We start from the raw sequence: 127,968 nt of genomic DNA, 5'->3' as shown, positions 1-127,968 counted from the left end.
TGATGAGATTAGAAGGTAGATTTCAAAGGCTTGAGAAGTGGATGAAGAGAGGAAGTTGAAAACTAAGAATAGATAGGGTTTGTTTTCTAGGAGTTTGGCTATGAATTGGGAGAAAGGACATAGGATGTTAGCATGACAAGTAAGGACCTTTCAAGGATGAGGGATACTTGGCAGCAGGGAAAGTTGTAATAGATGAGAAGAGTCTAAAAATGAAAGCAATTATTGTAGGAGCAATATTCTACAGAAGACAGGAGGGAATAACATCAAGAATTCGAGTAGAAGGATTCATGGCAAGGAACAAAAGATTGACAATGTCAGATCTTTGGAAGATTTTTTAGAAGCTAAGAAAAAAGGCTATACCTGAGAGGGGAGTGAATAATGAGAAACAGGGTGGTACATTCCATTTCTTTAGTCCAGATGAGAAGGATGGGAGCCTGAATTAGGGTAGTGATTGCATGAGTGGAGTGATGGGGACAAACATAAGAAATGTTGTGGCAAAGGCCCTGACAAGTCAGGCAGCTGATTTAATGAAAGACCCTCAGATGGAAGATCAGAAGAAAGCCAAAGGATACAGTATCCAGAAAAGGGGGTGTGGTCATCAATGATACAAACTATAGAGAGATGTCCTTTTGATCCCAAACTCACTTTCATTCATTCCAAAATGGAGGATACAAGATAACAGATCACTAAACATTCTGAATTTTGTTTCTTAACATTGATATTATTACTTATATAATCAAGTGTAGCAAAGATTATCCTAGTCCAAACCACCTGCACGTGAGTTTGGTTACCTTTAATTCATCCTCCAAGTTTCTTCAACATTTCTAAGAGGTCTTCCTCTCAAAGATTGTTTCTTCTCACAGATTTGTCATCTTTTGTCTCAATCTCTGCCGTTGGCTTGGGTCACTACAAATAATATTTACCCAATTTTAGTGGTTCCCCACCCACTACAGGTCCATTTAACCATTTATCAGTCAGATCAGCTTTTGCAAGAAAAACCAAACATTCCAACCCCCGAATTTGGGAGGCATAACTCTCCCTGCCCCCACTCTCTATCCTTATAGCACCTCAGTTTCTGAGGAAGTGAGGGGATCACAGTTTCATTCAATTTCTATATAGTAAAATTTCTTGAACTATGGATCATGACCCTATATGGGATCACGTAATTGAACGTGGGTGTCCTGAAAAATTTGGCAACAGTAAAAAGTGTCAAATACTGTACCAAGATTTAATTCTTTATGTTAAAATAAATAAGCATATCCATCTCATTAGTATGCAAATTTGCTTTTGTCTTTAATAAGTGGTAAAATTATATGTATACCAAATAATTGTTTTAAAATAAATTTCTTTATGATTTATTATGAGAAAATGTTTGATCTCTCCCTCCCTCCCTTCTACTATGTTAAGGAAATGCTTGTTTTATTTTAGGGGTATGGGAAGGATAAAGGGAAAACTAGTTTTAGTTCATGGAGACCAGGCTTCAGGTGAATAAGACTTTTACCATACCCCAACCTTCTTCCTTCCCTCTCCCCACCCCCAATGCTGCCTTCTAGCAGAGAAAAAAACTGTATCAGGCTGATAGTTTTAAAGACAAACCCTATTCTAGGGTAATAGGCCATAACATAGCCAATGGGAAAGGCTGCTTCCACCCTCGTGTAGGGGAACAGCAGGAAGATTTCTCCCAGAAATTCTTAAAAAGGGGACCTCCATCCTAGGTACCAAAATCTGGTCACACAAGAAAAAATTCAATGAATCTTATTGCAATGAGACAATTATACAGGTCATAGCCCATCCATTTCTAGTTTTCCATCCTTTGTGATTCATCCATTCGTATTCTCCAGGTCTGATGGCTAAAAGCACAAATAGCAGTTGTTTCTGAGGTTCTTCCTTTCGCAGATTGTTTCCTCTCACAAATTTGTCATCTTTTGCCTCAGTTCTTACCTAGCCTTTAACCACTGGATGGGCACTGCCTCAGGCAAACCTAGACCTAGAAGAAATCTTCACTTCAAAAGGCCAAGGTCTTCCAGTACATCCCTAGCTATTGACATTGCTCCTGGCCTATGTCTTATCACTGGATTCAGATTACTCTGGAGATTGAGTGAGGGTGACAACTTTGCATAGCCCTTCCTCGCTTATATCCAATTCACTTGCAAGTTAAGATATTACTTTCAAGATGTCACTGGTCCTCTTTGAGGAACGATGCCCAAAACAACAACAACAATCCATATTCTCCAATAGTCTGCCCAGGACACCTATTCTATGTGTTACAGGTCTTTCTCTGGATCTCCTGAGCTCTTAAGTACAGCAAATATGCTCTCCATCTACTATCCTGCATTTCTCCCAAGCCCAAACAAGCCTTTATTTTGTGATATCCTCAGTATCCCTTTTTTGTCTGCAGTTATTTACTAGCAATATGTAATACCTACCACATGGCCCTTCAGGAGAACTAGAATGACTGTAATGATGATGATGATAAACATGCTCATAGCAATTTATGGTTTTCTAACATTTGCCACATCCATTTATTTATTTATTTTTGGAAGCAATCAGGTCAAGTGACTTGCTCAGGAATACCCCGCTAATAAGTCTTTTTTTTTTTTTTTTTTTTTTTTTTGGCTGAAGCAATTGGGGTTAAGTGACTTGCCCAGGATCACAGCTAGGAAGTGTTAAGTATCTGAGGTCAAATTTGAACTCAAGGTCCTCCTGACTTCAAGGCTAGTGCTCTATCTACCGCACCACTTACCTGCCCCCTAGTAAGTGTCTTGAGGCCAAATTTGAATCAGGTCCTCTGACTGCAGGGCCAGTGCTATATCCACTATACTACTAGCCAACCCTGCCACATCTATTTTAAAATTCAAATTTGAAAACATTCCTAGTATGCAGACAATCCAGAAACCACTGGCTTTCACAAAGGATATAGCTGAGTAAATTGACCAATTACAAATTATTCAAAGAACATTCTGAACTTACTAGCTCAGGGCATGGGTGTATCAGCAGGCTTATTTATGCTGGCATTTCCTAACATTGCTGCTAAGGAGAAAGAACTTACATGACATCAGTGCATTTTCCCCCCAGCTAGCACAGTCTTTCATCTGGAATTCCTTTCAATCTTGCTTTTCTTCTGTAGAAGACCCTTCTACCTCCACTGACTTTGTTCTGGGGGAACATTGGCCACTCTCTTTGTCCTGAGAGAAGAGGGATGCCAGTCCTCTGCCAAAAGCAAGAGAGGGCATACATGTCATAGCCAATTAAGGATGGCTAACTGTTCAGTCTCTTTTGTATCAAATGACAAAAGAAAATAATACAGAGAATGTTGTTTCAGTAAAATTAAAATTCATGAAAAATTTGAACATTCCCAAAACCAATTTAATAATAAAGTCCAATTAGGCAAGTACACCAAAAAAATGAGAGCTGTGATTAGATAAAAGAAACTGTCTGTCCCTTTCTACCTTCCTTAAACACAGGAATTCAATTTCAGCACAGGATATAAACTTTGGCTTGTCTATATGAACTATTATAATGTCAGTTGGAACATTCAGTACATATGGGCAAGTGGGAAGAAAGCTGAGCATTTCCAGCAGGGTTTATTTCAGATTCATAAAGGAATGTGGTTAGTATTGTGTGTTGGGCAATGTTTTGAAATATATTTCAATGTTAGGGACTGCTGGAAGTTAGAGAATGGAGAGAAGGCAGGAAATAAAACTGAATAAAGAGATAAGGAGAGAAAAAGTTTAATTTCACACTTTATTTTAATACAAAACTACTGTTCCTGAATGGAATTACTTCTAACAATAATTTTAAAAATTAATAAATCAACATGTATTTATTAAGTATTTTGTTTCAGGCACTGCTAAACACTGTACATTAAAAGATCATAAATGAGACAATCACTGAATTCAATAAGTTTATAGTCTACGAAAGAAAGAAAGAAAAAGGAAGGAAGGAAGGAAGAGAGGAAGGAAAGAAGGAAGGAAGGAAGGAAGGAAGGAAGGAAGGAAGGAAGGAAGGAAGGAAGGAAGGAAGGAAGGGAGGAAGGAAGGAAACACAAAGGAGGGAGGGGTGAAGTGCTAGCAACTAGGAAAAGTAGGATAGGTTTCTTGTAGAAAATGACCCCTTTGCCTGAATTTTCAATTAACAATCCATCAATCTGCAGCTGAGGAGCTAAACAGAACATGCACAAAGATGTCCTCCCTGATGTCAGTCAATCAGATGTCCTGAGCAGCCAGGGAACAAGCATTTGTGAAATGATTTCTGTGTACAAGATGCTGTGCCAAGTGCATAAGAAAGGCAAAAACAGTCCCTGTCTTTAAAGGGTTTATATTCTAATGAATCAGCTCAGCGTTTTAAGTATAGTTAAATAGAATACTGTATGTATCTGCCTGTTTATCATTTCTTATAGTGCAGTAGTATTCTAGAAGACACCTACCCTAAGGGGGAAGAATGCAGAGCAGGTCAAGATGTAGTGTCCATTCAGCAATATCATAAAATGCCTTAAGTTTAAATGAGGATTAAGAATTAATATTTCCACTTAAGTTTGTTTCTGTAAAATGAGCATTTGTGTGACTGTTCTGTGGTTAATATTTCTTTTGTGTGTAGTGGGGAAAACATTTAACTGTCCTGTCTATGTTTCATATGGTATAGTGGGTACCTTTCTACTGCCTTCTTTTGGGAGACCCTAGATATAAGCCAAAATCTGAGATCTCTTGCTCTTTCCTTTCATCATTTTCCATCTTGCCAGTCTTCATCAATCTGTCTTCATTGATTTTATGCATCCTAGTACTTTGGATATTTCTTGAGGAAGCCATGTGACAATGTATTGGTCTTGATCTACTACTACTTGATAAGTAATTTCAACTGATCATTTAATGGTGCACAGTAATATTTTTATTTTGTTTTTCACAGTAGCTGTTCCAAACCTTTTCAAGACCCCACCAGAACCATACATCCCATCTTTGAGCAGATGACCTCAACTATTTTACAAGAAAAAACTCTTGATTCTGAGCTTATTGTATCTCCTCTTGAAATCCCCTCTATACTATTACTCCTCCTCCCATTCTTTGCTCTCATCATTGATGAAGAAGTAGCTCTTTTCTTGTGTTTATTATCTTATTCCTTTCCATAACATCTGGAACCTGTCACCTCTAATTATCCCCTCTCATCACTCAACTTCAAGATATCTTTTGGCTTCTTCCTTGTTGGATACCAATACAATCAATTCTCCCTCATCTTTAAAACAAAACAAAGTAAAAATCATTATTTTTTTCCTGTCAGTTCTTCAGGCTAGTGTACTCCATCTGTATCTCTCTTTCCTTTTATTTTCTAATTATTAGAATAGCTATGCATTCTTCACTTCCTCACCACTCATTCACCATCAGTCCCCTGTAATTTAGGTCACAGCACCCAACACCATTACTGAAAATCCAAAACAATGACAATTATTTACATTAACATCTTTGTTGTTGCAGTGTTATGACAAAGTTCCCCTTTAATGGGGTGACCAGTTTCTCCAATTGTCCTATTTCCTAATTCTGCCTTAGGTTATAACCATCTCCTGGTAATGGTTGAGATAAAGGTTTTATAGACATTCCTTAATGACATTAGAATCTCAGTCACCTCCCTCTATCAGGTTATCCCCACCTAGGTCCCTCCATTCTCTCATTGTGCTTGTTATTCCATAAAAGGCTCCCTGCCCTGAGACTCGGGGGTAGCCTCTTTGAGATGATGGTCTCCTCTAGCCCTGGCATCAACTGGTCCCAGTATTTCTCTCCATTTCATAAACTATTGAATTGGTCTCTAATCTCTGTCCTGCTCAGTTTCTTTGGCATTACAGCAGCATCTTCATTTTTGAATATAATGCTTTTTCTCCCCTTGTAAAAAGAAAGAAATATTAAAGGAAAAAAAAATCAATTCAATAAAATCAACACATCAACCTTGTCTGAGAGCATATACCATATTCCATACTTATAATTCTTCACCTCTGCAAAGAAAGAAGACATATGAAGCTTCTCCAACTTTCTGTGGGTTGAAGCTTTGCCATTTTAATTATTCCTAACTTCCCTCTTCCCCATTTATATTGTAGTCATTTTACTCTTTCTGATTCTACTTCATTCTGCATCAGTTTTCCTCATCCTACTTATTTTATTCTGTATCAATTTGTATAAGTTTTCTCATGTTTTTCTGAATTCTTTACATCTATTATTTCTTAGACTACAGTAAAATCCTATTACATTCATGAATTATACTTTATTGCCCAACTAAAAGTCATTTATAGTTTCTACAATGCTGCAAAAAAAATACTATTATAAATATTACTCTCTATATAGGCCTTCCCTCCCCCCCATTTTGACCTTTTTAGGTTATATAACTTGAAGTGGGATCTCTGAGTCAGTGAATATGAACACATTAAATCACTTTGTTTTTAAGAATAATTCCAAATTGCTTTTCAGATTAACTGGTTAAATTCGCAGCTCCATCAGATAGTGTGTTAGCATTCCTATCTGTCTTCTCCAACATTGGCTTTTTCTATTTTTGTCATCTTTGTCTATTTCCTGGATATAAGAGGAAACTGTAGAGCTATTGTGATTTGCATTTCATTTACTTTAAGAATTCACAGAAATTTTTCAATGATCATTAATATTCTTCATGATTCATGAACTATTTATTCATTTCCTTTGGTAATTTACATATCGGCAAATGAATCTTGATCATTTACACAGTTTAATCTACAAATATTCTAGATATCAGAATCCACGATAGCTATTTGATTCAAAGATTTATTCTTCCCTTCTTATTCTAGTTGCATTCATTTTGTAGTGTAAAAGCTTTTAAGTTTCACTAAATCCAAATAATTTGTTTTATCTTTTGTCATCATTTCTATCCCCTTGCTAATTTCTAAAGGTACTTGACTCAATTTCCTTCCATTCCTTTCCTTCTTTTCTGTTCCCTTCCTTTCTCTTTCCTTCTTCCTCCCTCCCTCCCTTTCTCTCTCTCTTTCTCTCTCAGTTCATATATCCATTTTGAACTTACTGTGTTGTATGATGTCAAACAATGGTTGAAAGTAGTCTTTGCCAAGCTAGCTTTTATTTTTCCCAAAAATTCAAGTCAAATAGGGAATTCTCCAAGTAATATGTTCTCAGGTTTATCAGACATTTTATTTACTTCTCATTCTTCCTTAATCTGTCCCATTGATTTACCCTTCTATTTTGTTTAATTGATATGATAGCTGTATTGTAACATAATCTGAAGTCTGTGTTAGTCCCATTCCCTTCCTTCATTCCTAATTTTCATTATTTCTCTTGGGATTCTGGATCATTGTTTTCCTCCAAATGAAAATACACTTGCTCATTTAATTGGCATGCCATCACATCTTTAAGCTGATTTAAGTGATGTCATTTTTATGATAGTGGTAAAGCCCAACCACAAGCAATAGTGACTATTTCTGTCTTCTGCCATTCTATAGTTCTTTAAAGAATGTTCTGCAATAGGATTAGTCTTCAATATGTCTTGGCAGATTGTTTCCATATACTTTATGCTTCTGTAGTTATTTTGAATGGAATTTTCATTTCTATTATTCCCTCTGGATTTTTTGTTATTACTATATAGAAATGATGATGATTTTTTTGATTTTGTATCATGTTCTTTGCAGATGTTATTCTTTGTCTTTTCTAATTCCTTGGAGGTACTATAAATGGTCATAGCCTGAGAAAATAGACATTTTTTTCTTTTCTGTCATTTCATAATGTTATTGTTCTTTTCATGTCTTTTTGACATTGCTAGTATTTCCATAAATATGCTAAGTAGCAGAAGAAAAAAAGGAAGCAACCTTGCTTTGGTTGTAGATACTTTGAAAAGTGTCTATCATCAACCTGTTGCAAATAATACTAGCTTTTATTTTTAGATGTATATTTTTATCATATTAAAAATGTCCCTTCTACACTTATGTTTTCTTGTTTTTCTCTCTGTGTTCACAATGGTACACAATTTTTATTTCTGATTTATCTGATAGTAATTATAACTCAACTCATGTTGTTGTTGTTGTTGTTTTCTTGCAACTTTCTTTCATTTTGTAAAAGCCGGGAGTAAAGTAGGGAAAATATTTCTAGTATATAACAGATTATTAGGGATTTTTCTTCCCTATTTTGAAGACTTCTTTTATTTTATTGGGTAATCTAATCCATTTAAGTTAAAGTCATTATTGTTAGGCTTGTGTGTGTGTGTGTGTGTGTTTTTTTCCATTTGCCATTTTGCTTTTTTAATCCCTTTGCTCTTTTAAATCAGATGTCCCTGCAATTAGTTGGGCTTACACTTGGATGCCAGACTATTTTCATAGCTTTCTCCTCCTACTCCCACCCTTCATTCATATTTGCTTACCCATCCTGAGCTTTCTGAATTTACTTTAATTTCTTTTTATTCACTATTTCCTCATTTCCTTTACCCTTCTTTCCTTCCACTAAGCCAAGTAAATAGCTTAAAATCTTCTCTTTCCACAAGCCTCTTATTTTAAGTAACCATTTTTTTGCCACACCCTTTTCAGTTTTTTTTTTTGCTCTGACCTAATTTTTTTTCCCTTCCAGTTTATTCTGAATTTTATTTTCTGATGCATGTGCTATATCCTTTCTGATTTATGTATTTATTCTTTTCTTCTTTAATCTTTGTGTTGCTCATGAGGGTTAAGAATCTGAAGTAGCAAATTTAAACTTCCTTGTATGCCATTTCAGTGTTATGCTTTGATAGGTCTTACTCCATCTTCACTACTTTCTGCTGTATCTCAGGCTTAGAAATAAAAATTCATTATTAAAACAATGTCAGGGGGAAGCAGTATAAGATAGGGATCCCCTGTGTCCCAATTTATGAGTTAAGCCTGACAATGATCAGTCTCTGTTCTCAAGATTGTGCTATCTTAACTCTGGGATTATGTCTCCCTTCATGTAGCATTACTAACCCAAGTTTTTATTTATCTCTTGCCTCCCTATTTGTGTGATTTTCTCTTCTGTTATTTCTTAAGGGATTTAATCCATGGATTATTAATTCAATCTTTCCTTCTTCCTTTGTCTTGATTTGTTTTCCTTAATTATTTTGCTCTTTAAGGTTTTGGTGTTTTTTAAGACCCTTGATGAGCCATCTTTATACTTTATTTTACCCCATAGATTCATTTTTTAAAATGTTTTTAAGCAATAGCTTATAAATATGAGTTAATTGATTTGTTTACTTAATTTTCAATTTAAAAAAGTGAACTAGTTTACCTGTATATATATTTGAAGTATTTTAAATAATCTGATCATCTCTATTTTTTGATAAGAGCCCCTCAAATACCTTTCTTTGATTGGAGGTCTATCATTTGGGGGAGAGGAGAGATAACTAGTCTTAGATTTGTAAGATATGTTATATTGAATTATAGTTTGGGTGTCTTTGCTTTTTGTAATATACTATCTCTTTCTTGTCTCTATCTTTGGCTATGGAATATTCTGGGCTATTTGATGAGCATTTCATTCATATGTGAATGTCATATTTGAAAGTTATATTACTTTCATAATTATTTGCATATCAAAACTGAGAAATTTAATGGCCTAGAGTTTGAATTATTCTATTTTATTTTCCTGTGATGATCTGCAGATTCAAGTAATTAATCAGCAGATTTGATTAATAATTATTTTTTGTCTAAATTCAAAAATTAAAGTAAGTTTCCTTATCTTACTTCTTTCAATAGAGTATTTGGGTGTTTTATTTTTCATTTTCTTCTGGGAGATTTATGATCATTAAGTTATCGCTGCATTATCTGTGTTCAAGATCAGTTGCTTTGGCTAGCTTTTTTCAGATTGTTGTCTTTTGCTAAACTTTTAGCAAATTATCTTCTACTTCAGGATTTTAAAATTCCAAGTTCTTATTTAAGATCTCTATTTCTTTGAAGAGATCAGTCATTGTGTGTTCATTTTTTTCTCTGTTGTGTTGTTTTTTAAGAGTCTATATGAGCACTTGTTTTCCTACCACCAATCCTTTTCTATTTTTTCCTTTAAGACTTTTAATTCTCTTTTGAACTATTGTGGGGTTGTTTTTTGTTTTGTTTTATTTTGTTTTGGCCTTGTGTTGGAATACATGGGAGCCACCTGACAGTGGCTGCTGGAGATCCAACCCAGACCTGCAGAATGGATCTCCTCATGTGAGAGGATGCTATAAGGAGACTGAGAGGCACTTGCTGTTCTCTGACCTCTCTGACTGAGAGACCATTGTTTGTCTGATCTCTCTCCTTTTCCCTCTCCAATTTATTTCATTCCCAGTCCACAATATCTGTGTCAGCAAAGGCTACCCTGAAACCCCTTCCATAGCTGTGGAGGCTCTCAGAGAATTGAACTGCTCCTTTACAGCCTTGTACCAGCTTCACTAAGTTCAAAGGATTTTTTTAAGCAGATTTTTTGGATTCATTTTTCTTAACATACAAATATCATATTTATTGATAGTGTTTGGACACAAATTCTTCCTTTCTTTCTGGCACACTATCTGATTGTAAGCTATAGTTTTATTCAGTTTCTCTCTTAAATATTGGTTAATTGTCTCAAATTTCTCTTCCCAGGCTTTGGTAACTTTGAGTAAAGGACTTGTATCATTTGGGTTTTGTATCCTATCCATTAGGCCACAATACTTGTTTACCTTCTAGGTAGTTCTATGTTGTAGGATGGAATGGGGGTAGTGATGGAAGGGCAGGAATTAAGACTGAATCACTGCAATAGGATGAATGGAAATGAATCTCTATGGCCAGATTCTGAATTATAAGTCTTTGAATTTATACCATTCTGATGAGGTCAAGGTAGCAATACTTAGTTTGAAGTAGACATACAACAAATTCATAGTAGCCATTCCCTTTGCCAGGTTTATTTAGGAAAAGAGTTTACAGACAAAATAAGAGATAAAATAGGCACCAGGAGTGGCAAATATGCAATAGAGTTGGAAAGTATAGTTAGAAAGCATATTCTTGGAAAGCATATAGTTAGAAAGGAAAGGAATTTGGAAGAATTCATTAAAGGAATATTCCATGTCATTGGCATTCTGATTAGACTGGCAGGTTAGATCAATAGAAGAATTTAGCAGACTAACCAGACTTAGCCAGAGAAAGAAGAAAGCTATCAGTAAAGGGAAATCACCATGAGGGAGAGCTAGTACCTCATATTGGGCTTAGTTCTGAAAGGAACTTGGAAAAGATCATCATAAGCAGATCTTTTATAAAGGAAATACAGCCCTGGGGTTTCCCAGGTGCAAAGGTACAGAACTTAAGAGGGATGGTCAAGGAGCTAGATGGAATACACTTGGCAGACCAGGTCCTGAATCAGTGTAAAAAATGCTAATAAATGTCTCAAAGATTGTTGTGAATGTCTTTAATGATACTAACTAGATTGGAAATAGGATAGATGAATTAAGACTCTGATTTTACATTATTCTATAGGATTTGGACTTTTTTCCTGATAGGGGAAGGCAATCAGTTCACATCAATTCTACCTAGTAGAAAAAGAAGGGGGAATGAGGTAAGGACACTAAGTGAGGGGAATTCAAGTATTTTTTTTTTTAATATTTGACTTTATCTTGTATAGTGTTTCTACCTTTTCCTGCAGAATCAGCTTTAATTTTCCTATGAATGATGCCCCATCCCTTTTATTAAAGGAGTTGGTTGTTTTTTTTTTGAGGTTGAAAACTTCAAAGAGGGAGCTGGATGTATAGAAATAGAAGTAACACAGAGATGATAATTCAACTGACAGGAGCTGATATAATTCAGAACAAAAAGAAACGTGTTCAGGGAAGAGCTTCAGAATTCACTGGAAGTTAGGGGCATAACTTGGAGGAATAACAGCAAAGGAAACTGAGGGACATTTTATGATAGGTAGGAAAACGATCAAGCAAAAGAATAATAATGTGAAATAGCTAAGAGAAGACAATATCCAAAAGGAGGTGGTCAATAGTGTCAAATGCTATACAAAGATCAAGAATTAAAAGAATTGAAGATTAAAAATTGAGAAAAGACCATTAGACTAAGTAATTACAAAATCATTAGTAGCTTTGGAAAAAGCAGTTTCAGTTGAGTAATAAGATCAGAAATTAAATTTCAGGAGGCTTAGATGAGAGTGAAAAGAGATAAAATGGATGAGATTAATATATAGTACATAGGTTTTTATAGCAATTAGTATTTATCTTTTTAAGGTGATTAGTTTATTGTATATTTGATGTGTTTAAAGTATAGCACCAAATGATGAAATTGATGTTTGAGCACCAAATGTTAAGGTTCAGTCATATTATGAATTTACAACAGCCATTCTGTTTGTCAAAGGGGACACCTATTTAAGAAAACAGTTTACAGACAAAATAAAAGATAAAATAGGCATCAGGAATGGTAAGTATGAAATAGGCTTGGGAGAGCATATAGACAGGAAAGTGGTTTTAACAATTAACAATGGAAAAGACAAGCTCCCTATGATGTGGTTTAGATACCAAATGATGTGGTTTAAGAACCAAAATGATGTGGGTGGTGTAGATACCAGATGATGGTCAGCACCAAAATTTGGGGTTCAGTCATATGAAGAATGCACAGTGGCCATTCTTTGTAGCAAAAGAGATTTATTTAGGAAAGAGGTTACAGACAAAATGAAGGGATACAATAAACACCAGAAATAGTAAATATAAAATAGAGTGAAGAGCATATGAAAGACAAGTTCCTCAGTGGAACTTATAATTACCCAGTAGAAAGGGAGTACCCCCATGAGGTTGGGGCATGCCCTTAGCTGGCAGGCTAAATCCTAGAAAGGGATTTAGCACCCTAAAAGAATTAGTTAGCTATAAAGAGGAGAAATGTGGTTGGGAAACATGGTGGAATTAGGGGAGATACCACATGGAATTGGGAAAGGGATAAGGAGAAAGACACCATGAAGCAGAATGTCATGGCAGACTGACCCAAAGAAAGACAACAGCCATGGGATGGCTCATAAATAGATTTTATAGAAAAATTTAACCTCAGGGACATGACTGGAATTTCTGACAGAGCATGGCAAGGTAAGACTGCTGGAGACCTCTACAGAGGGTGGGTCTCAGGGTTTGACATAACTTGGATTTAAGACTGGACAATCTCCCCAAAGGGTGGAACCATGAATCTAAACTGATCTCTATCAGTGCCTTCTCTCTGCCTGCCTCAGGGATCAATTCTTCTGCTAATCACACCTAACACTGAAGACCTCATCATCTAGTGAAACTCACAATTAACCAGGAGAAAGGGAATATACCATGAGTAGAAGTACTCCATTGACTGGCAAGCTAAATCTGTAGAACAATTTAGTATCCTAAAAAGAGTTAGCTATAAGGAGAAATATAGCATGCAGAATGGTGGGAGAATGAGAATAATACAACATGAGGCATGGGAGAGGAGGTGAGGAGAAAGACATCATGAGGCAAAAGGCTATGTCAAACTAACTCAAAAGGGAATCAGCAAAGATGGCATGGGCCATAAGCAGATTTATAAGGGAAATTTAGGAGTTTGACATCACTTGGATTTCTGACTGGACACAGCAAAGTGGGACTACCACTACCTTCCAAGAGGATGGGATTATAATGTTGAATTGATTCCCATCAATGCCTTCCCTGCTTGCCTCAGGGAGTAATCATAGCAGTGCTTCAGGCTTTCCCTGCCAACCCTACCCAGTTACCTAGGACCTCATCACATAGTTGTTTTTTTTTTTTTGTTTTTTTTTTTTTTTTTTTTTTTTTTTTTTTAAGGAATTTGGCTAAAAAAAGGGGTAGAGAAAATTAGAACAATAGTTGGAAGGGCATGGTAACATCTAGGGAGGGTGATTTTTAAATTGCTAAATCCATTGGCTTTTTCTCAGGTCTTACATTCTTTGATCTCTCTTCAGCCTTCAACATTGTTGGTCATCACCTTTTCCTGGAAACTTGCCTCCCTAGGCTTTTGGAATGTTTCTCACTCCTGATGTGTTTCCAATTTATTTACTTGCTCCTTTATTTCCCACTCTCTGAATATGTATATATGTGAACCAAAGCTATTTGCCCTCGTTTGATCTATATATTAAGGAGTCATCTGTATAGAAATGAACTGTGTGAAAGAAGGAAGAACAGCTGGGGAAGTAAAGGAGGAACAGAGGGGTAGGAAACAGTAACAATAACATCAAGAGTTTTGCTGCAATCAGCCATTATCTCCTATGTTTATTTTAAATACATATTATTGAGGTCAATGGACATTTTCCAATCAGTTTATTATTTACTAACTTGATTTATTCTTCTCTTTTGTTCATGTAGTGAATTTCAACAAGGAAGTTAAACTTGAAAGCAAGGCTGGCCTGAATATTTTTGTCCTTTCTACAAAGAAATGTTCTCTCCAGGGCAACTTCCTTTGGTCTGAGTATTTCAGCTGTTTTGGCCAGTATCCTGAGAGTAAAAAACAAGACCATGTTATTTCACTATTGTATTTCTTAAAGGACTAACTTTAAAAACAAATTAGTCCAAGATGTGAGAGTTCTTTTGAATGTTTTGCAAGATTTGAAGTTCTTTGGGTTTCAAGGAGGTGGAGGAAAATAGGCTTGGTGAATTCCCATAAATAACTATTTGTTTATAATGTCAGGGAACCAGCTTATACTGTACACTGTACAGAAATAAAATAGTTGCTTGTAAGTTCCTCTTAATCACATTCCTTTCCCTTGTTTTTATAGAGTATCAATAGCCAATACACATTCAGATCATATTTCAAATTCATCATTATTACTAATCAGACTGTTGAGTAAACAAAGCCTATAGATTTCTAGTAGGCACAAAAATGTCCATTCTTTACTGAAGCATTTCAGATTGTTTCAGAAAAAAATTGTACAGATATGTAACAAATGAAGGCATTAGACTAGGAGATTTTTTCCTAGGTTTAAAGTTATATTCTCTACTCCATCTAAATGCCAAGTCTTGAATAATGGAATAAACACTGAAGTGAGAAGTACAATATGAGTTCAAGCCCCAGCCCTGCCACAAACTAGTTGAGGATCTTAGGTAACTATACTAACCTCTGTGGCTCACAGCTTTCCCATCTGAAAATAAGAGAGTGGGATTAGATATTTTATTATCCTTTCCAGCTCTAAGATTCTATAATTCTGTGATTTAAGTGGTACAATAAATAGAGAACTAGGTCTGGATCTGACTTTAAATATGGCCTCAGATACTTCCTAGCTATGTTACCCTGAGAAAGTCATTTGAATCTATTTTCCTCAGCTTTCTCATGTGTAAAGTGAGCTGGAGAAGGAAATGGTAGACCACTCCAATATCCTTGTCAAGAAAATTCTGAAGATCCAATTCAGTTCCAATTGATCAATGATAGACAGAATCAGCTATACCCAGAGAAAGAATGCTGGGAATTGAATGTGGACTACTTGCAATTTTATTTTTCTTTCCTGGTTATTTTTACCTTTGGAATCTGATTTTTCTTGTGCAACAAGAGAACTGTATGGATCTGTACACATATATTGTATTTAAGATATACGTTAACATGTTTAACATGTATGAGACTGTCTGCCATCTTGGGGAGGAGATGGAGGGAGGGAAAGGAAAAGTTGGAACAGAAATGAGTGCAAGGGACAATGTTGAAAAATTACCTATGCATATGTTCTGTCAATAAAAAGAAAAGAAAAGAAAACTCTGAAAGGGGTCATGAAGAGTAAAACATGACTGAACAATAACAACAATTCTGCTGCTATCTTATCATTGCTTACAAAGAGCAGGGATGGGGGGGAAGGGAAGAGGATTAGCACTTATGAAGTGCATACTATGTGACTGGCACTAAGTCAAGCACTTTATAAATAGTTATTCATTTGATACTAGATACAGCTAGACCAGGCCACTTACCCTGATTAGTGATTCCTGATATTTGCTCATTTTGAATTGTTCTCTCCTCAGATACTTCCTAGCTATATTAGTCAGAGAACAATTTTACCTTATTTTACATGCTCAACACTTAGAGCTGTGCCTGCTGCTTACTGCACTTCATAAATGTTTATTGACTGACTGACTGACAAGAGCATTAATTCCAATCTGTACTGCCTCATCTCCTAACAAAATATCATGTACCTAAATCTAGACCTTCCATTCCAGATGAATGGAGGTTCATTAATCATTGCCCTCCCTTTGAAAACCTAAAATCACATTTCATTTTATTTTGCATTTACCAATGCCTCTATCCTAGTCTTTGAAAAATGTTTTAAATCAGGGTTACCTAAGAGGTCAGTGAATTTTAAAGCCCTATCTGGCTGATTTTAAGATTAGCAAAACCACCATTCTAACAACTGTCAACCATGTGAACCCTCAAGACCTAGCTTGTTGTTGTTTGTCCTTCATTTTCAAAGAAGACCAATAAGATCACAGGGTAATGTCTTGACATGCATTAATTAGATTAAAGTGATGCAAAGCTATGCAAAGTCATCAGTCTCACTCTTTCTTCCAGAGACATTAAAATCCAATAACAATTCAAAAGTCAAGATGATTGGAGATGACCCAGGATGCAATAGATGGCCTTAGTGTCTTCTATGTCTGACCAGGCTCTTAATGCTCCTCAGAGTCTTCTTCATTCATCTTCATGGCTAATTGTTCTCAACTGCCCAGTTTGCCAGGGGAAATCTTCACATTTTAGGGGTATACATCTTCCTAACTCCTTTGATGAATTTGAGGTCTTTGATTACCCTTAATCTACTGTAGCCCATCTGCTAAAGTTTTATGTGGATATGGCTTCTTGGAGTAACAGGTGAGAACTGAGGGCTAGATGGACACCAAAGGTGGATGAGCAGCTGGCAAATCCTCATACCAGAGATACTAGTACTTCCAAGCACTTCATATATCTCATGAATTGGTTCAAGGCTAGAGATAAATAGCAACTTAAGATGACAGGAAAAAATAATGATGATGGTTGGAGGGGATGCGGGAAAACTGGGACACTGATACATTGTTGGTGGAGCTGTGAACGAATCCAACCATTCTGGAGAGCAATCTGGAATTATGCCCAAAAAGTTATCAAACTGTGCATACCCTTTGATCCAGCAGTGTTTCTACTGGGCTTATACCCCAAGGAGATACTAAAGAAGGGAAAGGGACCAGTATGTGCCAAAATGTTTGTGGCAGCCCTGTTTGTAGTGGCTAGAAGCTGGAAACTGAGTGGATGCTCATCAATTGGAGAATGGTTGGGTAAACTGTGGTATATGAATGTTATGGAATATTATTGTTCTGTAAGAAATGACCAGCAAGATGAATACAGAGAAGCTTGGAGAGAATTACATGAACTGATGCTAAGTGAAATGAGCAGAACCAAGAGATCATTATATACATCAACAACGATACTGTGTGAAGATGTAATCTGATGGAAGTGGATTTCTTTGACAAAGAGACCTAATTCAGTTTCAATTGATCAATGATGGACAGAAGCAGCTACACCCAAAGAAAAAACACTGGGAAATGAATGTAAACTGTTTGCATTTTTGTTTTTCTTCCCGCGTTATTTCTACCTTCTGAATCCAATTCTCCCTGTGCAACAAGAAAACTGTTTGGATCTGCACACATACATTGTATCTAGGATATACTAGGACATATTCAACATATATTGGACTGCTTGCCATCTAGGGGAGGGGGTGGAGGGTGGGAGGGAAAAATCGGAACAGAAGTGAGTGCAAGAGATAATGTAAAAAAATTACCCTGGCATGGATTCTTTCAATAAAAAGTTACTATAATAATAAAAAAAAGAGAGAGATAAATAGCAACTATCTTGTTCAAAATTTTATTAATAACTTGAATCATACATGTATGTCTTTAAATGATACATTTATATAGCCCCTTTAAATACAGAATATTTTCATAGCTGTACATGATGGATTAATATCCCAATTTTATATGTAAGGAAACTAAGGCTAAATAATACCCATCAGCCATGGTAAGTAAGTGGCAATCTTCCTTGTGCCAATGAGGTAGGCTGGATAAAAATATGAAGGCATGCTCTTCTGAATTCCAAATTATTTAAAACTATGAAGGAATAGCTTATGAGATATATGAAAGAATCAGTATTCAAAAAGAGCTTGATGGACCAGAACTAACAAGATCATCCATTATAGATAAACAGTTGTTTAAATACAGGATTGGGGAGGTTTAATTTAAAAGTAATTTGGTGGAGGGGAGGGGGGAAGTGAGAAAGAAACAAGGATTATAGATGACCACAAACTGAATATATGAATTGCTTTCAAAAAAAAAAAAAAAAGCTAAACAGAATTTTGCATTGTTTTAATAATATAGTGACTGCATTAAAAAGAAGCAATATCCCACTGTACTTTTACTTTGTTTTAGTTGGGCCATACCTGATGTAGTATATTTATGGACTAAAAGAGATTCAAAGAAAGTAGAATTAGTCAAAGAAAAGCATCCAAGATGGGGGAAAGATGTAGAAAACTTGAATTAGGAAGGATGAATGAAGAAATTGGGGGTGTTTATCCTGAAGAAGAAAAGAATTATGAAAAATATGGTTATTATCTTCAAACACATGCAGGGCTGTCATGTAAAAAAAAAGGAACTTAAGATTTATTTGGAATTGAAGAATTAGGATCCAATAGATAATGTTACACATAAGGAGACAAATTTTGGTCCAATAAGACAAAGAAGCCAAGGAGACCAGCCCTAAGGAGTATAGGGTAGAATACTCAGCAGATCATATTCTTATATGAACTCTGAATCATGTGTAGACATTTTGTAACTGATTCTAATCTGCTAACTCCATAATGAAGAAGTCTCTTTGATTGGATGTGGAAACAGAGATGGGATGCACTCAAAAGGCACTAATGTAGTGAGGCCTGTTTATTTTGACCTGATTCCTTCCTGTCTGACTTTGCTAGGTGAGAGAGAATGCTGAAGGAGATAGATCTAGGCTCTCCTATGGAGCCCAACCTATGGCACTCTGCTTTTTGCTTGTATGTGAGTGAAACATATTGAAAGTCTCCCAGAGACAATTTATTAAAATAATTAAAGTCTAAGATCTCCAGTTTCCATTTCTCAGAAATAAAATTACTAACCCCTTTACAATAATGCTGTCAGACCTTGCAAAATGCTGTTATGATGACCATACCCTTGTAAAGCCTTTGCAAAAGTACCTTGCAGGAAGGCCACACTCTTCCTTATTCCCTGAATAAGATCTTGCAGGAAGTCCATGAGTCTCCTTATTCCCTGTGGACAAGGACCCAGCCAATGAAATTAGAAGCCAATAGGAATGGGATGGGTTAGGGAAGTACTGTGGTTTTAGTGGTTTTTGATGATAAAGGCTTGCTGACAGCCTCTGTCCACTAGCCTCCAAGCACTAAACTTCCTCTTTAGACTCTGTGCTGGACTGCCCCTTGCCGAGATTCTAAATAAAGAAACTTTCTGTCTATACCTAGAGATGCCTCTGAACAGTCAATTTGAGTGAGGGTCGTGCCACCCAACACATATGTATTTATTGTTCCTGTTGTGGGGTAAAGGATACCAGAGATTGCTTCAAAAAGTCAAGAGAGTGATACATTAGGAAGTTTGACCACAAAGTCTGTTCTGGAGCCAGTAAGTCAAGCATTGAGGCTATGATGTGAGGAGTGATGTTCAGAACCCAACTCATCATTAGCTGAGACATGGACTCATCCAACAGCAATGTGGCCTTAGGATATCAATTTAGTGGGACCAATGCTATGGACAAACTGTGCTAAGAGTAAGTCTTATCCCAGAGACTAAGGTGGTCTAATGAATAGGAATTCTCCAGTATGGATAGAGGGTGGGGAATGTATATACTTTTTTGTTTTGTTTTGTTTTTTCTTTTTGGCTAGATCTAAGCATATTCTCCCCAGAAATCAAGATAATAATGAGGTGAATATGCCTCTCAGGTATGAGGTACATAGATAGTTTTACTTCTTGCTCTATCCTCAAAGTAAATACCCCTTTATAATAGCTAATGGTAATGAATTAGGACAGCTATGTGACATAGTAAACAGAGAGCCTTGGGCCTAAATATAGGAAAATCTGAGTTCAAATTTTAGCTCAGATACTAGCTATGTGACCCAAGTGATGGGAACTCTAAATCAGTTTGTGAACTAAACCAGCTATTCTCAGGAATTGGCAAAAATGAGCCCATCCTGTTCCTATTATTAATCATATAATTAGGTCTGTTCTCCCAGATTGTCCTATTTAAATAGAATGTCTAAATCCATTGTTAATCCATCCATCCAGTTTCCCACCTTTGAGCTGTCTTGATTAGCATATCTTTAGATAACCAATCTCCTTCCTGGTTCCTCCCCTTACCTAGATCCTGCCCCTTTTCCCTCCCCTTCCCCTTCCCCCCCACTTCCCTGTAACTTTCAAAGTTATGTCCTCTAAAAGTAAGTTGCTTAATCACTTGACTCTTCCTTGCTTACTTGTGGTTGATGAAGCTATTTCATTTAATAAATGACAAACCTTCATAACCTGTGATGGATGTCTATATCATGGTTGTTCCATGTGGCTAACTATTATGCTTTCCCAAATCTATTTCATAGTTCTATTTGATATAACAATTTCACATGGTGCCTTTATTTTTATTTCATTAGGCAATTTATTTAATCCTGTTTGTCTCAGTTTTCTCATCTGTTGGGGGAAAAAAAGAGCTGGAGAAGGAAATGGCAAGCCATTTTCGGTTCTTTGCCAAGAAAGCCCCAAATAGGGTCCTGAAGGATCAGACATCACTAAAATGACTGAACAACAATAAAAATGAATCAGTTAAATGAAACTTTGATGATAAAAAGAGAGAGGAGCTTACCAGATTGGAGGCTCAAGTCAATAGCATTAGAGGAGAAACACTCCTACAGGTTAGAGTTAGCCCTAGAATCTTGAGGAAAAGTCATAGTTAGGAAATAGTCATTATTGAGTCCAAATTAACTGCTATATAAGAAAGAATTTTCCAATGACCAAAATTATTTTCTCCCAAGATAGAATGAGGTGCTGGGTAATAAAGTAAATTCCATTTCACTGGTAGTACTCAAGATTAGATTACCATCTATAAGAAAAGTTTCTATAGGGAATTCTTGCACCACTAAGAAAATGGATAATATGACATTTAAGGTTCTATCCAATCCTAAGACTTTATTAAAATAAACATTATAACCAGAGTGCAAGAGGAAGAATCCATAGATGTTTAAAGTATCACATTAATGATAAAACACAAAATTAATAACACATTATAGGACTTTGTGCTACCTTTCATCTGGTGACTTCAAAGGATTTTATAATACAGGTTCTCATTACAATTTTGCAGATAAGTGAGTCTGAACACTATAGAGGAAAAATGGCACACTAGTAAAATGAGATAACTTAAGATCATATAGGTGCCACAATGAATAGAGGCTGGAGTCAGGAAGACTTATCTTTCAAATGGATCTGAATTCAAATCCAACCTCAGATACTTCCTGACAGTGTGACCCTGGGCAAGTCACTTAATCTCTGGCTAACTCAGTTTGTTAGCTGTAAAATGAGTTGGAGAAGTAAATGACAAACAACTAAAGTATTTTTGCCAAGAAAACTCCAATAAAGTTGTTGAGGTCCTGAGTAACTGGGTGCAGTTGGCAAAGAAGGGTTGGGATATTGTTTGAATTGCTCCCTAGGGCAGGCAGGGAAGGGCAATGATAGGGATCACTTCAGTCTCATAGTCCCACCATTTGTGGAGGTTGCAGACAGCCCTGACTTGCTATGACTGGTCAGAAATCTGAGTTCTATCAAGCTCCTGGGGTTAAATTTCTCCCATAAATCTGTCCATGGCTAATACCATCCTTGCTGAATCCTTTTAATCAGTCCACCATTATACTCTGCCTCATAGTGTCTTTTCCTACCCCATTTCCCCATGCCACAATATGTTTCTTCTCTTATCCTCCACCATGCCTCTATTCTTTCTCCCTCTTATAGATAACTCTTTTAGGGTTCTGTTAGAGACTTTCCTTCTGAGAATTGCCATGTATACTATGTCAGATGGTAGGGTGGACCCAGGAGGTAAAAAGGGGCTTAGCCTCTGAGGCAGGAGGTTGTGTCTTAGTGTTAGATCTTTTCTTAGGATGCAGCACTAACTCCAGGCATCTCGCTTCTGCGGATCCACCTACAAAGTGCTGAGTGGGCTAGGCACAGGGTAATCCCAGAGGAGAGTAAATATAAATGGCCAGCTTTACCATAGGCTAAAGGAAGAAAAGGATGTGGAAAAAAGTAGAGAGACAGAGAAGCAAAGAGATTCAAGGATGCAGAGAGAAAGAGAGACAGAGACATACACATACTTTCTCTTGCTTCCTGCTAACCCCTGCTGAGATTATTAATAAAGAAAGACTGTTTGGCACTTTAACATTGGGCACATCTCCATGTCTACCCCGGGGAATATTGGTATGTATGGCCCAGGCAATCAGTAGCCTCAGAGTGGGAGGTTACAGGGTTCTAAACTCCTCTGTAGATTTAGTTTGCCAATTAAAGGCATACTTCAACCTCATGGGTTGCCCTTTGTCATGGTTAATTGAGGATTCCTAAGGACGTTGGATTTTTTTTTTTATCATTAATTGTTAAAACCCCCTTTTTTGTTAATTATAAGCTCTCCAAATTCTATTTCATGCTTACTAATTCTAGTGTCTCCTAAACAAACTTTCCTTTTGCCAAAGAGAATGGCTATGTGAATTCTTCACCTGACTGAACCTCAATATTTGGTTCCTACATCAATCTCATCATCTGGTGCTGAACCCCAAACAGATCATTTGGAACTAGGAGTTGCTCTTCTATATCACATCATTTGACTCCTAAATCACATCAGGGTCATGAAGATTTACACATGACTGAAAAATGACTGAACAAATTAATATAATTAGAGTTAGAAGAAAAAATGAAGGAGTTTTTGGTAAACCAAAAGTTGCAGCTACAAATAGCAAAAATTAATTTGGCAGAAAAGTTTAAGGGATACTAAAGTGAAGGCTTGTACTAAACAAGGAAAGTATTAAATTTTAGTATTCTTTTATGTGTTTAGTAAGTATCTAATTCAATCCAAGTTATTAAGCAGATACTATTGATGTGAATTCTGAAATCAGCTTATTCCCTCCCCAGGCAGGAAATGCTAAAATATCAATGCTGAGAACTTAGTTTTCCTGTCTTATTACCATAATTAAGCCAGCCATAATATGCCCAGATTGCCTTATCAGCATATTTAAACAACCTTGAAGGTCTTGATTAGCATATCTGTTAGACATGTCTGGGACCTGGTCAGCCAGATGGATTCTATCTGGCTCCTTCTTGATCCCTCCCTCTGAGATACCAAATTCCTTCCTAGTTCCTGTGTTTACTTCATAGATCCTAACTCTGCTCCCAAGATTCTAAAAGTCTTATACCTGAGTCAGCTAGGTGGCACAATGAATAGAGCACCAGCCCTAAAGTCAGGAGGACCTAAGTTCAAATCTGGCCTCAGACACATAACACTTTTTAGCTATGTGACTCTGGGCAAGTCACTTAACCCCAACTGCCTTAGGGAAAAAAAAAAAAAAAAAAAAAAGGCTTATACCTGAAATGCAAACTATCCATTCACGTATAACTTTGTGCTGTAATTACTTGAGTCTATGAGACTATTCATGAAAATAAGTAGCTTGCCTTTTCCCCTTTAATGGCTTCTTCCTCCAGGTTAATTGTGAGTTCCTCTAGGGAACTTATATTTCTCCTTGTTAATTCACATAATAAATAGCAAAATTTTGTAATCTGTCATAGATGTCTTGTCGTGGTTACTCCATGTCATGAACTGAATCTCTACTTTACTATTTTTATATAATATTCTTTAAAAATTATATTGTTCTTCCAAATCTATACCTATTTATCACTTCTGGTGCCTATTTTGCCTCATCACTATGGCTTAATTGATGTTACTTGGTTAAATGAAATTGGGACATCAACACCTGGCAGTTAAAAAGGTTGAGAACACACTGGAATATAAAGGAGACATCTTACCCCCTCAAGAGCATACCTAGAACCCGTAGAAGCGAGGCCAGAAAAATTGTGACATGAGAAAGAACATTTCAATAACCAAAATTATCCTCAAATTGAAGAAGATGCTTGGTGAGAGAGAATAGATACAAAGGCAAAAACTAAAACTACTCTTATCTTTAAAGAGATTACATTCTACAATGGAATCCATGATATGGTTGTGTTGAGGTTCAGAAACGACCCCAAAAGGTTGAGGGTCATAGACCAGTGTCACAAGGTGTGTCAAAAGAATTTGCAGGCTTGAACCCATATCCAAGTCAAAGGGCAAAGTTTATTGTAATTGTAATGCCAATTGAAACAGGCCAAGTTCCAAAAGAATTTAGCAAAGGACCAAGAGAAAGGAGACAGACACATTTATGCAGTTTTTCATGTCATTGATGTGCTAATTTTATGACCTAGAGGTAGAACTGAGAAGTGGTCTCAGGAATTTGGTTATCACTGACCAGCATATCTAGGAGTATTCTAAGTATTCAGAAGACTTTAGAATCATTGATAGACAAATTGTCAGAACAATAGCACTCTGGGGTCAGAGAGTCTCAGGATCACTAGTATATCTTCCCTAAAGTCTAAAACCCAGGTAACAATTAAAAAGGGAGAGGGGGTAGATTCTCCAGAGATCTCAGTTTTCAGAGACCTACACCAAAAGTCCTTTTAACAAAAGCATGCTTAAGAACAATAGATCCACTTAAAGTCTGGGATGATATTTAGAAGTGGGCTGCCATAGTTGGGGGGGGGGGTGCTAAGCAAAGAGAGTAGCCAAGATCCCCAAATGGGAGATTGCTTTGGGGAACTAAAATGATTTTTAACCTAAAAGTGATTTTCAGAAAGAAGGATGCCACCAGAGTAACTGAGGCATTCAACCCTTCCCTTAACAGGGATTGTAAGAGCGTCTGCCAACCCCCCACCAGCCTTGGACATTGCACAGGGCATGGCTCAGGTAATCTGAGGGTAGCCTTGTAAGGGTGAACAAGATGGCACTGAGAGGAAGGGGGTCCCACCCTAAGGAGCAACGTGGCAGTTCCCAGGAGAGGTGTGCCAGACATTACAGGGGAGTACCTTGAATATTCTCATTAGGAAAGGAATGCACACAACATATCTGTGTATAGCTTCCTGTAGAGAATCATGTATCTACTATAGGCTAAGATGTGATTACAAATGAAGTAGTAACTAGAAACAATTACCAAGATGATAAAAGGACCTGCAGTCTTTGTATTAAACGGAGTCTCACACCACCCTGGTTCTCGCCCCTCATTGCTCATAGTCTTTGCCTTTTCAGGTAGACATGCAGTGATGGTCACATAAGACCTGTTCCACTCAGGAGTTAGGACCATGACCCCCAATAAGGGATCAGTGAATAATCCCCTATTAAAAAAGCAGGAATTTGAGGTAGAGAGATTAGCCTGAACCCTTACATTAGGCATATGTGTAAAGTCCCTCTGCCAGTCTTTTCCTGGACAAGTAGGCCTCATCTGAAGAGGTTTTAAAAGAGGGGGTTTAATGGCACTTTCAGGAACCATTTGGGCACAAAATATTGGACTTTGGGCATGTCTGATAATTCTGCCTAATAGTTTTTCCTACTTTTCGACCAGTGAAAATAGATTTTACAAATGATTAAAGAACAGTCTTTGTAGCCTGGCATAGTCTTAAGAGAATTTTCTACTGGCTCATTTAAGGAATTAGAAGCTATCCTAAGGATATTTAAAACCATCCAGTTGGAGAAGAATATGTCTCTTCTGTGCCAGGGTCTGCTGTGGGATGCACTGGGAGAAGCCCATATAGATTAGCTTGCAGCTTTTTATGGCTGAATTGGTTTGGTCTGTATATATCAAATAAGTTATTTATAAAAATTTTTTAAAAAATCATTTTTGTGTCATAGGACACACAGGACAAACAGATGTTATTGCCCATTAGCTTAAATAACATTGATTTTTTGCAGAGATGTAATACAAAATACTTACATCTTCTAAGAAGACTATTTGCAGTAACATTGTCTACTCTTAGTCATATTACATGAGAATAGCAGCTGGTCTCATGAACAATTGCATCAGTAGCTCTTATATTTTGAAAGATTTTAAAGATCTTATACAAACATGCTTCTAATCAAATATTTCTCTAGTAACAGGCAGATGACTAGGCCAAATATTCATCTACCCAATGATAGAAAATCATTTACCCAATGACTACATATTCTCAGATAGAAAACAACAAGATCTTACATACTTGCATTTTGCTTATGGCTTTTAAGCTGACCAACTTGCTTTGAAAATAGAAATTTGGTGTAAGAGAGAAAAAGGAGGGACATGATTATAACATGATAAAATATGAAGTTCTGTTTAACTTCAGGTATGAAGACCACAAATAAGGACCACACATGCAGTTGCAATTCTACCCCATAGTAATACTCAGAAATAAGTGGGAAAGGAACACAACTGGGAAATCAAGTTACAAGTATCTAACCTTGAATAGAGCTCAAAATGCCATCCTTTGAGGACGGACAAAGAGCCTTCAACACCAAAGGGATCAATCAGATAAAGAATCCCATGTAGTTACAGGAACTCTGGGAGGAGCCTTACCCTCCACAATATCAGCCTTGCCTCCAGTCTAGTCTCCCAGTGCCTGCAGGCATCATTCTAGAAAGCAGTTCCTGTTGGGGAATGGTGCCTGGCTAGTAATCTGGCAGGTGATAAAATCGTAACAACTGAAGATCCAGAAAGGAAAGCTCTGGCCACAAAACTCTTTGGCCCAAAGTTCCAGTGCTTTATCAGAAACTGATAACATTTTTTCAGTGTAAATGACATTAAAAAAGAACCTAATGGTCTTCATACATTTCCACCTGACTTGAAGGTAAAATCATTCTAATGGCACAGTATGATAGAGCTCTGAGCCTAGAATCAAAAAGACTCATATTCCTAGCTTCAAATCTGATCTCAGATACTTTCTGACTGTGTCACACCAGGCAAGGCACTAAATCTCTGTCTGTCTCCATTTTCTCATTTGTAAACTGATCTGGATACTGGATACTCCAGTATCTTTGTCAAGAAAAGCCCAAATAAAATCATGAAAAATCAGACATGACTGAAAAATGCCTCAACAACAAAAACATTTACATAATACCTACTATTTACTAGGTATTATGCTAAACACTTCACAGATATTATTACAAATATGATTTCATGTGATCCTCAAACAACCATGAGAGATATTCCCATTTTATAGATGAGAAAAGTGAGGCAAACAAAGTTTAAGTGCTTTCCCCAGGTTATATGGCTAGTGAGTATATGAGGTGAAATTTAAACTCAAATATTCCTTTCTCCAGTCCCAACTTGCTATTTGCTACATCCCCTAGCTGCCCACTTGCTGGGTCTCCTATTAGAATATGAGTCCCTGAAAGCAGAGACTCTTTTATTCTTCTATTTGTATTACCAGCACAGTGCTTCACATATTAAGCCCTGAATAAATGCTTCTTTCTTTCCTTCCTTCTTTCATAGAACAGGTATAAAGCACTCTTCCATCTTAAAACCCTTTAAATGCTGTAATTATAATGGATTGTGGAGTGATCTTGAGACAAAAACTTTCCCCATGTATCAATTCAAATCATACTCTGTTTTACAAACCTCCTGAGAGGGCAATATCTGTCCTCCTCCTTCTCTTCTCATTTCCTCACTCCTTACTGCATCATCAGCATTCTCAACACTCCCAGATCCTCAAACTTTATCCTGTTCTACTTGACTACTTGATTTCTGCATCACTGCCACCATCTTTTCCTTTCACTGTGCCATTTGTTTGGCTTGGCAGCCTTGTCCATCACAAGCTAGTGAGACTGGAAATCTGACATTAAAAAGAATGCTTTGTGGTAAAGGGTCTGGCATTTTAGCTTCCCACATCAAGAGACTAGAGCATTATTACATGTCCAAGGTCAGCACTCCCTTAAGAACAACATGAATTATTCTCAATGATTTGAGACAAAGTTTCACATAAACATTAGTGCTAGAGTGGGAGGCCACCTGCAGGTATGAACAAGGCTATGCTGGAGTCAGTTCTAACCAGCTTCCAAGAGTTTGATCATTAAATTTTCAGCTAACATTTATATCTTAAAAATAATATGTGCTACAATTAGAGCTTGACATTTTTTGTTGATTGTTTAGACTTAAGAAAGTGTTAATAAAGCAAATTAAACTTATAGGTGTGTGTATACATTTTTATTTTTCCTTCTGGAGAACCCAGTTGCTAAACATTTACCAGCAAGCCTTTGTATTCCTCTATAAACATTGTTTCAGCTCAGTAGGAGTATAGTAAAAGGCTCAAGGAATGAAGTCATCACCAAAGTGGAGGTCTAGTGCCTGTAGGTTAATGATAATAATAATAATAATACCAAGGCACTTTAAGGTTTGTTAAATGGTTTTACATCCATTATCTTATTCGAAACTCACAACCTGCCTTGGCTAGAAACATTGCTATTCCAAAGGGTCTTGGAGTTCAGGTTTCTGAGGAATTAAAGATAACCCCAAGATTAGTGAAATCACACCGTCAGAGAAAGAAGCAATGAGTCAGGAGTAAGGGGAAAATTATGAGCCTGGTTTTGTTCATGAGGTTCAGTTAGTTATTTCCATGTGATGCCCTGGCTGGATATACAGGTCTGGAATTAGTCAGAGCCTGTAATGCATAGATTCTGGGAACCATCTGCCAAAAAATGATATGGATCTAGCAGATTATGAACCTTTGGGGTAGAACGGATAGGATATAGGTCTTGTATCTGTCCAGTCTAATGCTTCCACAAAGGCCCTTCCTCACTTTACATGAGAAACTTTAGCATGAATGTGTTAGCCATCTACAGACAGGTTACTTGAGCAACTGGTCATATATAGTTCTAACATGGAGTCAGCTATGACAGGCTTTTGAATACTCCTAGTTGCTTATCAAGGAGCCCTGCTGTGTCTTCTACCATATGCATTTTGCATTTTGCTCCTTTTATTGGCTTCTTTAAAAATAGTGAGTCAGAGCCTGTGCCCATGATTCTTTTTAGCTTTGCTTTTTTTCTCTGATTCTTGTCTATTGAACCTAGCATAGATGCCCATCCAGCATGAATGCCCATTCAGCATAGATGCCCACCTGGCACGGATGCCTAGCGTGTGTTTGCTTCTATTCTGGATGATTTTTTTTCTCATTTTCTAGCAATCCATGTTGCTAGAGGTGATCCTCAAGGGATTTAGCAGTCAGAGTTGTGGTGACCTTGGAGCTAGGACTGCAGGCAGGATTACATAGTGAATCACTCTGACATGCTGGCCCTGAGAAGCCAGGATGCCTGGGACTATTTGGATTTAGATCTGGGACTGTGCTCTGTGGAGTTACAGCTAAACTATGAACCTAATCCCTTTCCCCTTTCCAGAGACTGAGGTGGTATAAAGAAGAGGGGTCAACAGCATTGTGTCTCCTATGTACTAGATGGAGTAAGTTTGTATATTTGTGATTATACCATTTGAAATAAACATTGCTTTGTAAAGTATCTGGAGTTTTCCAGACATTATTCAATTAAGGTAGAGATCAAAGGCTTGAAGTGTATGTTCAACTTTGGTTTATACATCTCCCAATGATGAGGAACTTGTTATCTAAAAAAGAAACCCACTCTATCTTTGTACAACCAGCTGCTAAAACTTTCCTCCTTAAATTGAAACATGACTCTTTCCAATAATCATCTTTTGCTTCTAATTCCTTAGGAAAGTTACCAGGCTTGTTCAAGTTCTAGAATAAGGATTCAAAATCAGGACTCAAAATCATGGCTTTTGATTCTAAATCCAATATACTTCCATTTTACTATGCAATCATATTATCCAGACATCAGTCTTCATAATGGTAAAAATTACAGAGAGGCAAACTTTAGGCTTAATATATGGAAAAGCTTGTTAATATCTTGAGTCTTGAAAGAGAAGAATGTACTATGGTACATTGTACATGTACAATGTACATATGGTACTACTTCTGAAGGGAAGCAATGTTCAGATGCAACTCTGGGCAAGTCACCATTACTTCTCTAATCTTCAGTTTCCCCAACTGTAAAGTGGGGATAATCAGATTGGTTAATTTCATAACCATTCAGAGCTTACATATTTAATAATGGTTCTGGGGGGAAAGTTCATATTACATGCTTTTAAGATTAAGTTTCATAATTAATATTTTCTCTGACATTTTCTTAAGTCTAGACAGTTGACAAAATAATAAATCAAAGCCTAATTGGTAATTGAATATTTATCAATTGGCTCTCCTGAATCAAATCTATAATTTTTTCCAGTAGCAATGAATGATTATGATAGCTGAACTATAAAGAAAGCTAAATGCTGCAGAATCAATGCTTTTGAATTATAGTATCAGAGAATGCTTTTGAGAGTCTCCTGAACAGAAAGATGTCAAATCAGTTAATAGTTAAAGAAATTGGTTCAGCCTCTTCATTGGAAGGTCAAATACCGAAGCTGAAGCTGAAATGCTTTGGCCATATAATGAGAAAACTCATTGGAAAAAACCCTATGTTGAGAAAAATTGAAAACAAAATAAAAAGGGGCAGCAGAGGATGAGATGGATAGATAAGATCATGGAAATAATGAATATGAATTCAGATAGACTTGGGGAAATAGTGAGGATAGTGGTGTGCTATGGTCCATGGGCCCATGAAGAATTGAACAACTGAACAAAATTCCTGAACCAGGAGCCAGCTCCAGGCTTTACAGTTGTACTTCTCAGGGTTGTTGCGGGATTCCAATAGATAATATGAATAAGATGCTTGACAAATCTCAAACTGCAATTTCAGTGAAGGCTAGAACTATAAATAGAATGGATATTTTTCCCCAGGTGTGGTTTAGGCTGCAGGACTGCTAAGGTCTGTTTCAAATACAACATTTAGTTTTCTCCACAAGTCTCAGGCTGTAAAACTGCTAGGGCATAAAGCTTCCATTTTAGAGGAAGACACTTCCTTTCACTACTAAAGCATCTCCTTTTTGTATTATATTGTATATGTGTATATATATATATATATATATATATATATATATGTGTGTGTGTGTGTATATATATATATATATACATGTATACACACATTTATGTATATGAACATGCATACAGTATACATGTGATATACTATCTCCCACATTATTATGTAAGCTTTCTGAGGGCAGGAATTTTTTCTTGGCATATCCTGTGTAGAACACTGTCTAGTACATAATAAAAACTTAATATATATTCACTGATTGTTTGATGACTTTGAAAAAGGAGATGACTTGCCCAGGGTTATAAAAACAGATAAGAGTCTGAACTGGAAGTCTAACAAAATCCATTCTAATTTGTAGTTGCAACAAAATAATTCTGTTTATAAATAATTCCAATGAATAAAATGAAAAAAGGCAAAGAGAGGAGCTTGCTCAGAATGGACAATCTTCTACTGGTCATTTATAAGTTTTTCAGTAGCAACATGAAATGGTCAGTTCCATACTAGACTTAGAAACTGGCAGAGCTGAGTTCTAATCAAAGCAGCTAATATGTATGTATGAAAATGCTTTACAAACCTTTAAAAAGTTCTATAAATGCTACATTACCATTATCACTATTATTATTGCTGTTGTTGATGAGGTCTTCAATGTTAAGTATGGTTAGAAGAGGAATTGATAAAGCAAAAAAAAAATTAATTCCTGCTGCAGACAGGGAAAAGGCTCTAAGTTTTTAACAGGGGTCCTCAAACTACAGCCCGCGGGCCAGATGTGGCAGCTGAGGATGATTATCCCCCTCACCCAGGGCTAAGAAGTTTCTTTATTTAAAGGCCCACAAAACAAAGTTTTTGATTTTACTATTGTCCGGTCCTCCAACAGTCTGAGGGACTGTGAACTGGCCCCCTATTTAAAAAGTTTGAGGACCCCTGCGGGGGAAAAAAAAGCGGATCAGTTTAGCTCCATGGTCTTATCCCCTGGGGAGGTCTTCTACTCCTGAGACCCCCTCTGTAGAGGTCTCCAGCAGTCTCACCTTGCTGTGCCCTGTCAGAAATCTCAGTCATATCTCTCAGGTTAATTTTTCCCAATAAAGTCTACTTATTGGCCATTCCATGATCGGTCCCCCAGAGCATTTTACCCCTTGGTGTCTTTCCCCTTTCCCCATGCCATGTGGTATCTCCCCTAAATCCACTATGCTTTCCAACCCCACTTCGTCTTCTTATAGCTAATTAATTCTTAGGGTGCTAATTCTTCCATGGATTTAGCTTGCCAGTTAAGGGAATATCCCAGCCTCAAGGGATGCTGCTTCCTTTCTACTGGATAATTGTGAGTCCCACTGAGGAATTTGTCTTTCATACACTCTCCCACTCTATTTCATATTTACTATCCCTAGTGTCTATTGTATCCCTTCCTTTGTCTGCAACCTCTTCCCTAAATAAATCTACCTATTGCATAGAGAATGGCCATTGTGAAATAAATGGATGCCCATCAATTGGAGAATGGCTGAATAAATAATGGTATATGAATGTTATGGAATATTGTTGTTCTGTAAAAAACGACCAACAGGATGATTTCAGAGAGGACTGGAGAGACTTATATGAACTGATGCTGAGTGAAATGAGGAGAACAGGAGATTATACACAGCAACAACAAGACTATATGATGATCAATTCTGATGGACATGGTTCTCTTCAACAATGAGGTAATTCAAACCATTTCTATACAATTATTCAGTGATGAAGAGAGGCATCTACACCCAGAGAGAAGCCTGTGGGAACTGAGTGTGGACCACAACATAGCATTTTCACACTTTCTGTTGATGTTTGCTTGCATCTTGTTTTCCTTCTCAGGTTTTTTTTCCCCCTAGATCTGATTTTTCTTGTGCAGCAAAATAACTATATAAATATATATATACATATATTGTATTTAACATATATTTAAACATTATATTTAACATAATATTTAATATTAAATATGTTAAATATATTTTAACATATTTAACATTAACATATTTAAGTTCAGTATTGGACTACTTGGCATCTAGGAGAGAGGATGGGAGAAAGGAGGAAAAAATTTGGAACAGAAAGTTTTGCAAAGATCAATGTTGAAAAATTACCCTTGCATATATTTTGTAAATAAAAAAGTTTTAATAAAAAAATAAATAATTTTAAAAAAGAGAATGGCCATTGTGAATTCTTCACATGACTGAAACCCAACTTTGGTGCCTCCCATCATCTGGTGTCTATATCATCCTACATCATTTTGGTGCTCGAATCACATCAATTGTCATGGAAGCAAAGTTTTTGCTTGGGTGATTGCTTGGGCAGCTAATATATGTAAATTACTTTGCAAACCTTAAAGTGAGATAGTTACTGTTATTCTTGCTGTTATTGTTGCCTCGCCTTTGTGTTTCTTCCTCCGGTGAAACCAGTACAATTGTATCTCTTTCTCTAGCGCTTGGTGCCCTCCAGCGCGCCCCTCCCCGTCTCGAGGCAATAAAAAGTACCGAGCTTTCCCCAATAGGGACCACGCGCGCTTCCCCCTTTTCAGGGCCTATGGCTTCAGCACGGGGAGTAGGTTATTCAATTTTTAGCGTGACCATTTGCACCCGAGACACTGCAAATGCGGCAAAGCGAGGCTGGATTTCGTTGTTCGGGGCTAAGGAAGTGATGGAAGAGAAATTGCTAACTCTGCAAAAAAGAGGCTCCGCTGTGCAGGCGATGTTAAAACATTTGCTGAAGCTCCAAGCTGGAGGGACACGAGGGCGGCGTCTCTTGACCGTGCGCGTGCGCGTGCGCGCGCTCCCTCCTTCCTCCAACCCAAGAGCGTGCGGAGTTCAGGCCCCGGCGCTCCCAGAGCCCCAGGGGATGGAGGGAGGTTAATAAGGGGAGGGGCTCGGCCTTTTAGCGCCTGCAAAGACTCCGGGAGGCGCGGCGCGGCAGAGGACACACCCCTACCACACACCCTACAGCTCACACCCCGCCCCCTCCCTTCCTAGACAGGTCCGTTCTAGACTCGCCCGAGAGCGGGCCAAATGAGGCAGTATATCCATAATATCGCGAGATTTCTGTGCAGTCGCGCAGCCGCTGTCGAACGATCGCTAGCTGGGGGCAGGTCTGACGGTGGCGAAGGCGGGGCCTGGATCGGGGGCGGGGTTATGTGGGCTGGGGGCGGGGCCTAGCACGCTGGGTCTTGGCGGCGCAGGTGTCGAGCAGCTAGTCTGCGTTGCTTGAGCTCGGAGCGGTGGTGGTGGCGGACTCTGCGGCGGCGGCGGCGGCGGCCTCGCGCATGGCATGCTCCGGGCGCGGCGGCTGAGGCGGCGGGCAGTGCCCGGGGCGGGGCCCCGGCGGCGGCGAGGTGAGCGACGGCGGAGCGGTCTGGGGGGAGGGGGGGGCTTGGCCCCTACGGTTCGGGGGTGCGAGCTTGGAAAGGGGTGCGAGGCCTGGCGGTCGCGAGCACTGTTCAGGTGCCGCCTGTGTGCCCGGGCGGGGGGTGGCAGCCTCCCCCCCGAGCGGCGAGACCGCCGCCCCTTTGAGCGGGCGGGAGGGCGTCCTGCTCAGGTGGGATGGGATCTGGCGGCCGCGGGGAAGAGGAGGAGGGCAGTCCGGGCGGGGAGACTGCGGGGCAAAGATCCGGAGGCGGGAAATAGGCGGGCCGCGGAGAAAGAGAAATGGGTCCCTCAGAGCGAGCAGGGGTCAAGGGCCGAGCGGGGCTGTCGAGGTCCCGGAGTCTGTTGTATCTGCTGGGAGCGGCTTCTAGAAGCGTTTCGGGCTGGCAAGGGGCTCAAGGCTTTCGAAGAAAATCCAGCCCAGGGCATCGTTCTCCTAGTAGCCGAGGCTCTGCGCCGGCTGGCCGCTCTCTCGGCCCGAGGGGCTGCTTAGCTTCCCTCGTGGGCAGTGAACGGAACCCGGTCCGGGTTCTGCCGCCAGCCTGGATCGGGGTCGGGAACCTGGGGCCGAGGGGCCGGGCACCTGCTTTCTTCCCGTGCATTCGCCCCTCCCCCTCCACGCTCGGAGCTCCTCAGAGAAGGCTCCGACTTGCAGGCGTCCGGGAGCGAGGGAACTCCCGGACCTGCAATGCAAGCACGGATCCAGACGCCTCCAGCTGCAGGGCAGCCCTTTTCGGGGGTCTTAGAGGCGCTGTCCGTGCAATGTCTATCCATCCCTCATAGGATTTAGGAGAGAGCGGAGACGGGATCAAGATCCAGTTACTTAGGGCTGCAGTTAGCACAATGCTTTACCCACATTACCTCAGTTTTGGCAGATGATGAACCCACCTTAAATCTCACAGGGTATTCACAGGACACCGGCTACTGCGGCTCTCTCTAGAAGAAAACTTTGTCATAAAGTTTTTAAAAGGGTGAAGCAGTTCAGCAAAAGCTTCCTAGAGTTTGCCATGCCCTGAAGTTTTGTTCATAGCTGTTTTTCCACACCCCCTGAAGGGAGGGAAGTACATTTTTCTTAGTTCTCCCCCAAGGCTAATCGAAGTACACCGTGTTCTGTTGTGCTTATTGTTTCTTTATTTTAAACACTGTTGTCTTTTAAAAGCACTGAGTGGGATAGTGGATAGAAATCTGGACTTTGGAAATTGGAAAAACTACCTACATTCAAGTCTAATGTGCTGGTAGATAGAGCTCCAAGTTTGGAATCAAGTTATCTGTTGTTGTTCAGTCCTTTATTTCATATTTGACCCTATGTGACTCTATTTGGGGTTTTCTTGGCAAAGATAGGGCAATGGTTTGTCATTTCCTTCTCCAGCTTATTTAACATTTGAGGAAACAGGGTTAAGTGACTTGTCCAGGTCATGCAGGTAGTCAGTATGTAAGGCTAAATTTGGACTCGAGAAAAGGAATCTTAACCCTGAGCTGGGCATTAAATATATTGCTTCCAGATCTGAGACATTAGCTGTGATCTTAGGCAAGTTTTTGCCTCATGTTCCTTCCCTGTAAAATAGTGATAATAACTGACCTCACAGGGTAGTTGTAAGGCTCAAATGATAGGATACCTACTGAGCACCATAGAAATGATTATATTATTATTATGATATACTATTACTACCATTACCCATGATTACCAGACCACCACAACATCTTCTGTTGACCACCACTATATATTACTACTTCCATTACAACACCTTTGAATGTCCCAGGCAGATGCTAATGTACAGACCAACATTGGAAATTCTTTATGCTATAAACTCACAAGTCTGGGTCTCCCTTCTTCAAATGTATAGATTGCTTTACAAATAAATATGCTAGTTCATCTAAATCTTCTCTTGCTTTTGAATAATCAGAGCTAGCATTTATTTAGCTCTTCCACTTTTGCAAGCACTTGATCCTCAGAATAGCCTTGGAAAAAGGATACTCTTATTACGCTCTTTTTTCAAGATTTGGACGCCGGGCCTGAGAGCATTTGCTTTCCAGATTTGTCCTGGAACACAGTTAAGTAAATTTTTGAGGTTGGATTTGAACCCAGTTCTTCCTGACTTAAAGTGAAGTACATATATTTATTTACTCAGCTGCTTCATTTGTGAAATTTTCCTATTCATCTTTTTGTGGAATATTGCTATGCTCTTCTGTTCATGTGCCATTCCCCAGTCTTTGGGCTTTTTTAGTATCTCCACTTCATTGCTGCCACAAAAAGAGTTGTGATGGAGATTTTGGAGTATATGGGACCTTTCTTATTTTATCACTTATGGGCTCAAAACTCAAATGTTTAGCCAAATCTAATAATCTTATTTTCCATCTTTTTCAATTTTTTTTTTTTAGTTGATAGTGCTTAGGCAGATCAGTGTTCATTTTTAAAATAACTTTCTCAGCTAATTAAATGAAAATGATGCACTATTTACCTTCATTTACAAACTTAGACCATTTTACATAGACAAATATTTGTGTAGATAGGGGGAGACACACTTGATTGATTTCTTTCAGTTGTAGATAAAAAAATTTTTTCCACACATTTGATAATAGAATATTGGTTATTCTTGGAATAACTTACCCAGAAACCCTTTTTCTAGTCACCTTATTTATGTTCTAGAGGCTATCATTGTTTCATGACTGGACTATTCTCCTAATTGATTTCCTTTGACTAGCCTCCTTTTAATTCATTTTCCACCTAGTCCTGGGAGCAGTCTTTCTAAAGCCCAGATCTGATCATGTCCCTTCCCTGTTGATGAACTTTTGGCAGCCTCTTTACTTGCCTTTAGAATAAAATAGGCCTTTGCTTGGCATTTGAGGCTCTTCGTCCAGTCTGGCTCCATCAGCCCTTTACAGCTTTTTTGACATTACCCTTCTAGGCATCAATCACACTGACTGCCTTGCTCACCCCCTTTTCTGTCTCCAGTCAGGATCTCCTGAACCTATGCCTGGAAAACATTGTCATCTCACCTGGGCCATTAATGAATCTTATCTGCTGGAAAGGTTTAACTCTGAGTCTGCTCCCTCCTTAGATTATACTGACTCCTCTCAACCCCAACCTCAGCTGTTAGCCATCTCTACCTTCTCATTGTATCCAGTTTCCTTATCTTAATGACATGTTCTCTCTCTACCCAGTTATATTTTATGCTTTTTGAGAACAGGGACTTTTCCCAGTGGTCCTTGTGCCTTACCCAGAATTGGCATGTGCTTGTTGATTTGAATGTACTTACTTTGTTAGTAAATGCTCTTTTGAGTGGATTTTTTTTTCTTTAATAAAAGAATTGCCTTTAGGATTTTTCCTTCTCATCCCCCAAAGTCTTTGTTCTATTGCTTGTCATATAAATCTAATTTAGGAAAGATTATTTTCTAGTGATTAACTCTTCAAAAGCGCTTTCTTCAAATTAACTTATTTCACTGAAAGAAAACTATCTGAGGTATTGTGATTTATAAAGCAAGAGTTGGTGTAATTGATAACCAGATCTTATACAGGTAACTACATGTTTTGGCTTTGAGTAATATCCAGGAATAAAATCCAAAGGACCAGATGGTTACAAAATTTTTATAGCAAAAACTCCCAAAAAGTTGAAAGAAAATTAAAATTTGAGCTGATTTATTTTATGAGGATGCAAACAGTTCATTTGTTGCATATATGGTCTTGTTGAAATAATTTGGGATGTGTTTGGGGCAAGAATTGACTTAACTAAAAGCTTTTCTTCTAAATTAGATATAATATAAAGCAATTTCTTAGTGTCCTCCTTTTAAAGAAATGCAGTTACTGAAATACTGAACTGGTTTCATGCATGAGAGGCACCTGTAAGATGTTTCCATCTCATGGATCTGCCTCAGTGATTATGAAAAATCATTTAGCTTACAGCATTGAGCATCTTGTGGTCTGGTATAAAGACCTGGCATTGTAATATGTGACTCTGGTGCTGGGTCCTATGCCATGCCCATCTGGGTCCCTCCTCCTCTTGGTTGGAGTCTCTGGATTCTTGGAGGTATATATTGTCCTTAACAGGACTTTGAATATCAAACTTGATCTGTTTGTGGTTGGACACAATTTCATAAATCGATCATTATTGACTTATTGGTGCTGATGTGTGTGTATATTTTTGGTCTGGATCTAGCATGTTACTCTTCTAGGAAATAGCATTTTCTTGTGTATATAATTAATAGAAGTATTTTCTGGACTCATTCTGTATAGATTATTTTTAAAAATTCTAAAATAATATGCTTTTAAAAGCAGTCTACTCTATAGCAAATTGTTTATTTTATCATCAGATTTTTTTTAATAAGGCATATCCTCTGTAAATAAGTGTATCCAGTAAAATGCTCAGGAATCATAACCGCCAACTTAATCCTCCGATTCACATTGACTGTGGAAGCCAAGTTTCTGAGCATTCCAGTTCCTAGAACTAGACATAATTTGTGCCTCTATGTGGGAGCTAGACTGGAGTTCTTCTGGAGTACAATATGGAGATTAAATCATGCTAACCCACCATAAACTGAAAGGTCAGATAGGTTTGGGAAGGAGCTGGAAGCAGAGGGTGGAGTAGTAAGGAGCAGCTTTGTGTATGAAGATTCTGAGGGACTGTTAGTTGTTGGCTTGGTAGAGAGCAGTTGGCTAAGGAACTGTGGTCTGAGAAACAGAAACAGGATTGTTGTTATTGAAATAGACTATAGACCACCTAGACAGAGGAGGACAAAACAGGTGTTCTGAGGAAACATGCCATAAAAGGTGGTAAAGAAAAGGGACTTTAGTTAGCTTGGCATCTTTAGGACATTCATTTCCTCTAGTCTCTGTTTTTCCTTCCTCCTTCACCTCAGTTCACCCCCTCCCTTTTCTAATTTCTTAATTTGCCTTTCAAGAAGGGAAGCTCTATTCTGAGTCTTATTAGTGACAGAGCAAAAATTGTTTGTCAGAAGCAAGTTCAGGGAATAGCAAAAGAATAACAAATTTGAGACTAGATTCCTTAAGAATCCTATACTGCCAAATCTCTGACTAACCTGAAGGTGGTAAGGGAAGATGAAGACAACAAAAAAAGCCATACTTTCATTTATTTATTGATTTATTTGTTCATTTATTCATTCATTCATTCATTTATTTTTCTGAGGCAATTGGAGTTAAGTGACTTGCCCAGGGTCATAATTAGTTAGGAAGTGTTAAGTGTCTGAGACTAGATTTGAACTCAGGTCCTCCTGACTCAAGGACTGGTGCTCTATTCACTGTGCCACCTAGCTGCCCCCTGTATTATTTTTTTTTTTTTGGTCATGTGAGCTGACTATAAGTTTGGATAGATTGAAGGTGTTTTCTTCTTTTAGCAATGTTATATACCCCTGTTGCCTTCTTGAGAAAATGTTTTTTGCTAGTTCTGTACTTATACTCTCTCTCTCTCTCTCTCTCTCTCTCTCTCTCTCTTTATGAGTGATCATCCAAATTCATTTTTTGCGGGGGAGGGAGGAACTGCTAGGTTTCTGAGTTGGCATAGAACTTTGTATTTTTTTGAAAATAACTTGTTAAATGGTTTAATTGTTTATTTATTTGCAATATTTATAATTTTCACTCTGGCATGTAAAGAATTAACAAAAAAAAAAAACAAAACAATTCAGCAAAGCCTCTTCTTTGCATATATTAGGGATAAATAAATGAAAATGGTACACAGATGCTTTCCCCGTGGAGTGAGGAAAGCCAAGGGAGAGAATTTGGATTTGGGAAAAAAAGAAAAAAGAAAATTTAATTTAAACTGTCTCTCCATTCCCTGCTTGGGAGTAGAAGATACTTTCACAGATAGAGAAGAAAAGTGGGGCTAGAATGGAATCAATGTGTTCTGGTATTGGTGTTTTTTTAGAAATTGAAGTATGTTATATTTTTTTTTTTTATAAGAACAGTGGTGAATCCTTTGATAAAGTTTCTTTTCCTAAGCTTTCCTTTTCTAAAATTAAGGTTTTTATAAGTAAGCATTTTCTTAAATCAGCCACAGTTGTAGAAGAATGAATCTCAAAAAGGAAATTATTTCCACTGTTGAGAATAGATAATATTTCTTCTTTGTTGTTTCTTTAAAGAGCCAAAGTGTTTTTTCTTGAGTAAATTATTAACAAGATTTTTATTGTTTTACATTGAGGAACTGAAATCCCAGCCAGATTAGGGTTTCTGGTGGAAAGGGAATACATTCCTTTAAGAAGATTTATATGAACATGAATTGATTTAACATAATAAAGGTTTTATTCTAGTGATATCCAGATAATAGGTTTCATGCTGGTGGTGTCAAGGTTTGGAAACTTCCCTACATTCTCCATTCTATGTGAATCTCTGCATTTAGCTTGCACCTAATTTGGGTTTGTCCTGACTCACCTTTAAAAAGGCCTGTGGGATACTGCCCTGTGCTCACTATCTTTGCCCCTGCCACTATTGGGGTAGTATTAAAAGACTCCAGATGGTATGTCAGCCCCAGCGTTCATATCAACTGAGAGGTTCTTGTTAATGGAAGTGTCTAAGCACTGCTTTTACTAAGAACTCCTCCCCTAAACAGACTTATTAACCATTTGTCCCAACTTTGAGAGTTGACACGTTCTTAAAAACTTGTCTAGAAATATATTGTTGCAAGTCAAAGCCTTCATCTGAACAGCCTAGTCCAGCTGCAGCCTTCTTCTGAGGACTGTGGAAGCCTCTGGGAAGTTAGTGAGCAAGGAGGATGGGAGAGAACCTCCAGCTTGGAGAGGGAGGCTGGCTTCGGCAAGGCAGTACATTTCCTTTAAGCTTATTTGTTATCTTTGTTTAGTTGAAACATTTGGGTTTTTTGTTGTCTTGTGTTTCTGTCCGTTGGAGAAATTCAATTCTATGTAATCCTAATTTATTATTTTTTTGTAAAGCTTTTTATTTTCAAAAATGCATGAATAATTTTCAGCATTCACCCTTGTAAAACATTGTATTCCAATTTTTTTCTCCCTCCCTTCCCTCTGCCCTATCCCTAGATGGCAAGTAGTATAGTATATATTAAATATGTGCAATTCTTCTATACATATTTCCACATTTATCGTGCTGCACAAGAAAAATCAGATCAAAAAGGGAAAAAAATAAAGAAAACAAAATGCAAGCAAAGAACAACAACAAAAAAGTGAAAATACTATGTTGTGATCCACACTCAGTCCCCACAGTCCTCTCTCTGGGTGCAGGTGGCTCTATCACAAGACCATTGGAACTGGCCTGCCCTGATTTAATGTTTTTGTTGTTTTTTTTAATTACAGCTTTTTATTTACAAGACATATGCATGAGTAATTTTTCAGCATTGACCCTTGCAAAATCTTCTGTTCCAACTTTTCCCCTCCTTCTCCCACCCCCTCCCTTAGATGGCAGGTTGACCGACCTGTTAAATATATTAAAGTTATGTTAAATACAATATATGTATACATATTTATACAGTTATCTTGCACGAGAAAAATTGTATTTAGAAATAAGGTAAAAATAACCAGAGAAAGAAAACAAAAATGCAAGCAGACAAAAACAAGGAGTGGAAATGCTATGTTGTGGTCCACACTCATTTCCCATAGCTCTTTCGCTGGGTGTATCTGGTTTCCCTTCATTATTGAACAACTGGAACTGATTTGGTTCATCTCATTGTTGAAGAGAGCCACGTCTATCAGAATTGATCATCATATAGTATTGTTTGTTGAGTGTATAATGATTTCCTGGTTCTGCTCATTTCACTCAGCATCAGTTCATGCATTGCATGTATGGGTCCCTTTCCCCTCTTTGATATAAGCCCAGTAGTAACACTGCTGGATCAAAGGGTGTGCACATTTTGATAACTTTTTGAGCATAATTCCAAATTGCTCTCCAGAATAGTTGGATCCATTCACAATTCCTCCAACATTTATTATTATCTTTTCCTGTCATCCTAGCCAATCTGAGAGGTGTGTAGTGGTATCTCAGAGTTGTCTTAATTTGTATTTCTCTGATCAATAATGATTTGGAGCATCTTTTCATATGGCTAGACCAATATCAGGGGAAATTAATGTTAGTTTGAAAAGTATGACTGTTCTGAAATCTCAGATAAAGAAATGACCAAATAGTCAGACTTAGAATAGAATAAATTCAGTTAAGCATGGTGTTTCAATATTATCTTGTTATCTTTTGATTCAGTGCCTCTAACTTTTTCAACAGGAAAGATGATCAAGAATCTGAATGAGGCATAAGCTATATGTTAGGGTAGTACCAGAAAGTATTTTACATTAACCAAAAGAAATTTCTGGGGAATTTAATTTTTTAAATGTCGATGCTTTGTTTTTAGAATGATAAAGGAGAAACGGGGACTCATGGTGGGAAAATGTTGTGAATGGCCCCTATCAACCTCTTTTGTCAGTAGCAGCTCTAACTTGGATGCTGAGATTTGTCATGAAATATCAGATTTGTGACAGATTATTGGTTAAATTGCTCTCGCATTTGGAAGGAGAGGGACAGAAAAGAATTCAGTATCTTATATATTGATAATTCTAAACATGTAACTATTTATGTGCTTTAAAAAAATCTTAGACAAAAATAATCCAAGCCTAGAAAACAGAAGAATAACCAGGTTGATGCTCATATTAGGGGTTTTATAATTTGCAAAGGGACTTCATAATGTTCATTAGGTTTTGTTTAAAAAAAAAATCATAGTGGGTGTAGCTAATAGCACAATGGATAGAGCACAGGCCCTCTAGTCAGAAGGACCCGAGTTCAAAAGTGGCCTCAAATACTTACTAGCTACGTGACTAAACAAGTCACTTAACCCTGATTACTTCCAAAAAAAGTAGTGAACTCATTCAATGCACTTAAAATGTTACTGAATTTAATTAAAATTTGACTTACATAGATCTTTCAGGAGTACATAAGTATGGCCAAATAATAAATACTAAGGCACCTCTGCAATGTTAGATTTTTTTTTTGTTTGTTTTATGTGTAAATATCACATGGTCACATTGCTAGTTTTTATTTTTTTTAAATAGCTTTTTATTTTCAAAATATGTGCAAAGATATTTTTCAACATTCAGCCTTGCAAAACCTTGTGTTCCAAGTTTTACTCCTTCCCCTCTTCTACACAGCAAGCAATCCAATATATATTAAAAATATGTGCAATTCTTCTATGCATATTTCCACAATTATCATGCTGCACAAGAAAAATCAGATCACAAAGAAAAAAAATAAGAAAACAAAAAACAAGCAAACAACAAAAAAGGTGGAAATACTATGTTTACTATGTTGTAATCCATTCAGTCCCCATAGTCCTCTTTCTTGATGCAAATGGCTCTCTCCATCACAAGATTATTAGAATTAGTGTGAATCACCTCATTGTTGAAAAGAGCCAAGTCCATCATGATTAATCATCACATAATCTTATTATTGCTGTATATAATGTTTTCTTGGTTCTGCTTACTTCATTTAGCATCAGTTTATGCAAATCTCTCCAAGCCTTTCTAAAATCATCTTGCTGATCGTTTCTTATAGACATATTCCATGACATTCATATACATAATTTATTCAGCCATTCTCCAACTGATGAGCACCTATTCAGTTTGTAGTTCTTTGCCACTACAAAAAGTGCTGCTTACAAATATTTGCACATGTGGTTCCTTTTTCCTTTTGTGTGATTTCTTTGGGATACAGGCCCAGGAGATACTGTTGCTAGTTGTTTTTAGAAGAAATTTTTAAAATTTGAAATCTGGTCACTGAGAAACTTAAATTAATAATAATAATTAAAAAAAAAACTAGATAAAAGTTTTTTTCCCTGTTTACACAGTTCATCCAGCAGCATTTATTAAATACCTAGTGTATTAGGCATTTAATGGAATGTTAAAGAACTGGAAATAGAACATACCTATAGAAAACTAAATATGAAGTAGATGCAAAGTAGTTCTGCCTTGCAAAACCTTGTGTTCCAAGTTTTACTCCTTCCCCTCTTCTAGACAGCAAGCAATCCAATATATATTAAAAATATGTGCAATTCTTCTATGCATATTTCCACAATTATCATGCTGCACAAGAAAAATCGGATCACAAAGGAAAAAAATAAGAAAACAAAAAGCAAGCAAACAACAAAAAAGGTGGAAATACTATGTTTACTATGTTGTAATCCACATTCAGTCCCCCACATTCAGTAGGGTGGCAGTGGGTTGTGAAGCAGAAGGATTTGCATCTTGAAGAAACTACTAGAATTTTCCCTGAACTGAATTTAAAAAATTATGACTTTAATAAGTATCCATTTAAACTGGGCATTCCCATATACAAAGTAGATAAAATATTGCGTACAAAACCACAAATCTCTGTTATGTAATACCTGTTAAAGTTTTAAGTCTGTAATTCAGCATGCAACTTTCAAAGATGTCTGGCTTGTCTGTGATTCTGGCCTTTCTTCTAATCTCTTTGATGCATTTTTCAAAAGTACTTCAATGACCCATTTTCTTGGGGGAGGAGGGAAAGAGACGCAAGAACTACATAACTATAGTTTTCTTCCCTCATCGGAGAAAAAGAAAACCCTTGTAACAAGTATGCAGATTAAGCAAAACAGTTCTCATATTGACCATATCTGGAAATGTATTTCTTACTCTGCATCTTGAGCCTATCTATATTACCTATCTGTCAAGAGGGAAGTAGCATTCTTCATCAGTAGTCCTCTGGAATCAAGACTAGTCATTGCCTTAATAAGAGTAGTTAAATCTTTCACAGTTGTTCATTTTATAATATAGTGTTATAATATAAATCATTTACCTAGTTCTATTCACTTCACTCTGCATCAGTTCATGCAAGTCTTTTAAGTTTATCTGGAACCATCTCTTTTGTCATTTCTTATGGCACAATAGTATTGTATTACATTGATATATATACACAACCGCAATAAATACATTGAGCACTTAGTCCACTATAAAAAACCCTCCAAAAATCAAAACTACTTTGATTTATTTTTTACATACAGGTCTTTTCCTTCTCTTTTCATCTTTGTGGGAATTGGACCAGTAGAATGGCTGGGTCAGAAATCTGCAGTTTAGTGACTTGGGAAATAGTTCAAATTTCTTTCCAGAATGTTTGGACCAGTTCACAGCTTCCTCAGCATTGTGCTGGTGTGTTTGCCTGGGTTTTTTGTGGCCCCTCCCACAGCTCTCATTTTCCTTTTTATTTTCTTTTTTTTCTTTTTTCTTTTTCTTTTTTTTTTTGGGGGGGGGGGTATTCTCTGCCTATTTGACTGCAGTGAGGTGGAACGACAGAATTGCTTTAATTTGCATTTCTCTAATTGCTTGTGGTTGGATCATTTATCCCAGGTGGTTGCTCATAGCTGTATTTCTTTGAACACTGCATGTTATTTCCATTGACCATTTGTTGAATATGGCTCTTGTTCTTATAAATTTGATCATTTTCTTAAACATCTTGGTGCTAAGGTTTTTTCCCCCCTCCAAATACATGTTTCTCTTGTAATTTTAACTGTTAATTTTCATTGTGCAATAGCTTTTCAGTTTTATGGAACCCAAATTATTCAGTTATGTTCAGCTATGGAACATATATGTTCCATATGGAACAGCTATGGTATCTTTATATACCTTTTTTTTTGAAGGTTATAATTCTTCACCCACAGTTGTGAAAAGTTTTTCTTTTAATTTGTTTATGATTTGACTTTTTGTATCTAAATCATGTTTTCGTTTATTTTTGCTGAAATTTGAAGGAAGTTACAGTTTCTAAAGCTGGAAGGGAGTACATTCCAGATATAGGGAACAGTCAGGTCAGAGGCACACAGAAATGGGAGATAGTGCTGTATATAAAGAACAGGAAGTTGATCAGTTTGGCCTGCCCATAGAGTACATGTTAGATAACAGTGTGCAACAAACCTTGAAAAGTAGGATAAAGTCAGATTGGAAAAGGCTTTGAAACCCAACCTTATCAAGCAAGGATGTGATGTGGTGAGGCTCCAGCTTTAGGAAGAATTCTTCTACAACTGTGGGCAGGATGAATTAGAGATTTGAGGCAAGGAAAGCAATTCTAAAGCTATTGCAGAAGTCCAGGTTAGAGGATATGCGCGCCTGAACTAGGAGGGAGGATGATGGTCATATATGGATAAAGAAGAGAAGGCCAATGACATTGTAGAAATAGAATTAATACCATCCGGAAACTGTCCTTGATCTGTGTGCTTCAGGTGTGGGGGGTAAAGAAGAGGCCAGTGTGATGTTGACATCATGAATCTAGGTGAGTTGAAAGGATTGTCGTATCCAAACTAGAATTGGAGCCAATTGGAAGAGGGAAGGTCTGGGAGAAAACAATGAGTTGTATTTTAGACATGTTGCATTTGAGATACCCAGGGGACATTGAATGGAGACAAGCAGTCACCAAGCATTAATGAAATGCCTTCTATGGCACCAGAAATATGACAGGTACAGAGAATGAAATAATTCCTACTCAGAGCAGTTTGCAGTTTAATGAAGGAGATAAGCTATAGAAATGTATATAAGGCACAAGTTAAAATAGATACATACAAATACAAAGTAGTTGATAATTTGGGGAGGGCAGGGCACTAGTAGCTGAGGAATCAAGAAAGGTTTTATATAAAAGATGGTGCTTGAGTTTCATCTTGAAGGAAGAAAGAGTGATTCTTTTAAGGTAGAAATAAGAAATTTATTTCGGGCATAGGGGGACAGCTAGCTAGTGCAGAGGCACAAATATCAGAGACAGCATGTTGTGTGTGATGAACAGACAAGGCCAGTTTGAAATAGAATTCAAGAATGGGGAAAAATGTACAGTGAGATTGAAAAGATAGGTTGGGTCCATTGTGAAGAGCTTTAAAAGCTAAAAAGATGTTATATTTTATCTTAGAGATAATAGGAAGTCAGTGGAATTTATTGAATAGGGAAGTATGCCATAGTTAGATCTGTGATTAAGGAAGGTCATTTAGACAGAAATGTGGCACTAGAGTGCTTTAGAGACAGCAAGAAGATCAGGTAGGAAGAGGCTCTTGAAATAATTTGGAGAACTGAAAGTCTGAATAAAGAGGATCTACCCAGCTATTTGTGTAGAGAGAAGGGATTGAATTCAAGAGATGTTTATAGAAACATCAGAATTTGGCAATTGATTGGAAATGTGGGGTGAGCAGAAGTCAGGGATAATGCCAAGGGATTTAATCTAGGAGAAAAGAAAGATGATGGTGTCTTCACAAGAAAAAGGGGAGATTTGGAAGAGGAGAGATTTTGAGGGGAAAGCTTATATAATAATGACATCTGTTTTAAGATTGATTTTGACATGTCTTTTGGACATCTAGCATCTTGTTTGAAATGGTAATTTGTCATTTGTGATTTGTGACTGAGTCAGTAGAGTGACTTAAATGTGTGTATAAAAGTATTAGAACTTGATAACTTGGCAAAAGCAGTTCAATGATAAGGCCAAAAAGTAGTATACTTTTGAGGAGAGAGCAAGAAGATAGAAAATAGAAGCAGCAAATGTAGATAACTTTTTCCAAAGAGTTTGACCCACAAAGGAAGGAGAAAGATGAGATTATAGTTTGAGGGGGTGCTAAAATTCAGTGAAGTTGTTGAGGAGAACTTGGGCCTGTTTGAAGGCAGACAAGAAGACATAAGTATATATGGAAATATTGGAGATTCAGTGAGGATGAAGAATGATTAAGGATGCCATCAGATAGAGAAGACAGGACTAAGCATGAAATCAAGGGCCTACATTAGCGGGAGGGTTGACATCAGTAAGGACAAAAGTCTCTTTGTCAGAGTGGTGAAAGGAATATTGAATAAGAGGTGATATAATGAGGTTTTGAGACTCATTGAGAAGTATTGACATGTAACAAGTGAGCTTAAATTGAGGTTGTACAATAGAAATGTATAATAGACTCATATGTTTGTAACCAATGTGCTTGCATGATTTCCTCTTGAAGAATTTAGTAGTATGAAAGATAGGAGGGAAGTAGGAAGATGGTAGGGATTATACAGGGTTGACTTTAGAAAGGAACAAATGGTAACAATACAAGAAGGCAAAGGATTTTGGAATAGAGGACAGTGTGTAAAATTGAACTGGTTAACAGTAGAGGCAAGGTTTTGAAAACAGAAAAGTGAGACCCCCAAGCCAGAATAATACAAACATAGCCTTGGAAAGCAGGGAAGAAGCTGGTGTTAATTTGGGAAGTTATGATTTGAGGGGTTGAGGCTCAAGAGGATATGGAAGGATAGGAGGCTATGGTGAGGCAGAGAAGTTTCAGAGTTGGGTACAAGTAGAATATTAGAATGGAAGGATGAATAAAAAAATATGAACATCCCTCTAAGAGTGGAATAGATCAAGAGATCATGGAAATTGCAGCTGATTCCCATTGGGAAACTCACTTGACAACACTTTTTTTAATGGTCTAGAGTTATTTTATTTTTTAAATGTGCATAGTTTTCAACATTCACCTTTGTAAAACCTTGTATTCCAATTTTTTTTCCTTCTTTCCCCACCCCCTTCTTTAGACAGCAAATAATCCAATATATGTTAAACATGTGCAATTCTTCTATACATATTTCACACTTGTCATGCTGCACAAGAAAAATCAGATCAAAAAGAAAAAAAAAAGAAAAAACAAAAAGCAAGCAAACAACATCAAAAAGTGAAAATATTATGTTGTGATCCACATTTAGTCCTCACAGTTCTCACTCTTGGCTCTCTCCATCACATCACAAGACCATTGGAACTGGCCCAAATCACTTCACTGTTGAAAAGAGCCACGTCCATCAGAATTGATCATCATATAATCTTGTTGTTGCTATGTATGATGTTCTCTTGGTTCCACTCACTTCACTCAGCATCAGTTCATTTAAGTCTCTTCAGGCCTTTCTGAAATCATCCTGCTTATTATTTCTTATAGAACAATAACATTCTATAACATTCATATACGATAACTTATTCAGCCATTTTCCAGCTGATGGGCATCCATTCAGTTTTCAGTTCCTTGCCACTACAAAAAGGGTTGCTACAAACATTTTTGTACATATGGGTTCTTTTCCCTTTTTTATGATCTCTTTGGGATATAGACTTAGTAGAAAACTGCTGGATCAGATATGCACAGTTTGATAGCTTTTTGAGCATAGTGACAACATTATCTGAGCCAGTTTGAACTTGGGTCTTCCAACTTCAGGCCCAGTACCCACTGAGCCATCTGGCTGCCTCATTCTGGTAACTATCTAAGACTAAACTACAGAGAAAATGCCAAGCAGCCTTAGTAAAAGGGTGTTTTTTGTTGTTGTTTTCACCAAACTAGTGAATCATAGGTTCAGTCATGATGCTTATTTTTAATGTCCTTTGATATTATCATAATGACATTTGACTCATTTGACTTCCCAAAAAACTAAATGTTATGCACCAATGTGAAAAACCATAGTAAAATAAATTGTGCAGAATAGGTTTTTTGCATTTTTGCATTTACATGGAATATTGCAATTGACATAGATCCTAGCCCCTGGAATCTTATCAAATTAGCTTCTCACACATTAAACTTTGTTTGAAACTCGAAATCTTGAAGTAGATAGTGAATAAGATTGTCATTAAAATATTTCTATTTAGAATGAAGTATGCTGTCATTTTTACAAAAACATTTAAATACCATTTTTAGCCTCTTTTGGCTCTTTTTTTTCAGTTCTGCATTTAGGTTTTGCTCTGTAAATTAGAATTTTCTAGAGGTTAATATTTACTTGCATGTAAATGCTTTTATTTTTCTCTTTCTTGCAGATTGACCACCAATGATGCAAAACATGGCCTTGTTGAAGACAGTTTCATGTATAAAAGACAGACTCTTCTTTCCCAAAAGAAAAACACAAGTAAAATAGATGACCAAATGAATGATGTTGAACTAGAATTCTAGATATCAAAATGTCCATTTTTTTGAATTTTATAAGTAAGATAAGCACATTGTGTTTTTACAAAGACTTGTTTTGAGATATGCCTTTTAGCAGTTCTTTCCTAAACATTCTCCATTTGGAATCACTTGAATTTTGTAGTGATTTTCTTTTTTTTAAGACATAGTCCTTCGTGAGGCCCTGTCTTCTGATTAAGGGCCTGCTTTTAAATTTTTTAATTTTTTAGAGTCTCAACATTTCATGGGCTTTGTTAGAAGATTGGAAAGGTGCCTTGATGTGAAAGTCACAAAATCAAGAAAGACATTAACTTGGAAGTTCCAGAGGGAAAGGATATTGGTCTAGTCAATCAGACTGTTTTGAATCCAGTTCGACCAGTTAAGACCTTAGCTACTTCAATCTTTGGAGATAGTGTCGAGAAATAGATTGCTCACCTTCTACACATACAATAGTTGAAACATGGCATGGGTGAAGTTCTTACGGAAACCGGGGGGCAACCTGGGAAAAGTTTACCAGCCTGGAAGTATGTTATCACTAGCCCCTACCAAGGGCTTATTAAATGAACCAGGACAAAACAGTTGCTTTCTAAACAGTGCTGTACAGGTAAGTCTTTTTTTTCTTTTTATCAATTCCTTCTGTAGTAGGAGTGTATGTAATTCTTCAAAGTCTTAGTACAATTTTAAGCTTTAATAACTTTTTTTTTTTTTTTTTTGCTGAAGCAGTTGGGGTTAAGTGACTTGCTCAGAGTCCTTGCACAGCTAGGAAGTGTTAAGTGTCTGAGGCTTTTTTTAACCCTTACACTCCTTACTTCAGAGCTGGTGCTCTATCCACTTTTAATAACTTTTAATAATAACACTGTTCCCCTCTAGATAAATTTTTGTTATTAAAATTTTCAAAGTTTTGAAATTCCCAAAGAAATTTTCAAAGCTATTAATAATAATAGTCTTAAATTAATAAAGCTTAAAACTGCCCCAAAACTTTTGGGACACCTTGCATATTTAAATACTTAGCAAGAAAAGCCATGGTCATTGTTTGTTTAAGCATAAATTAAGGATGAAGGTTTTATTGATTGGAATGACCCTTTTCTGTATATTTTCTCTTCGGTGCTTCTGCTATCTCTACTTAGGTTAGTGTCATTACTTCCTCTGCTGATATAGTCTGCAACTCGTCCGTAACTTCGTAAATTTACTTTGAGAATTTCTATAGCCACAAAAAATCAGATTTATTGAAGAGTCTTTGCCAGTTTTGTGCAGTCCACTACAAAGCTTTCCAACCTGAAAGAACCTGAGAGGTTGTATTCCTTGATATGTGGACATTTCAGGGCGACCCTGGTGTCAAGCATCAGAAGAAAGAAGTGGCGAATGTGCATTTATAAACATTTACTAAGGCTTCACTCACTGTGTGATCCTGGATATATCACTTCTTTTGCCTTAATTTCCTTATCTGTCAAATGAGCTGGAGAAGGAAATGACTAATTACTCCATAGTCTTTGCCAAGAAAACTCCAAATAGGGTCCTGAAGAGTCTGTCACTATGATGGGAAAACAAAGCTCTGAGGATGCAAATACAAAAAGCAGACAGTCCTTACCCTCAGGGACTCACATTCTGTGGGATGGACAGTTTCAGCTGCATTTTAGCTAGAAAAGGACACAGGGTCCTTCTGGGATAGTGGCAAAGCTGATGGTGCTTCCTTTTCTTTTATGCAATTTTCACTGAAAATCAAAGCCATTTCTGCTACTGAATCATTGGACAGTGCTATAGTCTGGTGACAAAAACCTTCTTTTCTGGGTCTCCTGGAACTGGTATGGTATCCCATGCAGAAGCAGTAGCCCGGGAGCATACCCCCAGGACCTGCTGCTTCCCAGGGCAATGGCCAAGGACCTGGGCTGGAAGCCTATTTCCCAGGCTCTTGGCCTCAGTTTTTATATGGTTTCCATTAGGATGTGAGGGGAATTTGGATTTAAGTGCTGTTTGCCTATATACTGTTTCCTATCTCTTCTTCTGGGTGCCTGCCCAGTGTGTGGCACTTTGTGTAGACACAAAGTCATGTCTTCAGGAGCCTTCTCCCCAGATGATGATTGTGATAGTTGTGAGGAATGAGCTGGAAGCAGCACCAGAAATCTGTAAGGGCTACCTCTGCTCCCAGGGCTTTTATGCTCAGTTGATCAGCGGTTATGACTGGTTGTGATAAGACAGGTGGCCTTATTCACAGTGGTTTTTCCCCTTGATGATGACAAAGGAACTAGGCTGGAAGCAGATCTGAGGTTTGGGGGATACTTCTATTCCCAAGGTTTATTGGGTTCAGGATCCTGGGCTTTCTCCATCAGGATCTGAAAGGAAATGATGATCAAAGTGGAGGTAGGGTATGTGTGTGTAATTAATTTGCCTGCTTCCTGTCTCTTTGCTTTGGTATGACTGGTTGCTTCAAATTTGATTGAAGGAAGCTAGTGGAAGGTCTTTTTAGAGGAAGAATTAAAAATCTGAAAGCATCACTCAAAATGTTTTATTAATAACTTTTTAAAATATCACGTTTTTTCATTTCTAAATTTATCCATTTTTTCTCCTTAGGGGGGAAAAAAAAAGATTGTAACAAAAGATATTAAAAAAAAAAAAGGGAAAAGGGGAAAAAACCAGCAGTTCAGCTCAACTCACAGAAACTGAGTGGTGTCCAAATCAGGCATTATAGTCACAGATTCTTGGTTCATCTATTCTTTCTTTCTTCTTGCAATGTAGTCATTGTATTTAGTATCTCCTTATTTCATTATCCTTTAGTTCACATAAAATGCACTTCTCCTTTGCTGAATCTTCATATTCATTTTTTCTTGAGGGCACAAAAATGTTCTCCTAATTATAATTTGGTTAGCCATTCCCCAAGAGCATTGATTTTCTTGACTGTCATAGGATGAGTTCTGGATACTAAAATGGGAGCTTTCTGCCCTTTAATCTCTTTGGGGTAATTACCTAAGAATAAATAGCTAGTTTAAAGAGAATGGATAGTCACTATTTTTTAAGCACGATCTAACTTATTTTCTAGAACAACTAGACCAATTAATTCATAGTTCCAGAAGTTTTTGTGTCCTTGTTTTTTCACATCTCTAAAATTGACTATTTCCAATCATTTGTTATCTTTGCCAATTTGCTGGGTAGAAAGTAAAGCGTCAAAATTTTTCTTTTTAAATTTGCATTTCTTTTATTAGTGGGTTGTCATATTCTTTCTTACATTTATTGATTTTTTTAAGGTTTTTTTTTTTTTTAATTTAAACATTTTCTCAAATGTTTAGCACGTTGCCTGGTATAAATGCTTTTTCTCTTGCCTTCCCCTTCCTTTTGCATAATGGCCCTTTTTCTTACATTTAGTGTTATTTCCCCATAACTAGTAGAAACTTATTGGAGATACTTAAGGCAGTGATACTTTTCCTTGTAGTAAATGCAAGCTTTTATTTTGTGATTACCTCTATCTTTGTGGCCCCACTTAATATCCACGTTACAGTTAGACAAAGGCCATTAGACATCTTCAATTTAAATTCTTTTGTTCTCTTCTTGACCTTATTCAGGATTTTCTTGGCTAAGCCATTTCCTTCTTCAGCTCTTGTAACCAATGAGGAAACTGAAGTATGCAGGATTGAGTGACTTAACCAGGATCATAGAGCTTATAAGTGTTTGAAGCCAAATTTGAACTCGGCAAGATGAGCCTTCCTGATTCCAGGCTAGGCACTCATATTTGTTGTGGTGCTACCTAGCTACTTTAAACTATTGTAGTTCTCATTGTCTGGAAACTTTTGTCTTGTGACTCAAATCACAAGGTGGTTTAATGGGATTTCAGAAGGGAAGGTGTAATGATGTAAATCTATAATCTCCATTCTGACTGTATGCCATTGATGACCAACCAGAAGATTTTACCTATGTTGCTGGAGATTTTGCTCCATTATCTTTCTGATTAAGTAAAAACTAGCAGGGTCTTTTAAAACAACTTCTTTCCCATCCAGAGAGGCCATTGACCCAATTAATTACTTACTGAATCTTATCTCAGTTTACTACAATTTTAATTGAGACTGCCCCTCTTTCAAATTATCTTGTATTACATATGTACATGTTTCTCTTTAGTGAAATTGTGCTGGGTGCTCAGGACAGAAATGGAGAGACAGTCTCATCTATTCTCTTGAAAGTCATACCTTGATTAATTCCTTGAGTGCAGGGCTTTTCATTTTTGTTCTTGTATTCCTAATGTGTGGCACACAGTGGGTGCTGCTTTGCTTTGCTTTGCATTTGGTGGCAGGTGTGTGTGTGTGTGTACACGCACACTCTTGTACGACAGTAGAGATCACCCCTTATGTTTCCTACTGCTTCAGCTGCTGTTTCTGTCCTGTTCCCTGTACTTCCCATCATGTGGGATATAAATAAATGAGAAATGGAATGTTTCAGCTGGACCCCAACATATAGTGTTCATTTAGTAATGAATATATTAAGAAACACTTCAGAGGATACCTATTTCTTCCCCCCAATCCCCATTTCCAAATTTAGTTATGGGTAAACTTTGCAGCAGTGATTCATGAATCTGACTACTGAAAAACAACCATTAAATAGGAAGAGCCCCCCCCCCTTTTTTTTGGCAACTTTTGCTTATATCTATGAAAATAGGCTATTCCTGTGCTGTTCCATTGGTAGAATGTGAATGCTGAAGAAGCAAACAAGGAAATATAATGAAGTTGCTAATCTCTTTGAAAAAACAGTGTATGTATTTAACATGTGTTAGTCTACCTGCCATCTGGGTGAGGGGATGGGGGGAAGGAGGGGAAAAATTGGAACAAAAAAAGAAATTGAGGGATTTAATACCTAGTCTTCTGGAAGATTTTTTTTTTTCGTGGTTGGGGGGTGTGTGTTACTTGGGAATCTTCTTACCCTAGAAATACATGTATTCACAGCCTGCTCATAGTAGAATATCCTTCCACTATGCAAACCCCTTCATATTTTTAGTGGGTTTCTCCTCAGGACTCAATTTGGGGAAGGACCCAAGCTAGCCAGCCTCTATTCCCCTCCTGGCTGTACTTTATCACTTTGCAGATTTCAATATCACTTTGTCTCAGTTTCAGTCATGTCTTCAGCCTCCCTCAGTGTCTAGGACCTCTTCACTCTGGAAAATCTACCCACCCCTGCAGGCTTCCCACAGTGGAACACCCCTTTGCCATGTAGTTCCCCTGTCCCATTGGAAACCTCTCTTTTGTGGGGAAAGGCCCAGGCTGATTCATTTTTGTTCTCCTACCCCTGTTCTGAGCATTTCTCCCACTTTACTTTCCCCACTTTCATTTAGATCTTTTTGCCCTTTAGGATTTCCCCTATTAGAGATGGGTCTTTTTATTTGCATTGGTATCTCCAGCACTTCTGGCACATAATAAATATTTAATAAATATTAGTTATTTAATAAATTTAATCAATATTAAATTGCTTGTCTTGATCAGAATCAATTGTCTGGAGATGCTCCATTAGAGCAAAGATCTAAAATAGCATCCAGTTAGAGAAAAAGGACAAAAGATAGCACCTATGATTATTGCAGTTTTCCAGCTTGACCCATCCTGGTCATCAATGCTGAAAGTGGAAAATATAGAAAGACAGAAATATTGGCCTTGATGATCATCATTTACCATAGAAGTGATGAAAAATAGTTGCAACAAGATAACCCAGAAATTGTTTTTGTCATCAAATGTTTATTTTCTTTGTCAAGCAGAGAGCTAGCAGTCAAGGACAACATGATTTGGAAAATAAACACATTTGTAAAATATGACAGAGGAGAATGGCAAAAAGTTACCAGTAGTATCATTTTATAAAAGTAAACAGTAGCCAAAAAAAAAAAAAGTAAACAGTAGCAGTGGGAACCAGTCTCTAGAGAATTTGGTGTGAGAGAAAAGGGAGCTTGATTATCCTTGTTCTTGGACGAAAAAGGGAACAAGAGTTGTTAGCATGTGTGTAATCAGTTTTTACAATCGGTGACTGTGGAACCTTAGCATTTGGTACCCTCTATCTCCTTAGCCTCCAATGAGTGATGATAAAATTTCCATGGGTTAAGAAGAGCAGCTAAACCAGATTAAAGACATGCATGTGAAGGGAATCTGGGCTGTGGGTGGCCCAATAATGAAAGCAGTGAAGGGGAGGAATTGTTTGATTAAACTCTCTGGGAGAGAAAGACCTAGGAAATAGGAAAGATCATGAATCACATTGTTATTGTATATGTATATTTATACATATATATATATATATATATATATATATATATATATATACCCACACATGTAGGCATACACACTTTCCCCAAAGATGGTTTCATGGAGTTTATTTGTGTAGGGTCTAAAAGGGATTCCATAGAGATGGTCAGTCTTCCATATGCATTTATATAAAGTGATACTGTGTTGATAGCAATGGCCCTGAAACATTACAGGATTTCTTCTATGACAACTAAGATTACTTGAAAGATAAACTTAAGCAATCCATGTGTGTGTGTGTGTGTGTGTGTGTATAAAATCCTAATGTATGGAAAATGCCTTTTGTCCAGACTGATATACTATTGAATGCTTAATCCATTAAGATAATATCTTATTATATGTATATGGAACAGATCCTATAGAAAGACCTTGATTTGGTTCAGAATTAATAAAGAAGAAAAGGATAAGTAAGCATGTTTACATTTGGGAAAATGTACTGAGCCCTCACAAGCCAAGCCATATTTAAAAAACAGGTATACTCTAGACAAGGTAAGACCCTGAATCATAGATCAACAGAGCTTTCAAAGAACCAAAGTTTGGGGTGATCCAAAGTACAGTGGAGAGGTGATGAGTAAACACAAATAGGCTGCTACATATTTGCTGTGATCACCCATGCACAATGAAAATTAGTTAGCACAATAGATAGTATTAAATAATGCCTCATACCTCAGTATTACACTAGCCTGTGGCCAGTTGTAGGCGGTAAGCCTCTGACCTGGATCTATTGGGTCTCAGATAAGGCACACTATTGTGGACTCATTCTTGAGTCTTTTGTAGCTTCTTAACTGGCTCTGTCAGAGACAACCTTATTAAGAGAAGATGAGACATCAGGATATACTTGAGGCATGTTGTTTCACTTTTTTGTATTTGGGGCTTGTCTTCCTATCCTGTGTTTCCTGCAGAGACTGCCTGTGCAGATGGTATATCTGTATTGTAGACCCAATATTTATTCACTAGTGAATGAATCTCCTTAAACTGCTCAGTTTTCCTTATTTTTTTAATATTGATTTATTTGCTTTAGTGTTGAATATCTGATATGACTTCATAGGACATTATTAGCATTTAAGGCTGGAGGTAACCTTAACATCATCTAGTCCATCCAGTACTCTCATTTTACAGAGGAAGAAACTGATGATATGAGATCACACAGGTGGCAAGAATTTTAAACACAGATGGCTGGATTTAAATCATCTCTCAGTCACAACTCTATAGAATTTGAAAGCTCTCATTAATCATCTAATAGAAGTCCTATCTAAAGACAACCTGTCTGAAAGCAGAATTCTCTTTGTAACACACGGAAAGCCTGCATAGGGAAAGAAAAAAGGGGTGAGAGTGTGGAGCATCAGTATTAACAAAACATACTTAAGTGAGAAAATATCAGAACTAACATAGTGGAGGATATTTCTGTGGTCATTCATCTTCTACTTTAAAACTTCCAAGGAGGGGCAGCTAGGCAGCACAGTAGATAGAGCACTAACCCTCAAGTCAGGAGGACCCAAGTTCAAATCTAGTCTCAGACACTTAACACTTACTAGCTATGTGACTCTGGGCAAGTCACTTAACCCCAATTGCCAAAGTATTACAGTTAAGTAACACTAACAATATGACAACAACCCCATCTGAAAATATACAAAATTCTACAGTTATTACCACCTATTAGCATCATATTAAAAAAATAAAAAATCTATTTGCTCTCCCTCCCACTTCCCCACTTTCCCCCTATGGGGGGAAAAAGAGGAAAGAAAAACATGACAAGTGTATGCAGTCAAGTAACGGGTGTGTGTATGCGCGTGTATGTCAGTGAGGGAGAGATTCTGAGCCCTAAATGTATCTTGACCTATTGATTTGGAGATGGATAGGTAATACATTTGATCATTCATCCTCTGGCATCAGGCACTTCTTAGGGCTTTCAAAGTTACTTATCTTTATAGTACTCTTAGGGTATTCATTTTTCCCCTGGTTCTGCACATTTCAGTTTATAAAAGTCTTCTAATAATTACTTTTTAAAAAATATTGACATAGCACAAATTTTTCTTTCTTTTCATACAAATCTTATGCCACAGAAATTCTTTATTATATTAATTTACCAAAATTATCAAGCCATTATCAATTGATTGGTTTACCTTTAGTTTCTAGAGTATTTTCTTTATTAGTATTTTTATATGTAAAATACTTTTTCCTGTTTCTTTGATCATTTTAGGGTTTGAGCCCAGCTTTAACAATTTCCAAAATGGTTGAATTCTTTCCTGAGTCCATTGACTGTGCATCATTGTACCCTTATCTTACAGCCTCTCTGATAGTTGTTGTTTTACTTTTTTTGCATCTTTCAGTGTGATTAGTGGGAGGTGGAATTTCAGAATTTCTCTAATTTGCATTTCTCTACTTATTCGTCATTTAGAGCAATGTTTTCTTTTGGCTATGGATAGCTTGGGTTTCTTTCCCTGTGTGCTGTTTCTTTATCCCTTTATCTGTGGGGAACAGCCTTATTTTTAGATATGAATGAGTTCCTTATATAACATGGAAATTAGACCTTTATCAAAGAAACTTAATTGTAGTCACTGAAACCCCCAGACCTTTTTCAAACAATTGTTTAGTGATAGCTCTCCTATCTTACCTGTGAAGTTAATTTTTGGGATCTAAACAGGCAACATTTATTCTTGAATTTACCTCCAGTGCTCTAGCTTTGCTAGATCTTTTTGAAAGGTATCTTAGTGTTAGCTATCCCTCCCTTATGTCTTTTACAGATTTGATGAGCATGCTTTCAAGGCCTTCTTCCAAATCTTTGATAAAATGTTAAACCGCAGAAATCCCTAAAGGTACTTCTGACCTGGGCCTACTCTGTTGACTTTGGAATCTTTAACTCTTTGAGTCTGTTAAACTACCCCTTTTGTCATCTGCAGTTTTGATGAGCATGCCCTCTAGACTTTCTTCCCAGTCTTTGGTGTCACTTCTCATTAATTCTTGAAACTAGTCATTCAAACAGTGGCAAGTCTACTTTACTCTATTTTCACCTACCCTATTCTAAGCCCTAATCTCTCCAGTTTTCCCCCCAAGAAATGATAGGAAAAGCTTTAGTAGATGCTTCCCTAAAAGCTAGGTAAACTATACCTATACCATTTTCTGACTAAATGCCCAAAGTTGAATTTTTGAGGAAGGCAGCTAAATCTTGGGAAAGGTAGAGATCTGTGAGGGGGAGTAGCATACATTCTTGGCATGAAATGTAGGAAGGGCATGGAGATAGGGATGGAATGATGGATTTAGCAAATAGCAAATAGGCCCTTTTGGCTGGAAGGAAATTCATGTAAAGGAAAGTGATCTGGGAGTTGGAGTCTAACTGTGGTGGGGGTAATTAAGTTCCTGACTGAGGACTTTTACATTTTATCTTAGGAGTGACAGATAATCATTGATACATTTTATTTTAGGAGTAATAGTTAACCATTGAAGATTTAGGATTGAGAAGTGTTATGGTTAATTAGACTTTTGCCTTCTGGAATATTCCTTTGGCAACTGTGTGGAGATAAGCCTTAGATTAGGGAGACCAGTTGGTTGGCTGGTTTACAGTATGAGGGTGATGAATGCCGCCCAAACTAGAGTGACCACGTGTGAGTGGAGAAGAGATGATGTGTGGACAGGATAGGAAAGCACGCTCATAAAACTTGGCAATGAATGTGAAAGGTTAATAAGAAAAACTGGACTTAATTTATTTTAAATTTACTTATTATTTTAACTTAAGTAGTATTAATTTATCTGAGAAGTCTTGATATTTGCATGACTATTTTCAAATGTTTTGTGTGCATTCTGCACTATGTAGCAGTAGAATAACATGGGCAATGAGGAGAGGCCACTGACAAAGGAAAGCTTGGGAGGTAGGGGAGCAAGAGAACTGTGCTCTTTGAATGTTGGATAGTAGAATAATTAATTGGCTTCACTAGTCTTTAGGAAATATCTCAAATCCATCACTTCCCTTTACTAATGCTGGGGAAATGATTTCTGAATTTGCTATTCTATATATATTCTGGGACAAAATTCAAAAATGCTTCAGACCCACTGTGGCAGGAAATCTGGTAGAAACACTTACTACAAACCCAAACTCCTTGTCTCCCAGCTGAAAATGCTGGTGACCCTTATGCTACTCAGAAAATTTTTTTGAGCTGTTAACTGGTTAGCTTATTTCATTATCTAAGTTTCATTGTAGTACTAGCTGTGGGATAAATCAATTTACTGTTTTCCTCAGTTTCCTTATCTGTCAAATGAGTTGGAGAAGAATATGGTAAACCACTCCAATATCTCCAGAAAATCTCAGATGGGATTATGAAGAGTCAGAAACAACTGAATATTAACAACTTGTTCATAATGTCAGTTAAAAGTCCACAGAAGTAATAAGGAGAATTTGAGGCTTTAAAAAAAATTACTTTAAAAGCAATATGATACTTATTAAGATGATTGTGCCCAGGTTTTAGAAGGACTTTAGCATGTACACTTAACACTTTTTCTCTCAGCAAAAACCAGAGAGGTACCCAGGATTCCTATTATTTTTTGCCTGCTGCATCTCATCTTCTCCAGCATTCCTCCTGATAGTCTGGCATTTACTGTTTTCTAAGTCAGTACTAGTCAATCTGGGTACTAGTTAGTGTAGAACAGGGGTTCTCAAACTTTTTAAATAGGGGGCCAGTTCACTGTCCCTCAGACTGTTGGAGGGCCGGGCTATAGTAAAAACAAAAACTTTGTGGGCCTTTAAATAAAGAAACTTCATAGCCCTGGGTGAAGGGGGATAATCGTCCTCAGCTGCCAAATCTGGGCCGCGGGTGTAGTTTGAGGACCCCTGGTGTAGAGTTTTGTACTTGAAGGGGACTTTTCCTTTACTTTTAGGCCACAGCACTGCTCCCTTTTTCTTGCAGAATTTGTTTGGTATGGCATTAGTTTAAATTATATTTCCTTCCAAAAATTAAAATAATTTGACCATTTGTAATCTTTTCCCGTATGTCTTTGCTAGGTACCTTTTCTTCATATCAGACACCTTAACTTGAGTAGCCTTCATTTACTTATTTTCTTAGTTTTTAATGACTATAAACATCTTCTAATTTCTACTCATAAGATGTTCCACACAGTCAACAGTTGCATTCTTAATAATGCTTTTCAGTAATCTGTATCTGATTTTATGCTAATCTGGGGAAAAGTAAAAATGATTTCAGTAAACTTAAGCTTCTTGATTCTCCTTATAGGAGTGATCTGTGATTTCAGTTGATAGAGCTGTTAACTCCTTCTATTGATGGAGAATCCCAGCTTATCACAGAGTCCATGATAGAAGAAGAGGGTCTTTTTGAGTTTCTGTGGCCAAAAAATTCATCTAAAAGCACTCTGCTAATGATCCAGAATTGTATTTCCTAGGCAAGCATCTTCTTCCTTGATGCTTTAAATTTAATTTACCCATTTAGACAGATGCAGTGCCTCCCATATAAAAGGCACCACAAAATACTTTTGCCCAGCCACTCATGTGTTCATGAGTTGGTTACTGCCCACCAGAACACAAATCCTACATACTCTAATCTACTCAGTTACAGGTACCTGCAGGTAGGCAGGTCCCAGTGCACAGAACTACCTCCCACCAGGCTATTGCTATGAATTGTCCTATATGTTTTTATTGATGATAAAGATAACAAAGAATAAATGATTTTGTAAAGGATAAAATACTCAAATTCAAGCCAATTCTTTGTCAAAAAGTGCCTTTTAGATTCTTTTTCTTAATATCTGACTTTTTTTTCTTTTAGGTTTTATGGCAATTGGATATATTTCGCCGGAGTTTACGCATTCTGTCTGGACATGTTTGTCAGGGAGATGCCTGCATATTTTGTGCTTTAAAGGTAAATTCAATAATACTTACGAAAGTGGAGCTTAAGTGATCATTATTCAGATTTTGTAGGAAATTACAGGTTTGTATAGAGTTCTTAACATGTCTATTAAGCCATTTTGTCTTTGTTTAAATTTTTAGGAATCTGTGTTTTATTCAGGTTGAATGGACACTCTTAGTTCTTAAATAAAAGTAACTGCAAATGATAAGGTAACAGAAATTGACATATCAGGGGAATTTTAAGGTATTTTAAGTAATTTTGAAGCAAGAAATTATTAATTTTCATTTTAAACTTATGATGATAACAATTCAAGACTAGAATTCTTAGAGGTAGAATTCTATTTTCTTTTGATAAACAGCCAAAAAATGTATGTCCTGTATTATGATTGTTCTTCCTCTTGCCTCCCCCCATCATATACAGTTGAAATTATCAGAGGCATTACTAGCTCGATAATTGATTTTAAACCATTCAAATTCTCTTTACTTTGGCTTCTGACCTCATTATTCTGTTGAAACTAAGTTCCCAGTGATTTCTTAATTGCCATATCTAATGGCCTTTATTCAATTATGATATTTCTTAATCTTGTCAGGCCCTGAGACTGTCCTCTTTAGGTTTTTGGGACACTGATCTCTCCTGTTTCTTTTACTTGTCTCATTGCTCTTCTCATCTCTTTTGCTGCATCTTCAGAGCATGATTACTAATTATGGTTGTCCCCAAGACTTTGTCCTGGGCACTCTCTGGCTCACTATCCCACTAGGTAATCTCATAAATCTCATGAGTTCAGTTTTCATTTCTGTACAAATGATTCCCAGATCTACTTGTTCACCCTCCAAACTCCTGTTCTAGTCAGCAAGCATTTATTAAGCACCTATGTGTTAGGTCCTGTTCTAAGCCATGGGTCTACAAAGAAAGGCAGTAGACAATCCCTGTCCTTAAGGAGGTCACAGAAATAGAGGTAGTAGGTATCCTTACTAATTGGCAAATGGATATTTCAAAGAGTAGGCAAATCAGACTTAGCATTTTCAAAGTCCTCCCCTCTGCCCCCAAACCTTCCCTTCTGAGCTTCTTTATCACTATCAAGGACACTGCCATCTTTTTAGACCCTCAGAATCATATCCTTGGGGTCATCCTTGACTCCTCATTCTCATACCCCACAAATCTAATCTATTGCTAAGTCCTTTCTTTTCTATAGTTTCATGATCCTCTTTCAGAAATATCCCCTTTTCTTTGCTTTCTCACACTGCCCACACTCTGGTATCATCTTATATCTGGACTGTGGCAGTAGCTACTTGGGGTGTTTCTCTGCCTCAAGCCTCTTCTTACTCTAGGCCCTCTTCCACTCAGCTGCCGTAGTGAGCTTCCTGAAGTAAGTCTAACCATGTCATCCCCCTGTTTATACAGTAAATTCCAAAGGGGCCCTCTCACCTTTAGATCAAATCCTCTATTTGGCTCTTAAAGCTTTTTTTGACTTGGCCTATACTACTGACTTTAACCTGACTAAATCAATTGATGGTTGTTAATTTTTAAAAAATAAATAAAATCTAGTTTTATACCCAGTTAATGCTGAATATTGGATATATATTCATTAAATGTTGAATATTTGAGTTACTTGAAATTGTAGAAACTGATTCATCTTTATGTTCTGATGAAAATCTTGAAAGAGATACCATTTTGAAACTGCTTCTGTTTCAAATACTGGATGCTGTTTCTGAAAAGTCAAATACTCAAATAAGTGAGTATGTTTTAAAATAGTTTAATGAATAGTTTAATTAGTCACAAAATTATGTTAGCAACACTCACCACCATTTCAGTCCTTGAAGGCTCTGTGATTTTGCATATTCCCCCTTACCATTGGTGATTCAGGAGCTGGTCTTCTAGAGTGGCTATGACTTCAAAAATCAGACTGGCCTTCAGATAGTAACCATCCATCTGCTCTTCCCTTCCATCACCGGGCCAGGACTCTAGCCTCCCAGCTTGTGAGCACCTGCCAGGGCTGGGGCTTTTTAGCACAGCCTTTGAGAGCCCAGTTAGAGAATTTGGAGAATAGGGTTCACAAAGCTCTCTGTAGCCTTTTGTTAGTTGATAGTACTAGGAGAAGATAATTTCCTAAATAGAATTCTATCCAGTAAAAGTCCCGATCTTTCTTGAAATTCAACTTTCTCAAAGGCCTGTCCTCAGTGCACTTTTATTTCTTAAGAGAAAATAAGTCCTTACTCTCCTTATAGAGTCCTTATCTCCTAATAGAATAAAGTCAAACCACAAATATTTATTAAACATGGACTGTTCATCAGGCATTTATCAGGCATCTGTGAAAATGAATAAGATCACATATATATATGTACCAGTTGTTATAATGATTGTGATAGTGGGAAGGACTAGATGAAACAAAAGACCAGAAGCAATTTTTAAAAGCAGGGGCCTTTCTTGGCTACAAAAAAGATTTTACCAGGGAAAGGAACGTAGTAGCTTGGGCCTTGAAAGCTTTAGCCATCATATTTGATTTTTCTTCTTTATGGGTAACTCCAGGACCTGCATAATATGTTGCAAATAATGATCATTTAACACTGGAATAAATGGGTGAATATAAGCATTCCAACATGCAGGTTTGAAGAAGATCGCTTTTCAGGTATAGATAATGGAATGGAAAAGGATAAGGCAATAGGAATGGGGAAAACAGGAATGGCTGTCAGTCCAGTTGGACTAACTGAATTGGAGAAGTGAGAAATAAAATGGGAGATGTGAGTTGGAGTGAGACTGTAGAGAACCTTTAATTCCAGACCAAGGAGGTCATAGTTAATTTTGGAAGTATTTGGAAGTCTTCATGTTTTTGTACTGGGGAAGGATAGGATTAAAGTAACGGTGGTATATGAAGAATATTAGTCCCCACTCTTGGTGAAAAGAATAATGGTTATAAGGTCACTGCAAGGAGTTCAAGTGCAAGGTGACAGGTGCTTGAATTGGAGAAATATTGTGAAATTGGGAAAGACGAATGGCATCCATGATCTGGCAAAGGTAAGAGTTAATAAGGATTGACCAATTAGTAGAAGGTGAAGGAGAAAAGGGAGGAGGAGAGAGAGAGGCTTCTGAGCTGTCTGTGGGAGGCAATCCTTGAATCCCTGCAAGTGTGGGAAGATAGTAAGTTTGATTTTCAACATGTAGAGTTTGAGATGGTAGTCAAACTAGATCCAGAGAGTCAGCAAGCAGTTGGAAGAAAGCTCTGAAGAAAGGTGACAGTGGAATCATCTCCTTAGAAGTGTTTATTGAAACCTTGAACAAGGGATGGAGTCATAAGGGAGAGACAGAAGAGGACCCAGTACAGAATTTAAGGTGGAAGGAGGAAAAGGAATCAAGAAAAGTCATAAGGAAGAAATCATGAGAGGGGTAGAGGGTATCCATGCAACATTGCAGGAAGGGCAGGGAGGCTAAAGAATGAGAAGAGGCCTTTAGACTTCGTGAAGGATAGAAGAAATATCATTCATGACTTTGGGGAGATCAGTTTTAGGAGAGATCTGAGGATGATGGGCAGCTTGTAAGAATTTGAGGAGTCTAGTAAATATTGACTATTTCTGGGAGTATAGTACTAAAGGGAAAGGGGATCAAAAGCTTAAGCTTTTGGGGTTTTATTTTTTATTTTTTAGGGGAAATCTGACTTCATGATGTGAGCCTCTGCTTCCAGGAGAAGGGAGGGAGAGGGAGAGAGGAAAGTGGCTTAAAGCAGTGGCTAAAATGTTCCTGCTGTCTTACTGTTAACTCATATCATCTATATTTAGGAGGTGTGTATGTGTGCAAAGTCAGCCTTGGAAGCCCAGGTCATTGGGTGTGTTTTTGTTTTTTTTTTTGCTTCAAGAGAAGTTCTTCCATCTTCTCTTCTTAACCTCTGCTCCCCTGTTTTTCCCCACCACTACCCCAGTTGCCTACAATTTCCCATGAACATCTGCTACTTCGGGCCACAATCTGGGAAAACACTTTGTAAACTATTATATGTTATTACCTACTTTGAAAAATATACTTTGAAGTTTCAATTCTTAATGTTATTATGCCAGAAATTTCTATTTTATTATGTTAACATTTTTTCTCCAAAATAAGAATTTTGCAGAAGTTATTATTATTTTTTTTATTAAAGCTTTTTATTTTCAAAATATATACATGGATAATTTTCGTCCAAATTTTTTCCTCTCTTCTCCCCACCTCTCCCCTAGATGTCAGGTAGACCCATACATGTTAAATATGTTAAAGTATATGTTAAATACAATATATGTATTGCTGCACAAGAAAAATCGGACTTGGAAATAAGATTAAAAATAACCTGAGAAGGAAATCAGAAGTGCAAGCAGACAAAACCAGAGGGAGTGGAAATGCTATGTTGTGGTTCATACTCATTTCCCATAGTTCTTTAACTAGATGTGGCTGGTTCTCTTCATTATTGAACAAATGGAACTGATGTGGTTCATCTCATTGTTGAAGAGAGAGCCATGTCCATCAGAATTGATCATCATATAGTATTGTTGTTGAAGTTTATAATTTACAGTTTCTAGTCACTACAAAAAAGGCTGCCACAAACATTTTTGCACGTACAAGTCCCTTTCCCTTCTTTAAGATCTCTTTAGGATATAAGCCCAACGAATGTTTGTGGTAGCCCTCTTTGTAGTGGCCAGAAACTGGAAACTGTGAGTGGATGCCCATCAATTGGAGAATGGCTGAATAAATTGTGGTATATGAATACTATGGACTATTATTGTTCTGTAAGAAATGACCAACAGGATGATTTCAGAAAGGTCTGGAGAGACTTACACGAACTGATGCTGAGTGAAACGAGCAGGGGCAAGAGATCATTATATACTTCAACGACAATACTATATGATGACCAATTCTGATGGACCTGGCCATTCTCAGCAATGAGATGAACCAATTCAGTTCCAATGGAGCAGTAATGAACTGAACCAGCTACGCCCAGTGAAAGAATTCTGGGACGTGACTAAAAACCATTACATTGAATTCCCAATCCCTATATTTTTGCCCGCCTGCATTTTGGATTTCCTTCACAGGCTAATTGTACAATATTTCAGAGTCTGATTCTTTTTGTACAGCAAAATAACGGTTTGGTCATGTATACTTATTGTGTATCTAATTTAAATTTTAATATATTTAACATCTACTAGTCATCCTGCTATCTGGGGGAGGGAATGGGGGGAAGGAGGGGAAAAATTGGAAGAAGAGGTTTGGCAATTGTCAGTGCTGTAAAGTTACCCATACATATAACCTGTAAATAAAAGGCTATTAAAAAAAAAAAAAGGATATAAGCCCAGTAGTAGCACTGCTGGATCGAAGGGTATGCACAGTTTGATAACTTTTTAAGCATAGTTCCAAATTGCTGTCCAGAATGGTTGGATCTGTTCACAGTTCTACCAACAATGCATCAGTATCCCAGCCCACATCCCCTCCAACATTCAGTATTATCTTTTCCTGTCATCCTAGCCAATCTGAGAGGTGTGTAGTGGTATCTCAGAGTTGTCTTAAATTTGCATTTCCCAGATTAATAATGATTTGGAGCATCTTTTCATATGGCTAGAAATAGTTTCAATTTCTTCATCTGAAAATTCTTTGTTCATATCCTTTGACCATTTACCAATTGGAGTATGGTTTGATTTCTTATAAATTAGAGTCAATTCTCTATATATTTTGGAAATGAGGCTTATATCAGAACCTTTGAGAAGTTATTATTCTTAATTTATTCGTGAAGTAATAGATTTTAGAGACTTTTTTTTAAGAGTTAGATATTTCTTGAAGTTTTTTTTTTTAATTTGGTTTTAGCAAATAGACTATATTTATTCTACATTCACTTGTTTGTTTGTGCTGGTTTTATGGTGGTGTTTTTTCGTCTGCTGTGAATTATGTCTTCTTGCCCAGATGGTTATCAGAAAAGCGTCTCTGAACTTTAACAGTTCTAAGTTTTAATATTATATAGTGCTGTTCATAAAGAGTTTAGAATGAGTTTCCACTTTGGGAAGGCTTTCTGAATAAGTTTTAGATTTCACTGGATCCTGGGGGACATATAAAAATGAAAAGTGAGTTATTAAAGTCATCTTTTGTTCTTTTCTTTATTGTCCTGACTGGGGACCAGACAATATTTGCACAGTTTCAGCACAGTCGAGAAAAAGCGCTTCCCTCCGATAATATCAGGCATGCCCTGGCGGAGAGTTTCAGAGATGAACAGCGGTTTCAGCTTGGCTTTATGGATGATGCTGCTGAGTGCTTTGTGAGTATTCTTCAAAGATTCTTGGTGTCGAAGTACATGTATGGGTGTTTGTATATACATGTATGTGTGCTCATCAGCACATTCAAGTACATGTGCCTGCATATGGGATCTGAAGTGGTAGTTTTCCCAGAGTTTTTAAGGCAGCTGCAAAAAAGAGATTTATAACACAGCTGGACTAATGGAAGAGTACCAGACCTGGCTGGCAGTTTTGTGGTGTCCTGGGCTTAGTCAAATGTTTGTTTAGATACACTTAAAAGCTGACAGGTTGGACAAAATAGAAGCTATAAAATCTGGTTGGGGTTTCTGAAGTACCTTGCTGAGCTGCCCTAATAGCAAACAGAGCCAGTAGTGTCTATACTGGAAATGTAACTTTTTTCTTTAACATGGAAAACATATTTAGTAAGATTTTTAAAAGAAAGTCTTTTCAAAAAAAATTTTTAAGTAAGCATTTTAATTTTGTTTGTTAAATATTTCCACAATTTATTAGACATAAGAAATAATGTGTGGATCCAAAGATTTGGATCCTCAGTGAGGGCTAACCAAATTAAAATGTAATTGGTAAATGTTTATTAAAATAAAAATACAACACAGATTATGTTAATTTGAGATTTTCTAAATCAGTATGTGGCCTGCTAGGATCTTTTCAATTTGAGTTTGGTATTACCCTAGATAACTTTCTGTTCTGGTAAAGATTAAAGATTTTTTTTTTTTTTTTAAGCCTCAAAATTTTACTTTCTTTTCATGAAATCTGTTACTACATCTTATTGGTTATTTTTTCTTTTTGTTTCCTTTTTCCATCTTTATTTCTACAGTTGTTATTTTAGGTGAGTTCTCTATTCCTGAGTTATTGCAGTTGTTTAAACTGGTCTTTTTGCCTTCAGTTTATCCTTCCTGTTTTTCATCTTTGAGTACTGATATCAGATTAATTTTCCTAAAATAATACTTTCATTGTTACTTACTAAAAGCAGTATTTCCCCAGAATCTACAAAGAAAGTTTAAATTTGGCTGGGCCTCTAAGGCCTTTTATGATTCAACCTCAGTGTAATTTTCCTGACATAAACTTCTCTACTCTAGCCAGTTTCCAGTTAGTTAACGGGTGCAGTACTTTTTGTATTGTTACTTTTGTGTTTGTTTATACTGTTTCCTGTTTCCTCAAATACATCCCTCCCTTTTCACCTATCCAGAGTCCATCCCTCCAAATAGGGCCTAGATCCTACCTCCCCAAGAAGTAAACAACCCTTGCTAACACATCTGATGTATTCTAATGGGTTCTGAATACATTTTACTAGGTTTGACATTCTGAATTTAAATGCCCAATAAAATGAGCATTGTCATCAATATTAGCTATCTTTAGGAATGCTTTACTTACTGGTAAATAATAGATGTATTCCTGATAAGCTGTAATTTTTTTTCAGATCAAATGATTTTAAATACAGTAGGAAAGTATTGGAGTAGAAAATAAGTTTCCTATCTTTAAAAACATGGTATTGTAAATCAAAGGATCTTTTATAAAGGAAATGGCATTCTCTCTTTCTATTTATCTGCCCTAATTCTTAATTTTCATATAGTGGAAAGTTGCAAGTCGATTTGTTAAAGTATCTGTTTCATTGGATGCTGTGGGTGACATTTCATTATGTTACTCTTTAGTAAATTCTTGGCTAATAAGAATTTATTTTACAACAAAAAATTAGACTTTCTTAAGCTTTTTTTTTTCTTTTATGACCAAATTAGGAAAATATCCTTGAGAAGATTCATTTTCATATTGTGCCAGGTAGAGATTCAGATATGTGCACCTCAAAGTCCTGCATTCCTCACCAGAAGTTTGCCATGACTCTCTATGAACAGGTAGGATTGCTTTAGTTTATGTGACATTATGACATTTCCTTATTCAAACCCTCATAGACTAAAAATCCACCTAACTTTTTGTCTGTAGTGCGTGTGCCGAACCTGTGGAGCATCCTCCGATCCTCTGCCCTTTACAGAGTTTGTCCGATATATTTCTACAACAGCCCTTTGGTAAGAAGTAGCTCATCATCTCTCATTCTCTCTCTCTCTCTCTCTCTCTCTCTCTCTCTCTGTTGCCACAGATATTATTTCTGTTACAGCCTAATCGGGGACAATTTTTTTGACATTTGATGTTTATGATATTCTTGTGGGGGGTTAAGCCAGTTCATCAATAGAGGAAACTCTGGGTAAGGGGTATTGTCATGACCAATGAAGTGGCACCTTCTCTGGACTTTGAAAGGGAGGGGGATGGGAACGATTTTTTTTCCTTGAAGGTAATGCTTTTTTGGGAGAAGGTCATGAAATGGAAAAAAAAAAAAAAAAAACAACAACAACACATCAAGAACATTCCTGGAAAACTTAAAATTGATAGTCCCTATTCCTTTAGGGGACTGTTGGTTTCAAAAAGATATGAAATTAAGAGCTAAGCTGCTAACCAATTATGGTTATGCATATGTGTTATGATCAATATAAAATGGACTCTTTTTGCGGGGGGGGTGCTAATAGATGTGATTCTTACTCGAGGTTCTCCGTGGCCATATAGATGAGTCTGTGTACTGAGGAATGGTTAGAATGCAGAACATATTAGAGATGTAATACAGTGTGGATTGGTTTTCATCTGTATCTCTGCAATGGATGAGTTGCCATAAAGATTAGGACAAAAATATTTAACCCAAGGAGCACTGTTTAGGGGAAAAAAGCATCTATGAATTATGTGCTTATGAATTGACACTGTGCTGTGTCATCATTTTTTTTTAATAGCCTTTTATTTAATATGTATGGGTAACTTTACAGCATTGACAATTGCCAAACCTCTTGTTCCAATTTTTCCCCTCCTTCCCCCCAGCCTCTCCCCTAGATGACCAGTAGATGTTAAATATATTAAAATATAAATTAGATTGTGTCATCATTTCTAAAGTAGAAAGAAAATTCCATAGAAAGGGAAGAGGAGGCAGCAGACATTCTTAAGGTAGGCTGTTGTTTGGGAGATGCCAGGTAGGCCAGGGATTGAATGATAGGATCCTCTGAGTTCTAACACTTAAGAAACATGCTTAGCAAGGGTGATGAACAGATACACTAATCATCTTACTTAGGCTGGATTGTAGTCCATAAACAGCTATCCAGGAGACCAAACACTTAATAGAATGAAGCAGTTCAAACAGAAATTGAAATGGATAACATATAGAATCGTTCAGTGGATCTGGGCTCTCATCAAGTGACACCTGAGCTAATACTGTGGTTGTCAGGTGGGTGACAGAAGAACTATTCCAAATGTCAAGACTAGGAGGGCCATGTTTTAGAATCAAGAATTCACTATAAACTAGAGAATGATAGAGATCATGAATTCCTTTTCCCGTGAAAGCCAGTGGATAAAGTGTGCAGTCGTGTGTGTGTGTATTTTGTCTTTACATTATTCTTGGTACCAGATATTTGATTTTCATTAGTGTAAAGAGATCCTAATGTGCTTATTTCCTCCACCAATAAAGATGGGCACTTGGTTTGTAACCTAGTCTTAGAGAGTTGGAGTTCTGAGGTGTTAAAGAATACGTACAGTCGTACTTCTAATTACATGGTCTACAGGAGTCTATAGCTTGAAGCTAGAGGAGTGATGTTGTTGTGATTGCCCTTCTAGGTTTTTAAAATATAGGAGTAGAATCTTCCTGAAAAAAAGCAATCAGCTGCATTCCACTTAACTGCTAAAAGGTTCAAGTTGATAGTCCAGAAACATGAGGATAGAGTAGGTAGGATTGTTTTTTTTTTGTGTACACATAACCTTATCTTCCCCTCCCCCCCAAAAGGAGGAAAAAACCCTTATAATATAGTCAAGCAAAACAAATTCCCACATAGATCATGTCCAAGGATGCCTCTCATTCTGCTTATTAGTCTACCACTTCTATTGGGAAGTGAGTAACATTTCTTTAGAGTTTATGGTTGATCATTGCAGTGTTCAGAATTGTTAAAGTTTTTCAAAGCTGTTTGTTTTTATAATGTTATAGCGTAAATTGTTCTCCTGGTTCTATTTACTTCACTTTGTACTGGTTCATACAAGTCTTCCCAGATTTCCTAAAACCATTCCTTTTATTATTTTTTTTTTTAGCAGCACAATAAAATTACATCATATTCATGTGCCATATATTGTTCAGCTGTGCCCCAAATGATGGGCAGGCACTCTCTTAAAGAACTTCTACGAATATTTCGGGTCCTTTTCCTTTTTCTATGTTTTTTTTTTTTAGGGTTTTGGCCTAGTAGTAGTAGATATGCATAATTTTGCAGATTTGGGGACGTAGTTCCAAGATTGCTTTATCCAGAATGACTGGACCAGTTCATAACCCCACCATCTGTACATTATTGTGCTTCTTTTCCCTTAGTCCTTCCTCTGAAAAAGTCTGATTGACTTTGTCAGTTTGATAAGTATACGATGGAACCTCAAAATTGCTTTAATTTACTCTTGTGTAATTAGTAGTGCTTTGTAACATTTCTTCAGATAGCTCTTGGTAGCTTAAAGTTATTTTCTTGAGTCTTACAGAGTTGCTTTCTTGTTGATTTTCTTTGACCATTTATCTGTGGGGAATGTCTCTTATTTGTATACATTTGAATCAATTCTGTAAATATCTTAGAAATGAGATTTATTTTTATCAGAGAAACTTGATGCAAATTTCCCTCCCTTGCTTGATTATTTTCCTTCTTATTTTAAGGTATTCTTTATCATGTCTTAATTATGGACTACCTGGACAATACTTGAGAATTGCCAATGAACACAGAACTGAAAAGACCCTTAGAGGTTGTGTAGATCACATTAATATTAATTAGTTGTTGTGAAAATGGAATTTGAATGCAAGTTTTCTATCACCCAGTCTTTTGTCCTTCTTAATGTATTCTGATGCTTCTACTGTACCTTACTTAAAAGCAGGTGTCATAAATAAGGGTGTTAATTAATACACATAATTATGATAACTATGAATATGAATGGAGTGAATTTGCCATAAAATGAAGAGATAGCAGAATGGATCAAAAATCAGAATCCTACAGTATCTTGTTTACAAGAAACAATTGGAAGAGAGATGCACACAGAGTAAAGGTAAAGGACTGGAGCAGAATCTGTTACGCTTCAGCTAAAGTACAAAAATGCAGGGATGACAATCCTGATCTCAGACAAAGAAAAAGCAAAAATAGATCTAACTAAAAGAGATGATGAAGAAAACTACATCTTCACTAAAAGGATACCATAGACCATGAAGAAATAGGAATACCTGAGTTATGGGTTCATGACCAAACAAGAGACATTACAAAGTATAAAATAGATAATTTTGGTTATGTTAATTTAAAAAACTTGTACAAACAAAACAATATAACCAAGATTAGAAAGAAAGCAAAAAGCAGGGAAACAATAATTTTAGCAATTATCTCTGTTAAAGCCCTCATTTCTAAAATATAGAGAATCGAGTCAAATTTATAAGACTATAAAGCTATTCCCCAGTTGATAATGATCAAAGGATATGAACAGGCAGTTTTCATCTAATGAAATCAGATCAATAGCCACATGAAGAAGTATTATTTTAAATCACTTTTGAGATACCTATCTCTCACCTATCAGATTGGCTGATGTGACAAAAAAGGAAAATGATAATTATTGAAATTGATGTAGGAAAATTGTGACACTTGTGCACTGTTGGTGGCATTGTGAATTCTGGAGAGCATTTTGGAACTGTGTCCAAAGGGCAGCCAAATTGTGCATGCCCTTTGATCCAGTAATACCATTACTGGGTCTTGTATCTTAGAGAAATCATGAAAAAGGGAAAAGGACCAACATGTGCAAAAAATAGCAGCTCTTTCCATGGTGGCAAAATATTGCAAATGGAGGGATGGGATGATGATGAATAGGTAGAGAAAAACCTGGAAAGAGTTGTGCAAAATGAAATGAACAGAACCAAGAAAACATCGTACAGAGTATCAGCAGCATTGTGGGATGATAACCTATGCATAACTCGGCTCTTCACAGTAACACAATGATCTGGGACAAGTGAATACGAAGGACTCATAAAGGAAAATGCTATCTCCCTCCAGATAAAGAACTGATGGATTCTGAATACATACTGAAATATACTTTTCACTTACTTTATTCTTTTTTTGTTTTTCTTTTTTTTTTGACTGACTAATAATGGAAATTTTACATAATAGCACACAGATAAGTTATATCAAATTGCCTACCATTTTAGGAAAAAGGCAAGTGAGGGAAAACATTTGGAACTTAAAATATTGTAAAAATGAAGGCTAAAAATTGTCTTGACATGTTATTAGGAGGAAAAAAAAACCCAAAATACTATTTTGAAAAAAATAAAGTAGTCTAGTTTTTGCAGCCAAAGTTTTTCTTGGTTCTCAATGTATTATTTTGTCTTTTAAAAATTTGTAGTTAAGATTTGAAAATATTTTTTTTTTTTACTTGCAGTAATGAAGTGGAAAAAATGATTGAAAGACATGAACGCCTAAAGCCTGAAATGTTTGCAGAATTACTGCAAGCTGCAAATACTACTGATGACTTTAGAAAATGTCCCGTAAGTATTAGTTGAGAAAATGGGCCTGAATTTCTGTCATTCTTTTTTGGTTCCTGAAGTTTATCATTCAATTTTATTATTATTATTATTATTATTATTAAAGCTTTTTATTTATAAAGCATATGCATGGGTAATTTTTCCAACCTTGACCCTTGCATAACCTTTTGTTCCAAATTTTCCTCTTCTTCCCCCCCTCCCTCTGATAGCTGTCAGGTAGTCTAATACATGTTAAATATATCATTCAATTTAAGAATAAGATAAAATATATATGATCATCAAATTCTGTTGAAAACTTTCATGATCTTATGGTAGAGAGCCTGATTATTACTCTTAAATTTTGCTACTTTTTAAGAGATTAATCGATTCTTGATTAATTTAGAAGTCATGAGAAATATAACATATTAGAAAAAATATAAAATGGATTAGAAAATAAAGTTCCATACCATTTCAAGGTTTTGCCTGCAAGAAAAAGTAAATTTTCTAACTAAAATATTACCCAAATGAACTTAATTTTTTTATAATAAAACCTAGCATTCAATATGTTCATGAAATTCTTCTGTTTACATTTGTTTTTTTTACTTTGCCCTTTTTTTTTTCTTCTCCGCTAGAGTAACTGTGGCCAAAAAATAAAAATCCGCCGTGTTCTAATGAATTGCCCTGAAATCGTCACAATTGGCTTAGTTTGGGATTCTGAGCATTCTGATCTGACTGAGGAAGTTGTTCGCAATCTGGCTACACACCTTTATCTTCCAGGGGTATTTCCATTAATATTTTGTTTTTCCCCAAAGTCAGAGGCTTCATGATGAAAAGTAAGAGCTGGGCTTGGCAGCAGAGACTTGGGCAGTTGATGGGCGCTGTGGTTTGACATTAGCTTGTGGCCCTCAGTAGATAGCTTCACCTCTTATAGTCTCCCAAAGCAAGAGAGATGATTTTCACTTGGTATCTCCGGGTTGTTTTCAGGGAACCGCTTTGTGATTGTGAGCTATTCAGTTATTTTAAAGGGATTTTCATTTTTGACACTTCGATTTGTTTCCTCCATCTAACTTCTTTGTCTTTAAGGAGAACTTTTTTGTTATAATTGAAAGAATGCTGGATTTGGAATCAAGTAACTGAAGTTTGAACTCTGGCTCCTTTATTTATAATTGCTCAGTTTACTTTGACCTTGGTCAATTTACTCCTCTCTGGGATCAATTTCTTCATAGTTAAATGAAATAAAATGAGGGAATTGAATCCGATTGGATGACCTTTGAGGTTCCTTCTTACATTTGTCTGCATATATAAAGGAGCCATCCTGAAGGAAATCATAAAAGATTGCAGACTACACAATATAGGAAGGGACTATGGACCATTTAGTCTAACCTTGTCTTGATTTTACAGATAAGGGGACAGAGTTCAAATCTGGCTTCAGACACTTAACACTTCCTAACTGTGTGACTCTGGGCAAGTCACTTAACTCCAATTGTCTCTGCCAAAAAAAAAATGATAAGGGATTGAGGCTCAGGAGACTGACTTCTAAGATCCTGAAGGAGGCAGGTGGCAGCATTGGGATATTTAATGCCAGCTGGAATCTAGGCTCTTTTCCTCTCTACTGTATTATTTTCCTAACATATAGGGTCATGACATAAAACTGGAAAAGACCTTCAAGATCAGCTAGTCCAACCCCCTTTCATTTTATAGAAAAGAAAACAGGCTTGTGAAGGTTAAGATCATTTAAACAGTAAATGTCAGAAGTAAGGCTTTTCTCCTGTGCCTTTGCTTTTTTCACTGTCTGGAAGGCTGTCCTATGATATGAATTTGGAAAATTGGACCTGAAACATTCAGAAATTCAGTTATATGTGAGGCACTGTGCTAAATGATGGCAATAATACAAAGACGGAACAAAATAGCCCCTGCTTGTAAGGAACTTATATTCTACCTAACTGGTTTCTAATACATAAAGTTTTCACCAAGTGCCTCACAGACATAGGGAGGTCATAAATATTTCTGAATACATGTTTCGGTTAACTCATTATGTTTCATCATACTGATCAAAGTCTTCACAAGTAATGTGAGTGGAAAAATATAGGGGAAGTACAGAGAGTCTAGCACAGTTTTAGAAAATGAGGAGTTTGGGCAGTGTTTTCATTGTGTTTTTCAAAATTTGTTCATTACTTCACTAGAGATTTGGGTAGCATAGGTTTGGAGCTGAAAAACACTTTAGAGGTATTTGCATCAAACCTCCACATTTTTTACATAAGGAAACTGAGCCTTGGAAGTCTCCAAGAAAGTATTTGAACCCAAGTCTCCCTTGATTCCAAGTCCACTATTTTCCCTAATCTACCAGTACTGCCTGAGGGAATTAGTTTTAGTAGATTTGATATTTGAGTTTAATGTAGTCAGCAATGGTAATATCTTCACTACTGGAGTAATAACAGTAAATTGTACATTGGTGATAGGAAGATTTGTAGTGATTTTGATGGTGACAAAAGAAGGTAGAAGTTTCTACAATAGTGGGTGAGTAAAGGAAGGGATACAGGAAGACTGTGTTAATCATTTTGGTATTGTATCAAATTACAGTTACCAATGAATAATCTGTTTATACAGTTGTTTTATAGGGTAACTGATGAAAATGCCAAGACTAGTGAGCTTCATCTTGTTGGCATGATCTGCTACACCAGCCGACATTACTGTGCCTTCGCTTTTCATACCAAGAGTTCCAAGTGGGTGTTCTTTGATGATGCCACTGTGAAAGAGGTAAGGGGTCTTTTGTGCTGGCTGATTGACCCATCTGTCTTTTTCTTAAACTATTTTAACTTAGTCAACTCTAGCTTCCAAAAGTTCATGAAGCTCTTTGGATTATAGGAGAATTGTAGATATAGATTTTTCTTTGTTAACTATTTGTAAAATATATTATGAAGCATGTAGTCTCTCTGATATAAAACACTGGTCTGCCAAGCTTTATTATACCAAGGTGCTCCATGTCTCAGGGAAGAAGGGATCTGTGGTGGTGTGCCTCAAATCCTGGACACAGAATCTTGGTCCATTGACTAACCAACACATATTTTGGAGTACCTGCAAGTATTCAGAGACATGAGCAGGGTTTTGTGGAAATAGCTGCTAAACATGAGTCTGGACACAATTAAAGACCATCTCAGAAGTCTGTCTTCTGGTGCCCAGAAACTCATGATGACGGTGAATAGGTTGTGATCTTAATTGGTGAAAGAAGTGCTCGCTTTGTCCTTGTATACATTATCATTGATCCCTTCATAGGGACAGGCTTGTTGTTTGATAGAATGACTTTTTATGACTTCAGCTGATTCAAGATTTTATCTGTGTGGTTATTCTCTTTATGCCAATTTGGATATTTGAATCTTTTCATGTGATAGAAAGTTTACTGGAGGAAAAAAAAAAGTCCACGGGGCCCCTCTCACTTCCCACTCCCTATCTAGGCCAGATATCTGGTGATATGGAATATAGAATCCTTTGAGTTATACTAGGTTATACCTTGGCCAGCCAGAATTGTTTAGTCATGGGACTTGGTTTCTAACCAAACTAGATCAGCTCTTGACACAACATGGCATCCCTTGACATAGACTTTAGGAGCACAGGATTCCCACTGTGCTGAGGTGGAAAAGGGAGGGAGAGCATCAGACTATTATCATGGAACGATTCAAAACATAATTGACTTAAATCATGGACTGTTTTGAGTATGCATCATTCACTGAAGCTGATTTACTGTTGGTGTGGCAATTCTAAAAGCCCTGTAATCTCCTAATGGCTTTTATTGATTTTTTTTCCCCCCTAAACCAATAATCCAGTTTAAAGTGGAAAAATAGGCTACTAAATTCCTTGTGAATTAAATAAAAACCTTTTCCTTTTTGTACCCTTGACACATTTTGAGGCTGACTACTCCTGAAGTTCCATATATATAGGATGTGACATAATTTAATTTTAGCAGCCCTGTGGAATTCATCCTTAGACAACTGACCCTGTAGCAGATGATTATACCTGGAAAGATGAGGATGTCAGACACCTCTCTGGGCCTCCTTCCCTTCCCTCTTTTAAAAGGATCATTAATACTCAGTTCATCTAATGATTGTTCTGTAGATCATTGACCTTGAAACCTTTTTAGGTTGGGACTAAATGGAAAGACGTGGTCTCCAAGTGCACGAGATGTCATTTTCAGCCATTGCTTCTGTTTTATGCAAATCCGGATGGTTCAGCTGTGTCCACTGAAGATGCTCTTAGACATGTCGTCCACTGGTCCTATTATAAAACCTCTGCTGATGAAGACTTGGGTAATTTTTTCAGTGCCTTCACTATCAGTGTCCAGATTTGGGGACCAGATTGCATTAGGTGATTGGTAGGTTAAGGACAGTGTGTCATCAGATGGATTTACTGGGAATAAAGATTGTGAAAATCTGTGAGCCAGATTCTTTTTTTTTTTTTTAATTGTATGGAAGACTAAAAGATAACAGAAATTCATAGAGATTGCAGAGGTATCTGAAATCCATAACTCCAGAAATCATGACTAAACTGAAACTCCCAACTCCCTGCCTAATTGGTTAGGTCACTGGGCTGGAAACTGGATCTCTGTACCTTCTGCTAAAATGGTGCCATATTGAGAAGGGGGAGGAGGACTAATCTTCTAAAAGCAAAAGCTAATTTTAAGAATGGCCAGAAAATGGTTAGTTTTCAGTTAATAGTTGACAATGTTTCTGTTTCAAAGGTTTTGAAAGGCCCTCTACTCATAAATCAGAAAGTACCAAAGAAGATGGATACGGTCATCAGGTGAAGCAGAGAATCAATCAAAAATTGCATGTTGATGACCCTGTGGCTTTGACTCGCAGCCCTGTCTTGGCGAGTGGTGGGAAAGGACCAGGTATAGATTGGGGGGCAGGGGGGGTGTCTGTCTGTCTGTCTGTGAATTGTCATTTTAAAATTTGTAATTCAGCCTAATTCTTTCAAGAAACATTAAGTTCTTTGTTTAGACCTAACTCGTCATGTACATAAACAAGGCGCTTAGTTAGCTAGTGTTGTCTTGTCACTAGTAGAGCGCAAGGTTCTGTGTTTCACAGTTTTGTTATATTTTAATGTATGTATTGTTTTTAAGGCTCATTTTTCATTCAGAAATTTCGTTTAAACTGTGAATTCAGCATTTTATGAGGTACCAGTAGGTCAAAAAGGTTGCCCCAAACCTAAATTTTAATCTAAATTGGGCATATAACATAATTTAATGGACTCATAATTTCAGCAATAAGAGTATCCCCCTCAGATCATCCCATCCTTATTGTCTCATCCTTTTCATTTTTTGTCTGTGGCTTTCCATACACTGTACAGCTGGAAAAGACCTCATAGGACATCTAGTAGTCTTCTCACTTTATAGAGGAGGAAGTTGGGGAAAGTTGTTTCCTTCAACTCTCCCATGGTTCAGTAACCATATAAACCATATACTATTTTTCCCATCAATAGTATTTTATTTTTTTAAATACATGTAAAGATAGTTTTCAGCACTCATTTTTGTAAGTCTGGTTTTTTCCTCACTTAACTCTTCCTTCCCTAAGACCACAAACAATCTGATATAAGTTAAACCTGTGCAGTTCTTTTAAACATAGTTCTATATTTGTCATGTTAAAGTATCACAAACTTTTGAAGAATTTGAGTTGAAGTACATTGTAATGTGCGAGTCTCTCAGTAAATGGAGCATCAGTCAATGCTGTGCAGAGTGGAGATGCTTTAGAACCATTGTTTGTTCTTGACCTGATTCTTAGTATAATCAGACTCTGCTTTGTTTTTGTCTTGATTCCATAGTCAGTTTTTAGTCAGGATTATAATTTGTGTGACTTCAGTTTGAAGTGAAACAGATCAAGGGTGCCATATTTAGTTTTTAGTTAGGAAACCCAAAACTCCAAGCAATGGTAGTGTTCACCTTTTTTACTATAAACAAAACTTTTAAATTCTTTTATTATTTAGCCTTGATAATGGTTAATCTTACGTAGGAATCAGAATTTAACAGCATCTATGAAAAAAAAAGACTCCAATGATTTTTTTTCTTTCAAAATTTTAATACCTAATGCTTGAAGTTTTCTTTTTATTTTCTGATATTAGAATAATCTACATTAACGTTTGATGTAACTTTGTTATCTTTCAAGGATATTACTTTTCTGGAGAGCACATTTTTTTGTTTTAGGAAATACTCATTCCAGGTTTCAGCTGGACCAGTTTTTAATTCTGATACCTTTAGATTTTTAGTAATAACACAGTAAATGGTGTGCTCTTCTGGCATATACAAGTTTTAAATATTTTAGTGCTAAGATTTATCTCAGTTTTTCTAATTGTTCAGAAGAAAATATAGATCTTCTTTCATGATCAGAATGATTTTTTTTCCAGTTAAATTTGGTCATAATGAACAGAGGGAGAAGCTCAAGGACATTTCTAGGGAATGTGCTCAAAAAGCTGCTGAACAGAAAAACTTCCTCTCCTCCCAAAGAAGAGATTTGGAGAGGGAACAGAGGAAAGAGACTGGGAGACACCGAGGTAAGTGACAAGTCTTGTAACAAAAACCTGACAAAGACATGCCTGAAGATCAGTTCAGGCTGAGTGCTTGGCTTTCTTTCTCAGATATGCCCTTTAAGAGACATAAGTGATTCTCTTACGATCCTTCCCCTTCCCTGTTCCTGATTTTATTTTGGTTATTATTCTCACATCTCAAAGACTGCTTTAGAAATCCATTAGGGATTGTGGTGCCATCGTATAAGCTGAGGCATTTTCAATAGAGGCCCCTCTGTCTGCCCTCACCCCAGCAGCCAGATATCACAAGCATTATCAGAGATGCCTGTGGTTGAGTGCTCCTTCTCACAGCAGATAGCACATTCAATTCACATGTTAAAAAATGACTGCTCAAAGCTTAGTGCATTTTTTTTTTTCAGATTTGCCCAGTGAAGATCTATCTCGCTTCAAATCTGGAGCCCCCCTTGCTGCCTCAGCAAATGGATTTCGGCAGCATGGCAGCCAACCTGGGTCTTCCAGCCAAGGGAAAGGGTCTTCCCGACATGAGCGTGCCACACCCCAGGGTCGGACCTCCACACAAGTGCCAAATTCAATCAAACCCCAAATGCTTGCTTCAGGGGAAAAGATAACCAGCAAAGGGAAGAGCGACAGTGCCACTGGATATGACACAGACAGCAGCCAAGACTCTCGGGACAGGGGCAGCACCTACAGTGGCAGCAGTGGCCGCAGCCGGGCCCGCAGCTGGAAACCAATGAGAGAGACGCTGAATGTTGACAGCGTTTTCAGTGATGCTGAGAAGAGACATGCTGCGCCAAGGCACAAAGTAAATAGTAAATCCAAACACAGCCAAGATCAGAGAGGTAACAACTGGCCCAAAGAGACAACCAAGCAAAAAGGTTTGATGACCATATATGAAGATGAAGGAAAGCAGGAGACTGGAAGCAGGAGTTCCCTTGAATCTACTGGGAAAGGACCCGAGAAAGCGAAAGGCCTTGTGGAGAACAAGGTTCTCAGTGATGGTGGGCAGATACAAAGGACTGAGTCGGGCTATGAAAGCAGTGATCGGATCAGTAGTGGGTCTGCCAGCTTGGATTCCCCACTCCTGGAAGGGAACACAGCAAATCCCAATAGTACAAGAGAAACACGGTCTGGCAGGTAATACACATGTCTAAAAGGAAACCATTTTGTCTGCACTCTTGGTTGCTCTCAACAAATATTTATATACAAATACAGATTCATTTTTCTTTTTAAAGAAATGATAGGTCTGCATTTTCTTCATATTCTGAAGCATTTATCCAAATTTAGATGTCATGATTCAGTATAGTTATCCCTTCTACATCACAATTTTCCCCATCATGATTTTAATATATTGCGAGTTGACATAAGAAATTAAATGGGAATTTTTGGGGAGTTTTGTGGAAGCTGCAGATGACACATAAAGGCCAGCAGATCACCCAGAACCTATCATTAAACACTTAATCCAATTTTTATAATAACGTTATTAAAACACACCATAAAAAAGAGGGGAAAAAAATCAGATTTCTTTGGTATGAAGGAAGGTTCAAAAATTTTCATGTTGGTTTTCCAGATTGCAATTTAATTCAGGATTAAAAGTCAAAATATCTGTGCTTAGGACTAATCAGCAAATTTGTAAATATCTTTGGACTTGTTTCTTTACTTGTAAAATGAAAAGATTGTCCTGTCCCATCTCTCAGATTCTGATTCATAAAGATTTTCATGTCAGTAGCAGGTGAAAGTATCACTCACCTAAACATTTTGAAAGTTTTCATCATAAAGATGAAGTGTCTTTCATCTTGTATTTTATTTTATTTTGATAGTATTTCTGCTGCAATTAGGTGCTTGATTTTTGAGAGAAAATGTTCGTGTTGGAGGAGCAGTTGTCTTTTTCACTCCGAATAGCCAGTCTCAAGTTCCAGCCAGCAGGTTTACTGTGCTAAATGGATCTTAATAATTTTACATTGACAATGAATTATTTCTTATTTGTTTCAATAATGTGAACTCTTTGATAAATATCTTAGCAATATTGAAAGTCTTTGGAATTTTTCCATGGTTTTGAACAATAAATGTGAACTGATCCATAAGTGAGTGAAATAATGGGACTTTGCTCAGCAATCAGGGATTCATTCTCTTGTTTGAAATGGTTCAAATGTGGTTCCTTATATTGAAACAAACTTCTTTCTCCTCATCTGTAAAGTGGAAGTGATGTTACTTGCATGGTCTGTCTTGTTGTATTGTGGTGGGGAAAGTGCTTCTTATCCTCTGATCTGTCTGCCTAGCTGGACTGATGGCAGAATTCTTCTACCATTTTCATTCAGGATTGCCTTTATTTATCCCTTGACTGGATCTGTGATCTCATCAATTTGCTTGCTGGCTCCTAGATATCTTATCCATGGCCAGGCACCATTTGCCTTTGTCCTCCAAAACCCTTGTACACATGCTAGGATCCTTTCTCTAGGTGTCTGAGCATCTCCTTGTCATCAGTGCAACCCACAGGATTTCCATCCACCTGTTATCCCTAATCTTGAGACATCACCAGTTTAATTGCTGAGGGGGGGGGGGGGGGGTCTCAGAATCCAGAATACTTGGGCATTTTTCTTTGTTTTATTGAGATTCTGAATAAAGTGCCAGATTCATTTGTAAACCCAGTAAGTCGTCTGGGCTGTTGCACAAAAGATCTTTCTGGCACCACATTGATATGATTAGATTCTATGATTAGAATTTGCCCTCAGCTGGCAGATCCTTGGCAAGGTCACCCTCACAGTTGGAGCCTGAGTAGGCCCCAGGGAAGGACTTTGTAGAGAGAGAGAGCTTGTTTGGGGAGGACTGAAATAACTAAAAGGAAATGACTTAGGAATAATAAGTACATCTGAACAAATCAAGTGATATATTAGCCATACATTTCTACCTTTCTGTTAAAATCTGCCATCATGTGATCGCTTTGTAGATCACAATGCAAAGAAAGATGTTGGTATTCAGTTTTTTGTTATTTGGTAATATTACAAATTCCAGGGATCCTGGCAACTATTTCTTTTTGAACCTTTTTGGTAGTATGAATTGTTTTTGTCTGGCAGCTTGCAGTGTTTTTTCCTTGAGATTGTAGTTCTTGCATTGAAGTTTTGCAACAATGTTCCTTGGGGATTTTTTCCTTGTGAGATCTCTTTCTGAAGGTGATGGATTCTTTCAATGACAATTTCCCTCTCTGTTTCTAGAATATTGGGGCAGTTTTCCTTGATAATCTCTTGAAGAATGCTATCCAGGCTGGGTTTTTTTTTTTTTTTGCTCATGCCTTCAGATAGACCAATAATTTTAAAATTGTCTTTCCTAGATCTATTTTCCAGGTTGGCTGTTTTTCCAATATGTATTTTACATTTTCTTGCATTTTTTCATTCTTTTTAGTTTGAATAATTCTTGATGTCTTGTAGTCATTAGCTTCCATTTGGTCAGTTCTAGTTTTTAATGTAGGATTTTCTTGAGTTAGCTTTTCTGTATCTTTTTTTCATTTGGTTAATTCTATTTTTGAAGATGCCATTTTCTTAAAGTAATTTTTTTTTTTTTTTTTTTTTTTGCATTTGGCCAATTGTACATTTTAAGGAATTGCCTTCCTTTTCTAAGCTGTTAACTTTCTTGCGTACCGTCTTTTATGAGCACTTCCAAGAAGCTTCTTTAGACTTGGATATCATTCTCTGTGGACATTTTGTCCTTGCCTGAGTTGGTGTTTTGTTCTTCCCTGTCACCATAGTAATTTTCTGTGGTCAAGGTTATTTTCTGCTTTTTGCTCATATTTGTAAAGATCGTGTATTTTAAGATCAGCACGAGACAGGAATTCAGGTTAGGGGAAAATCGTCAGTCTTTATTCTCAGTGAAGAAGGATTGGAGGTGGAAGAGAATCGGCGATAGCAATGTGTGCAGCTGAGTCAAGAAGCTAGCTCGACCAGCAGCCACACAACCAGCAGCTCGGAGTCTCGAACCCAGCCCAATCTCTCCCAGCTTCTCTTCCTGTCTCTCTCTCTCTGCCTCCACCCACCAAAATCGTCATTTCCTATACAACACATCAGGACTTGCACGGAGAGTGGGCAGGGACCATTCTTTATCCAATCATGTATATTAATAGAGTATAGCCCAATTACTATCTAGCCTCATGTACTTGGGACCTCAGTGCATCAGCTCAAACCTCAGCCCATTACACATATTCTTTCCTTTTCTTTTGGTATTTCCTCTTTTTTAAATTTTTGCTCTTGGAGTAAGGGGGCACTGTCTCAAGCTTTCTGTGCAGCTCTGAGCCTTAGCTTTGAACACAGGAACCTCTTGTGTTTACAGGAGTAGCTTTATCTGCTCTTTCCAGGAAACAGCTTGTTTTTTCCCAAAATTTGCTTTATGAGCTGGGACTGTGGACTGCTTTATTGGTTTGCTTCACTACTGAGTCAGGACCAAGAATCTCAGTTGCTGATCCATTGTGGTTTAAGACCCTCTCACTGGCTTTCCCAGACTCTGAGCTGAGCTGAACACTTCTTTCACCCCAGTGAGACTGACCTTTCTTGAAGTTTTTCCAATATATCTTGAACTAGAAAATGGTTTCATTCTGTTACACTCCTTTCAGAGGCTTGGTTTCATATGGTTTTTGAGGGAAACTAGAAGACCTTGAGCCAGCTTCCTGGCTTTACTCCATCATCTTGGCTCCTGCCCCAGAAGTTACATAAACATCTCTTTTTGGTAGTTAGTAAGAAAAAGATGAGCATTTCTGGTGAAATTGGGGGGCAGAATAGATGTGGTCATTCCTACTCTCCAGATGGTGTTCCAGGACATGCTAGGCCAGCAGAAGAAATGGCTGCTGTCTTTTAGAAGGTAATGTATGGAAAGTGTCTCTTCATCTAGCTTATCTTCAAAATCTTAAAAGAGAAACTTACTATTCAGAGTAGAATTATGAAATAGGTATATTTCTTGAGGAGGAAAATCCTCATCACCCCTATTTTAAATATTTGGCACAGCAATTTATTTTTCATATTCTTCATACACATTACTTCTGTAGTAATTGGAACACCATGGAGAGTGTAAAAATTGAGTCATGTAATTCTGTTGGGAATATTGTAAGAAAGATATTAGAAGAATTTCTTACTGCATTTGCATTCTTTTTAAGCACTCTTTTAATTATTCTTCATGCATGTTAGTTTAGTTCTGTAGTAATTGGAACACTGTGAACAGTATAAAAACTAAGTCATATAATTCTTTTGGGATGTAAGAAAGATCTGCAGAATGAAAATTAAAAGAATTTCTTAATACATTTTTGTATTTTTTTAAAGCCAGATGTTTTGTTTTATTTTTACAGTAACCAGATTCAATCAAGTAAACGGAATGTAGATAGTTTGCAACAAAACTCCCGACAGTGCAAAGACCATCCGGAAGGTAGGAATTTCATTTATTAGTAGCAATAAAAAACCAAATGTCTTGTTTATATTCATCCTTTATAGTTAATGTGTTCAAGAAAGTCATGCCCCTGCCCCCAACCTGGTAAGTAGTCTTCAGCTGGCCAACATGGTGATTAGGTGCTAGGCCCATTCTCACAGTCTTGCCTTCCCACCTGCTGGCCTTCTTTCTGGTTATAAAGGCAGCCAGTTTAGTTCATGCTTGGATTTTTACACTGGCTTCCAAGACAGTCTCTTTGCTTCACATCTTCCTGTTCTAGATGGTTCTACACTTAGTTAACACTGATATTCCTTGAAGAAATTGAGGCAAAAAAGTGACTTGCCCCCAGGATCACATAGCTAATAAGTGTATGGTTTTAACTCTTTACTGTTTTTGAGTTGTCTTCCTCACTTAGACACAAATAAGATTCGAGCATGTTAGAGTATACTTTCTTTAGAAGTTTTAAGAATTTAAATATAAAATGTGAAAATTTTGTTTGATCTTTTAAAAGTTGATTTATCTTATTTTCATGAAATTTCTTTCTGTACACAAAAAGAAATTAATACTTTGTGTGTGTGTGTGTGTGTGTGTGTGTAGTACTCCAGTTTTCACAGTATTTTTTGGCTTAGTTTGGAATATTCAGGATGAGAGCACTGTTAAGATTTTCACATTCATGGGGCAGCTAGGTGGTGCATTGGATAAAGCAACATCCCTGAAGTCAGGAGGATCTGAGTTTGAATCTGCTCTCAGACACTTAATACTTCCTAACTGTGTGACCCTGGGCAAGTCACTTAAGTCATTTAACTCCAATTGCCTCAGCAAAAAAAAAAAAAAAAAAAAAAGATTTTTACATTCCTTTCTTATGTTATTTTGTGTTGATTGCTGAAATGACAAGTCTTTAAAGTTCCCCCCCCCAAAAAAAAATAGTGTAAGTGGATGAGAAAGGAAATAACTTCCTTTATATTTAATTAAATCAAGATACTCCTCCACCTTTTAACATAAGGGAAAAGTCCCTACTCTTGGTGTTATAGAAATCATTGTCTCAGTTGGAAAGGAACTGAAAAGCTATTTAGTTCATTCTCACAGGCAGAAAAACCTAAAGACCACACATGTATTAGTGGCCAAAAGATCTCCCTCAACCTGAGAATTAGGAGATGTAGGTTGTAGGCCAGGCATCATTCAGTAGATGAGGTGACTTGAAGAAATCCTCTTGACTTCATTTTTCTCAACTGCAAAATGAAAATGGTGATCAGATGGAAAGCTCTTCCAGTTCAAACATACTACAAATGTGTGAAGAAGATCTTCAATGGCTGTTTACTCAGCCAGGATGCTTCCTAGCATATTTGGTTACTTGAAACACTAGTTAAGTTTCTGAATTGGTTAATAGGAAGGGAATATGATCAAAGACCCTCATCTTTTACCAATGATATACAAGGCTCACTCCTATACTTGCAGTATTAGAATTGTCCCTTAAGTCAGGAATCAGCTTTGATGGGCTTTCTGTCTTTTAAACAGCAATAGGCAACATGCCAGGGCCACCAGCTTCTCCTGTTCTTATGCACTTGTCTAGGCTAAAAGAAGGAAATAAGTCTGGGGCAGAGGAACCACATGATTAAATAGCAGCTTTGAGAAATTTCTTGATCTTCCCAGATTGGTATTTTAGATACTCTTCTGTAGAATTTCAGTACCTGGAGCACATCACCTTCACTCATCCTTCAACCTTTTAAATAGTAGTCAGCTCCAGTTCACAAAGATAAAATCTCTATTTCTTTAGTTGGTTCAGTTTTGTTTTTTTTTTTTTTTAATATGGGATGTAAGACCTATTCTTTCTCCAAAGAACATCCATTCCTGCGCAGTGTTCCCTCTTTTAGTTATTTTTCATTCAGAATGAAAAATAGGTGCATTTGTTTAGACTTTTGGGGAAAACAAGTTTTTTCCCTTGTTTTGGACCTTGTTTCTGCCATAGATATGTCATTGATTGTAATGAAACCTTTAATTATTTTTTTTTCATCAGATGATGTCATATTGAGAGGATACATTTACCCAAAATAAGTTGACTTCTTTTCCCAAATTAAAATGCCTCACAGGGTCCAAGGCCTGATAAATATTTCTTTGGCTGAGTATCAAAGGAGACAGTTAAAAGGTTGGCTAGAAATCACCCCAGAAGACAGTGAATTTGAACAACAATCAGAAACTCACTTCCAGCTGCAAAGCATTGTTTGTCTCCTAGTTGTCATCAACAAAGAGGCACAAAGCTTTGGATGGTGTTAAAAATTGCTCTAAAGCACTTTCCCTTTATTTGTATTTTAAAATATTCTATACTTGGACAGTTTTACAAACCATAAATATAATTTCTAGCAATTGTGTGTTAACCTGATAAACTGCCCTTTACTGATGCAGATTCTTTTTTAACTTAATAAATATATTGAATCTGAGAGTCGCTGTGTGAATATCTCTAGGTGGGGGGGGGGGGGGGGGGTTGGGTCCTTGAGCAAGAATTGCCCTGACATTTCCTGTCAAAAATTTAATAGACATAGCTCATTTCTTCACTAAACATAATATTTAATGGATAACAGACATAGAAATCACAACTTGGTCAGTCATGGGCTCTTCAGTTTGGCTTCTTAGACCTGCTTAGGCTCTCCTCCCTTCCTCTTTCCCCACCCCCAACTTACCTCCACAGATGCCTCAGGAAAGTATCCAAGGATGATAGATAGTAAGTTTACTTATAGATTCTAAGCCTACTGTGATTCCGTCCTTGCCTTGAGAATCATATTTTTAAATGAGTTTTTCTGTCAGCATTTCTCTGTGGCATATATTTCATGTCTAAAACCTTTGAGAGCTTTCAGAATAGTGTTCTTTTTCTTCTGCCATCAAAGGATACATCCTTCCTGTCTAAATATAGATAATTTGTCAATATTGGGTATCAGTGTGTTTTTCTATGGCATGTACTAAAATAGTTGTGCTGCTATTATAGCTGGATATTGAGGTTTTGGTAAGGAAGAGATTATACCAAGTAACTCTCAGGGTTGATAATCCCAGAGTTTTGAGCCTTGGTTTTCATTATGAGAAACATGATGCCTCCTCCCCCAAAGTCAAATATTAGTTGTAGAATTGTTGTTTCTTAAAAGTTAGGAAAGTTAGGTAATTCGAACTGTAGACTGACTGTGCTCGCTGCTCTTAGATAATGTAGTGTTTTTAACTTTGTAATATGAGTTTTTCTGATGTTATAAATGTGAATAAACTCATCATATTGTCCTTGGGGATGATTTTTTATTTTTTTAAAAGATAGATGAGACTTTGAAAATGTAAGGGTGCTCAGAAACAATTTTCACCATACTTGGAACTGTGCCAAGAATTATGCCAAGTTCTAGAGAAATACAAAAACAAGGAAGCAAAATGGGCCCTGCTTTCTTGGAGTTTACAGTTTGTTGGGGAAGACAACACATTCAACGTGGCTAAGGAGGCCAGAAGGAAGAATGCCCACATTGGGGTAGATACTTGTGAAGGATGAGAAAAAGATGCCCAATGAGTAGAGCTAGGAGAAGTGGTGCCTGATTCAGGGGGTCTTCTCAAAGTGGTGGTCATGGAGAGGTACTTGGTTGCCACTGATTATCTTTAGGACAGAACTAATTTGTCACTGGAAAGTCCAGGGATTCCCTATTGCATCTAAGACAGATTAGGAAAATGCCTTTATAGCCTTTCCTTTCATCCTCACCAGTCATCATTCTCCCTCCTGTCTTCTTTGCTCCAATCAAACTAGCCTTCTTTCTATTCATCACATGTGAAATTGAACGTTCTATCTCTATACCTTTGCTCTGGCCTCCTCTCAAATTAGGAAGGAACTGCTTAGCCCTATATTCTGTTAAGAAGCCTTTCCCGAGTCCCCCCCATCCACTTATGCTAGTGGCCTTCTTTCCTCCTTCCCTCACTACTCTGGGTATATTCTTTCTGTGTATATTGTACCTTCTTAGATATGTCGTCATTAGAACATCGGCTCCTTGTTTCATTCTCAGTAGTGGTATTTTTAAAGCCCAGGCACTGTTCTTGCATATAGTAGGCACTTAAATACCTGCTGGATTGCTTTCAAAACAAATGAAGGCCATTAGCAATTAAAATTATTTTTATAGGAAGAAATAGTATCTAATTCATGTGGATTTAAACTTCAGCCTTGCCTAGCCAGGATCAGTGGGGTTTTGCTCCCATGGTGAAGAACAATAACCTAATACTTGTGTTCTTTCCTTCTGGATTCCTCATGGAAATCCTAACTAAGAGTCTAAGATGGGTACATAATAGAATGGAGCTGAAAACCAAAATTCCAGCAGATGGGGAAAGGCCTTAGCTAACCAATAAAACACATATGTTCAGCACCTGTTGTATGCCTGTGCCAAGTGCTAGTAATACAGCAATAGGTAAATGTATATATACATATACTCCCTTGCAGCCAACAACAGTTCATTTCCATTCTCCATAATGAGGAGGTACTAGCAGATAGATCATTGAAGGACTAAAGCCATCCCTGTAAGAAATCTCAAAGAGGATGGTATGAGGTGACAATCAAGGGGCTCTATCACAGTCCAGGCATCTGTATTTTTGTTTCTTTGCTCTTATTCAGGGGGAGTCAGCACAACACTGTGCGTGCAGTAGGTGCTTGTGTCCTTACCTCTTTGGAGGAGTGGTGGCTGCAAAAATCTGACAGTCACAGATTTGAAAAGTGATCTTGAAAACTAGAAACTTGATCTTTACCAGAGCACCTGGGATGCTACTGAAGGCAGCACTTAGTGGCTCTTAGCTAGGAGACAGGAGGCCTGAGTTCTCTGGATCTCACACAGGTATGGCCAGCATTTTGTGGCATTAGTTACTTTTTAAAATAAAAGTGAAGTAACACCTGCCCACGGTGTGGCTATGAAATCTCAACTGAGAGAAGAAATGTGAAAAAGTAGTGTAAAGGGAGCTCGCTGGGGGCTCGGTGGGTGGAGTACTAGGACTAGAGTCAGGAAGACCTGAATTCAAATCCAGTCTCACACTTATAGGCAAGTAGGATGCTCTGCCTGCTTCAGTTTCCTGAAATGTAAAATAGCACCTGTCTCCCAAGGTGGTGGTAAGTGCTTCATAAGCCTAAAAGCCCTCTGTAAAATGCTAGTTACTATTAATATGAGAGAGTACATTTGTCATCACTGACATCTTTGACTAGTCTAGATGTTACAGAAGGGGGGAGTCCTTTTCAGATTTCACAAGGTGATTTTTGAACTCCCTCCCAACTCGCAGATTCTGTGTTCTGTCTTCTCAGTCTCAGCATCCTAAATAACTAGAAAGCTGTGCAATCATTTTCAGCTTAACAGCAGTGCTGAGGGGTGGGATGTAGTTGACTTTTAAAAAGCAGATGCTCTGTTCTGGTGAAAGGCCTTGAGAGTCTTCCATGTGTGGATGGGTTTAAAGAACCTGGAAGTATTCATTTAGTATCAGAAAGAACATGTGAACTGGCTTTGAGTGTTTGAAGAGAATTTGTGCAGAACTGTTCAACTACCCTAGAAGTTATAGCTAAACTTAGAACGAAGAAGCTACAAAAAAACAGTTTAGTGTCAGGAGGGAAAACAATAACTCTTTTACCATTAATGCTAACCAAGGTGGCACAGGCAGCTTTACCAAGCAGTGTCTGGACTACATTTTGTTGGATGGATTATAAACAAGCTGACATGGTGACTCATCGAAGTCATATTTGAGGTGAGCTTGAAGGAAGGGAAGGAATCCAAGTATAAGCAGAAGAAAGTCTGAAAGGACTGAATTTATGCAGGGGACAATAAGTAGTGAGGTCTGTCTAGGATGCAGAATGGGTGGGAGAAGCCAGGCAAGCCAGTGAGAGGACTCCATTAGGGCAAGGGCCTTATTGGGGCATTAGTATTTTATTTAGGAAGTAGCACCTTGCAAGCCATGGCAAATTTTTGAGCCCAATCCAGGACTATGGACCAGGATAATAGGACAGCATTAATAGTACGACAAAAGATGGATTAGAGGGAAATGCTATGGAGAATTTGGGGAGGAACCTAGGTGACCATGCTTGTTGGGGAGTAGTAAAAAACTATTATTTTCTTTTTAAAGATGTATTCTAAACTTAGTAACTGTCAATAAAAACAAACATTGAACTATATAAACAAAAATAAAAATAATAGGCACTGGCCACTTTTCCCTAGTAGCTTTTAAAAATGTTGCAAGACAACTTGTTTGAAGATAAATTTGTGGATTTTGTTGTGAAACTACATTTTACTCTAAAATGCTATATCACTTGAAAACTTAGTATACTTTATAGTTTTTAAATGTATTTTTAAATTTAGCATTTTAAAGTATTAAAGTCTATTTTTTATTCACCTATGTCAGTTCCTAGATGTCAAAATGAAAAAAAGAAGCTATCAGCTTTTTTTTTTTTACATGTGTTTTACATTATAGCTTTTAAAATAATCAAGTCTCTCCATTTCTCCTTTTGAAAACTGGCAACCTTAGAGATAAAAGTAGCAGTCACAATTTCAGAATTTTCTTAAAAAGTATACCTTTTGAAATTATTTATATATTCATTTTTCCAAAGTTACTCTAACTTGCCTTAAATATTTAATTTAAAATGTTGCAAGAACACATTACATGTGCCTAGTGTGCTTTGTTAATCCTGCATTTTGTTCCCAGAATAGTAGGCTACTCAGATAAACTTTGTGGACAGGAACATGTCAGGATTTGGTTCTTTTCTCTGCGATGCCAAATCAGAATTTTCATTAATTTATCATTCCAGTATGTCATGCTCTAGTGATATGCTCTGTGTGGTGTTAAAATCTGTCATCTTTGGTTTTGCATAGCACCTAGAGCCAAAATTCCCAGTAAAAATTCCACTCTGTGTTTTAACTATGCATGCATGCATGTCTGTGTCAGCAGAAGAGAAAAATAACACGTCTATTTTTAAGTTTGTTGGAGTCCTACTGTCAGTGAGCCCCAGAAGCACAGAAAACACTATACATATATTATAAGGTTCTGCTGCCTCCTGCTGCCCATCCGTTGTGAAGCTGTCATGGGCAGTGTTCGACTTGGTAAGATTACTACAGTAGGTTTGGGCCTTGTGTTGTCAGTGATTTGTACGAAGATAGAGATGAACTTGTTTCTTCAGATTGCACATTTCCATCTGTATATGAAACTTCAAACTATTTAATTTTTTTTTTCAGTGTATATGGAAAAATGCTTTTTCTGGTTCTCCGATTATGGGTTGGTTTGTAGTTGTTAGGGAATGACAAAACTATTTTGAAGAGATAATGAAATGCTTATTTCATACACATATTTTTACATGAGATTTTATGGATTCAAGTTGTACTGATAAAAAAGGACAAAACAAATATGAGGAGCAATGTTTTCTTTATGAAGGGGAGGCCTTATTTGGAGCTAAAGAAAAAATTAGTTCTCATTCACTCAGAATTCACACTACAAAGAAGTTTAAACTATCATAAAGGAAAACTGGCATCTTCCAGTCACAGTGGCATGTTCCCAGAATTGACCTGAATCATATTGCATCATTTGTAATGTTAGTTTGCCCAAGAGACAAGTTAGCACAGTCAGTTAACAGTTTTTAGTTATAGCACCCTGATCATCCTGCCAAGGCTTGGGGAGGCAGGTCATTCTTTAAACAGTCATCACAGGTTTACATCTATCTGGTGCTTTTTGAGATAACATCAATTATAACAGTAGGCCATTTTTTTCTTGGTCTTGTCACCATCTTTAATGATTGTGTTTTCATGATGAGCATTCATAACTAACGGTTTGGGAGGGGATATCACTATGCCATCTCTTGATTTATCTCACTTAGCCCGAGGAATGACAACATGAGTGAAGGCTTGTATCTCCATCTTGCCTATTTCCATTAAAGTGTCTGGATCTCAACTCATTTTGTTCAGAGGCTGGTCCCCTTTAGCTGAAGTAAAAGAGCTTTGGTTCCTAGGTGCAGATCTCACCTCTGAACAACATGTGTGATCTGGGCAAGTCTTATTACTATTCTGGGCATCCATTTCCTCCTTTGTAAAATGAGGAGATGTGACTAGCTGGCTTTCAGCTCTAGATGTAGGATATACCAGGGAAGGTCACTAGTTATTTGCTGATGCCATAGAAACCCTCACCAGGATTAATGGGATCAGTGACACTGCCTCTGAAATACCATTAAAGTAAAGTTAACAGTTCTATTTTTATGGGATAAACTACTCTAAATTGGTTTTCATTTAAAAAAAAATACTAGGTAGAATACTAATTTTTAATGTGATTGCTAGGATATTAGAATTGTTCTCATATCCAGAGGTCATCAAAAAGAAGTATTACATTGTCCAGAGGGGTACATTGTAGTGTTTGTGGGCTTATAGAAAACCAGTGTTCATTGTACTGTTTTTGCAGAAAGTCAAACATTGTCATGAAGCACTGTGAGCTCAGCTAGGAAAAGAGCCTATTTTTCTGGTTCTTATGAATTAATAACTCCTTGGTGGATGGAGGAGATTGTCATAGTTATGCCACATTAACTTTGGTCATCTTACAAATCTCATTTTGCCCTCACAACTGTACTGGGAGGTTCTTCTAATTATTATTAACCCCATTTTATACATCAGAAAAGTGAGACAGGCAGAGATTAAGTAACTTGTCCAGTATGAAACCAGTATATCAAGGATACAGTCTTTTGACAGAATGCTAACATCAGGGCATCAGAGAAAGCATTGTGGAGAAAGCAGCTCTTGGGTCAAGCTTTAGTGATAAGAGAGTGGATAAGGAATATCTGGGTAGTCTGTAGGAAGAGGTCATTAGAAATTTGGGGGCCCAGAAAAGGGCTTTTGTTTTTGGGTAGAATTTGAACTAAGAGTCTTGAAAGATGCTGGCAAAACCAAGAAATAGAGATGAATATAGGAGAGCATTGGAGGGGTGGGGGAAAATGGTGTAAAGACAGAGAAGGTGGCTTAGTGTGTTCAAAGAATTGTAAATAAGCTGGTTTGGCTGAAGTTTGAAGTTTGTGGGAGTAAAGTGTCAGAAAAGTTACCCTCAGATTATAAAGAACTTTAATTTATTTCATCTTGGAGGTATCGTGGAGCTCCTTAAACTAGGGGACAACATGTCAGACCTACACTTCAGGAAAATTGTGTTGACAGTTATGAATGGAGGATGGATTCAGATGGAGAGGCTTGAGGCATAGAGATCCATCTGAAGGTTAGACCAATAATCCAGACAGGGGGTGATGAGTTCTGAACTAGGGTTTGTGACTATATGAATGAAGAAGTGTATCTGTAAGGGATATTGAGAAGGTGGAAACAATATTTGATATTGGATTGGATATGTGGAGGTTTGGACAGTTACAAGTTAAGGATAATACCAACATTGTGGGTCTAGGTGATGAGGTAGATAATGGTGCCCTTGATTTTGAGAGAGGATTTTGGAATGGGGAGGAGGGTTTGAGAAGAAAGAAAAATGAACTCTCTTTTGAACATGCTGAGTTTGAGAAGCCAGGATGATATCCAGTTTGAGCTATCCATGACACAGTTGAAGTTACTAATTCAGTAGATAAAAGATGGAAGGTATGTGAAGCTCTTGAAGAAAGCAGAAATCACTGAAAGAAGTTCTGCAATTGGCTGGTTTTGGGGATCCTTTTTCTACAGTCTGGCTTCTAATTATGCCTCTGGAGTTCTGTACTTTTCTGAGCATTGTTGAGGATTCCTGAGTCCTACATAGATGTTTTTTTTTTTTTTTCTGTAGGTGTCATGTATTGCTGAAAAATATATATTCATTTCTCTTGCCATTCAGTTTTCTCCAAAGGTCTGTCATATCTAACTTTTCTAATATTTTGTTTGCCTCCTTAGTTTTTCTTATTTTTTGGTTGCATTTATTGATCTAAGGGGACAGTTGGGGTCGCACATTACAGTTTTGATGACTTTTTTCCCTTTTTTAAGAGTTTGGATGCGTATATGTTTAATATTGATATTGCTTTATTGCCTATGGTACTTTTTTTTAGCAAGATGTATTTTCCTTAATTATCTGTTTTTTTTTTTTTTAATTTAATAGCCTTTTATTTACAGATTATATGTATGGGTAACTTTACAGCATTAACAATTGCCAAACCTCTTGTTCCAATTTTTCACCTCTTACCCCCCACCCCCTCCCCCAGATGGCATGATGACCAGTCAGATGTTAAATATATTAAAATATAAATCAGATACACAATAAGTATACATGACCAAACCGTTATTTTGCTGTACAAAAAGAATCAGACTCTGAAATATTATACAATTAGCTTGTGAAGGAAATCCAAAATGCAGGTGGGCAAAAATATAGGGATTGGGAATTCAATGTAATGGTTTTTAGTCATCTCCCAGAGTTCTTTCTCTGGGTGTAGCTGGTTCAGTTCATTACTGCTCCACTGGAAATAATTTTATTGATCTCATTGCTGAGGATGGCCAGGTCCATCAGAACTGGCCATCATATAGTATTGTTGTTGAAGTATATAATGATCTCTTGGCCCTGCTCGTTTCACTCAGCATCAGTTCGTGTAAGTCTCTCCAGGCCTTTCTGAAATCATCCTGTTGGTCATTTCTTACAGAACAATAATATTCCATAATATTCATATACCACAATTTATTCAGCCATTCTCCAACTGATGGGCATCCACTCAGTTTCCAGTTTCTAGCCACTACAAAGAGGGCTGCCACAAACATTCGTGCACATACCGGTCCCTTTCCCTTCTTTAGTATCTCCTTGGGATATAAGCCCAGTAGAAACACTGCTGGATCAAAGGGTATGCACAGTTTGATAACTTTTTGAGCATAGTTCCATAATTATCTGTTCTAATTAGGTCTGTTTTTGCTTTTACTTTAAGATGAAGATTGCATTTTTTTTTTTTTAACTTCAGCTGAAGCATTCTATCTAAGTCTTTCTATTTTTTTCTTTTTGTGAGGCAATTGGGATTAAGTGACTTCCCCAGGGTCGGATAGCTAGGAAGTGTTAAGTGTATGAAGCTGGATTTGAATTCAAGTCCTCCTGACTCCAGAGCCAGTGCTCTATCTACTGTGTCATCTAACTGCCCTAGCATTCTGCTTCAGCCCCTTTTCTTTATTCTATGTGTGTCTGCTTTAAGTGTATTTCTTGTAAACATTGTATTGTAGAGTTCTGGTTTTTGATCGACTGCTCTTCGTTTCTGTTTTATGGGAGAGTTACTCTCATTCACATTCACATTATGATTACTACCTGTGTTTTTCCCTCTTTCCTGTTTTCCCTCCTTTTTAACATCTCTCTTGTAACCAATGTTTCCCTTCTCACCAGTGTTTTGTTTCTATTTACCACTTCCCTGATCTGCCCTCCTTTCTGTTTGTCCCCATACCTCTGTAATTTCCTCTCCTCTTCCCTGTTGGGTAAGATGGATCAACTGATTAAATGATGCCCATCACTCTCCCTCCCATCATCCCCTCCACTGTAATAAAAGTCTTCCCTCCTCTTCATGTGAAATAATTTACCATATTATATCCTCTCTCTTCTATACTTCGTGTACTCCTCTTTCTCATCCCTTATTTTTTTTTTTTTATTATTCCCTTAAATTCACCTTATACCTGTATCTTCTATGTATATTCCTTCTTGCTAAATCACTAGTGATGCAATTTTGAAGAATTGTAAAAAAAAAAAACATTTTAGCTCTATTGAATCCTTTGTTTTCTTTTCCTTTTTATCTGTTTTGGCTTCTCTTGAATGTTGACATTGGAGATCAAATGTTTGGTTTAATTCTGATCTTATGAAAATTTGAAATCCTTTTATTTCATTGAATGATCATTGTCTCCCTTGATGATTAATTCTGCTGATGATTCTTGGTTGTAAACCTAGCTTTCTTGCCTTCCAGATTATTGTGTTCCATGACCTCTGGTCTTTTAATATTATAGTTACCAAGTTCTGTGTAGTCTTGTCTCTCCCTGACATTTGGCCACTTCTGGTATTTTTCCTTGATCTTATAATTTTGAAATTTTACTGTAAGTTCCTTGAAGTTTTTATTTTGGGATCTCTTTCCTGAGATGGAACAGTGACTTTCCATGCCCAGTTTGCCCTCTGATTCCAGAATATCAGGACAGTTTTCCTTGATAATTTCTTGAAAAATGCTGTCTAGGTCTTTTCATTTTGGTTTTCAAATAGTTTAGGGATTCTGATATTCTCTATCTTGCATCTATGTTCCAGGTCAGTTGTTTTTCTGATTAGTTATTTTACATATTCTTCTTTTTTTTTTTCCATTCTTTTTCATTTGTTTGATTCTTAATGTCTCATAGAATCATTAGCTTCCACTTGTCCATTTCTAACTTTTAAAGTGATATTTACTTTAATTAGCTTTTGTACTTTCTTTTCCATTTGGCCAGTTTTTTTGTTTTGTTTTTTTTTTTTTTGAACCCCTGAGTGGTAGATCAGACAAACACAAACACTAAGACACATTCACCCTTCTCCTCCATCCATGCCTCAGCAAAGCCAAGGGACCAACCAGTCCAACTCCTGCTCTAGGAAACACTTCATGCTTCAGCATTTTTAAGGAGTTGTTTTCTTCGGTGGATTTTTATTAACACCTTTTCCATTTGACTAATTCTACTTTTTAAGTAATACTTTTCTTTTTCCAAGGTGTTGACTCCTCTTGCATCGCTCTCATTTCTTTGCCCAAATTTTCTTTGCTCTCTCTTATATGATATTTTAAGTTATTTTGTTTTTGTTTTTGAGGGATCCATGAGTTCTTTCTGAGCTTGAGGCCACTTCTCATTTTTCTTTGTGATTTTGCCCATAAATGTTTTGACATTGACCTCTTCTGAGTGTATGTTTGATCATCCCTGTCATCATAATAACTTTCTATGGTCAGATTCTTTTTTTTGTTTAGTTATGGTTTTTTTCCCCTCTTTTTTTGCCTTTTTCTTTTAAATTTGAGCTCTAGTCCCATGGTGGCAGGGATTGTTGTGCCAGGAGATGCAGGCCCTGGCTTTTTGGTGCTGCATTGATGTTATCCTGATGCCGGCAAGTGCTCCTTGTGTCTGGTGCTGCACTATAGGGGATGGGATAGGAGGTGGCCATCACTGCTGGAGACCATAGGGTTCTGTCAGCTTACTTGTTGCTGAACTAGGGTCCTAGTGGTAGTGTTCAGTGTGTACTGAGGCCAGTGGGGTATTTCTATATTTTCCCAAGGATACAGCTGAAGCATATTTACAGGGCCCCAGTGCTGGTGACTGTCTATTTGCTTAGGCATCTGGTTAGCGGTTATTTCATTGCTTGGGGGTTTGTTGAAGTACATGGAATCTGGCTACTGGAGGTTTTCTCTTTCCCTGTGTCTGCTGAAGTACATGGAATCTGGCCACTGGAGGTAGCCACTTTGCTCAGGTCTATGCTGAAGCATGAAGTGTTTCCTAGAGCCTGGAGTTGGACTGGCTGATCCCTTGGCTTTGCTGAGGCATGGATGGAGGAGAAGGGTCTTAGTGTTTGTGTTTGTCTGATCTACCACTCGGGGGTTCAAGATTTACTGCTAATTTGCTCAGGTATGGCTTTTTTCTGGCTTGGTGGGATGCTTCCTGTCTTGAACTTACCCTAAGTGAGATAGACCTTTCTTAGGCAAATCTTTCAAGTATTTTGGGCTCAAAGATTTGTTTCTCCTTATATTTTTGCTGGTTCTGCTGTTCCTGGATTTGTTTTGGGGTATTTTATGGTGGTTTGGAGTGAATGTGAAAGAGTTAAAGTAATTTACTACTTTCTCTGCCATCTTGACTCCTAGAAGCCCTGTTTCTCAGTTTCTTCATACATGATATTGAAGTGTGTCCCTGCAACTTCTACATCATATTTGGGGCAGAAACATAAGTGAGTAAGGTTAGCAAGGAAAGGATGTAATTATGATGGGGGACCAGTTTGCAGGGCAGGGCCCTCAGTTTTACAGTGAGGGCAGCAGTTTGTCCCATAGGTACAAGAAGCCTGACTGAAATTATTCACCAGTGAGGCCCCAATTGTACAAACATCAAAGTGTTTTCAGAGAAGGGCCAGAAAGATGACTAGAACAGCAGCAGCTTGCTTAGGTCTGAGAAACAGGATTTTTAATTTTGGGGGGTGGGGGGTGGGGCAATTGTAGCTTCATTCTTCCTCGTAAACTGGAAAGTGCAGAGGAATGCCTCTAGTCCTTTGACCTGACCTCTGGGAGTGTGACTCTAGATGGGCCTTTGGCCATGATTGAGAGATGCCCAATGTCCTCTTGACTGTCATATTTGCTCCTTTTGGTAATAGCTCCCAGGAGAACTTAATGTAATATTTTAAAAACAAGCAAAAGCAAGTTTTGGGTATATGAGGTTAAATCTTTGTCCTGCTTGTTTGTCCCTATAGGAATTCTAATTCAAGGAATGGGGGACCCACCCTAATTAGACCTCTTCTTTTCTTTGTTTCAGCAAAATATGGTAACAATCATTGATCCATACTAGTGATCCGATTACTCTGGAATAAGGGTCAACTTGCATTTAAACTTTTATCTCCGTGGCTAAGGGGGATCAGCTGTGTTGTGAACAGCGAGTAGGGTGGATGTTGAAAGGCAGGCTGTTATTCTTTGGGGTGGGCATGGAGGTGTGGCAGAAGAAGGTGCTGATTTTGAAGCATATAGGACCTGAATTTGGGTCTTAAGCTGTTACATTGTTGGACTTCATGCCCCTATTCACTCTTCCTCTTCTTTGAGAAGTCACTAGGACCACTCACTAAAGATCTTTTTCTGTGCTATAAGTTGCAAAGCCTGAGACCTTTGCCCTCTTTACCAGCCCAGTTGGAACAGATAATCTTGGTAGCAGGTCTTCGTCTTCCTTTTTGCCCTAAAAATAGGCCACGGCCTTTGGGATTCCCTGACAGTCCAAATATATGTTTTGTTTGACAGATTGTTAGTATTTATTTAAGTTTCTACATTATTATTTCTTCCTGCTACAGACACATACAATGTATTTTTTTCTACATTTGTTTTTACTGAAAAAGAAGGGTCATTGAAATGAAATCCCTTTTTGTGGTTGATGATTTTTCTCCCCTGAGGCAACTGGGGTTAAGTGACTTACCCAGGGTCATACAGCTAGAAAATGGTAAGTGTCTAAGGCCACATTTGAACTCAGGTTCTTCTGACTTGAGGGCTAGTGCTCTGTTCACTGTGCCACCTCGCTGCCCCTGATTATTGTATTCTTAAAGCAATGCAGCACCTACTATATATAAGTGGAGAGCTCCATCATAATGATCAAATTTTTTTAAAGTTTTAAGGATGAACTTCAGTTGACTTTGAAAATGTACTCATGAGTTTTTATAGTATTATGTCTTTAATCAAAATAAGTTTATTTTTTTGTTTTTTTCATAAAACCAACTCTTAAATTTCATTTATTCAGTAGTAGTCTTCTTTCAATTTTATTAATCTCACTTTTATTTTCAGAATTTTAAATTTGGTATTTAATTGGGGGTTTTTTAATTTATCTTTTTCTAGCTTTTTTAGTTGCATGTCTAATTCATTGATCTTCTCTTTCTCTGTTTTATTCAAGTAAGTATTTAGAGATATAAAATTTTCCCTAAGATGCTTTGGCTGCATCCCATAAATGTTGGTATGTTGTCTCATTCTTCTTTCTCTTGGATGAAATTGTTGTTTCTGTGATTTATTGTTTCACCCACTCATTCTTTAGGATTAGATTGTTTAATTTCCAATTGATTTTTGGTCTGTTTTCCTCGGCTTTTTATTACATGTAATTTTTATGACCTGAGAAAGACACATTTACTATTTCTGCCTTTTTGCATTTGATTGAGGTTTTTATACCCTAAGACATGGTCAGTTTTTGTATAGGTTTCATGTACTGCTGACAAAAAAAAAGTATATTCCTTTCTGGTCTATTTAAATTTCTATTTACCTCAATTTCTTTCTTGTTTATTTTATGATTCAATTCATTTAGTTTTGATAGAGAGAAGTTGAGATCCCCCATTAATAGTGTTTTCTTTTGTTTTTGCTGAGACAATTGGAGTTACGTGACTTGCCCCCATAGCTAGGAAGTGTAAAGTCTCTGAGGTCAAATTTGAACTCGGGCTCTCCTGACTTCAGGGCTGGTACTCTATCCACTGCGCCACCTAGCTGCCCCTATTAGTATTATTTTGCTGTCTATTTTTTGCAGCTCTCTTAACTTCTCTTCTAGGAATTTGGATGCTATACTACTTGGTGCATATATGTTTAATATTGATATTACTTCATTATCTATGACACCCTTTAGCAAAATGTTTTCCTTCCTTCTTTTAATTAGATCTATTTTTGCTGTTGTTTAATCTGAGATCAGGATCACTACCCCTGCTTTTTTTACTTCAGCTGAAGCGTAATAGATTCTGCTCTAGCATTTTACCTTTACTCTGTATTACTCTGCTTTAAATGTGTTTCTTGAAAACAATACATTGTAGCATTCTCACTTTTAATTCAGTCTGCTATCTACTGTTTTATGAGTTTTCTCCATTCACATTAACAGTAAAAATTACTCAATTTTTTCTGCCATCCTGTTTTTTCTAAGTTATACTTTTTTCTTTCCTTTCCCTCACCAGTGTTTTGCTTCTGACCATGATCTCCCTCAGTCCACCCTTCCCTTTTTCTTTTCCCTTTTCCCTTCTATTAGTTGCTATGCCTCCAGAGGGAGCTAAGTGGAACTCCTCCAGCAGAGAGTGCTGAGTCTGTACACAAAAAAAAATCCTCCTGTCCATCTCTTTCCTTCACTTCCTCCTTCCATATTTCTCCCTTCTTCCCTTCTGTCCTTTTTCTGCTATAACTCTTCGCTGGTGATAAAATGATTAAAAAATTAGTTTCTTTAAATGTATTGGTCATTTGGAAAGGTAAGATCCAATTTTTGAAAAAATGGATTTGCTACAAATGAAACTTCTAAAATCCAGTTGTCCAGAAACTATAATTACTACATTCCCTGAAAACACTAGAACAACTCAACAGACAGAGGCACATGATTGCAGAATCTCACAGATTATGTATCTGACAAGTGAAGTTGGCCAAGGAGAAGCATTACCACATCCAAACCAAGATTTTTGTGGTGTTCTTAAGAATGTCCATTGTTTGCTGTATAACTATAAGGGTCTATACCTGATCCCACAGCAGAATTGAAAACCTACACATGCTTCCTTGCTGGGGTTGGGTACTGTGGATGTGGGAAAACATTGTTGGATCTTATGAGTGTTGTGATGTATAGAAACAATTTTTGTTTTGCTTTTAAAGTTTCCATTTCAACAGATGAGTCACTGGTTAGAGAAGGAGAATGCATGTTCAGAAATAAATGTAGTGTCAGGCAAAATGCATCAGTTTCTCAAATACACATGCAATATTTAGAAGGCACATCCATCAATTTGGTCAGTAGTTTGGAAGCTGGAACTTGTTTCTTGCAGCTGAAGCTCAGTGGTCTCTCTTCTCTCTCAATTGAGCACAGGTTGGGATTTTCTGGATATTTCACCTCCTGTTACAAATGGAAGTTGTCCGAGTCCAGGTAGGGTAATTGGGCATCCTATATAAAAGTCATATCTCAGCATCAAGTCAAGTTTCAATCCCAACTTCATTATTTTGTGGCTTTGAGCAAGTCCCTTTGGTAGTCTGGGCCTCCACTTATATAAATTTTCTCTTAAGAGTCCTTCCAGCTGCAAATTTTTTCAGTACAATTCAGTAAGCATTAACTAAATTTCTCCTATGCACTTAACATTTTAGATAAAAAGATCAGCTTCCTGGGGAGTGTGGGAAGTTGAATTTTTACTACACTCACAAATAAATAGGCACAAAATGAGAACAAAGTCATGAAAGAAGGGGAAGGATGACATTTGGAAGGATCTTCTCAAAGATAGTGCCTGGGCTAAGCCTTCACACGAGTTTGGTGGTGTCAGAGGCAGGCTTGGGAGCCAGATGAGCCAAAAACATTTGGGGCCAAGTTATCACAGTTTATCAGGTATTTCACCACTACTTGTGTTCTGGGCACCATGTCTGAAGAATGGACATAAACTGGAGTCCATTCAGAGGAAGGCCACCAGGAGGGGCCTTGAGTTAAAGTTCTATGAGGACTGATTGAAAGAACTAGACACATTTAAACTGCAGAAGATTTGGGGGCGGGAATCGGCAGACTATGGTAGCTGTTTTAAATTATTTGAAAGGTTAAGATAGTGGAGTCCTCAGAGAGCAAAGAGTTGCAAAGGGGGCAATGTAAGTTGGAGGTCAGGAAAGAATTATCACAGTAAAAGTTGTGCCCAAGTGAGATAGACTGCTATGACAAGCAGGAGACTTCCTCTCCTTGGCCACTTTCACTTATTTGTGAGACACATAATCTGTGGCATTTCTTTGTCATGTGCTTTTTTAGCCTTCGTGGCACCTGAGAGGTCCCTTCCAACTCTTTAGATATGGATACAGCTAAGGCCTGGCTATATACTGTAGAGATCTGGTAGAAGTACTGGTAGTGGGGTAAATGGCTGACATTTATATAACACTTATTATTAAAGATTTATAAAACATTTTGTATAGATTTTACTTGAGTTCTAATAGCCCTTTTAAGGGTTGCTCCCTGATTTTTCATCTCAGAAAACCTATGCCTATAGTTAAGTACATTTTGCATTAAGGCTCTCCCTTTCCTGGCCAGTCGTCCATCCAGCACCATGTTGTTTCTCAATGGCAAATGAGATCCTAGTGTCTTGTGTAGCTCCAAGTGAAAGTGAAAATTTTCCTCTTGTAACAAAAAGGGAATATTCTGAGGAATAGTTTTAAACATTTGATGGGGTTTTGTTTTTGTTTTAGATATGAGAGAAAAGATTTCAGAAATGGCCTATGGACCCCTTGATTTCCATCGAGATTTGCATCTACAAGTAGAAAATCCTTTACTGAAGAGGTAATGAAAATGATAGAAATAGTAAGAAATAAATTCTAAATTATTGCATTGTTGAAATTCCTTTTGTTTAATCTTGCAGTGAAGGCAGCTCTTTATAAATGCTTTTTATTATTTCCTAATAATTATACAATGTGACAATCCCCACCTTTTTTGATAGAATGTTATTTTTAAGTAATGTTTTTTAAAGAGCCACCAAAGAGAACCAGTATGTTATTGTAGAAGAAAAATACCTTAGCCATACAGTGTTCAATAGGAAAAAAAATTGCAAATCAAACAAGCACATTAGGATGTCTGCTCCTTGTGATATGGGCTTCTTTTAGTTTTTGTTCTTCTTTGGTAATCCTCAGCACTCTGCACAATACCTGGCACGTAATAGGTGCTTATTAAGTACTTACTGATTGATCTTATCCTTATTAAAAATATCAAGCTCTTCAAATACTGGATTTATTATTTGACTTTAAGCCCCTGGCACAGAATATTTACAATTTCTTCATTGCTCCTCATTACTAGATTTTTCATAGCTGGTAGAGCTGCCCCTTCCCATGCAGCTCAGGAGACTGACAATTGTCAGTGCAGTGATAGGTTAAGTGACTTGGCCAGAATGGATGAAAGAGGGATGTAAAGTCAGGGTTTCCTGACTTCCTCAGGCCAACACTTATAGGCACCATACTAGGATGCCTCTGGATTTTTGTTACCTTTATTCCTTTATATGCCAAATTTCAGTCCAAAAGAAAACTCTCAAACTTATAATTTGTTTTCATTATGATATTTGTGTCAGATAGCTGACTGGGACAATAATGGAAAAGTGGTTAAGTCACACTGAGTCTGTTTTCTAATCTGAAGAGACCGAGAGACAGGGAAAGAACTGAATTGGATATTTGAAATTATTGATTCTCTCTCATCTCTTAATCTAAGGTTCAGTGATCTTTTATTAAGGCAACTATAGATAACTTTTCTTTAAATGCTCAGATCAAACATACTCAGAAATGTTGCAAATTATGTCTTCACTGTGATACTAAGTATTTTAAATGTATGGTGTCTCAGAAAATCAGACATATAGGTTACAACACACAAAAGAATAGTAACGGTTATGTCTGAAAATGGTTTTTCTCCATATTTAATATTTCCTCCTTTATTTTTTAGATTTCATGTGCATGATACCAGTGAGAAGTTTTTGTCCCCATCAAATCCACAGATTTTTAAGGACCATGATACAAGAGAAGACATCCCCCAACTAAGTGAAAAGCAGCTTGAAATTTCAAATGAATGTCATTTTTCTGAAAGGCTTAATTCAGAAAGGCCTGAAAAAAATGGTCCATCTTTGCTCAGTGCTAGGGGGTCTGTCCCCTTTCACATCCCTGATCATTCTGCCTCAACCAAGTTAGTTGACAGGGATGAGACTCTCTCCTCATCCCAGTCATCAATACACACGAAAGTGGTTGAGTCCTTTGCCCACCAAAGTCTGGGAGAACTCTGCAGCTCTGCTAAACAGGTTGCTGTCAGTCACTGTGTTCAGCCTGTCAGCCCCTCTGATAACTCTGGGGTGTTAGAACCTGCCACCTGCCAGAGTCTGCCACCTCCTTTGCCTCCAAAGAGGTATGCTAAAGCCATGGCGGTGTCACGGTCAGAGAAGAAAGAATTCAGCCCTGAGCAAGAATTCTCAGGGAGGGGAAAAGCTAAGTCTCCAAGCCTCCAGAAGCATGCCATCAGCACTCCTTCCCAGGTGGGAGCAGAAACAAGACTGAAAGAAATAGGCCAAGGGAAAGAACTTGCTGAGTACAAACCGAGAATCAGATCCAGCCCTTCCACTGATGTCCATATCCCTCTGGATTCAGTTAGTAAAGGTGTTCCTCAAAGTGAAGCATGGGCCAGTATGCCAGAACCACCTGGGCTAGTTTCCCTTACCACCTACTTTTCTGTTGACAACTGTATGACTGATACGTACCGATTGAAATACTGCCAGAGACCTAAGCTTTGTTTTTCAGAGAGCAGTGACATACATGGTAACAAATCTCTATCCCAAACTGAAACGAGGCTGAAAGCTGTGTTCCATGAAGATTTGGAGCCAGCCAATGTATAAGCATGGCCTGCTATGTGAGCAATGCATACAGAGAGACTTTACTAAGGTCAGGCAAGCAAGCACTACTCAGTCTCCTCAAGACAGTAGAGTAGGAACCAACCAAGTTAGTTGATGAGATTTGGGGTGAGACAGTGTTAGAGTAGAAGCTTGCAAGCCTTGGCATTTGACGCCTTGATGCCTGAGCCCTTCCTTATTGATGTTGTGTCCACAGCATTCTAACCCTTCATAAATGGGACTCCTTGGAATTCATTGTGCACATAGGCATCAGAAGCTGCTGCAGAAGCTATTCAGGCAACCATGTGTGTAGCCAGCCAGTAATCTTCTGGGTAGTTAGATAAATGTGTATGCAACTCACCAGCAGTTACATATACCTGATCAATGCTGCCATGTGTCTGTAATATGACACGGCTAGTCAGAGCAGTATTTGCTTATAAGGAAGCACTTTTCATGGGTAAACTGCCAGAGGTTTCACCCATACGCTTGTTTGTTTTTTGACTTCTATGATAGTCTACTACCTATGATACCTTCAAGTGTCTTAAATAGATTAATGTGTAAATTTTATCCTTTTTATAGTATTTGGGAGGGGAAAAAGCCTTAAACGTGAATGATTTTGACAAATTTCAAAGTCAGGAACAGAAGGGAAATAATCTCTCCCTCCTAGAGTTCTATTTTTGTGTTTCATTGAAAATCCATTATTGAGAATGCCTCTTCAGCAGTAGCATAGATATATCAAGCCAGTGAGTTTGGTATGCCATGAATTTTATTTCAGTCACGTAAGCTAAAAATATTCAGATATTAGCCTTTAGGACATTTATATCTATTGTTGTCTCTAATTTTATGTGAATCCTGAACGTATTGTTTGTGTTGTATTTTGGAAGCTAATAACCAATGCTATGAAATGGCGCCAGACCCTTATTGTGAGCCACCAATAAATACTTTCCATGGCTGCCTGACTCTTTCCCCAGAGATTGTGAACTTCATTTAATAATCCAGCAAATTGATTTCCATGTCTGTCCTTAAATTTGAAAATTTACTCTTCAGATGGTCAGTTGGAATTCAGTGTTAATAAAATGTTATTCTGAATCATTCTTTTTAATTTATGCAAACATTTTAATCTCTTTCCAGCTATCCTTTGCATAAAAAAAGTAGAGCAAATTCTCCATTAGATTTAAAACATCCTGGAGTTAAAAAAAAAAAAAAAGTACAGTTCTTTTGCTCTAAGCCTGTGACCTTGGGCTTTGTTATATCTCATATATATATATATATAATATATATATAAATGAAACAGAATCCTGAAGATGTGATGTTTCTGCTTTTTGTCTGCAAAGGGTCTTAAAACCTGGAATTTCTATGCTACCTGAGACCTAATTAACTATGCCCTTATTTTGAATGCAATTGTTCACATACTACTTGCTTCTTCACTCTAGTTGCTAATCAAGTATCTTACAATTTCTACGTTAAAATAATTGAGGAAGCAGCTTTTGAGAAAGGGAAAAGGAGCTAAACTAGATTTAGAGAACTAAAAATTACCAAAGATAAAACAAATACTTCACAGTAGTTTATATTCACCAATACTTTATATAACTAGTAAAATTCATAATCTGGTTCTGCTGCTATTTGTCCTTTTTTGTTCAGTCACATGGCCAGGGATGATTCCTTGGCTGATAAGAACCTCCAAGATGTCTATAAAATTCTACTTTAAAAAAAATCTGCTTATTTAATTAAATTTGCTGCTGCAAATAACTGATATGGGAAATTATCATTACCTAAGTTTTTTTAAATTGAATTTTTATTAAAATTTGCAAAGCAGATCTTTTTTCTCTGAATCACCTGATCATAAATTATACTTGAGTATTTGAGAATACTCTGAAATATGAGATAATATAAATTGCTATGTTTCAGCATAATAGAAATTAATTACTTGTATAAAGTTTGTGTATTTATTTTGTAACCAAATCTTGGCCTCACTTATGTTTGTCTTCCATTTATTCTAAAATTTTTCAAAGGTTTGAAAGTCCTCCCCCTACTGCTCTGAATGATTTCGTTTATATCTTTACACAGTTTAGAAATACTTGAACCAGACCAAGTAAAATGCATTTTATCATTTATCCAAAGCTCTATTATAAGCTTTTAGTATTGACATTTGTAAATAATATAAAGTTTGTAAAATTCTATTTGAAAAAATGTTTTTAACTTTGCTGCTTGCATAATTGGAACATCAGCAATAGATTGACTCACTTCAAGCATTTCAAAAGATTCATTAATGTATGGTGGAAAGGAGTGCTATTGTTGGTTTCAATTCTGTATTAATCCTGATTTCCAGATATTTGAAAGGTCTTTTGGTATTGGCACTTTATCAACACTGAGTATACCAACTATCAAATACAAATAGGCTATTTATTCCAGGTACTACTTTTAGTTAGAGCCTTTGGTTTACAGCTTTTATTGAATTACACAGCAATGGTAAAACTACAAAATGTAATTACTTTTTATATTTGAATGTATATTCCTTATGCAGGCAGAATTTCTAATTGCTAATTTATCATGCACATTTTAAATTTTTGATTTTAATTTTAGGGTGCCTATTTTTATAATTTGATTACGAAGTTTTCATGGTAATTTTTGTAATGTGTTTAACAATTCTTGTAATGAAAAAAATGTTTCAAACTATCTTTAGAATGCTCTATTTTCCTAGGAAATCATTTTCTTCTAGTTTAAAATTGTTAAAAGGTAAATAAGTTTTAAATTAGATTGTGCATTTTGTGTTCTTAATATGTATGAACTGTGTTTTTTGGGAGGGAAGGGAGACACACTGGCTATTTGTTTGCTTTTATGGGAAATGCAAACAAATCTAATTGTCTATTGCTGGACAACTAGAACCTAATGATCATTTGTTCAGTTTTTCAGTCATGCCAGATACTTTGCGAACCCCATTTGGGATTTCTTGGTAAAGATGTGGGAGTTGTTTGCTTTTTCCTTTTCCAGATCATTTTACAGATGAAGAAACTAAGGAAAATACACAGCTAGTGTCTAAAGCCAGACTTGAATTCAGGAACATGAATCTTCCTGACTTCAGGCCCAGCACTAATCCACTATACCACCTAGCTACCCTTAACTGATCTGATTATAGCCAAGTAATATTGTTATCTTCATTATGAGTTGTCAGAGTAGCTAGCCCTTGAAAGAAGTGTTGGTGCAAGTTCAGAAAAGTCATAAAGAAAGTCTATTACCATCTAGTCAGTTTTACTGGCTATGCTTTCCACACAATTCACTTCAGTTCTGGGAGAGAGGAACCTTTAGTCACAATGTTGAAACTTTTTTGGAGAGTAGGACAGAGGAGTGGTAGATCTAATTTCCTCCATTAAAATACTGCAGCTTTTTTGAGTATCTTACTCCTTTTCCAAATGCAGTGATGTTTAGAGCCTTGTAAGACTAAATAATGTCCTAGATGGTGGCATGGAGAAAATGAGGTAAAGAACAATTTAAAAAAAAAAGCCTAGAATAATAATACAAGAAACTGCAAAGGAGGCTGCTATAATTTCACTGTCACCAAATGGTTCCCTTGTAAACCATGTTAAAGAGGGCCAAAGGAGATGACGATATATTTTATCTTAGTCCCCTAGTGACCCACAAATCCAAAAACAGATACTTCCACATTTTTCTTAAATATCAGATATATGTAGATATAATTAATGAGTAAAAATGTTCCATTATATTAAGCCACTTTAAAGTCATTAAACATTTGAAAAAAGTTATTGCCCCATGAACTGCAGGCTGTTTGTATCAATTTAGCAATAGCTTAGTTACCCACTGAATACAGTGTCACAAGTATCTCTGAGACTATAAGAAGATCCAATGATTGTTGCAGAACAGAAGGAAGTCCCATGGCTGTTAGAAACTGATGAACACCTTATTTTCAAAAATCATCCAGCACACCAAGTCTATACAGCAATCACCTTAATCATTCTGTAAAAAAAAAAAAATAAAAACAGGTGCTTCAGTGATTTTCTATTTAACCCTTTTCTTGCCCTTCTAGAATTTTAAAACACTAAACAATTTTTAAAAGATAATCACTGTTACCGAATTAGTTGGGAAACATATATATGTATGTATATCCATATGTATACCTGAAAATTATAATGGTGTTTCCCTCTTATTTGGAAACTGAGAAAAGCGGGAGGGGGTGTGGGGGGTAGGGGGTGCTTCATTCTGAGAATTATATTACTGAATTAGTTTAATACTAATAAACTATTAGGAGAAGGAAGTGACAGGAAAACTCAAATCTTCCATTTTTTATATTCGGCTGTTTTGAGTCATAAATTTGCATGAGGGAATAGTTGTTAGGGACCATTTTTTATATTCTCAAAACAAAAAAGATACTGATTACTGAAGAAAGCTTCAGTCACAGCTGGTTCCTTTGCAAGTATCATCCCCTCCCAGATTCTCAGAAATACTACTTCCTCAATGCTACCCACCTTTTTAATCAGTCTAAGCCTATATTTTTAATCAGTCTAAGCCTATCTTTTGCCAAGGGCAAATTCCAAGTACTTGCATAGTTACCAATTTTAGGAGACTGTCTAAGAAATGTTTTTTTACAGAATTAGAAAAGGGGGAACCAAATTGAGGAACAGAGGTTTTTTCCCCTCAGGAATTTCCTTACAGTTAACTTATTTTGCAACATCAAATCCCAGCGTGCCAATAATAATAGGAACGTATTTCCAAATCCTTGATCCCAACTTAACTTCCTCCAACCATACTGCCTTATCCTCCAGTCATCAGAGTTCTTACCTCTTACCGTGTACCCCAAATCAAAAGTCCCACCCTGCTCTTGCAGAAGTTACCAGACAGAATAACCTAGGCCCTCCCACAGCTGCCCACTTTTCATCCCCTTTTTTCTGGCCCACTCTGGGCTTTCCACCTCTAAGAGGGCACGGAGTTGAGACAGTGCAACAATAAAACTCAATACAAGTATCACAGCATCCGTGCTCACATTCAAATTCACAGTAAAATGAACACGGCCATCAGTTTATTCCCTGGCACACCCTCGGCTTCGCAGACCTTTTTTCACGGAAAAGAAGCAGCGATACTCATTTTGCTCGGTACACCAGCCCACCATGGAGACCGAGGTTCCGGAAAGACACCCCCCGCCCCCATAACGATCTCATCCCCACATCAGAATGGCCCTTCCCCAGGCAGGGGGTGCCAAGCACCCAAGGATAAATGCGGCACCTGCCCCCCCAGAGCTCCAACCGTAATGGGGAGATGCTGAGGAGGCCTGGCGCGCGGGCCGAGGCGGGGAGCGGGCGCCGCTCTCCCCGCCGCCGCTCCCCGGCCCGCTGAGTCCTCTCTCCCCTCGGCTCCCCCGCGCCCCTCGCGTCGGCGCCCCTCACCAGGGGCCCTCACCAGGGAAGCAGGTAGACGAACACGAACAACACCAGGTCGAAGAGCAGGAAGAGCCAAAGGTCGAACCAGTACGAATGTTTAGTGAGCTCCTGCCCCGGGCACCGGGGCTCCCGCTCTTCCTCCTCAGGGCCGCCGCCGCCAACGGCCCGCGACCGGGGTCCGGGCTCACCAGCTCTCTCCGAGTCCAAGACTGGGCCAGGGGCCGCCGCCGCCACCGCCGCCATCCTCGCAGCTCCGCAACAGTCCCGACACGCTGCGCAGGCGTCAAGCTCGCCCCGGCGCAGCGGGGGGAGACAGGGAGGGCTCTAGCGTACGTGTCGCAGGCCTCGGCCTCCAATCTTGCCCCGCCTCTCCCCCTTCCCCCCACCCCTTTTTCTGTCTCTGGGGGACGTGCGCGCTCCTTGCGCTTTAAAGAGAATTCCTGAGCTCTGTAAAGTCAGAGGCGGGCTGGGAAAGCCTAGAGTGGGGAAGAGAGGGAGAGTGAAGGAGAGAAGAAAGAAAAGGAGAGAAAGGAGAATGAGAAAGGGAGAGAAGAGCGAGAAAATTGAGTTGACCTAACTTCCTCTCCTGACCCTGAAGCAACAACCCCATTTAGCCCAGCAGGCCCAAGCTTCCCGTTTCCTGCATTTCCGCGTGTACAAGGAGAGCAAAATAGACGCTAAACGCTCCGTTCCCTCCCTTGGTTTATCTGGAAAATAGAAGCAAATAGAAGACTCAGTGGATGAAGTGCTGGGCGTGGAGTCCAGAGACGGGTGTTGCCTGGATAAAGCGGGGCAAGTCAGTTTACATTTTCCTGCCTCTTTGTCTGTAAAATGGGAATGATGCGCTCCCCTCCCAGAGTTTGCATGAGTTAGAGTGTAAGCTCCCTGAGGGCAGACGCTGTCTTTTCTCTCTTTTTGTATACCCAATGCTTCCCACACCGCCAGGCACTTCATAGGCCATTAATAAATGCTTATTTCCCTCCTTCCTTGCTTTGTGGAAAGTTGTTGGCCAGAGTATCCCTCTATAAGGGAAGCAGAATTGGAAAAAACCCTAAGCTCTACTTACAGGGGTCCTCAAACCGATGCGGTAGCTAAAGACGATTATCCCCTTCCCCCAGGGCTGTGAAGTTTCTTTATCTAAAGGCCCACAAAACAAAGTTTTTTTTACTATAGTCCGGCCCTCCAACAGTCTGAGGGACAGGGAACTGGCCCCCTATGGGTTCCCATTCCCTCTCTTATGCTTATGACCTAAAGACTTTAGCCAACTACTTAACAGGCCTTAGTTTTATTCCTCTTTAAAGTGAGGAGGTTGGACTTATAAGATCCTTTCCAGCTCTGAATTTATGTTTCACACAGTAAGTACTAAGAAATAGGCTCTCATCCCACTCCTCTTTCCGTACACTGTTGTTTGTGAAGCTTTTGTTTAGTGTGTGACGTGTCATGGCCACCTCTTCATGACCCCGTTTGGAGTTTTCTTGGCAAAGACACTGCTGTGGTTTGCCATTTCCTTTTCCAGCTCATTTAACAAATGAGGAAACTGAGATAAACAGGGTAAAGTGACCTGTTCAAGGTCACACAGTAAGTATATGAGGCCAGATTTGAATTTAATAAACTCTAACTCCAGGCCCAGCACTCTACCCGCTGAACCACCTAGCTGCTTCTTTCAATGTACCACCTTCCAGTTAAACTGTCACTGTCCATCATATCTTCCTGACTCACCTCCCATCTCTAAGCCTAACCCATCTCGATTACCATATCTTCCAGGCAGCCTTCTCTAAGCTGTGAAGGTACTTTCTTCCTTCCTAGCTTCTTTATAACCTGGCATCTAGACTTCTTTGCATTTCCCCCATCAAACCTATGTGAATATATCTTTCCCTTCTCCCCATTAGATGATCAACTTTTTGAAAACATAATAGATGTATATTTTCATATTTCTAAACAATGTTTTGTTCCCAGTCAGTATTTAAACATAATTATTGATTTCAACTGACTACACCTACATCATATAACCTAGCCATAGTCATTTGATTGATGACTTGCCAATAGTGCTGGATCTGTGGACAAATGGAAGCATTTGTTTTATCCTCCCTGATCTTTTATTCTCCCTGACAGCCAGAGAATTTGAGTTGGAAGAGACCTCAATGACCTTCAAAAGAGAGGAAAAAACAAAAAGCAAAAAAAGAAAATGTGAAAAATGAGAAGGCTGACTAGAGTATGTTAGATAGTTGAGGATCCAGAAACCAAGGGCTATTAATGGTACTGGGATGGATTGCATGGAGTGAACATAAGGTGTAGAGATTTTTTGAATGCAAAATGGAAATACCTGTCAAGCCTGTTCTGATTATCCAGTCCTCATCAGAAAGGAGTTAGCAAGAACTAGAAGTCACCTCATGTGTTACTATTGAGAAAGGAGAACAATCATCACTAAGTCAGGTTGGCTTCATCAAAAGTACAAACCGCCATAGGAACCTCTGTTCCCTTTTGTACAAGAGTATCAACCTGGTAGAGCAGAGGAATGTTTGAGTTAAGTATAGAGCATAGAGATTTCAGGAAAGCATAGAATCAAATATTTCTTACTAGTTTCAAAGACAAGATGGCTGTATGAGAGTACCTTTAAATAGATTCAGAATTGGCTGAATTCTATCAAAGGGGAGTCATCATTTTTTTAATCTAGAAGAAGAATGTCCTAGAGATCTGCCCTAAGCCCTGAACACTTCAATTAATAAAAACAAAAAAAACAAATCCAAAACATTTGTGGCACCTATTACGTGCTAGAGCTGGGGATACAAAAAAGAAAATAAAATATTCCTTACCCCCCAGGGGCTTTACATTCTATATTTTGTGTTGTTTGCAATATACAGTCTACATTTCCACATGGATAAAATGCTATGAGCAACTGGTAGAAACTTGGAAGGGGGCACTTTTCAATTTAGTATAAGGAAAACTTTCTAATCATATACACCTGAATCTCCTGAAATAAAATTGGATTACCTAGGTAGTGAGCTTTCTCCTTATTCTAAGTACTCACTGCAAGGGCTTCAAGCAGAGACTTGATAATTTCTTGTCAGAAATATTTTAGAGGCCATTTATATTCAGGTTCAGGTTGGACTGGACAATTTCTTGATGCACCCTTACAGCTCTATGGTTCTAAGAGTTTTAGTTTTGGTGGTATTAAAGAAATAGGAAGGATCTTTAGGGATCATCCTTTCCAACATACTACTTTTACAGAGGAGGAAACAGAGCTCAGAGAGCATTTTCTTATTTAGCCATTTTAGTCCTATCCAACTCTTTGAGACTCCATTTGAGTTTTCCTAAAATTGGAGTGGCTTGCCATCTCTTTTTCCAGATTATTTTACAGATGAGGAAACTGAGGCAAACAGGGTGAAGTGACTTGCCCATAGTCACAAAGCTAGTAATTTTCTGAGGCTGGATTTGAACTCAGAAGGATGAGTCTTCCTGACTTCAGGCCCAGTGCTCTGACCACTGCTCTACACAGCTGCCCTGGTGATAAGAAGGTGAAAAGAGGAGGCACTTAATTTTGAAAAGGTGGGAGAGAAGAAAAACATAGGAAAAGGTGACAACAGAGAGAATTGATCTCCATTTATAAGGAGATGGAATTGGGAATAGGGTATTGAATAACTAGTTTCTAAGAGTAATGCTTTAACTAGAAGCCCAGGAGGTGGAAATCCAAATATCAAGCATATCATATTTGTTGTTTGAAAGTTAGCAATTTGTGCAAATTTAAAATGTATGACTTCATTTGAGTCTTCCAACAACCTTGTGACATGTTTTCTGTAGGCCTTAAAATCCTCATCTAATACATAGACTGAAAGAGAGAGGGGATATCATTTGCTCTCATTTGTTATCAGGAAGTAGTCAGAAGCAGAATGTGAACCCAGTTTTTACTCATGCATATCAGGATCATGTGAGACAATATTTGTAAAGTAGTTAGCACAAATAGGTGCTTAATAAATATTTACTCTCCCTCTCTCCCAAAACAAACCATGCATTATTCTACAATTTCTTCCGATTTGAGACATCTTTCTGATTGTCTAAGAACTGTACTTACTGCCCAGGTCCTGGGAGGAAGTTAGTTGACAAAATTGCTATCTCTGTAGTAGATATGGAGATCTCTTGAGCCCTCACTTCTCCCCCATTCACTTCCTATTTGAGAAAAGTGGGAAAATAAATGATGCTCAACCAGAGAGATTCACGGGGATGAGTGAAGAAGTAATTGGTAAAAATAGGAAAAGAAAAGGAAGGAAAGACTAACAAGAGGAGTTCAAAGGTGGGGAAGAGGAAAACATTTAAACTTTGTTCTCACATTTAGCAAAAAAGATTAGGCAACACTTGATAAACATCTTCCTCTTGCTTGGGACAGTTCTTCCCTGACTTCTGCTCAAGCCCCATAGACATCATTCACGGAAGCAATCCTTGTAGAGCTGGGAACTGGCAACAATTCCCATGCATGCCAGGGCCATTGCTACTGAACACTCAAGAAATAATTTTTCACCAAAATCCTTAGCACTGGTAAATGGCCACATCTGAAAAATAGAGGCATTTGTAGGTGGGGAATGATATATTTTTTAAAAAGACATTACTATCTTTTAAAAAGTTATACCCTAAGGATCATGGAACCTTTCTATCAGCTGAGTTACAGCTTTTTATGTGTATTGTTTCTCCCTATTAGATGTGAACTTGAGATCAGGGACTCTCATATTTTCCTATTTGTATTCCTAGTGCTTAGCACAATAATTTGTACATAGTAAGGCTTAATAAATGCTTCCCTCCATTCTTTTGTTCAATTATTCATTCATGTGTCTTAGACAAGATTTGAACTTGTGACTTCCTGACTTCTAATCTGATGCATTACCCACTCTACCATATTGCTTCACAACTTTTTTTTTGTGGGGATAATTTTATTGTAGCAAATGCTCTTCACTCCCATTTAAGTCATTGAGAAAAATACACTGTGTGCATCCTCATGTATGATAGGCGAGTCTTGTAACTAGATGAGACTAGAAAGGCACAGCAGAGTTGGAGGAGGTGAAGAGGACTGGAATTTCTTCCATTGTCCTACCCCTGGGTGATAGCATCTGAAGGAATCTAGAGACTAAAATCAAGTGGTTAATTTTGATGACCTTTAACGAAGAATTCTTTTGGCTTTAATTCCTGAGAGTGTTTTACTCACCTTAATTTGGATGTAGAAACTACTGGGCTGTTGGACTGGGGCTATGGGATAAGTTAGAAGGAATACCATCTGTATGTGGGAGGAACACACTGAGAGAGAACCTGATCTGGAGAGAAGGAGGGAAGAAAAGAAAAGCTTTCCTCCAAAAGAAAAACAATTCTAAAGATTTACATATTTCTTGGGGATTAATAAGTTACTATTCAAGGATCTGTTCCATTTTCTTTCTTTTAAAAAATCTTTCTTCTGTGATATGGTAAGTAAAGTGCTAGTGTAGAGGAAGTTCTAAGTTTCAGTATGCAGAGAATGTATGTAAATGGAATACCATGAATAGAGTTTCCCTGCTTTGCTGGATGGAACTTATGAGCCAATAATGAGGAAATCTACTAAAATGCCCCAGGCTTTTGAGTCATATGCAATACCTTAAACATAACAGGAAAATCTTGTTACTGGACATTCCATACTAGCAGGAAATGAAGAGATTAGAGCTTGTATATAATTGCTAATATTTTTTTAGGCAACAACATTCTTATTTGTTGCCACTTAGTCATTTTTAGTCATTTCTAATTGTGACCCTTTTTTTTGGGGGGGGGTTCTTTGTCAAAGATACTGGAGCAGTTTGTCATTTCTTTAGCTCATTTTACAAAAGAGGAAACTGAGGCAAATAAGGTTAAATGAGTTGCTCAGAGTCACACAGCTAGCAAGTGTCTGAAGCTGGATTTGAACTCTGAAAGATAAGTTTTCCTGTTTCCAGGCTTATGAAACTATATATAATTATAAAATTATATGAAAGGTTATAAAACCCTGCATACTCTTTGACTTAGCAATACCACTAATAGGTCTATATCTAAAAAGATATTCTTTAAAAAAGGAAAAGATGGGGCAGCTAGGTGGCGCAGTGGATAGAGCACCAGCCCTGAAGTCAGGAGAATCTGAGTTCAAATTTGACCTCAGACACTAAATACTTCCTAGCTGTGTGACCCGGGGCAAGTTGCTTAACCCCAATTGCCTCAGCAAAAAAAAAAAAAAAGGAAAAGACCCATATATACAAAAGTATTTATAGAAGCTCTTTTCTGATGACAAAGAATTGGAAATTGAGGGGATGTCTATCAATTGAGGGAATAGCTGAACAAAATGTGATATGTGATTGTGATAGAATACTATTGTATTATAATAAATGATGAGCAGGATGCTCTCAGAAAAAATAGGAAAGACTTATATGAGCTCATACAAAGTAAGATATTACAATGTAATAGTAATTGTAAGATGATCATCTTTGAATGAATTAGCTATTCTCAGAAGTACATCCAAGACAAATGGAATGATCTGAAAGACTTACAGTGAAAAATGCTATTCATTCACAGAGAAAGAACTGATGGTTTCTGAATACAGATTGAAGTATACTTTTTTATTTTCTTTGTTTTTCTTGATTTTTTGGGGGGGAGGTCTATGCACAACATACGGATATGGAAATGTTTTACATGATAACAATGTATAATAAAAAAACTCCACAAAGTATTACCTATGCTCATCTTCTATAGTTATTCTTTATATTCATCCTCAATTTCCTTTCTCATCTTAGTCCAAGTGTTTGGTCTTCAGGAAGCCTTCTTAAATAACATTGGGTTCTATTTTATACATTTATGGGGAAAGTTTTTCCTTTGTTTCTGGCCAAATTACTTGAAAAGAATGAGTTATGTTGTCTGTAGTCAAGAGCATGTGGCCTTGAATTGGCTGACTAGTGAATAACTCCCACACTTTCCCTCCTCTAGCTTCCTGTCATTCTTTTCATTCAATTCCAAAGGACTGGAAACAAACACAATACTGTTAGGATTGGAAAGGGGTCAGAAGGGGCATCTAACCTAATCTCCTCATTTTAACAGATGAGAAAAATGAAGTTCAGATAAGCTAATTGACTTACCTAAGATTATACAAGTATTCAGTGACACAACCAAGGCTTGAAACCCTCTTTCTCTTTCTCCAGATTTAGTGCACGCACGCATGCATATATATACATACAATGACATACATAAATAATTATAGATTTTCATAGATATGTTTAGATAGATTTAGATAGAGATAGATGGATGGATGGCTAGATGGATAGGTAGATAGATAAATAGATAGAAGTTATGTACTAATTATTTTTCAAAATCCTGCACATAGGATAAGGATTCAAAGATTTAAAAAAAATATATAGTGTCTGCCCTCAGGGAGTTTACTGCAGGGAAGATCCAACCTATAAACAAATATGTCTACAAAAATAGGGTGTGATGAGAACAAAGGAGAGATCCAAAGCATTTCAGGAAAATAAAAGAATGAAGGGAGAGAGAGAATATTAGCAATTCTTTTGGCATAATTAAGCCAATTATTTTAATTTATCAAATCTTTATTAAGCAGAACTTGCTTAGGGAACTATCCTAGGTGCTGAGCATTCAAAGACAAAATGGTCCTTACTCTCAGGACACTTGTATACTCCTGGATTGTGGGTCATACACACAGATAAATACATAAAAAGTATATACAAAGCAAATATTAACTTATTTTTAGGATGGAGGGAGGCATAGCAATCACACAGAATCAGGCCATCTGTGTAATCATAGAAGCAGAAAGTGGCATGTCCTATCCATGGAACACTTAGCTGCTCATCATGACTAAAAAAGAATGTGTGAAGGGGCAAAATGTACTGCAAGTCTAGAAGGGAAGGTAGGAGCCCAAATTTTACAGGGTTTTAAATGTTAAGATAGTCTTTGAATAGGTGGTTCCTCAGTTGAACAGAGAAGGAACTGGCAGAAATGAGAAAGGGGTGTATTCCTGATGAAATAGTCATTGCAGCAAGGGTTATAAAGCTGACAAAAGCCTGGGAGTTATGTTTCTTCCCACCCTGGAAAGAGAGAAAGACTAATAAAAGATAGGACTGGAGAGTGGGTTTCTTTTCTCTTTTCAGCTCAAGATTCAGGAATTTTTTAAAGAAAATCTCAATAGAGATCAGTTTTTAAAAGATCTCATTTTGGAAGGAGGAGATGAAAAGGTAGAGGTGGGGGAGGGGTGTCTTTCTCCTAACACATTGAACAGTAACACAACCATAATGACTAGTGTTAGCAATATCAGCAGTTCCCTTCATCTAACCAAAGCTTTGACTATGAAAGATGAAAGATAAAGAGGCAAAAGGGAGATAGATATAAGACTGTGGATTTATTATTATTATTATTATCGACACTCAGATGGCTGGAACACTGAAACAACTGACAGAAGAACTGACAGTTCTAATCCCAGTTAGTTCAGATGTATGGAACAAGAACCATTCTTAACCATGTCTCTCTATCCTGTTAAAGACTACATCTGACTGATCTGATATTATTTCCCATGAATATGTGGTTAAATATACACTTGTAGATGACCCTCTTCTTGAATTTCATTTTGTCCCATTAGTTATAGCATGAGGACATGGGGGCACTCAGGGGAGAGACCTCTCTTGATAGAGGAACTGGAATTCCAATTCCTGAGCCCATTGTTAGAGACTGTTTTCTCCCTAACTGGGAACATTGTCCCAAACCACTTGTATTTCATGACTATAATGCCAATGACAGAATTACTATAATCTTGGGATCTTTGAAAAATTATGGGTAGGGAAAAGGAGAGCTAAATTCCTCCTGACAAATTTCCTCCAAAAGATCCAGAAAACATACTAGATTGAACACTAATCAAGAAATCCAAGAAAAAAAAAATCATGATGTCATGTTTACAGCCCAGATCAACACAGGGATATAGACAAAGAGGTGGGTGGACAATGAGGGATGCACAGGAACTGAAAGAAAACAGGTTCTGCACCAGGGCAAGAAGAGGCTCAGATCATTTCAGGAAGACTTTGACTTTGTGCAGGATATGGACCCCACCAACTGGCAGCTTGTCCTTCAATGTGACCCATTTTGTGATCACAGATACAGGACTGACTAAGAAGGGGTTCTCAGAGTGGGGAGCTTTAGAAGTAAGGTTTCAGGGTGAAGAGTGCTTTAGTAATTAATTAGGCACTATCATAGGCTGTGCACTGGGATAGGAACAAGTTCAGAAGAAAACAGTAGTTGTGTGGCTTTAACTCTAGGAGTTATAATTAAACCTAATAGAACACTGTTCTAGGAGCAGTTCAGGGTCTCCATTATAGCCTCCAGCCCAGTCTGAAGCCAGTAGCAACATAACTAGGGCATGAATGCCAGATCAAATAAGAGCCTTAAGTTGTATCACTCTGAAAAATCAGAAATTTCCAGCTGACTAATAATGACTAAGTCCAGAAGCAGTCTACTGGAACTTTTAACTGGGGCAACCTGATAGGAGTATTGCACAGAACCAAACTCAGATTTGGAACTTGCCAAGGTCAGATTAAGATGGAAGTGGTAAAATTTTGTCCTAGGTTAAAAAAAAAAGGCAAATCAATAAGCATTTGTTAAGTACTTACTATATACTAAGAACTGTACTAAGTATGATGAATACAAATACAAGCAGTAAGAAAGATAGTCCCTGTCCTTAAGAAGTTTATAATCTAATGTGGAAGACAACATATAGAAGGAACCTGGAAATCTGGGAATGGGTTTATAAGGTAGGAGGTGAAGCACTGAACATGGGGACAGAGAAAGTCTAAGGAAAGAGTTGGGAATAAGCCTGGAAAACAACAAAGACATTATATCCTCCTTAAAATACAGGTTCTTGGAGTCACCAGTCAATGACAAGAATAGGACATAAGATGTGAGTACTTCTATTTTGTGAAATTCAGGATTGGAATGAACTTCCAAGGACGGAGAGATTTCTGGGGAAGGAATGAAGGATATTCTGGAATGGAATGAAGGCATAGGTAGCCTGGGCCTTTTCCTAAAAATGGAGGCTCTGAGAAGAACAAGGCAATCATATAAAGTGGCCATAGGATGTATTTTACTATATAAAGTCCAAAGCTAGAATGAGTTTCCAGGACAGAGAAGTTTCCAGTCTGAGTTGTCCTTGAGATTCTGGTACAAAACACTAATTATTCCCAAGAAAGCAGCAGAAAGATTCAAGAAGACAAAAACCTAGATTAGAGATTCTTTCCAGAGAGTCCAACCTTAACATCAAATCTGAAATCAGGAAGCAGGCTTGAAGAATGAGGGGAAAAAAAGTAAAAGGAATCCAACATAAAAAAGGTATTATGATTTCAGGAGTGTTCAGGACATAAATATAGAAAAGGAGAATAACTTTGCATTTAAGCCCCCCCCCTCAAAAAAAAAAAAAAAAAACAGAGCTTAGGCACAAGTCCAATCAATTTCTGAAAGAGATTAAAAATTAGAAATAAAAAGTTTTAAAAATATTTTTCAAAATCCAAATGAGAGCAGTAGAGGAAAAAAATGTCAATAAATGAGTTATGGGAGCAAAAACTGGAAAGAGAATCAGTAGCCTAGAGTGAGAGGGACAAAGCCTAACTCAAGAGGGGAAAAGAAACTTCCTGAAAATTCGAATTGACCAAATAGAAACTAATGACCCCTTGAGACAAAAATTTTATTTTTTAAATAAAGCAAAGTTGGAATATAATATTCAAGAAGGCAAAAGATATAGGCTAATAATCAAGAATAATTTACCCACCAAAACTGAATATAATTCTGTGGGGAGTGGGAGGAGGTATGAACATTTAATGAAATAGTGAACTAAGTATTTCTTATGGAAAAAAATAAGTTAGATCTACACATAAATTTTGAAATACAAACACAGGAATCCAAAGAAATATTAAAAAAAAAATAAGCAAGGAATCATAAGAGGATACATAGTTTGCATTTTAATGTGGGAAGAGGATACATGTATCCTTGGAATATTATCACCATTAGAAGGAAAGCCTGAGAGTGGTTTTGTTATTTTTTTGATAATCTTTTTTTTTCTTTCCCTGAGGCAATTGGGATTAAGTGACTTGCCCAGGCTCACACAACTAGGAAGTGTTAAATGTCTGAGGTCAATTTTGAACTCAGCTTCTCCTGACTCCAGGACTTCAGGACCCACTGTACCACCTAGCTGCCCCCATTCTTTTGATAATCTTAAAGAAATACTGGAAAGATAATCTTAAGAAAAGACTTAAGGAAAGTGGAATATATTGGGGGGAGTGGGGAGAAGAGATGAGGGAGGAGAACTAGGAAAAAATGATGAGAAAAACGCTTGGAATACTCAAGTAGACATCAATACAAACAAGGAGGAGTGAATGAGAGAAGCAGGTGACATTTGGATATCTCATTTGAACTGATCAAAGGAGGGAAGAATGCATATGTAGACATACTGAAATACATTTCACTCAACAGGGAAATAGGAGGAAAAAGGGATAAGTGAAAAGGAGGAATTAAAGGTAAGGTAGATAAGGAAGAAATGAGTCCTAAGCAAAATAAATTCTAAAAGAAAGTGGATTTGAAAAGCGAGTTAAAAGGAAAGAAAGACTAGAAAATTCTGGGTGAAGGAAAAGAAGAGAGGAAGAGGAATAAAAGCAGATTAAATTTAACAAAACACTGAAGTTGAGCTCACTCTTTGTCTCACCATCTTCTTTACAAAGAGGGGATGGGAAAGAAAGAGAAGGATAGGATGCAGGAAAATACACAATTACTATTTGCCAACCAATTCCCATTCATAAATCAGGAAAGCTAGTCTAGCTGAAGCAACAAGGCACCCTAAAGGAGAATCAGGATGTCCTAGACAAATTAAATCACCACCCACCTTTCCCACATTCTTCCCTCGGACCCTAATGGAGACAGCCAAGGACCCAGAATCCAAGAACCCTAAAAATCTAATGCTTCCAGATTATTGCCCTCAATTACTATCCTGAGAAGATTCAACCTGGCGACTGCTCCTGAAGACCCAGGAAAGAGCATGTCTAATGGCTCTGTTGTGAGGTTAAACATCAGAAACTGACAAGATTATATCAGTGAATATGACACTAAAGAAAAGGCATGATCACGATCATTCACTTTGCTGCTGTCTTCTAAGGACAATGGGAATTTTCCATGTGTGGGGTTCTGTGGGGTGATTATGATGGTCTTGGGGCATCCTCCAAGTGTAGATGATCCCTGCTTCATGAGGGTGGGCCTTTTTATGATATTAGGTGATCAGAAAACCAAATCAATATGACCTCAGGCCACCAGGAAGCTGCATCATGGATTAGCACCTTGGGCCAAGAAAGTCCAAGAAAGGAAGCTTACTTGCCTTTTTAGGAAAAGAACTAACTCAATATGATAGTGATAGGGGAAAGTTTGTTAGATATTGATCCAATCACACTATGTTTCTCTAAATCCCTTGAATTCATCATGTATATCATCACATTCATATATCACATTCTGTCTAGCAAGATTCACTTCAATTAAAAAGAAAATGGCAAAATTCCCACCCTTAGAAAATTTACAATATACTAAAGCAGATCTAACATATTCAGACACATGAATCATAACTTATTCCCTAGTTGATGAGCACTCACTTTGTTTCTAGATCTTTGCTATCACACAATGTGAGAATCGCATTGGTCTTTCAGGTAGGGAACATTGGGTTTCATATCCTATCAAGGTCCTGCCTAACAAGATAATCCTAGGCAAGTTCACTTACCCCTTCCTGTCCCCAGTGTGGTCATTCAGACACTGAATTCAGATTCAAAATTGCTGATTTCATGCCATGCCTCTGATGATATTGCACAAATCACGTAGACAACTTAGGGTCTTGGTTCCTTACCTGAAAATGGGGGAGTTGAACTCAAAGAGCTTCATGGTTCTAGAGTTATGATCTTCTGGATGTTTTTTAAATTGTATTGGATCTCTGTTTCCAACTTTGACTTCCTTGGGATATTACAACCAGCTGGCCAGCAGTCAGAATAGATTAATTACTTTTTAATTACTTTAACAATTTAAATACACACACACACACACACACACACACACAAGAGCATTTCGATGTCCAACATAGAGGATTCAAAATAAAACCATGAATTTCCATTTCACCTGGTTTACTTTTTTTGAAAAACTACATAATAGGTGCTACATTGTTTTCAAGATTATCTTGTTTTTCTGTGCTTTCTTCTAAGTTTTCTGTTGTTCTCTGTTGTATGCTTTTTTCTTCCTCCCTACTCACCCTACCCTAGAGAAGGCTACAATTTTGTGTATGTACATGTATGTGTATATACATACATATATATATATATATATATATATATATACATACATACATACATCTATTTATCTAAAACTGCTATTTATTAATTCTTTCTCTGTATCTAATTTGCTTTGTATATAATGGTTTACCTGTGGTCTTTCCCATTAAAAAACAAATTCCTGGTGGATTGAGAACAGGGACTAACATTCGTTTCTTTTTATATCCCCAGAATTTTAGCACAGTGTCTGGCACATAGTAGGTATTTAATAAATATCGATTGACAGGTCAAATTTTGTAAAGCATTTCCAATAGAAATCATGTGATTTAGCCAGCAGATGGCACTCCTACACAACAATTGTAAGGGGAAAACTCCAATTTGAGACAGCAGAGGGCTCTAGATGAAATGGTGAAACTGGTTTTGGTTTCCAAAATCCACGTAATATATATCTCTATCTCTATCTCTATATTTATATAGTTAATACATATTTACTAAGCACCTACTATGTTCCAGGCACTGTATAAAAATGCTGGGGATAGTAAAAGAGATAAAACTCAGTTTCTGGTTACCAGGAATTTACAATCTAATGGGGGATTTTAGCTGGGATTTCAAGGAATTTAGAGAGTCAGTAGGTAGAGATGAAAAAGAAGAATATTTTAAGCATAGGCATCAGCCAGAGAAAATACCTAGAGCTGAAAGTTGCAAGATCTTGTTCATGGAAACACAGGGGATGAGTGTCACTGGATAGAAGGGAGAAATCTGGAAAGTTAGGGTGGTTCTAATTATGAAGGGCTTTGAATGCCAAATAGAGCATATTGTATTGGATCTTGGAGGCAATAGGGAGCCACAGGAGGTTATTGAGTAGAGGGATGACATGGTCACACCTGCATTTTAGGAAAACCACTTTGATAACTGAATGAACTCGAGTGAGAAGAACCTTTGATGAGAACTCTGGATTTTGGCTATAATATTCCTGGGAGTTTTCATTTTGGGGTCTCTTTTGGAAGATGACTGGTGGCTTCCTTCAATTCTAATTTGCCTTCTGATTCTAAAATGTCTGAAATTTTTTTTCCTTTATGATTTCTTGAACTATATCTAGGCCCTTTTTTGTTTTCTTTTGTTTTGTTTTATAATGTTTTAATTCTCTTTCCTTTCTAAGCCAGTTGTTTTTCCTATGAGATATTTTACATTCTTTTATTTTTCAGTTTTTT

At 37.4% G+C, this 127,968-nt stretch overlaps 2 protein-coding genes across 3 annotated transcripts; one reads left to right on the top strand and one right to left on the bottom strand.

The window, feature by feature from the left end:
• The first annotated feature begins 34,317 nt into the window (after positions 1 to 34,317).
• Positions 34,318 to 110,763, top strand: USP53 (ubiquitin specific peptidase 53). Of its 2 annotated transcripts, none has more exons than XM_031942622.1 (16): positions 34,318 to 34,358; positions 50,135 to 50,862; positions 62,281 to 62,373; positions 68,483 to 68,617; positions 70,349 to 70,462; positions 70,551 to 70,633; positions 75,069 to 75,174; positions 75,783 to 75,929; positions 77,758 to 77,907; positions 79,286 to 79,451; positions 79,883 to 80,035; positions 81,544 to 81,690; positions 82,083 to 82,818; positions 87,008 to 87,084; positions 105,887 to 105,977; positions 107,121 to 110,763. In XM_031942622.1, the coding sequence occupies exons 2-16, from the start codon at positions 50,719 to 50,721 to the stop codon at positions 108,055 to 108,057; spliced, it is 3,279 nt and encodes a 1,092-aa protein (XP_031798482.1). In that variant the 5' UTR covers positions 34,318 to 34,358; positions 50,135 to 50,718; the 3' UTR covers positions 108,058 to 110,763. The 2 variants fall into 2 exon arrangements, with proteins under 2 accessions (XP_031798482.1, XP_031798483.1); XM_031942623.1 differs by lacking the exon at positions 34,318 to 34,358 and adding an exon at positions 46,119 to 46,621.
• Positions 110,764 to 111,283: 520 nt separating this feature from the next.
• On the bottom strand, positions 111,284 to 113,733 carry C6H4orf3 (chromosome 6 C4orf3 homolog). Its single transcript, XM_003772777.4, has 2 exons — positions 113,461 to 113,733; positions 111,284 to 112,023 (listed from the first exon to the last, which is right to left on the bottom strand). Coding segments are annotated over exons 1-2 (225 nt in total). The 5' UTR covers positions 113,685 to 113,733; the 3' UTR covers positions 111,284 to 112,022.
• Positions 113,734 to 127,968: the final 14,235 nt, after the last annotated feature.

This window comes from Sarcophilus harrisii, chromosome 6 (assembly GCF_902635505.1).
Source record: "Sarcophilus harrisii chromosome 6, mSarHar1.11, whole genome shotgun sequence".
Lineage (NCBI taxonomy): Eukaryota > Metazoa > Chordata > Mammalia > Dasyuromorphia > Dasyuridae > Sarcophilus > Sarcophilus harrisii.
Note: the sequence above shows the minus strand (reverse complement) of the source record. Positions and strands in the feature narration are given on the sequence as shown.

Excerpts from the sequence above, each read along its gene's own strand:
- USP53 (XM_031942622.1), top strand. The coding sequence starts at position 50,719 with ATGGCATGGGTGAAGTTCTTACGGAAACCGGGGGGCAACCTGGGAAAA. Across the intron at positions 68,618-70,348 it reads ATGATGCTGCTGAGTGCTTT|GAAAATATCCTTGAGAAGAT; the intron begins GTGAGTATTCTT and ends TGACCAAATTAG. Across the intron at positions 80,036-81,543 it reads GAGTGGTGGGAAAGGACCAG|TTAAATTTGGTCATAATGAA; the intron begins GTATAGATTGGG and ends TTTTTTTTCCAG.
- C6H4orf3 (XM_003772777.4), bottom strand. The coding sequence starts at position 113,684 with ATGGCGGCGGTGGCGGCGGCGGCCCCTGGCCCAGTCTTGGACTCGGAG.